The sequence below is a fragment of the Oncorhynchus clarkii genome, chromosome 25 (genome assembly GCF_045791955.1).
Source record: "Oncorhynchus clarkii lewisi isolate Uvic-CL-2024 chromosome 25, UVic_Ocla_1.0, whole genome shotgun sequence".
Lineage (NCBI taxonomy): Eukaryota > Metazoa > Chordata > Actinopteri > Salmoniformes > Salmonidae > Oncorhynchus > Oncorhynchus clarkii.
The window spans coordinates 29,544,516-29,688,694 of NC_092171.1; the positions used below are offsets into that span (position 1 = coordinate 29,544,516).

The 144,179-nt window shown below is 41.9% G+C and overlaps 2 protein-coding genes and 1 pseudogene across 3 annotated transcripts in view; 2 read left to right on the forward strand and 1 right to left on the reverse strand.

Annotated features, from left to right (window-relative positions):
- Nucleotides 1-10,589: 10,589 nt before the first annotated feature.
- Nucleotides 10,590-20,951, reverse strand: LOC139383615 (D-aminoacyl-tRNA deacylase 2-like; annotated as a pseudogene).
- Nucleotides 20,952-25,045: 4,094 nt separating this feature from the next.
- On the forward strand, nucleotides 25,046-115,430 carry LOC139383514 (rho GTPase-activating protein 5-like). 2 transcript variants are annotated; one of them, XM_071128079.1, is made up of 7 exons: nucleotides 25,046-25,310; nucleotides 26,998-30,902; nucleotides 32,913-33,063; nucleotides 75,783-75,860; nucleotides 106,644-106,775; nucleotides 113,301-113,406; nucleotides 114,141-115,430. In XM_071128079.1, exons 2-7 carry the CDS (start codon nucleotides 27,189-27,191, stop codon nucleotides 114,466-114,468), a joined length of 4,509 nt encoding a protein of 1,502 aa, XP_070984180.1. In that variant the 5' UTR covers nucleotides 25,046-25,310; nucleotides 26,998-27,188; the 3' UTR covers nucleotides 114,469-115,430. The 2 variants fall into 2 exon arrangements, with proteins under 2 accessions (XP_070984180.1, XP_070984181.1); XM_071128080.1 differs by lacking the exon at nucleotides 106,644-106,775 and having other exon boundaries at nucleotides 114,141-114,674.
- Nucleotides 115,431-129,112: 13,682 nt separating this feature from the next.
- Nucleotides 129,113-144,179, forward strand: part of LOC139384056 (A-kinase anchor protein 6-like) — a 246,674-nt gene continuing 231,607 nt past the window's right edge. The window contains exon 1 of the mRNA XM_071128691.1: nucleotides 129,113-129,252. The gene's annotated coding sequence lies outside the window, so the exon portion shown is untranslated. The remainder of the gene's footprint in view (nucleotides 129,253-144,179) is intronic.

Here is a 144,179-nt window from a genome sequence, read left to right on the forward strand (position 1 = left end):
AGTCATGTCCTGCTAGTGTCCTCACCTGTAGTGCTGTAGTGCTGTAGTCATGTCCTGCTAGTGTCCTCACCTGTAGTGCTGTAGTGCTGTAGTCATGTCCTGCTAGTGTCCTCACCTGTAGTGCTGTAGTCATGTCCTGCTAGTGTCCTCACCTGTAGTGAGGACACTAGCAGGACAGGATGGATTTCACTTTCAAAGGAAAACCACCAACCCACAAACACTATTTAGTTCTTCATTGAGTGAATAGAAACAGTAGAAAAACTCTGCTCTGAACACATAGCAGAGGACAGATACCACAAACAAAGACACACACCTACGTAACAGGCCGTGGATGGACAGAAGCTGTGATCAAATGTGGCAAAATGTGTCTCTTTTTACCTGGACCCGTAACCACAAAGCGTCTCAGAGCAGAAAATTGATCGTAAGTGCTGAGAAGAGAGACATGATTCCTATGTTGTTGATGTAAAGAATATGTGTTGGTCCGTGGTGTGTAATGAGGAGCAACCAGATGCTGCACTTGACACATTTATGAAATTGCTTATCCCATTTACTAATGTTACCAACCCTTAGTAAACTTTTGGAAAAAATTGTGTTTGACCAGACACAATGCTATTTTACTGTAAACAAATTTACAACAGACTTTCAGCAGGCTTATAGGGAAGAACATTCAACAAGCATGACACTTAAACAAATGACTGATGATTGGCTGAGAGATATTTATGATAAAAAGCTGTTTTGTTACACTTCAGTGCAGGTTTTGACGTTATGGATCAGTCTGCTAATGGAAAAACATATCAAATCAATTTTATTGGTCACATACTGTTATGAGAATTTTGTATGTGGTAGTGCACAGGTACCTCAGGTATGAATGATTTTGTTAATACACAAAGTATTAGACCCCAAATTCGTGAATAAAGACTTACTCAACTTGTCTTGTAGGCTGGGAAAAGCAATGTTGGTTGGATTCCGTCACTGTCTCTGTCGACCTTAGATGTATACCGGCCCGTTATGGAACCCCAATGTCAGGGGACAGGTCTTTAATTAATGGGTCAATGAACCGCCCATGCACGGTCTTCGGCGTGTTACCTTTGGATGACAGGGACAGGTATTGGAATCCGGCTCGAAGGACCAAATTGTTATGAGAATTTTGTTATCAATGTTCATAAACTTCAATTAATCTACTCAGTCCGCAACCCAGAGTTTGTAAGATTCTGGTTTAAATGAAACAGACGGATTTCTCCGCTTACAATAGTCAGTGTTTATTCACAAGGACGTCCTAGTCCGTTGTACAAAACCATCCATTTTATACTGGCTCCTTACGCACATACCTTCACACACAAACAGTAGGTATCCTACACACATACTGTATCACTACCCAGCCGACAGTTCCATTCCCCCGAGATTAGGGAGACCTTGAGAAGTACTCCCTGTCCTCTCCCAAATCTCTCAGAGGCCTAGCCGACCTGAGACCTTGAGAAGTATGCAAGATGCAGTAGATTTTTTACATTTTTATTTTTTTTTTACCTTTATTTAACTAGGCAAGTCAGCTAAGAACAAATTCTTATTTTCAATGACGGCCTAGGAACAGTGGGTTAACTGCCTGTTCAGGGGCAGAACGACAGATTTGTACCTTGATGGTATAGAATACAGTATATACATATGAGATTAATAATGTAGGGTATGTAAACATTATTCAAGTGGCATTATATAAAGTGACTAGTGATACCTTTATTAAATCAATTTCTTAAAGTGGCCAGAGATTTGAGACTGTATGTTGGCAGCAGCTGTTTTTCAGTCTCTCTTTCCCAGCTTTGATGAAACTGTACTGACCTCGCCTTCTGGATAATAGCGGGGTGAACAGGCAGTGAGTCGGGTGGTTGTTGTCCTTGATTATCTTTTTGGCCTTCCTGTGACGTCGGGTCATGTAGGTATCCTGTAGGGCAGGTAGTTTGCCACCGGTGATGCGTTGTGCAGACCGCACTACCCTCTGGAAAGCCTTTCAGTTGAGGGCGGTGCAGTTTCCGTACCAGGCGGTGACACAGCCCGACAGGATGCTCTAAATTGTGCATCTGTAAAAGTTTGTGAGTGTTATAGGTGACAAGCCAAATTTCTTCAGCCTCCTGAGTATGAAGAGGCGCTGTTGCGCCTTATTCACCATGCTATCTGTGTGGGTGGACCATTTCAGTTTGTCGTTAATGTGTATGCCGAGGAACTTAAAAATGTCCACCTTCTCCACTACTGTCCCGTCAATGTGGATGGGGGGATGCACCCTCTGCTATTTCCTGAAGTCCACGATCATCTCCTTTCTTTTGTTGAAGTTGAGTGAGAGGTTATTTTCCTGACACCACACTCCGAGGGCCCTCACCTCCTCCCTGTAGGGTGTCTCGTCATTGTTGGTAATTAAGCCTACCACTGTAGTGTTGCCTGCAAACTTGATGATTGAGTTGGAGGCGTGCATGGCCACGCAGTCGTGGGTGAATGATAGAATCATTTGTATGTTTAAGATAATGACTAAAGTATTCCACCCTGAAACCATATAATTGTATGAAATGTGTTAGAGTCATAATCCAATAAGGTGTGTGTCTAGGCAATTGTGTTACTATTTCACAATATGAGCTGGGTATAGTTGAGACATTCAAGGACAACTGAACTGTCGACTTGTGATGATGGTGAAACTAAAAACTGGAAAGAGGCCTCCCCACCCCAGGGTGGAGAAAAGCTGTTAGAAATGGCTTGCAGAAGATGATGAAACATGTTGCAGAAGGGTGATAAACAATGTATGTTTGTGTGTGTGTGCTATAAAAATATTGTGTTCTCATTTAGAAGACAGAGCGCTCTCTGAATAAAGTATTGATCTATTGCAGAATCTGAGACTTTGTCTAATTCTTTTTTAACCGGAGATTTACAACCTCTGGGAAATAGACAAAGCTTGAGTGATAGTTGAGTTCAACCATTGAGATAGCAAAATTCTTGTGACAGTGAACAGGGAGTACAGGAGAGGGCAGAGTGCAGTGTGTGGACCTTTTGGGGCGGTAAGCAAATTGGAGTGGGTCTAGGGTATCAGGTAGGGTGGAGGTGATATGATCCTTGACTAGTCTCTCAAAGCACTTCATGATGACAGAAGTGAGTGCTACGTGGCGATAGTAATTTAGTTTAGTTACCTTCACTTTCTTGGGAACAGGAACATTGGTGTCCATCTTGAAGCATGTGGGGACAGCTGACTGGGATAGGGAGAGATTGAATATGTCCGTGTGTTATGGCTTTACACCCCTGCTATATTGTGGATAAAGAGTTAATTGTCTAACAGAACACAGAGGGTGTTCTAATGGAATCCTCTCCAAAGTAATTAGGTAGAATCAGGAATTTCCCAGGGCAGCTGTCTAGGCCCATTACTTTTTTCAGTCTTTACTAATGACATGCCACTGGCCTCAACACTATACACATCAGCTACTAGAGCTAGTGAAATCACAGCAACACTTAAAGAGCTGCAATTAATTTCAGAATGGGTGGCAAGAAATAATTTAGTCCAAAATATTTCAAAACTAAAAGCATTGTATTGGGATAAATCATTCACTTAACCCTAGATCTCAACTAAATATTGTAATAAATCATGTGGAAACTGAGCAAGTTGAGGTGACTTAACTGCTTGGATTGACCCTGGATTGTAAACTGTCATGGTCAAAACATGTTGATACAACAGTAGCTAAAAATCGGGAGAAGTCTGTCCATAATATAGCGCTGCTCTGCCTTTTTAACAACACTATCAACAAGGAAGGTCCTACAGGCTCTAGTTTTGTCGCACCTGGACTACTGTTCAGTCATGTGGTCAGGTGCCACAAAGAGGGACCTCGGAAAATTACAATTGGCTCAGAACAGGGCAGCATGGCTGGCCCTTAAATGTACACGAAGAGCTAACATTAATAATATGCATGTCAATCTCTCATGGCTCAAACTGGAGAGATTAATAACTACTTGTTTTTGTAAGAAGTGTTGACAGGCTGAATGCATCAAGGTGTCTGTTTAAACTACTAGCACACAGCTCGGACACCCATGCATACCCCGCAAGACGTCACCAAAGGTCTCTTCCCAATCCCCAATTCAAGAATAGACTATGGGAGGCGCGCAGCACTACATAGAGCCATGGCTACATGGAACTCTATTCCACATCAGGTAACTGATGCAAGCAGTAGAAACAGATTTAAAAAACAAAATTCCTACCTACCTGGCCGGCGGGATGGATCTATCTACCTGGCCGGCTGGAACTACCTACCTGGCCGGCCTGTCGGACCTATATACCTGGCCGACCGGCCAGCCGGACATACTTACCTGGCCGAGCCGGACATATATACCTGTCCGACCAGCCAGTTGGATCTACTGTACCTACCTACCTGGCCGGCAGCCAGTCTTACGTGGCCAGATCTACTTACCTGGCCGGTCGGACCTACCTACCTGGCCAGACATACCTACCTGGCCGGACCTACATGCACTGAACAAAAATATAAATGCAACATGTATAGTGTTGGTCCCATGTTTTATAAGCTGAAATAAAATATTCTAGAGAAGTTCCATATGCACACATTTAAATGGTGAAACAATGTGAAGGCAATGCTACCTAATACTAATTGAGTGTATGTAAACTTCTGACCCACTGGGAATGTGATTAAATAAATAAAAGCTAAAATAAATAATTCTCTCTACTATTATTCTGACATTTCACATTCTTAAAATCAAGTGGTGATCCTAACTGACCTTAAAACAAGGAATTTTTACTCTGATTAAATGTCAGGAATTGTGAAAAACTGAGATGAATGTATTTGGCTAAGGTGTATGTAAACTTCCGACTTCAACTGTACATAAGCAGCAAGTTATTTTCAAGTTTAGGGAAGAAAGTTTTCACCATATAAATGCACCTTTATAATAAATGCATTACATGCATAATCGCATTTGCAGCCACTTTTGGTTATGGTGTTTTCACGCCTACTGCCATGTGTGTATTATTGAGCTTATAATGTGAAGAAATATCCTAATAGTTTATCAACAATTTAAGCTAAATGTTCTGATCTGTTGCGTCAGCCACATTGCTTAAAACATAATTTTTGGTGCTAGTGGTTGTATTAACTTGGGATCTATTGCATCCCACAACTGTCCCAGACTCTGTTTGGAATATTTATTTCTTGCACAGAATAGAATAGGTCGACGTTTGTACTATGGGGGATAGTAGATTGACATAGGCTAGTGCTTTTGCTGTTTGTTAGGCCTATTCATCATGTTTGCTGACAAAAAGTAAATGTGGACAGTTCTTCCAATATCTTCAATATGCACCTCGGAATTGGATAAGGACACGTGCAGTTGCGTCCCAGATGTGTCTGTCTTCACTTGTAGCCTGTCAGAAAGACCCGATCACGTGATGGGGAAGGGCACAAATGCCACTGTCCGGATAAGGCATGGATTTGTTTAGGGTGCATTACGGCCATGAAATTCTAGACATAATCAAGTGCTTGTCAAATTGGGAATGAAAGACTAATTAAGTGTGTACAGCCTGGCAAAAAACAAAGTAGAGCTCATGCCTTTCAAGCAACCTTTTTCAAATCATCATTAGAGTTGCATCATGCAGCCTTACAATGTATTCAACATCATAACATATAGCCCAACGTTTGTAGAACAACTAAAGTCACATTAATAACTCTAAATTAAGCATATAGGAATACCTATTTATTTGTTAAACGCTCAACACAGAATAGCCGCATGTGCGCACTCCCTCAAATAATTTGGAGAAAAAATCATATTTTATTCAGCTTTATTCAATTGTATTCTTCATACTATAAAATAATGTAAAATAATGCCATAGAATTCTAAGCAAATCTTGTCTGCTAAATGAACTAGTATAGCCCAAAGCCATTTGTCATAGCCAGATCAGGACCTAACAAGGACATCTCAGAATATGCTATTCTGTTCTTCTGAAATATTCTGATCTTCATATCATGTTACTTTAGACCTGTCTAAAAAAAATAATGGATTTATTGCAAAGGTGTAGGCTAAATGGATTTATTAGACTTTTTAAAATGTAGATGTTCCAAAGGTCTGCATCAGTGGCCTGTAGGCTACGTGTGGAAGCCAGGAGATGCTAAATGTGTTTGTTATTTGCTTGACAATCATATACTGATGAAATTTTGTGAACACCACAGCCCTAATCCGGACAACAGAAGTTTTGTGTTTTTTACTTCGGAGTAGAAAACCTGGGAAAGGAGTCATCTCAGGGGTGAAGACAGATGTTCAGGTTGAATACCTGAAGATAATTCCTGGTGTGTTTGGTGCCTGGCGTCTGACTCGCTGGCTGAATAGAGAAAAAGAAGAAAGTCTGTCGGTCCTGTTGTTTTTTGATAAAGAGCAATGTTTCAAGTGTGTGCAGACGAACAGAGTATACTGAAGAATGGTGTGTAGAAGGAAGATGGTTTGCAATTGTGGTGGGGATCCTGATCCTGAGTTCCTGGAGTGCCCTGTAAGGGTGAAGGAAATTGAGGTGGCAAAAGTAAGAGCGGACAATTGAATCTCCTTTGCAGAGGCGACTAAAATAGTTGAGAAAACGAGATGCTAGTGAAGATATGGTAGTGGATACACCACAGCCTTTAGTAAATGTTTTCTGCCAGACAAAAGATACCCTGTGTGTTAAACATTTGGATTTGGGTGTGTTCATTGCCACAGTTATAAACTGTACAGCACAAGTCTCAAAGAAGTAGAAGAAACTGGACATTATTATTTAACAGGTGTTAACAAGTGTTATTTAACAATTAACAGGTGTGTCTTGTTAAAAGTTCATTTGTGGAATTTCTTTCCTTCTTAATGCGTTTGAGCCAATCAGTTGTATTGTGACAAGGTAGGGTAGGTATTCAGATAGTCCTATTTGGTAAAAGACCAAGTTCATATTATGGCAAGAACAGCTCAAATAAGCAAAGAGAAACAACAGTCCATCATTACTTTAAGACATGAAGGTCAGTCAATAAGGAGAATCTCAAGAATTTTGAACGTTTCTTCAAGTGCAGTCGCAAAAACCATCAAGCGCTATGATGAAACTGGCTCTCATGAGGACCGCCACAGGAAAGGAAGACCCAGAGTTACCTCTGCTACAGAGAATAAGTTCATTAGAGTTACCAGCCTCAGAAATCGGCAATTAACTGCACCTCAGATTGCAGCCCAAATAAATGCTTCACAGAGTTCAAGTAACAGACACATCTCAACATCAACTGTTCAGAGGAGACTGCGTGAATCAGGCCTTCATGTTCGAATTTCTGAAGAAAAAAAAACCACTACTAAAGGACATTAATAATAAGAAGAGACTTGCTTGGGCCAAGAATCACGAGCAATGGACATTAGACCAGTGGAAATCTGTCCTTTTGTCTGATGAGTCCAAATTTGTGATTTTTGGTTCCAACCACCGTGTCTTTGTCCACTCTAAAATGTCAAATGTGAAGTTTTGTCACACAACACAATGCCACAGATGTCTCAAGTTAAAGGAACATGCAATTGGCATGCTGACTGCAGCAATGTCCTCCAGAGCTGTTGCCAGAGAATTGAATGTACATTTTTCTACCATAAGGCGCCTCCAACGTAATTTTAGAATATTAGGCAGTACGCACAACCAGCCTCATAATCGCAGACCACGTGTAACTACGCCAGCACAGGACCTCCACATCTGGCTTCTTCACCTGCGGGATGGTGTGAGACGAGCCAGCTGATGAAACTTTGGGTTTCCACAACTGAAGAATTTCTGCACAAACTGTCAGGAACCGACACAGGGAAGCTCATCTGTGTGCTCGTCGTCCTTATCAGGGTATTGTCCTGACTGCAGTTTGGCGGCGTAACCGACTTCAGTGGGCAAATGCTCACCTTCGATGGCCACTGGCACGTTAAAGAAGTGTGCTGTAAACGGTTGAATCCTCATTTCAACTGTACCGGGCAGATGGTAGACAGCATGTATGGCGCAGTGTGGGAGAGCGGTTTTCAGATGTCAACGTTGTGAACCGAGCGCCCCCATGGTGGCGGTGGGGTTATGGTATGGGCAGGCATTAGCTATGGACAACAAACACAATTGCACAGAGACACCGTGACAAATTCCTGAGGCACATAGTCGTGCCATTCTTCCGCCACCATCACTTCATGTTTCAGCATGATAATGCACAACCCCTTGTCGCAAGGATCTGTACACAATTCCTGGAAGATGAAAACGTCCCAGTTCTTCCATGGCCTGCATACTCACCAGACATGTCACCATCAATTGAGCACATTTGGGATGCTCTGGATTGATGTGTACGAAAAATTGTTTTGAGAGACTAGTCAAGGACCATATCACCTCCTCCCTACCTGACACCCTAGACCCACTCCCATTTGCTTACCGCCCAAATAGGTCCACAGACGACGCAATCTCAACCACACTGCACACTGCCCTAACCCATCTGGACAAGAGGAATACCTATGTGAGAATGCTGTTCATCGATTACAGCTCAGCATTTAACACCATAGTACCCTCCAAACTCGCCATTAAGCTCGAGACCCTGGGTCTCGATCCCGCCCTGTGCAACTGGGTACTGGACTTCCTGACTGGCCGCCCCCAGGTGGTGAGGGTAGGTAACAACATCTCCACCCCGCTGATCCTCAACACTGGGTCCCCACAAGGGTGCGTTCTCAGCCCTCTCCTGTACTCTCTGTTCACCCACGACTGCGTGGCCACGCACGCCTCCAACTCAATCATCAAGTTTGCAGACGACACTACAGTGGTAGGCTTGATTACCAACAACTATGAGACGGCCTACAGGGAGGAGGTGAGGGCCCTCGGAGTGTTGTGTCAGGAAAATAACCTCACAATCAATGTCAACAAAACAAAGGAGATGATTGTGGACTTCAGGAAACAGCAGAGGGAACAGCCCCCTATCTACGTTGACGGGACAGTAGTGGAGAGGTTGGAGAGTTTTAAGTTCCTTGGCGTACACATCTGAAATGGTCCACCCACACAGACAGCGTCGTGAAGAAGGCGCAGCAGCGCCTCTTCAACCTCAGGAGGCTGAAGAAATTTGGCTTGTCACCAAAAACACTCACAAACTTTTACAGATGCACAATCGAGAGCATCCTGTCGGGTTGTATCACCGCCTGGTACGGCAGCTGCTCCGCCCACAACCGTAAGGCTCTCCAAAAGGTAGTGAGGTCTGCACAACGCATCACCGGGTGCAAACTACCTGCCCTCCAGGACACCTACACCACCCGATGTCACAGGAAGGCCAAAAAGATCATTAATGACAACAACCACCTGAGCCACTGCCTGTTCACCCCGCTATCATCCAGAAGGCGAGGTCAGTACAGGTGCATTAAAGCGGGGACCGAGAGACTGAAAAACAGCTTCTATCTCAAGGCCATCAGACTGTTAAACAGCAATCACTAACATTGAGTGGCTGCTGCCAACATACTGACTCAACTCCAGCCACTTTAATAATGTAAAAAATGATGTAATAAATTTATCACTAGCCACTTTATATAATGTTTACATACCCTACATTACTCATCTCATATGTATATACTGTACGCTATACCATCTACTGCATCTTGCCACCTTGATGTAATGTATCACGAGCCACTTTAAACAATGCCACTTCATATAATGTTTTCATACCCTACATTACTCATCTCATATGTATATACTGTACTCTATACCTTCTACTGCATCTTGCCTATGCCGTTCTGCCATCACTCATTTATATATTTTTATGTACATATTCGTATTCATTCCTTTACACTTGTGTGTATAAGGTAGTTGTTGTGAAATTGTTAGGTTATATTACTTGTTAGATATTACTGCATGGTCAGAAATAGAAGCAAAAGCATTTCGCAACACTTTCATTAACATCAGCTAACCATGTGTATGTGTATTTGATTTGACATGTCACCATCGATTGAGCATGTTTGGGATGCTCTGGATTGACGTGTACGACAGATTGTTCCAGTCCCCGCCAATATCTAGCAACAGCCATTGAAGAGAAGTGGGACAAAATTCCACAGGCCACAATCAACAGCCTGATCAACTCTATGTGAAGGGGATGTGTCACACTGCATGAGGCAAATGGTGGTCACACCAGATACTGACTGGTTTTCTGATCCATGCCCCTTCCCATTTTTTAAGGTATCCGTGACCAACAGATGCATATATGTATTCCCAGTCATGTGAAATCCATAAATTAGGGCCTAGTGAATTCATTTCAATTGACTGATTTCCTTATGTGAACTGTAAATGTTGCATTTATATTTTTGTGTTGCTGGTGCAGTGCTTATAAATCCCCACTAGATGTCACAAGTTGCCATTTATAAACCAATTCACAAATTGCAACAAGGATGTCAAAACAAATATTTAAATTGAGTTCAGACTTTCTTTTGACTTAATTATCGCATTACATTTGTATAATTTAACAAAAGAACATGATACAAACACACAAATTATAATAAAAACTATTGGCAGCTTTCATCAGATCTACGCATACAGTACCACCATTTTAGGGACAAGAGTGCAATTGGTCATTCAATGTGAAATGTAATTAGTATTGGAAGTTTCAAAACTCCATCATGTGTGTGCATGGTCCGTTGGTATCCAGCTTCAGCACTTGTCTGTTCCCATAAGTTCCATGTTTGATGATGATTGCAATCTCACTACTCTTACTGGACAAAGCCAGTTCCTTCTCAAAGAAGGAGACAAAGTTAGAATACAGCTGCAGGCCCTCTTCTTTCCCAATGTTATTGTGGTACTGCATGCCCTTCCCTTTGGCCTTGGGAGAGTGTAGCCTGAGGCACGATGAGAACGCTCCCAGGCAGGTCCAGCACTGACACATACTTCCCAGAGTCAGCCTCACACAGAGTGTTCACTGTAGATTATAGTATAGCAAAGTGATTAATAACCACTCAGTAGCAATACTGCTTTACGATTCATTGAAGAACAGTAACATTTACTGTTCACAGTCTTGCGAAGCCCAGGTAGGTGCATTATTGCAGTATTGTCCAAAACTGGAAAAGCTGAACACCTACCCATTTTGGGGATAATGTCCTCTGTAGCACATTTGAATAAGCAAATATATACCATCCCTCTGTCAATCTGAAAACATGAAATCTTATGAAAACACCAAATTATTATCTTAGGCAAGGTGCAATTATTATTATTAGCATGCATTCTCACTAGTATAGACCATATTTGCATTTGAAAAAGGAGTAGAACATAATTCAGTAGTACCTCCACCCATTCAGCATCAGATTGATCATCTGCACATTTGACTTGAAGCATTGCATAGAGACACTGCTGAAGAACAGATCTTGCTTGTGTAGAACCTGCCTTTTCAGTCACACTATGTCACGCCCTGACCTTAGTTGTCTTTGTTTTCTTTATTATTTTGGTTAGGTCAGGGTGTGACGAGGGTGGTATGTTTTTTGTCTTGTCTAGGGTTTTTGTATATCTATGGGGTTTTGGTATGTCTAGGTAAATGTAGGTCTATGGTGGCCTGAATTGGTTCCCAATCAGAGGCAGCTGTTTATTGTTGTCTCTGAATGAGGATCCTATTTAGGTTGCCATTTTCCATTTTGTGGGTTATTGTCTATGTGTAGTTGCATGTCAGCACTTGTTGTAATTAGCGTCACGGTCGTTTTGTTAGTTTGTTTAGTGTTCTTTGTTTATTAAAGAAGAATGTATTCTTATCACGCTGCGCCTTGGTCTCCTCGTTATGACGAACGTGACAGAATAACCCACCAAACCAGGACCAAGCAGCGTGAAAAGGAGGAACAGCGCTTAATGGGGAATTGGACCTGGGAGGAGATATTGGATGGAGCAGGACCCTGGACACAGCCGGGGGAGTATCGCCGTCCTAAGGAGGCATTAGAGGCAGTGAAAGCAGAACGGCGATACTATGAGGAGAAATACTGGAGAATAGAGGAACAACGACGATATGAAGGTGCGCAGCTAGCAAGGAAACCCGAGAGGAAGCCCCAAGAGGCAGCCCGAGAGGCAGCTCTATCCCGAGCCCGTATGGGAGTTGTAGCGATGAGACAAGATAGTAGCTACTAACAATTGGAAACCACGAAATTGGGGAGAAAAAGGGGTAAAATAAAAAAAATAAAAATTAAAATATCTATATCCAGAGTAAAATGAGTCCTACATCGACATAACCTGAAAGGCCGCTCAGCAAGGAAGAAGCCACTGCTCCAAAACCGCCATAAAAAATCCAGACTACGGTTTGCAACTGCACATGGGGACAAAGATCGTACTTTTTGGAGAAATGTCCTCTGGTCTGATGAAACAAAAAAAATGAACTGTTTAGCCATAATGTCCATTGTTATGTTTGGAGGAAAAAGGGGGGGGGGGGGGGGCTTGCAAGCCGAAGAATACCATCCCAACCGTTAAGCATGGGGGTGGCAGCATCATGTTGTGGGGGGTGCTTTGCTGCAGGAGGGACTGATACACCTCACAAAATAGATGGCATCATGAGGAGGAAAATTATGTGGATATATTGAAGCACATCTCAAGACATCAGTCAGGAAGTTAAAGCTTGGTCGCAAATCGGTCTTCCAAATGGACAATGAAACCCAAGCATACTTCCAAAGTTGTGGCAAAATGGCTTAAGGACATCAAAGTCAAGTTATTGAAGTGGCCATCAAAAAGCCCTGACCTCAATCCTATAGAAAATTTGTGGGCAGAACTGAAAAATTGTGTTGCGAGCAAGGAGGCCTACAAACCTGACTCAGTTACACCAGCTCTGTTAGGAGGAATGGGCCAAAATTCACCAAACCTATTGTGGGAAGCTTGTGGAAGGCTACCCGAAATGTTTGACCCAAGTTAAACATTTTAAAGGCAATGCTATCAAATACTAATTCATTGAGTGTGTGTAAACTTCTGACACACTGGGAATGTGATGAAAGATGAAAGAAATAAAAGCTGAAATAAATAATTCTCTCTACTATTATTCTGATCCTACCTGACCTAAGACAGGGAATTTTGACTAGGCTTAAATGTCAGGAATTGTGAAAAACTGAGTTTAAATGTATTTGGCTAAGGTGTGTGTAAACGTCCGACTTCAACTGTATTTCACATCTCATAGGTTCTGGGTATAGTCCAGAATATGAGCGTGTTTCAGTGCCCCAAGTGTAACCACCCACATCTTTGAGTCAGAAGGAGAAAGGTCGCTTGCTGATACTCTGGGGGTACAATTATTGGGTAAGACCCATTTTAAACCATATGTCATTACAGAGTTAATAATTTCTCAGAATCTCATGTGTAATAGAAGGATAATAGAGTGTAGACTGTTTCTTCTCTCTCCTCTGTCTAGGAGACATTCCTCTATACCTGAACATCAGAGAGATGTCAGACAGTGGCCAGCCTTTGGTGTCTTCGCCTGATAGCCCTGAGGTAACAATAGATAGTGAAGACAAACATTGGCAATGTTGGGAGACAAACTGTGTATTCGTCACTAACATTGTGTACGTTTTACACTTTTGAGAGTTTGCCATGTTAGTTTTCTACCTGGGTTTGTTTAATATATATCTGCCAATGCCTATGGTGTTCGGCTGAGGCAAAAAGAAACGTGGCGACTGCCGTGGTCCAGCGTCTAGAAGAACTCTGGTTGAGTGACTGCCAGCTACTGTGTAGGACAACTGGACATCTAGTCTTCTACTGTGTAGGACAACTAGTAATCTACAGAAAATAGACCAGAACACTGCACTTCTCCTTATCCCCCATGGTTGCCGCAGAGTCTGCAGAAATCCATGTTATCTGATCTGGTTACATGTGTATATATTACATACTTACTCTATTGAATGATGTACAGTATATTGGACTTTCATTGTTGTGACAGTGATAACATTATGTTCAGTTTCAATCTGTCTCTTCAAACCGGTGAGTATTCAATATATAGATTGTGTTCAGTCTGTTTAAATACAACAAGTTTAATTTAAGCCTTGAGACCACAATGTACAGTCCACAGTAAACTCATTGGTTGTTATTTTGTCCTAAAGCATAAGGTGAAAATAAAGGAATGCTTTGGTTGTATGTTGTTGTTTTTTACTTGATGCCTGGTGAGTTGTGCTTTTCTTTTTAAAATAATATTTACACAATCTTCCATCTTCATGAAATGCAACATGTTACTAAGTCAGAGATGAAAATAAACAACCTACTATTGCCCACTTGACTTGGAAGCCTAATAAGAGTTGCAGTTACTCTCTATAAACACCTGGTGGCACTGCATATCCAATCAAACATCCCCAACCACCAGTCGTATCAGCCTGGTCTCATAGACTAGATGTAACATATTGAATGTAAATCTGGTACACTCAAACTAGTATGATATATTACATATGGTATGGTTACATATGACAGAAGGTTACTTAAGACAAAAACTAAAGTAGGGTGGCTGGTCAGGCGTATAACGTGAACATCTAGCAACCCAAAGATTGCATGTTCGAATCTCATCATGGACGACTTCAGCATTTTCCTAATTAGCAACTTTGCAACTACTTACTACTGTTTAGCTACTTTGCAAGTAATTCGCATGTTAGCTACCCCTAGCCTAGCTAACCTTAGCCACTTAGCTAACGTTAGCGACAACAAATAGAAATTCATAACATATCCCGTTTTGCAAATTTCAAAAATGTCGCAGGAATTGGTTTTCGGAACAACATATTGTACTAATTGCAATTCGTAACATATACGAATTTACAATTTGCTAAATGGATTATGGACATCCACAAATTAATACATACCATACAAATCGTAACATATCAAACTAATTGGACTTTCTCGGATTTACATTTACTATGTTATGTCTACCCATGAGCCCAGGTTGGTGATATTTATTTCCTCAGCCTGAGTGGGATGAGCACACTGTGACATGCGTCAACAGGACTACTTCCCGCATATTTCTGTCACTCCCTAGACTCATCTAACTACAGCAGCTGTTTCACTTTCAACCAAACCAGCCACCATGAAAGCCAAGCCAGACAGCTCAGTGTCTTATCAGGTCAATGAGCATTGAACATTTACTGCTTTTCCTGTGTAGCTGTGGTTATTCATTTGCATGCTGTTCTATATGTTAGGAACAAAGTATGACTGCGTTTATATAGGCAGCCCAATTCTGATGTTTGTTTCACTAATTGGTCTTTTGACCAATCAGATCAACTCTGAAAAAGCTCTGATGTGATTGGTCAATTTTTTGTTAATCAGAATTGGGCTGCCTGTGAACGCAGCCTGAGAGGTCCTACCAAACCCCTTCAGACTAGTTCTTGATGACAAAATGACAAGTAAAAGTGCATTTAACCTAGTAAAATACTACTTGAGTAAAAGTTTTAAAGTATTTGGTTTTAAATATGCTTAAGTTTAAAAAGTAAATGTAATTGCTAGAATATACTTAAGTATCAAAAGTTAAAGTATTAATCATTTCAAATGTCTTATACAGTATTAATAAGTAGTACTTTAAAGTATTTTTTGTTAAGTACTTTACACCACTGCTGAGGCCTGTCCTGTGTTTGGAGACACTGGCTGGGGTTGAGACTGGTTGTTGATAGGATGCACTTCTGCTTAGATGGTCCCCATTAAAGAGGAAGGCCCACTAGTGCAGCCATCTATTTGTGGTTCTGTTTAAAGAACTGAACAGTATTGTGGTCAATTTATTTCCATTCAAGTCTTGTTTTCAGTTCTGTGCACTTATTTCACCTCAACTTGACCTTCATTTTTAGGGACACTGATCAGCATGATATTGTCTTTAATCCCATATATTCAATGCATTCAGAAATAATTCAGATCCCTTGACTTTTTCAACATTTTGTTATGTTACACCCTTATTCTAAAATGTATTTAAAAAATGTGCCTAATTAAATAAAGGTTAAATAAAATAAATATTGGTGGAGTGCTGCAGAGATGGTTGTCCTTCTGAAAGGTTCTCCCATCTCCACAGAGGAACTCTGGAGCTATTTCAGAGTGACCATCGGGTTCTTGGCTCTGACATACACTGTCAACTGTGGAACCTTATAAAGACAGGTGTGTGCTTTTCCAAATCATGTCCAATCAATTGAATTTACCACAGGTGGACTCCAATCAAGTTGTAGAAACATCTCAAGGATGATCAATGGAAACAAGATGCACCTGAGCTCAATTTCGAGTCTCATAGCAAAGGGTCTGAATACTTATGTGAATGTGATGTTTCAGTTATTATTTTTTATACGTTTGCAAACATTTCTACAAATGTGTTTTTGCTTTGTCATTTTAGGGTATTTTGTGTAGATTGATGAGTGAACATTTAAAAACAAATCTATTTTAGAATAAAATGAGCAAAATGTGGAAAAAGTCAAGGAGTCGGAACACTTTCCGAACACACTGTCTTTACTGTACAAACCAACGTCCATTGACTTTAGGTCAACTCTCGGTATAATGCTAGTTGATCCCCAAAATATCATTACAACAACCATATAATTAATAACTAAATACGGCAGTATATCATTTGTTTTGTGTCCATCAGAAAAGCACAAGTTCCTCTAAAAATAAAAATCTCCCTCCAGTAAGTCTAGATGTCTTCCTGAAAGGGGAATGGTGTAAAGCGAAGATGGAGAAGTGAGACTTAGAGAAAGATGAAAGGTGGCTGTAACAAATGAGATGAAATGAGGGAGATACTGCAAGGCAGACCTGCTAGCTCAAGGCTACACAGTCACACCTGACAACGCCAGCACTGAGGAGGAAAATGCCAAAGGGTCCAAAATGACTCCTGTGTACAGTAATTATTGGTGTGGCTCTTACAGACACCGGACAGGTTGGATGCTTTACAGATGAAATGTGTAGAGGATGGCCTCGTTTGCCAAGTTCTTCCTCCAGATTTCTTTCTCTGACAGATAGAGTGTGTGTGTGTGTGTGTGTGTGTGTGTGTGTGTGTGTGTGTGTGTGTGTGTGTGTGTGTGTGTGTGTGTGTGTGTGTGTGTGTATTTGTGGGAGTGAGAGAGTGGGAGAAATCCATTCAGTGAGTATTTGATTCAGTACTGAGTGACTCCTTAGTGACTGGCACTATGGGCAGCTGCCAGTGGCTCTTGCCCAGACGTGGGGCTTTTCTAGGCAGAGAGAAGCAAGGTATTCATTCCCATACAAACACAACAGCATAGTTAAACATAGGTCAGCTTACTTAAATGATCTCCCTCTCTAGGTTGGGGATTTCTCTCTGTCTCAGTCTGCAAGCTATTCCCTTTTTAGTGCACTATTTTTGACCAGGGCATTTACGGCTTCGGTCAAAGGTAGTGCACTCAATAGGGGGAAGAGTGTGTCATTTGGGATGTATCTTTACTGCAATAAACATACCATGATACAAAGGAATGAACTACGGTACTTCCTGAAGAAAAATCTATAATGAAATTGGGAAAGCATGGGGGGGAGGGGGGATTTGGGGAATTTATGTCTGTACACAGATTCTCAATTGTAATCTTATGAAGTGTAAGTCTCAAGGCTGTGGGTAACTGGTGAAAGGAGTCAGGCGCAGGAGAGCTGAGATACGTGGACAAGGTATTTAATTCAATAAAAACACCAGTATAAACACAATACTATGGTGCTGGAAAAATACCGATACCACGAAATAAACGAGCGTAACAACAAAACCCGGCAACAATAATAGCAGCCCTCAGATACAGCCTTACAATAAAACAAACACGCACACAAACATGGGGGAAACCAGAGGGTTAAAGAATGAACGTGTAATGGGGGAATTGAAACCAGGTGTGTAGAAAACAAAGACAAAACAAACAGAAAATTAAAAGTGGATCGGTGATGGCTAGAAGGCCTGTGACGTCGACCGCCGAACGCGGCTCGAACAAGGAGAGGGACCGACTTCGGCGGAAGTCGTGACAGTAAGGAAAATAAAATGAATATGTGTGTGTCTAAAGAGTTTTAAAACGCCATAACCTCATAACTCATAACATGCTATGCACTCAATTAAAGTGCTCAAATATTTAAGATGTAAAAATAAGTCTTCATACTGTATATTTATTGCTGTAAATCATCCTAAGTGAAAACATCAATTCTACACGAGAAATAAATATTTTATTGATTGAGGTTATGTTAAGTAATTTTTTTTCTTTGAGCGCTATACTTTAAAAAATATATTTTTACACTATGGTTAGTTTTGAAAATCTCCGATTAAAAAGATGGTTTGTATTTTCCGTTAAATATACCCATGAATTCAGTTGGGTGTCATTCCAACAGTTCACTCTGCTTCTGTCAGCAACTAAATTAACTATAACTCTCTATTGTTGCATAAGCCACATCCTGCATTCCAAAATTAGAGAAGAATGGATTTTCAGAGACGGAAAAAAAGCAAAAAAAACATCTGCGATTTTTTGCACTCTGCAGGCAGGGATACTTTCACTTTCTAAAATCAGTTACTAAACCTGCCATTCAAAATACAGAGCCCTGCTATTGCTGTATGCCGTGACCTAAAAAAAAACTTGTCTTTGAACTTATTATCAGACAGATTCATATCATGATAAAACAATCTCCAGACCTCATCATCCCAATTAAATAAAGCTTAGCTGCAGGGTAGGATGGAGTTGGTGTTCATGGTGGTGGTGGATGAAGTCTCTCACACTCCAGCTCTAGGCAATCTCCCCACTCCTTATCCCCCACATCCCCCCCTTTCCCCCCTATCCATGGCCCCATCTCCCTTGACCTTGGGGTCCCTGTCCTGCCTGGCAGGCCCTAGCGTTGATCCATTGCCATGCCAATGCAGCTACGGCAAGGCTCTGGGTAAACAGCAGCAGCTGGTTGCAATTGTGCTGTGTCACTGGGAGGGCATGTGTTGGCTCAGAACAGGAGTGAAGGGGTGGGGGAGGTAGGGTGGAGGGAGGCGGAGGGGGGACTGCAGCAGCGCCCCCACACACCCCAGTCATCTGTCTTCCTGTTCTGCTCTCTGCATACTGCTGAGAGCTCTAGAACTTTGCAGACTCAACGTTGCTAACAGAGCTGAAAAACGACATGCAGACTCAACACACTGCTAACAGAGTGGAAAAACGACATGCAGACTCAACACAATGCTAACAGAGATGAAAAACGACATGCAGACTCAACACACTGCTAACAGAGATGAAAAACGACATGCAGACTCAACACACTGCTAACAGAGATGAAAAACGACATGCAGACCCAACACACTGCTAACAGAGCTGAAAAACGACATGCAGACTCAACACACTGCTAACAGAGCTGAAAAACGACATGCAGACTCAACACACTGCTAACAGAGATGAAAAACGACATGCAGACTCAACAGACTGCTAACAGAGATGAAAAACGACATGCAGACTCAACACACTGCTAACAGAGCTGAAAAACGACATGCAGACTCAACACACTGCTAACAGAGCTGAAAAACGACATGCAGACTCAACACACTGCTAACAGAGTGGAAAAACGACATGCAGACTCAACACAATGCTAACAGAGATGAAAAACGACATGCAGACTCAACACACTGCTAACAGAGATGAAAAACGACATGCAGACTCAACACACTGCTAACAGTGTGGGAAAACGACATGCAGACTCAACACACTGCTAACAGAGATGAAAAACGACATGCAGACTCAACACACTGCTAACAGAGTGGAAAAACGACATGCAGACTCAACACACTGCTAACAGAGATGAAAAACGACATGCAGACTCAACACACTGCTAACAGAGATGAAAACGACATGTAGACTCAACACACTGCTAACAGAGCTGAAAGCAACATGCAGACCCAACACACTGCTAACAGAGATGAAAAACGACATGCAGACTCAACACTGCTAACAGAGTGGAAAAACGACATGCAGACTCAACACACTGCTAACAGAGATGAAAACGACATGCAGACTCAACACACTGCTAACAGAGCTGAAAAACGACATGCAGACTCAACACACTGCTAACAGAGCTGAAAAACGACATGCAGATTCAACACACTGCTAACAGAGCTGAAAAATGACATGCAGACTCAACAGACTGCTAACAGAGATGAAAAACGACATGCAGATTCAACACACTGCTAACAGAGCTGAAAAATGACATGCAGACTCAACAGACTGCTAACAGAGATGAAAAACGACATGCAGACTCAACACACTGCTAACAGAGCTGAAAAATGACATGCAGACTCAACACACTGCTAACAGAGCTGAAAAACGACATGCAGACTCAACACACTGCTAACAGAGATGAAAAACGACATGCAGACTAAACACACTGCTAACAGAGCAGAAAAACGACATGCAGACGCAACACACAGCTAGAAGAGCTGAAAAACGACATGCAGACTCAACACAGCTAGAAGAGCTGAAAAACGACATGCAGACTCAACACACAGCTAGAAGAGCTGAAAAACGACATGCAGACTCAACACTGCTAGAAGAGCTGAAAAACGACATGCAGACTCAACACACTGCTAGCAGAGCTGAAAAACGACTTGCTTTCAGAGCCTAGGATCTCTGTTCAGTGCACAACAGGGGAAACCATCCATGTAAATTGGATGATATCCTAGGCCTAGGACACAGCAGTGTCAGATACACATTGGAAATACAAATACAAATACTGCTTTCTTTGGTATCAGGATACACATTTTTTACTCTCCTTTGAGTCAGATTTGATTCAGTTGTTTCAGTTTGGAGTTCTTTATTTCAGTGTCAAGCCTGGTTTGGAGCTTATTAGGGCTCACCTCTTCCCCTGCAGCTCCAGAGTAAACAAGGGACCAAAGATGTAGAGGGATGTAGAGGGACTCTCAAACACAACTGGCAGGAGACTGTAGATCTGAGGAGATAAAGAGAGAGATTTGAGGGTTGGGGAGGTGAATAATTCATGATTGTGGAGAAGGAGATTTTAGATGAAGCAGGGGTACTGTGTAGAGCCGGGACCATACCAGTATTGCAATAGTCATTAGTATTGTGGCAAGGAAACAAAACAGAAAGTGGTTGTAACTTTTTTTAGGAAAACAGCCCTAGAGAGACAGACAGAAGAAAGCTGGGGTATTGGCCTGCAGCTGGGTTTTTGATGTCTGGGCGGGCATGCCCATAGAAATGTCATTCTTAGAATGGGGACCCCCATTCCAGTGGGTGCTGAGGAGGCATTAAAATTGATGTGGTCTGAGGGGCTAAGTCCATTATAGGAACGTTGTGTCAATGGGCATGGCTGGGTGGTGTGTGAGACTTGGTCTGGGCGCATCAACGTCTTTACCTTGCTCTCTGTGTCTGCTGCTGAAGGACGTGTGTCTGAGGCATGGGCCAGTGGTGGGGATGGATGAAATGGAGGAGAACACTAATGTTGCCTCGACCTCAGGGTTCCATTAAAAATTAAGCTTAGGCTGCTATAGTAATATGTAGCAACTTCACCATCAGCTCTCAACATTCGCTTCTGCACCAGGAATTGATCCAAGCAAAAAAATAAATCCAATATGCCTTTATTTTTCCCAAAACGTAGAGGTGATTTATACACTGTACATCGATTTGAGGGGAATTGTATTTGTGATTGTTTGTTTGACAACCTTTCAAGCCCATAGTTAAAGAGATATAGCACACACTTGCCGTAAATGACATCACTATCTTCAGATTAATAATTTACCCACATAGTCACTGTAGTTTCAATAGCGATAGCAAGAAGGCAGTCAATATAGTATGAAGTGTTCTGCAATGTTTTAAGGCCTATTCTTGAGACAGATGGACCTTACATATCTAAGACAGATATGATGGTGGTGGTTATTCTAGGAGTTCCTTGTCTAAGGCCTACAGTATGTTATGTTTCAGCCAAAATACTAATGCACCATAAGTGCTGTGTTGGATGTTACAAGAAATGCCCCCCATCTCTCACAGGAAGCTATAGCCTTTTGAAACTTAAGGAGATAATAGTTATAGATCAGAACATTGACCATTAGAAATCAGCATCACCACAACACAAAGCTACAGGGATTAATCAAGCTTTGTTTCCACTGTGAGACTGTTTCCTCGGCTGAACACTGCTTTCTATTCACATGCTGTGGCCTTCCTGGCTAATGCACAGAAAACAACTTTTTAGTCTTGTTTCCGTCCACCTGTTAGCTAAAAGGACATATAAATACATGGATGTGACAGGTGGCTTGGTGCCTACAAGCAGCTACCTCCCTGTTTGCAATCTACACAAGCAGGGCAGACTGAGGTTAAATGGAGACGACAGACGATTTCTCTCAGGTGATCAAGGGTCCAATTGATAGTGAAGTCTCACCGACACCTTAACCTGCAGACAGAGAGCATGAAGACACCATTGTTGTGAATTGAACACAAACACTCACTAACACAGACAGACTTGAAGCTGGTAGTATTTACAGCCCTTAGTGCCCCCCCCCCCCCCCCCCCCCCCGCCACATAATACAAATGAAGCCTTAAGCACAACTGAACATCAAAGGGTTGTTGTGAGTTGTTTTCATTGAGGCACTTTGCATTTTCCTGACTAATTTGTCATCTGTTTCAAACCTATAAAAGCATACGTTTTATAATGCAGATTAAGACCTGTTGCTGACAATGACAGAACCATTTGGATGTTGTGAGTTTTCTCCTGTACAGGCTGTACTGTAGTGTCATTGATGTTTAATACACGTGCATGGTGTTGTGCTGACAGGAATATATACAGTATAGAATAACATCCCATCCCCATCCTAAGAATTATACATTTTTTGGGGCGTTTGCGAAAAAAATCGGTAAGAAGGAAGTTGCATGTCTATACTCTAGCAGCTTATAAGTGCATACGCTTCCAGTTCACCGTGGGAGGCTGTCATTAAGGTCTTTTAACATGAGTATCTCCCATAGGCAGCTGTTTCACGCCTTATGAAGGGCACCCTGTCGCGCATGGAAAACCCAACTCGTTTTTGCTCAAAGAGGAATGAATTGTTATAGTTCCTTATGATAACACCACTCCGCATCATTGACATGAAGAGGGCCAAAAGCAGAATTAACAGTTATTTAAAGGGTATAGGACTTCATACATTTATAACCCATACATACCACATACATAAGCAGTACATGAGTGTTTCATAACAACCACAAGACAACAAAAATGTCAACTTACTTACACAGTGCCTTCACAAAATATTCATACTCCTTGACTTACTCCACATTTTATTGTGTTACAGCCTGAATTCAAAATGGATTAAATATATATTTTTCTCTCAAACATTTACACACAATACCCTATAATGTCAAAGTGAAAACATGTTTTTAGAATCTTTTGCAAATGTATTGAAACTGAAATACAGAAATATCTATTTACATAAGTATTCACACCCCTGAGTCAGGGCGGCGGTAGACTCAGACTATACTGATCGTGCAGGGTAGTTGAAAGAGAAGGCAATTACCTTATTGTTCTGAGGACAAGGAGGGTGTAAAGACCAATAGTTGAGATTCTCAACCAACACTTACATCAGATGAGAACACACTACTTACTGCCTGTTGCTAGGAATCATCACATCTATTTACAGGTTGTTCTTGTTCCATCACAAGCTTCACACTTGCATGGCATGGCAACCTCACACATAGTCTGCTCTTGGAACTGATTTGAATTAAACCATTGGCTAATAAATACATTCCCTCCTCCTCTTTTTACTGCATCACTTGTGACAACAATGACACGGATGACACTGTGCGAAAGTTATATTGATTGACCTTTGACATGTAAGCTGCAAAGCACTGAGAAAGAAAAAAATAGAGAGAGAGAGAGAAAAATAAAGAGAGAGAGAGAGAAAGAGAGAAAGCGAGAGAGAGAAAGAGAGAGAGAGGCAATGAGCCTTTTGGCTCTGAGTCTGTTAAGTTTGTAACTAACTAGTTAAATAAAGGTTCAATAAAAAATTTAAAATAAAACTAAGGCTCTGATTCCAATGCCTTGTTCATGTTCATATTTATAGATGCCAACCCAGAACACTGGGATCCTGTGTGAAACAACTCCCACTTTCTCTCCACATTCAGCGTTGGTTGGGAGAGAATGCCCACTCTCACTAGAATATTTACACTCTGTTTCAGTGTGCCATCATCAAAACAACAGTGCATAGAACTATTAAAAACACGATTTTAGTTTGAAGGATAACATGAAAATATGAACACTTAAGTGACACAAACAATTGAACTGTACCTCCTGGATAGAACCAAATCAGGTTGAAATTAACTGTACCTCCTGGATAAAACCAAATCAGGTTGAAATTAACTGTACCTCCTGGATAGAACCAAATCAGGTTGAAATGTATTCTACAATGAATTTCCACTTCAATGACAAATTAATCATCAACAGAAGACACTAATGTGTATAGAACAGTGTAAAAAATGTGTAGAAGTGTAGACTATGGTTGAGTGAGAGACAAGCTGTAGGGATTCCCCCTTCCCTCTAAGTCAAGATAAAAGCAAGAGCTTAACAAACAAGGTTTTGCAAATCTGCCTAGAATCCACTAGCGGAGCATTGGAAGTAAAGGCCTTAGGGTGAGCAGCATATTGTGTTGTATTAAAAACCTGCAGTTGAATTTCTCCAGAGAGCTGTACACTATTTTGAATAAAAAACTAGGTTTGTCTGTCATATAAAACCCTCATGGAATATTATTGTAATTCACATGAATGTTACTGAAATTCTTCAGATGGCTTCTTTCAGATGTGCATATCCCTGTAATAAACTTGCTATAACCATGTACTAACTTGGTTTGGCTCCACACTACAAGTAACCACAAAGATCTGTCAGTAGCCTACTGTATTTGCAAAACTAGATGGTCCAACCTTATGTACGATTGAACAATGTAGGTTATTACATTCTCTACGTAGATGTTTATTCTGGTTGACAATGTGCCATCTCGTGGACATGATCCCTAATCACTGGTCTCTAATCACTATCACAAAAATAAGCCACCAAATGTTCAGGCATTAGCGAATACTATTTCCAGACATGATTAATTCACACAATTACATAGCAACCATGCACGAGCGTCGCGCCCCTGCTTTGAGCCCTAATGGAAAAGTTACTGGAGAGAGAGAGAGTGGGTGAGAGCAGGATGTATCAGTCGCCATTACTGACTGGGATGAGAGAGAGGAGGGAGCAGGTCTCCGATTACACACATACCACCAATTAAACAAAATATATAAAAACAAACACATTTGGAATAGAAAGAGGATACACGGAACGTTCCCCGTGAATTGCAGTGCACGAGCCGTTGAAAAATGGAATTTGCTGGAGTAAAATAATACACTTGGAATGCTACCTTTTTTCGTGGTCTCGGAGCTGGGAGCAACCATGTTAGGTAGGGGAATGTATTTGGAATGTACTGAATCGAATTTCTTCATTAGCTACACCCTGGATAAAATTGTCTGTGTCAAATAAATTCAATTTTTTTTCAATTAAGGATCAAGGGACGTAACGAAATATTCCGGCAAGGTCATTCGTTTGTATTTTGCGCTGAGTGAAATGTATTATTGTTCGACCTGCTACCACTATTTTGCTATCTAACTAGGCAGTGTTAGCTACAGCTAGCTAGTGGGCTAAGCTCAGCCAGAGACTACTCTGGAAGCAAGCGATTTTAGTTTAGGCCCTTGAGTTGGCTATACAAGTCATTCTTCCAACCAAATGCCATTGATGATGGGGTTATCATTGTCATAGTTTCTGATTACAATGGCATAGCCAGACATAACCTTTTATTGCATGGGTTATTATAATTGTTACCATGTGCAGATAAAGCAAACCACGTTTGCTAGCAACCTAATTGGAAGTGTGACAGTTTTACTTGCTGGACGTTTCTTGCTTGATAGTTCGCACGCAGTTAATGTTAGCTAGCTAGGACAGGTACATTAGCTAGCTAACTAATGAACCTCGGATTGTTGCAAGATGATAATTGTTACTGACAAGTTGTCCAGAGCAGCGTCGTGCTTTTGAATAACCTCTACATCTCGTGGTAGAGGATTGCTTTTGAGTTTTGATTGATGTGCCTCCCTGGCAATGACATTCTTGGTTGAATACCATTATCATGCATTAATGACTGGGGTTTAGAAGGGCGCACCGTTCAGAACGTAGCAGATCAGAAAGAAATGTAACCACAGCCAGGCACTACAATGGTTTGCTAGTGATAGGCTACCTTCTCACCTGGGCAATACTAGTCACACATCTCGATAATAACAAAAAATGCAGTAGATATGCAATAACTAAATTCCTGTTTAATACTAGAAGCGCGGGACCGGTGTAACTACAGTATTATAAATCGGACGTCAAAACTGGACTGTTTGCTTTGTAAGAAGTCATGATGGGGTGTGTTGCATGATTCTTAGGTGACGAACATGCGAAGTGCAACAAATAATAGCCAGTATTGTTGTCAAAAGGTTCAATGATGACAGGTGCAATAGTTCTCTAGTAACATCTGCAACAATAGTATTGCTGGAGTAAACTGAAATATAATCCATATTGAATGATGATGAATAGTAGGTTTCTGGGATTTGATAAATAACTAAATTATGATCTTGTCTACTTACGCTTTTTTCATTATTTCTAGGTCACTGCCTCCAAGTCTGAAGTTGCATAACAATTTTTATCTTCTGCACAAATTGGATAAAATTATTATATTTTAATGGAATGGCCAATATCTGTGGGGGAAATTACTAATGAAAAGAGTCACTGACACTGAACAAGGAACTTATTTGTTACACTCCTGCAGACAGTACAGGATTTATCAACATTTTTATTTGCAGTTTATAATTTTTTTTTTGCAGGTTAACCTCTGTTGTAGGTTATTGCCTCATATGACTGACAGTCTCTAGAGCGGAAATAGCCTACTGTAACTGTTCAGATTGTATCATTAGTCCTGTGGCCTGTTTGCAAAAGTTGTTCACTATAAAGGGAATACGGTGCCATTTGGTACGTAGACCATATTAGGCCAATATGATCTGTTTTTTTGTGTTCCTATGTGTGTGTAGTTCAATTATACACTCTTTCTTTTTCAGGGAGGTCATAATAATGGAGAACCAGCTGCCCTATCCCAGCTCGAGGATCTAGGAGGATAGAGCAATTCACCACTAAAGGGAGAAAGCCATGAACGTGCACCAGCACCCTATCTAACCAATTTGAGTGGAATGATAGCTGTGCTGGTAGAAACCTTTCTTGAAATTGACAAAGCAATGACAGGGGGAATATAATGGCCAAGAACAAGGAGGCACGCCCCCCAACATATGCTGTTAGTGTTGTCGGCCTCTCAGGGACAGAGAAGGAGAAGGGCAATTGTGGCGTGGGCAAGTCCTGCCTATGCAACAGATATGTGTGTTCCAATGCTGACGGCTACTACACTGAGCACACTTCTGTGTTGAGCACAATTGACTTTGGAGGTCGTGTGGTGAACAATGATCACTTCCTCTACTGGGGTGAAGTGCCACACCGAAGCGATGACGGGCTCGAGTGTAAAATTCAAATCATTGAACAAACAGAGTTCATTGATGATCAGACTTTCTTGCCACATCGCAGCACAAACCTGCAGCCCTATAGTAAAAGGGCTGCAGCCTTCAAGCTACAGTCTGCTGAGAAGCTGATGTACATTTGCACCGACCAGCTTGGCCTGGAACAGGATTTTGATCAGAAGCAGATGGCCGATGGGAAACTGAACATTGACGGTTTTTTATTGTGCATAGACGTGAGCAAAGGCTGCAATAGGAAATTTGAGGATCAGATGAAATTTGTCAACAGCCTTTATTCTCAAATGGTCAAATCGAAAAAGCCCATCGTCATTGCTGCAACTAAATGTGACGAGTGCATGGAGCAGTATCTAAGGGACCTTCAGGTGTTCGCTGCAAGCAAAAAGAACCTCCTGGTGGTAGAAACGTCAGCTCGATCGAGAATCAATGTAGACCTCTGTTTTAACGCGTTGACCCAGCAGATGGACAAAACACGAGGCAAACCTAAAATCATTCCTTATTTGGAGGCCTATAAAGTTCAGCGACAATTAGTAGCCACAGTGTCCGACAAGTTTGAAAAGAGGATTGTACAAACCGTCAGAGATTATCACACAAGTTGGAAAACAGTGAGTAACATGTTGAAAAACCACCCCGACTATGAGGAATACATCAACTTGGAAGGCACCCGAAAAGCTAGAAACACCCTCAACAAGCACATCGAACAGCTGAAGCAGGAACATATCAGGAAAAGGAGGGAAGAATACTTCTCGAGCCTGCCAAAAATTCTCAATAACTTGCTCAACAACTTGGAAGAACTCGAGAACCTGAGCTGGTCGGAGGCTCAAAGTATCTTGAAGAGCAGGGCTGAGTTTCATTTCTGGTTTGTGGTGCTGGAGCACACTCCGTGGGATGAGACGGACCAAATTGACAAAGTCAACGACAGAAGAGTGCCCTTTGATCTCCTTAAAACGTTGGAAGGGGAGAAGATTTTTCAGAACCATGTCCAGCATCTGTTCTCAGAGAAAATGCGGTTAGAAATGAAGAATAGATTCAAGAAGACATTGGATAGAGTCCATTTCATCAGCCCTGGACAACCCTGGGAAGAGGTCATGTGCTTTGTCATGGAGGACGAGGCCTACAAGTATATCAGTGAATCTGATCACAGAGATGTTTACAGCCAGCATCAGCAGGAAATAGTTGAAAGGGCCAAAGAGGAATTTCAGGAAATGCTTTTTGAACACGCAGAGCTGTTTTATGACCTTGATTTAAATGCCACCCCAAGCTGTGACAAAATGAGCGAGATCCACACTGTGCTCAACGAGGAGCCCAGATACAGAGCTCTGCAGAAACTGGCCCCTGACAGGGAGTCACTTCTTCTCAAGCACATCGGGTTCGTCTACCACCCCACGAAGGAGACGTGTCTGAGCGGACAGAGCTGCGTTGACATGAATGTCGAGCAGGTACTGGCTAACAGGCTAGTTCAGCTGGACCATGGTCGCTCTAATCTCTACTATAACAGTGCCAACATTGATAAAGTCAATTTGTGTCTCTTGGGAAGGGAGGGTCTCGCACAAGAACTTGCAAATGAAATCCGAGCCCAGTCCACAGACGACGAGTACACCCTGGATGGGAAAATCTATGAACTGGAGCTTCTGCCTGTTGATGTCAACTCAACCTTGCTCTTTAGTCATACGTGGGCGTCGACCTTCAAACCTCACGGAATCTTCTGTGTCTTCAGCTCCATAGAGTCGCTAAATTGTATTGGTGACTGCGTAGGGAGAATCAGGGCAGAGATTGCACAGAACAGGAGGGAGAGATACGCTCCGCCATTGCCATTCATTCTAATCCTAGCAAACCAGAGAGACAGCGTTTGCAAAAATATGCCTATATTAAGGCATCAGGGCCAACAGCTTGCAAATAAGCTACAGTGCACCTTTGTAGATATACCTTCTGCTACCTTTCCACGGAAGTTTAACGAGTTCCAAATTAAACAGGCTCTCAGGGGAGTATTAGAAGGACTAAAGCACAACTTTGATGTGATGAGCCCTCTGCCGTCCATCAAAGACATGTCAGAGACCGACTTGAGGATTGTTATGTGTGCCATGTGTGGGGATCCATTTAGCGTAGACCTCATCCTCTCACCTTTCCTGGATTCACATTCCTGCAGCGCAGGGCAACTTGGCCAAAGTAACACTCTGATCCTCAACAAAATCATTGGCGACAGTCGCAGAAGAATACAGGTTACTGTCCTCTCCTACCACTCCTCCATCGGAATCAGGAAGGACGAGCTCGTCCATGGATACATCCTGGTCTACTCAGCAAAACGCAAGTCCTCCATGGCAATGCTCAGAGCTTTCCTGGCGGAGGTCCAAGATGTCATCCCTGTTCAAATGGTGGCCGTCACAGACAGTCAAGCAGACTTCTTTGAGAATGACCCAATCAAAGACCTCATGACTGAAGGAGAGCACATCGCTACAGAGATAACCGCCAAATTCACAGCTCTCTACTCTCTGTCTCAGTACCATCGTCAGACGGAAGTCTTCACGCCGTTCTTCAACGAGGTGCTAGAGAAGAAGAGCAGCATCGAGAGCGCCTTCATGTTTGACAGCTCTCGAGACTGCACGGGTGCGAGTGAAGATGTCTTCCCCCAGTCTCCCCACAGCCATTCCCCTGCTTACAGTTACTACCCTGACTCAGAGGACGACACCGAGGCTCCTCCGCCTTACAGCCCCATCGGGGACGACGTGCAGCTTCTTCCAACGCTTAGCGAACGTGGAAAGTGCAGGATCGATCTGGAGGGGAACGAGTACCCTGTCCATAGCACACCTATCGGTGACCAAGAGCGCAACCACAGAGTGCCTCCCCCGGTTAGACCCAAACCTATACTATCCAAGCCCAACGTCAAGAAGTTGGACCCCAATCTCCTGAAGACCATTGAGGCTGGGATGAGGAGCAACAGACGACAACGCAGCCCCATGGCCCAAGGTGAAGACATCGAGGCGTCCGACAATTACGCAGACCCTGTAGACACTCTCCTGAAATCAAAGGGCTTTACCGACAACATCTACGCTGTCCCGGAGGACACCCACAGCAGGACCCTCAAAATGCTCAACTCCTTTGAGGGGCTTCACGTCTCACACGGGGACGAGGAGAACGGCTTCGACCACAAGGCACAGGCCAGCAGGAGGCCCACCAAGTATAAGCACCGCTCCAAAATACTCTTCAGCAAAACCAAGATGTACCACAGACGTGTCCACTCCGACGTCAGCGATGATGAGTCTGGGCCGGCCATGCAGAAGAAGAAGAAGGGCAGGGCCCATCGGGGCAGTGAGGAAGACCCCCTGCTGTCCCCTGCGGACCCCTGGAAGGGAGGGATAGACAACCCTGCCATCACCTCCGATCCAGAGCAGGATGACATGAAGAAGAAAAAGAAGAAAACGCCAAAGACAAAGGAACCTAAAAAGGTAGGCATTCTGATTCATGATTACTATAACACAGATTCAGAATGGTCTGCTCTCATGATTACTATAACACAGATTCAGAATGGTCTGCTCTCATGATTACTATAACACAGATTCAGAATGGTCTGCTCTCATGATTACTATAACACAGATTCAGAATGGTCTGCTCTCATGATTACTATAACACAGATTCAGAATGGTCTGCTCTCATGATTACTATAACACAGATTCAGAATGGTCTGCTCTCATGATTACTATAACAGATTCAGAATGGTCTGCTCTCATGATTACTATAACACAGATTCAGAATGGTCTGCTCTCATGATTACTATAACACAGATTCAGAATGGTCTGCTCTCATGATTACTATAACACAGATTCAGAATGGTCTGCTCTCATGATTACTATAACACAGATTCAGAATGGTCTGCTCTCATGATTACTATAACACAGATCCAGAATGGTCTGCTCTCATGATTACTATAACACAGATTCAGAATGGTCTGCTCTCATGATTACTATAACACAGATTCAGAATGGTCTGCTCTCATGATTACTATAACACAGATTCAGAATGGTCTGCTCTCATGATTACTATAACACAGATTCAGAATGGTCTGCTCTCATGATTACTATAACACAGATTCAGAATGGTCTGCTCTCATGATTACTATAACAGATTCAGAATAGTCTGTTCTCATGATTACTATAACAGATTCAGAATGGTCTGCTCTCATGATTACCATAACACAGATCCAGAATGGTCTGCTCTCATGATTACTATAACACAGATTCAGAATGGTCTGCTCTCATGATTACTATAACACAGATCCAGAATGGTCTGCTCTCATGATTACTATAACACAGATTCAGAATGGTCTGCTCTCATGATTACTATAACACATATTCAGAATGGTCTGCTCTCATGATTACTATAACACAGATTCAGAATGGTCTGCTCTCATGATTACTATAACACAGATTCAGAATGGTCTGCTCTCATGATTACTATAACACAGATTCAGAATGGTCTGCTCTCATGATTACTATAACACAGATTCAGAATGGTCTGCTCTCATGATTACTATAACACAGATTCAGAATGGTCTGCTCTCATGATTACTATAACACAGATTCAGAATGGTCTGCTCTCATGCATTGAAGAAAATCAATGTTTGAACTATCACACAGAGAGTAAATGTGAATTGTACTTTTTGTTGAATGTTGCAACATTACTTTCTCCTGGCCAAGCATGCACTCCCATTCCTTAGCAATTAACATGGGATATAACACAAGCAATGACAACACAATCACGGTTAAATATGACCGCCATAGTTGAGGAGTGAGAGGAGAATTGGGTATCCCACTGTATTGTAGTCTGTTAAAGGCATTTGGAGGCAGGCAGGGTTCCCAGGGTGTGGAGGAAGTGCTCTGAGGCATGAACCAGTGGACAGCGTTTATGGTCCAAATGGCACCCTATTCCCTATATAGTGCACTACATTTGACCAAAGCCCTATGGTCTCTGGTCAAAAGTAGTACACTATATAGGGAATAGGGTGACATTTGGGACATAAAAGCTGTCCACTTCACATGTTCACTACAGTACTGTACAGTAGGTCCACACTCACAATGACGTTTCAAGGAGTTTGCTTCATTCTTCATTTTGTAAAATGATTTTGTCTGCACATAACAGGACAATCATACACAAATGTTTTGGTTGAAAGCCAAACTTCATATATTAGCATCGTGAATCGTTTTCACTACAGTAGCACCACTGCCAGTAAGTATACTCGTTGTTTGAACATTTTGCTGTCTTTGATAATCAGGCAACAGAACATTAACAAAAAACTAAATGTTAGTTCTTGGAAGGTGTTTTACACTTTTCTTTTTCAATTAGAGCTTAAGTCTTGTGGGGAATGACAACTCTTTTGAAGAATTGAAATTGAAAGGATGAACTTTATTTCTGTAGTTTGTTTTGAAAACGATGCTATTATGTTTTCCTTCAATTCACAGCCAAAATCCAAGCCCACAAAGCCTTTGTACCCTCCCACACGGAGGAATTGGGAGAGCCACTACTTTGGTGTTCCCCTACAGAATCTGGTCACCCCGGACCGGCCAATCCCCTTGTTCATTGAGAAGTGTGTGGACTACATTGAACGCACTGGTAGGTTATTTTATATCAGTTCTCCATCATCCCTGATTTGAGTTGTTGTTACTATTTGACTGTGTGTGTGTGTGTGTGTGTGTGTGTGTGTGTGTGTGTGTGTGTGTGTGTGTGTGTGTGTGTGTGTGTGTGCGTGTGTGCGTGTGTGCGTGTGTGTGTGTGTGTGTGTGTGAAAACATAGGCTACCCCAAATATGTATGCTATTTGGTCGGAATTCACTTGAGCCTTTTGTGGCTGCTGCTAACAAAATGTGTCATTCAGTCATGCTGCCTTTTCACTATCAGCTGACAGTTCTTGGGATTTCAGTTGTGTGATAATATGATAACCCCTCTGCTCCAACTGACTGGCATGACCTTTATGACAGAACGTCATTGTGGTTGAGTTTACTGTTATTGCATTACAAACCACGGATTTCCAGAAAGAAGAGAGGATTTATTTATTACAGGTATAGTATGATTCCTTCTTAGATTCCCCGCCTGTTTGTATCGACTTAACCTGCTTAACATGTGCTTAAGCTCTTACTTAGCGCACTTGATCTTTTTAATTGTTGGATCTCATGTAATGTTAGGGGTTAATCTAGTGATTCATTCGGCCCATGGGTTTTAAACAAGCTTATTCACTGACATGCCAAGCTACATTTGTTCACAATCCTTTAGTAGTCAAACGTAGCATTGTAGCAATATTGTTTCCCCTTGCAGTGAATCAAAGGGTTTGAATCGCCTTAGTTTCTGCAAAGTGCATCAGTCGCCAGATGTAAGCCAATGACTGGGGAGAGAAGACTCCTCTAACTGCTTACACATTCAATTGAGGATTTCATTAAATGCTTCCTTTCCCCCCACTAATAAATGGTGTTTAATGGGGGGCAGAAGAGGGGAGGGCGATGACTGGGCAGGGTGAATGATTAACTGGAATTTGATGTTGATGCATTTGGAAATCTCATTGGCCATTATTCTCTCACTTAGCCTAATGCTAATGCCGACCAATATTTTGAATGCAGCAGCAGAAATCTCCGTTTAGGTTAATCGTAATGATATCTGATTTGTAAATATGCAGTTTACCTTAGTGTCTGGAACTGGAAATTATATAATCTCTGACTGCAGTGAACCCTCAATGCAGCATTATTTTTTATGTATTTTCTAAATTTAAAATGTTTATTTTTGGGGAGTTGAACGTAATCTCTGAAGATATGTTAAACCAACAAGCTCAGTAAAAAAAGTGGTTTATTTTTGTTTGCTATGAAGTCAATGGAATAGATTAAGTTCATTCCAGTAGTAGTCATTGGAAACTTCCTGCTTGCTAGGCTATTGGTATCAGGGGCATCTTTCATTGCACTGTGTGCCCCATGCATATCATGTGTATATGATGAAAAAACTCACTTGAAACCTGAACATGACCGCCATGTTCAATGGAAACATTGACTGGTATTGACTCAATACCCAGTAAGTGAGAAGCCTGAGGTCCCAGACAAGCCAACATTGTGGTGAATATCAAAGAGGTGAATTTCACACGGATCTGAGTAGCCTAGTTTGTGGCAGGTTTACATGCCTTTGAAGCAGTGGGCTGTGTGGCAATGAAACAAGCCCAGCACACTGCTGTGTGGCAATGAAACAAGCCCAGCACACTGCTGTGTGGCAATGAGACAAGCCCAGCACACTGCTGTGTGGCAATGAGACAAGCCCAGCACACTGCTGTGTAGCAATGAGACAAGCCCAGCACTCTGCTGTGTAGCAATGAAACAAGCCCAGCACACTGCTGTGTAGCAATGAGACAAGCCCAGCACACTGCTGTGTAGCAATGAAACAAGCCCAGCACACTGCTGTGTAGCAATGAAACAAGCCCAGCACACTGCTGTGTAGCAATGAAACAAGCCCAGCACACTGCTGTGTAGCAATGAAACAAGCCCAGCACTCTGCTGTGTAGCAATGAGACAAGCCCAGCACACTGCTGAGTAGCAATGAGACAAGCCCAGCACACTGCTGTGTGGTTGGATTAAATAGTTCCTGTTTGTGGTGCCTGTGGATGTTTGGAGATGGAAGTAGGGCACATTCTGGTGGTGCAGAAATGGTACCAGACTGGATCCCGTGGTTATGTTTGATGGTGGGAGCCTATTTCTGTACTCAACGATTGGCCGCTGGTGTTCTGTAGTGGCGATGGTTATAGACTGGTGTGTGTTCTGTGTTGGCGATGGTTATAGACTGGTGTGTGTTCTGTGGTGGCGATGGTTATAGTCTGGTGTGTGTTCTGTGGTGGCGATGGTTAGAGACTGGTGTGTGTTCTGTGGTGGCGATGGTTATAGACTGGTGTGTGTTCTGTGGTGGCGATGGTTATAGACTGGTGTGTGTTCTGTGGTGGCGATGGTTAGAGACTGGTGTGTGTTCTGTAGTGGCGATGGTTATAGACTGGTGTGTGTTCTGTGGTGGCGATGGTTAGAGACTGGTGTGTGTTCTGTGGTGGCGATGGTTATAGACTGGTGTGTGTTCTGTGGCGGCGATGGTTATAGACTGGTGTGTGTTCTGTGGTGGCGATGGTTAGAGACTGGTGTGTGTTCTGTGGTGGCGATGGTTATAGACTGGTGTGTGTTCTGTGGTGGCGATGGTTATAGACTGGTGTGTGTTCTGTAGTGGCGATGGTTATAGACTGGTGTGTGTTCTGTGGTGGCGATGGTTAGAGACTGGTGTGTGTTCTGTGGTGGCGATGGTTATAGACTGGTGTGTGTTCTGTGGCGGCGATGGTTATAGACTGGTGTGTGTTCTGTGGTGGCGATGGTTAGAGACTGGTGTGTGTTCTGTGGTGGCGATGGTTATAGACTGGTGTGTGTTCTGTGGTGGCGATGGTTATAGACTGGTGTGTGTTCTGTGGTGGCGATGGTTATAGACTGGTGTGTGTTCTGTGTTGGCGATGGTTATAGACTGGTGTGTGTTCTGTGGTGGCGATGGTTATAGACTGGTGTGTGTTCTGTGGTGGCGATGGTTATAGACTGGTGTGTGTTCTGTGGTGGCGATGGTTATAGACTGGTGTGTGTTCTGTGGTGGCGATGGTTATAGACTGGTGTGTGTTCTGTGGTGGCGATGGTTATAGACTGGCGTGTGTTCTGTGGTGGCGATGGTTATAGACTGGTGTGTGTTCTGTGGTGGCGATGGTTATAGACTGGTGTGTGTTCTGTGGTGGCGATGGTTAGAGACTGGTGCATGTGTGTGTGTGACTGTATGTGTGTTTCTCTCTTTTGACCATGTTGTGTGTGTGTGTATTTTTTCTTTGACCATGTGTGTACATGTGCGTGTGTGTTGAACCACAGAGTAGTTAATGGCTGATGCACACTGACAGTGATGAAGTGTTTGAGTCATTTGCTTCGGGAGCCAGTTGTATCTTCCTGGGAGAGATTGCTAGCCTCACCGTGTGTAGTTGCAAGCCAGGCCAGGGCTCCATGTTGCCCTTTGTGCACGCAGGGCTATGCCAACAACCATCTTGCGTCACCGTCAGACTTCAGAAATCATTGCCATGTTATCATCATCATTATACCAGTGTTTCCCACAGCACATGGAGTACCCAGCCTAATAGAAAAAGTAGCCAGCCAGTTAAGATTGTTTTGCCGAACAAGCTCTATTTTGGTGTTCTCTGTTACATTCTATTGCTTTGATTCCATCTGAAATACACAGATTGGAAAACATTGTTGTGGTATTGTGTTTACAATTTAAATGACTGAAAATGTATGAATTCAGTGTATTGTTTTTTAAATTTGTATATAATCTTGAACTAGGCCTATATGATCAGGACTATTTTCTAAGTAAGAGAACATTAAACCTTTTAATCGTTTAACCCATCTTCTCTTGAGATTCATGTATTTTACAACAAGATATGACTTCCCACAATTATATTTGTTCTTCGAATGATGTATTTTATTTAAACTGAACAATTTAAATTGCCTAAATGATCTTGAATAAAAAATAAAAGGTTACATTGTGTGTGTGTGCCACAAAACAATATGTGTGATGGCCACTTTTTCAAATGAAAAAATTGGTCTCTAAAATAAAAGGAACAGGTGCTCAAATAAGTTCCATACATGTTAAGAGAAGATAGAACGACATGAGTTAAATTAGTGAATATATTTCAACAAGTGTTTGCAACTCTCTTTGTGAATTGCAGTATATCATTTATTCCAAAAAGTACTTGTTTAACAACTGATCCACAGGTTTCTTCTTAAAGAATCTTGTAAGAGTCTGCTGACTTCCACAGGCTTCAAGCTTTCTTTTAAGAGGCATTTTCTCAGCTATCTATGATACAGGTATGATTGAAGAATGAAGCAGGTGTTAATCATGAGCCTTGCTACACAGAAAGCAGCTGTTGACTTCTCCATTGTCAACACGTTGATTAAATCAGTACACCTACTTTATATCAATATTTTAGAAAATACCATAGAAGTAACATTAGCTTTTAAAACAATTCAATCAGTTCTTTTGTATCGTAATTTGGACCAGTGAGGCGCTCTAAACTAGCCTACCTTTTGTCCCTTGCAGTGAGTAGGATTCACCATCTTCATTGAATGTTTTCATCATTTATCTGCAGATAATCGACAAAAAGCCTACCAGTGTGCAAATGAGTGAACTAAATAAATGTCTCTCTTACCGATGCAATTCGGTAGGCTACTGACGAGTCACTCACTTCAACGTTACTGTCTGGCAAGTCCTGATGGACTTCATATCGAAATTACAAAAGAGATCTTTAGCTGACATGTCCCGATGTGATACCATGGACATATAAGTTGTATGATTTATGAATGGCAAGGATGTATGAGATTGACTTTATTCAGTCAGTCCAACACCATTTATAAACTAGTCAAGCTTACTGTTCGTCAATCAAAGCACAGTAAGCCGATGTAGAAGCACATCGTGGCTGCATTTGAAACAAGCAAAATAAAATAAATGAATGTGCCAGAAAACAATAGGCTAAGTGGTTTCCGACATTATATGGGACATCCAAATGGACTCACAGACGATGAAGGAGCATCGTGCTCTCTCCCTCCTTGTAAAGACATTTGACTGCAACCACAGTGTACACAACACACAGACCCAGGTTCCAGGATGCAGGACAGACTTCAGACCTTCAAACTAGAGGTGCTTCTCTGAAATCGCTCACTTTGTGACTGACAGGCGCCTGTCCTATCAATAGATCGCTAGAAGATGCGTATCGTTCATTCTAGTGGGAAAGGGCTTTTTTTCTGACTTGCGAAATGTAAAAAAGTAGCCTAGTTAATTTAAGTGAAAAAAGTACATCTGAAAATGAGTGTGTAACCAACCGGCTGTATAGCCGACAGCCGGCACTAGTGGAAACACTGTCATACATCTTCACGCCTGCACTAGTGGAAACACTGTCATATATCTTCACGCCTGCACTAGTGGAAACACTGTCATACATCTTCACGCCGGCACTAGTGGAAACACTGTCATACATCTTCACGCCTGCACTAGTGAAAAACACTGTCATATATCTTCACTCCGGCACTAGTGGAAAACACTGTCATATATCTTCACTCCGGCACTAGTGGAAAACACTGTCATATGTCTTCACTCCGGCACTAGTGGAAAACACTGTCATATATCTTCACTCCGGCACTAGTGGAAAACACTGTCATATATCTTCACGCCGGCACTAGTGGAAAACACTGTCATACATCTTCACGCCTGCACTAGTGGAAAACACTGTCATATATTTTCACGCCTGCACTAGTGGAAACACTGTCATACATCTTCACACCTGCACTAGTGGAAAACACTGTCATATATCTTCACTCTGGCACTAGTGGAAAACACTGTCATATATCTTCACTCCGGCACTAGTGGAAAACACTGTCATATATCTTCACGCCGGCACTAGTGGAAAACACTGTCATATAGCTTCACTCCGGCACTAGTGGAAAACACTGTCATACATCTTCACGCCTGCACTAGTGAAAAACACTGTCATATATCTTCACTCCGGCACTAGTGGAAAACACTGTCATATATCTTCACTCCGGCACTAGTGGAAAACACTGTCATATATCTTCACGCCGGCACTAGTGGAAAACACTGTCATATATTTTCACGCCTGCACTAGTGGAAAACACTGTCATATATCTTCACGCCTGCACTAGTGGAAAACACTGTCATACATCTTCACGCCTGCACTAGTGGAAAACACTGTCATATATCTTCAAGCCTGCACTAGTGGAAACACTGTCATACATCTTCACGCCTGCACTAGTGGAAACACTGTCATATATCTTTACGCCTGCACTAGTGGAAACACTGTCATACATCTTCACGCCTGCACTAGTGGAAAACACTGTCATATATTTTCACTCCGGCACTAGTGGAAAACACTGTCATACATCTTCACGCCTGCACTAGTGGAAAACAGTGTCATATATCTTCACGCCTGCACTAGTGGAAACACTGTCATATATCTTCACTCCGGCACTAGTGGAAAACACTGTCATATATCTTCACTCCGGCACTAGTGGAAACACTGTCATATATCTTCACGCCGGCACTAGTGGAAAACACTGTCATACACTTTCACTCCGGCACTAGTGGAAAACACTGTCATACATCTTCACGCCGGCACTAGTGGAAAACACTGTCATACATCTTCACGCCTGCACTAGTGGAAAACACTGTCATATATCTTCACTCCGGCACTAGTGGAAAACACTGTCATACATCTTCACGCCGGCACTAGTGGAAAACACTGTCATATATCTTCACTCCGGCACTAGTGGAAAACACTGTCATATATCTTCACGCCGGCACTAGTGGAAACACTGTCATACATCCTCACGCCTGCACTAGTGGAAAACACTGTCATACACTTTCACTCCGGCACTAGTGGAAAACACTGTCATACATTTTCACGCCTGCACTAGTGGAAACACTGTCATATATCTTCACTCCGGCACTAGTGGAAAACACTGTCATATATCTTCACTCCGGCACTAGTGGAAAACACTGTCATATATCTTCACGCCGGCACTAGTGGAAAACACTGTCATATATCTTCACGCCGGCACTAGTGGAAAACACTGTCATATATCTTCACTCCGGCACTAGTGGAAAACACTATCATATATCTTCACTCCGGCACTAGTGGAAAACACTGTCATATATCTTCACTCCGGCACTAATGGAAACACTGTCATACATCTTCTCGCCGGCACTAGTGGAAACACTGTCATATATCTTCACGCCGGCACTAGTGGAAAACACTGTCATATATCTTCACTCCGGCACTAGTGGAAAACACTGTCATATATCTTCACTCCGGCACTAATGGAAACACTGTCATATATCTTCACGCCGGCACAAGTGGAAAACACTGTCATATATCTTCACGCCTGCACTAGTGGAAACACTGTCATATATCTTCACGCCTGCACTAGTGGAAACACTGTCATACATCTTCACGCCGGCACTAGTGGAAACACTGTCATATAGCTTCACGCCTGCACTATTGGAAACACTGTCATATATCTTCACGCCTGCACTAGTGGAAAACACTGTCATATATCTTCACGCCTGCACTAGTGGAAACACTGTCATATATCTTCACGCCTGCACTAGTGGAAACACTGTCATATATCTTCACGCCTGCACTAGTGGAAAACACTGTCATATATCTTCACGCCTGCACTAGTGGAAACACTGTCATATATCTTCACGCCTGCACTAGTGGAAAACACTGTCATATATCTTCACTCCGGCACTAGTGGAAAACACTGTCATATATCTTCACTCCGGCACTAGTGGAAAACACTGTCATATATCTTCACGCCGGCACTAGTGGAAAACACTGTCATACATTTTCTTGCCGGCACTAGTGGAAAACACTGTCATACATCTTCACGCCTGCACTAGTGGAAAACACTGTCATATATCTTCACGCCTGCACTAGTGGAAACACTGTCATACATCTTCACGCCGGCACTAGTGGAAAACACTGTCATACATCTTCACGCCGGCACTAGTGGAAAACACTGTCATACATCTTCACGCCTGCACTAGTGGAAACACTGTCATACATCTTCACGCCTGCACTAGTGGAAAACACTGTCATACATCTTCACGCCTGCACTAGTGGAAAACACTGTCATACACTTTCACTCCGGCACTAGTGGAAAACACTGTCATACATCTTCACGCCTGCACTAGTGGAAAACACTGTCATATATCTTCACTCCGGCACTAGTGGAAAACACTATCATACATCTTCACGCCTGCACTAGTGAAAAATACTGTCATATATCTTCACTCCGGCACTAGTGGAAAACACTGTCATATATCTTCACTCCGGCACTAGTGGAAAACACTGTCATATATCTTCACGCCGGCACTAGTGGAAAACACTCTCATACATTTTCACGCCGGCACTAGTGGAAAACACTGTCATACATCTTCACGCCTGCACTAGTGGAAAACACTGTCATATATCTTCACGCCTGCACTAGTGGAAACACTGTCATACATCTTCACGCCGGCACTAGTGGAAAACACTGTCATACATCTTCACGCCTGCACTAGTGGAAACACTGTCATATATCTTCACGCCTGCACTAGTGGAAAACACTGTCATACATCTTCATGCCTGCACTAGTGGAAAACACTGTCATACACTTTCACTCCGGCACTAGTGGAAAACACTGTCATACATCTTCACGCCTGCACTAGTGGAAAACACTGTCATATATCTTCACTCCTGCACTAGTGGAAAACACTGTCATATATCTTCACTCCGGCACTAGTGGAAAACACTGTCATATATCTTCACGCCTGCACTAGTGGAAAACACTGTCATACATCTTCACGCCTGCACTAGTGGAAAACACTGTCATATATCTTCACTCCGGCACTAGTGGAAAACACTGTCATATATCTTCACTTCGGCACTAGTGGAAAACACTGTCATATATCTTCACGCCGGCACTAGTGGAAAACACTGTCATACATCTTCACTCCGGCACTAGTGGAAAACACTGTCATATATCTTCACTCCGGCACTAGTGGAAAACACTGTCATACACTTTCACTCCGGCACTAGTGGAAAACACTGTCATATATCTTCACGCCTGCACTAGTGGAAAACACTGTCATACATCTTCACGCCTGCACTATTGGAAAACACTGTCATACATCTTCACTCCGGCACTAGTGGAAAACACTGTCATATATTTTCACGCCGGCACTAGTGGAAAACACTGTCATATATCTTCACGCCTGCACTAGTGGAAAACACTGTCATATATCTTCACGCCTGCACTAGTGGAAACACTGTCATACATCTTCACGCCGGCACTAGTGGAAAACACTGTCATATATCTTCACGCCTGCACTAGTGGAAACACTGTCATATATCTTCACGCCTGCACTAGTGGAAAACACTGTCATACATCTTCACGCCTGCACTAGTGGAAAACACTGTCATACACTTTCACTCCGGCACTAGTGGAAAACACTGTCATATATCTTCACGCCTGCACTAGTGGAAAACACTGTCATATATATCTTCACGCCGGCACTAGTGGAAACACTGTCATACATCCTCACGCCTGCACTAGTGGAAAACACTGTCATACACTTTCACTCCGGCACTAGTGGAAAACACTGTCATATATCTTCACTCCGGCACTAGTGGAAAACACTGTCATATATCTTCACTCCGGCACTATTGGAAAACACTGTCATATATCTTCACGCCGGCACTAGTGGAAAACACTGTCATACATCTTCACGCCGGCACTAGTGGAAAACACTGTCATATATCTTCACGCCGGCACTAGTGGAAAACACTGTCATATATCTTCACTCCGGCACTAGTGGAAAACACTGTCATATATCTTCACTCCGGCACTAATGGAAACACTGTCATATATCTTCACGCCGGCACAAGTGGAAAACACTGTCATACATCTTCACGCCTGCACTAGTGGAAACACTGTCATATCTTCACGCCTGCACTAGTGGAAACACTGTCATACATCTTCACGCCGGCACTAGTGGAAACACTGTCATATATCTTCACGCCTGCACTAGTGGAAAACACTGTCATATATCTTCACGCCTGCACTAGTGGAAACACTGTCATACATCTTCACGCCTGCACTAGTGGAAAACACTGTCATATATCTTCACTCCGGCACTAGTGGAAAACACTGTCATATATCTTCACTCCGGCACTAGTGGAAAACACTGTCATATATCTTCACGCCTGCACTAGTGGAAAACACTGTCATACATCTTCACGCCTGCACTAGTGGAAACACTGTCATACATCTTCACGCCGGCACTAGTGGAAAACACTGTCATACATCTTCACGCCTGCACTAGTGGAAACACTGTCATACATCTTCACGCCTGCACTAGTGGAAAACACTGTCATATATCTTCACGCCTGCACTAGTGGAAAACACTGTCATATATCTTCACTCCGGCACTAGTGGAAAACACTGTCATATATCTTCACTCCGACACTAGTGGAAAACACTGTCATATATCTTCACGCCTGCACTAGTGGAAAACACTGTCATACATCTTCACGCCTGCACTAGTAGAAAACACTGTAATATATCTTCACTCCGGCACTAGTGGAAAACACTGTCATATATCTTCACTCCGGCACTAGTGGAAAACACTGTCATATATTTTCACTCCGGCACTAGTGGAAAACACTGTCATATATCTTCACGCCGGCACTAGTGGAAAACACTGTCATACATCTTCACTCCGGCACTAGTGGAAAACACTGTCATATATCTTCACTCCGGCACTAGTGGAAAACACTGTCATACACTTTCACTCCGGCACTAGTGGAAAACACTGTCATATATCTTCACGCCTGCACTAGTGGAAAACACTGTCATATATATCTTCACGCCGGCACTAGTGGAAACACTGTCATACATCCTCACGCCTGCACTAGTGGAAAACACTGTCATACACTTTCACTCCGGCACTAGTGGAAAACACTGTCATATATCTTCACTCCGGCACTAGTGGAAAACACTGTCATATATCTTCACTCCGGCACTATTGGAAAACACTGTCATATATCTTCACGCCGGCACTAGTGGAAAACGCTGTCATACATCTTCACGCCGGCACTAGTGGAAAACACTGTCATATATCTTCACGCCGGCACTAGTGGAAAACACTGTCATATATCTTCACTCCGGCACTAGTGGAAAACACTGTCATATATCTTCACTCCGGCACTAATGGAAACACTGTCATATATCTTCACTCCGGCACTAGTGGAAAACACTGTCATATATCTTCACTCCGGCACTAATGGAAACACTGTCATATATCTTCACGCCGGCACAAGTGGAAAACACTGTCATATATCTTCACGCCTGCACTAGTGGAAACACTGTCATATATCTTCACGCCTGCACTAGTGGAAACACTGTCATACATCTTCACGCCGGCACTAGTGGAAACACTGTCATATAGCTTCACGCCTGCACTATTGGAAACACTGTCATATATCTTCACGCCTGCACTAGTGGAAAACACTGTCATATATCTTCACGCCTGCACTAGTGGAAACACTGTCATATATCTTCACGCCTGCACTAGTGGAAACACTGTCATATATCTTCACGCCTGCACTAGTGGAAAACACTGTCATATATCTTCACGCCTGCACTAGTGGAAACACTGTCATATATCTTCACGCCTGCACTAGTGGAAAACACTGTCATATATCTTCACTCCGGCACTAGTGGAAAACACTGTCATATATCTTCACTCCGGCACTAGTGGAAAACACTGTCATATATCTTCACGCCGGCACTAGTGGAAAACACTGTCATACATTTTCACGCCGGCACTAGTGGAAAACACTGTCATACATCTTCACGCCTGCACTAGTGGAAAACACTGTCATATATCTTCACGCCTGCACTAGTGGAAACACTGTCATACATCTTCACGCCGGCACTAGTGGAAAACACTGTCATACATCTTCACGCCGGCACTAGTGGAAAACACTGTCATACATCTTCACGCCTGCACTAGTGGAAACACTGTCATACATCTTCACGCCTGCACTAGTGGAAAACACTGTCATACATCTTCACGCCTGCACTAGTGGAAAACACTGTCATACACTTTCACTCCGGCACTAGTGGAAAACACTGTCATACATCTTCACGCCTGCACTAGTGGAAAACACTGTCATATATCTTCACTCCGGCACTAGTGGAAAACACTATCATACATCTTCACGCCTGCACTAGTGAAAAATACTGTCATATATCTTCACTCCGGCACTAGTGGAAAACACTGTCATATATCTTCACTCCGGCACTAGTGGAAAACACTGTCATATATCTTCACGCCGGCACTAGTGGAAAACACTCTCATACATTTTCACGCCGGCACTAGTGGAAAACACTGTCATACATCTTCACGCCTGCACTAGTGGAAAACACTGTCATATATCTTCACGCCTGCACTAGTGGAAACACTGTCATACATCTTCACGCCGGCACTAGTGGAAAACACTGTCATATATCTTCACGCCTGCACTAGTGGAAACACTGTCATATATCTTCACGCCTGCACTAGTGGAAAACACTGTCATACATCTTCATGCCTGCACTAGTGGAAAACACTGTCATACACTTTCACTCCGGCACTAGTGGAAAACACTGTCATACATCTTCACGCCTGCACTAGTGGAAAACACTGTCATATATCTTCACTCCTGCACTAGTGGAAAACACTGTCATATATCTTCACTCCGGCACTAGTGGAAAACACTGTCATATATCTTCACGCCTGCACTAGTGGAAAACACTGTCATACATCTTCACGCCTGCACTAGTGGAAAACACTGTCATATATCTTCACTCCGGCACTAGTGGAAAACACTGTCATATATCTTCACTTCGGCACTAGTGGAAAACACTGTCATATATCTTCACGCCGGCACTAGTGGAAAACACTGTCATACATCTTCACTCCGGCACTAGTGGAAAACACTGTCATATATCTTCACTCCGGCACTAGTGGAAAACACTGTCATACACTTTCACTCCGGCACTAGTGGAAAACACTGTCATATATCTTCACGCCTGCACTAGTGGAAAACACTGTCATACATCTTCACGCCTGCACTATTGGAAAACACTGTCATATATCTTCACTCCGGCACTAGTGGAAAACACTGTCATATATTTTCACGCCGGCACTAGTGGAAAACACTGTCATACACTTTCACTCCGGCACTAGTGGAAAACACTGTCATACACTTTCACTCCGGCACTAGTGGAAAACACTGTCATATATCTTCACGCCTGCACTAGTGGAAAACACTGTCATACATCTTCACGCCTGCACTATTGGAAAACACTGTCATATATCTTCACTCCGGCACTAGTGGAAAACACTGTCATATATCTTCACGCCTGCACTAGTGGAAAACACTGTCATATATATCTTCACGCCGGCACTAGTGGAAACACTGTCATACATCCTCACGCCTGCACTAGTGGAAAACACTGTCATACACTTTCACTCCGGCACTAGTGGAAAACACTGTCATATATCTTCACTCCGGCACTAGTGGAAAACACTGTCATATATCTTCACTCCGGCACTATTGGAAAACACTGTCATATATCTTCACGCCGGCACTAGTGGAAAACACTGTCATACATCTTCACGCCGGCACTAGTGGAAAACACTGTCATATATCTTCACGCCGGCACTAGTGGAAAACACTGTCATATATCTTCACTCCGGCACTAGTGGAAAACACTGTCATATATCTTCACTCCGGCACTAATGGAAACACTGTCATATATCTTCACGCCGGCACAAGTGGAAAACACTGTCATACATCTTCACGCCTGCACTAGTGGAAACACTGTCATATCTTCACGCCTGCACTAGTGGAAACACTGTCATACATCTTCACGCCGGCACTAGTGGAAACACTGTCATATATCTTCACGCCTGCACTAGTGGAAAACACTGTCATATATCTTCACGCCTGCACTAGTGGAAACACTGTCATACATCTTCACGCCTGCACTAGTGGAAAACACTGTCATATATCTTCACTCCGGCACTAGTGGAAAACACTGTCATATATCTTCACTCCGGCACTAGTGGAAAACACTGTCATATATCTTCACGCCTGCACTAGTGGAAAACACTGTCATACATCTTCACGCCTGCACTAGTGGAAACACTGTCATACATCTTCACGCCGGCACTAGTGGAAAACACTGTCATACATCTTCACGCCTGCACTAGTGGAAACACTGTCATACATCTTCACGCCTGCACTAGTGGAAAACACTGTCATATATCTTCACGCCTGCACTAGTGGAAAACACTGTCATATATCTTCACTCCGGCACTAGTGGAAAACACTGTCATATATCTTCACTCCGACACTAGTGGAAAACACTGTCATATATCTTCACGCCTGCACTAGTGGAAAACACTGTCATACATCTTCACGCCTGCACTAGTAGAAAACACTGTAATATATCTTCACTCCGGCACTAGTGGAAAACACTGTCATATATCTTCACTCCGGCACTAGTGGAAAACACTGTCATATATTTTCACTCCGGCACTAGTGGAAAACACTGTCATATATCTTCACGCCGGCACTAGTGGAAAACACTGTCATACATCTTCACTCCGGCACTAGTGGAAAACACTGTCATATATCTTCACTCCGGCACTAGTGGAAAACACTGTCATACACTTTCACTCCGGCACTAGTGGAAAACACTGTCATATATCTTCACGCCTGCACTAGTGGAAAACACTGTCATATATATCTTCACGCCGGCACTAGTGGAAACACTGTCATACATCCTCACGCCTGCACTAGTGGAAAACACTGTCATACACTTTCACTCCGGCACTAGTGGAAAACACTGTCATATATCTTCACTCCGGCACTAGTGGAAAACACTGTCATATATCTTCACTCCGGCACTATTGGAAAACACTGTCATATATCTTCACGCCGGCACTAGTGGAAAACACTGTCATACATCTTCACGCCGGCACTAGTGGAAAACACTGTCATATATCTTCACGCCGGCACTAGTGGAAAACACTGTCATATATCTTCACTCCGGCACTAGTGGAAAACACTGTCATATATCTTCACTCCGGCACTAATGGAAACACTGTCATATATCTTCACTCCGGCACTAGTGGAAAACACTGTCATATATCTTCACTCCGGCACTAATGGAAACACTGTCATATATCTTCACGCCGGCACAAGTGGAAAACACTGTCATATATCTTCACGCCTGCCTAGTGGAAACACTGTCATATATCTTCACGCCTGCACTAGTGGAAACACTGTCATACATCTTCACGCCGGCACTAGTGGAAACACTGTCATATAGCTTCACGCCTGCACTATTGGAAACACTGTCATATATCTTCACGCCTGCACTAGTGGAAAACACTGTCATATATCTTCACGCCTGCACTAGTGGAAACACTGTCATATATCTTCACGCCTGCACTAGTGGAAACACTGTCATATATCTTCACGCCTGCACTAGTGGAAAACACTGTCATATATCTTCACGCCTGCACTAGTGGAAACACTGTCATATATCTTCACGCCTGCACTAGTGGAAAACACTGTCATATATCTTCACTCCGGCACTAGTGGAAAACACTGTCATATATCTTCACTCCGGCACTAGTGGAAAACACTGTCATATATCTTCACGCCGGCACTAGTGGAAAACACTGTCATACATTTTCACGCCGGCACTAGTGGAAAACACTGTCATACATCTTCACGCCTGCACTAGTGGAAAACACTGTCATATATCTTCACGCCTGCACTAGTGGAAACACTGTCATACATCTTCACGCCGGCACTAGTGGAAAACACTGTCATACATCTTCACGCCGGCACTAGTGGAAAACACTGTCATACATCTTCACGCCTGCACTAGTGGAAACACTGTCATACATCTTCACGCCTGCACTAGTGGAAAACACTGTCATACATCTTCACGCCTGCACTAGTGGAAAACACTGTCATACACTTTCACTCCGGCACTAGTGGAAAACACTGTCATACATCTTCACGCCTGCACTAGTGGAAAACACTGTCATATATCTTCACTCCGGCACTAGTGGAAAACACTATCATACATCTTCACGCCTGCACTAGTGAAAAATACTGTCATATATCTTCACTCCGGCACTAGTGGAAAACACTGTCATATATCTTCACTCCGGCACTAGTGGAAAACACTGTCATATATCTTCACGCCGGCACTAGTGGAAAACACTCTCATACATTTTCACGCCGGCACTAGTGGAAAACACTGTCATACATCTTCACGCCTGCACTAGTGGAAAACACTGTCATATATCTTCACGCCTGCACTAGTGGAAACACTGTCATACATCTTCACGCCGGCACTAGTGGAAAACACTGTCATATATCTTCACGCCTGCACTAGTGGAAACACTGTCATATATCTTCACGCCTGCACTAGTGGAAAACACTGTCATACATCTTCATGCCTGCACTAGTGGAAAACACTGTCATACACTTTCACTCCGGCACTAGTGGAAAACACTGTCATACATCTTCACGCCTGCACTAGTGGAAAACACTGTCATATATCTTCACTCCTGCACTAGTGGAAAACACTGTCATATATCTTCACTCCGGCACTAGTGGAAAACACTGTCATATATCTTCACGCCTGCACTAGTGGAAAACACTGTCATACATCTTCACGCCTGCACTAGTGGAAAACACTGTCATATATCTTCACTCCGGCACTAGTGGAAAACACTGTCATATATCTTCACTTCGGCACTAGTGGAAAACACTGTCATATATCTTCACGCCGGCACTAGTGGAAAACACTGTCATACATCTTCACTCCGGCACTAGTGGAAAACACTGTCATATATCTTCACTCCGGCACTAGTGGAAAACACTGTCATACACTTTCACTCCGGCACTAGTGGAAAACACTGTCATATATCTTCACGCCTGCACTAGTGGAAAACACTGTCATACATCTTCACGCCTGCACTATTGGAAAACACTGTCATATATCTTCACTCCGGCACTAGTGGAAAACACTGTCATATATTTTCACGCCGGCACTAGTGGAAAACACTGTCATATATCTTCACGCCTGCACTAGTGGAAAACACTGTCATATATCTTCACGCCTGCACTAGTGGAAACACTGTCATACATCTTCACGCCGGCACTAGTGGAAAACACTGTCATATATCTTCACGCCTGCACTAGTGGAAACACTGTCATATATCTTCACGCCTGCACTAGTGGAAAACACTGTCATACATCTTCACGCCTGCACTAGTGGAAAACACTGTCATACACTTTCACTCCGGCACTAGTGGAAAACACTGTCATATATCTTCACGCCTGCACTAGTGGAAAACACTGTCATATATATCTTCACGCCGGCACTAGTGGAAACACTGTCATACATCCTCACGCCTGCACTAGTGGAAAACACTGTCATACACTTTCACTCCGGCACTAGTGGAAAACACTGTCATATATCTTCACTCCGGCACTAGTGGAAAACACTGTCATATATCTTCACTCCGGCACTATTGGAAAACACTGTCATATATCTTCACGCCGGCACTAGTGGAAAACACTGTCATACATCTTCACGCCGGCACTAGTGGAAAACACTGTCATATATCTTCACGCCGGCACTAGTGGAAAACACTGTCATATATCTTCACTCCGGCACTAGTGGAAAACACTGTCATATATCTTCACTCCGGCACTAATGGAAACACTGTCATATATCTTCACGCCGGCACAAGTGGAAAACACTGTCATACATCTTCACGCCTGCACTAGTGGAAACACTGTCATATATCTTCACGCCTGCACTAGTGGAAACACTGTCATACATCTTCACGCCGGCACTAGTGGAAACACTGTCATATATCTTCACGCCTGCACTAGTGGAAAACACTGTCATATATCTTCACGCCTGCACTAGTGGAAACACTGTCATACATCTTCACGCCTGCACTAGTGGAAAACACTGTCATATATCTTCACTCCGGCACTAGTGGAAAACACTGTCATATATCTTCACTCCGGCACTAGTGGAAAACACTGTCATATATCTTCACGCCTGCACTAGTGGAAAACACTGTCATACATCTTCACGCCTGCACTAGTGGAAACACTGTCATACATCTTCACGCCGGCACTAGTGGAAAACACTGTCATACATCTTCACGCCTGCACTAGTGGAAACACTGTCATACATCTTCACGCCTGCACTAGTGGAAAACACTGTCATATATCTTCACGCCTGCACTAGTGGAAAACACTGTCATATAGCTTCACTCCGGCACTAGTGGAAAACACTGTCATATATCTTCACTCCGACACTAGTGGAAAACACTGTCATATATCTTCACGCCTGCACTAGTGGAAAACACTGTCATACATCTTCACGCCTGCACTAGTAGAAAACACTGTAATATATCTTCACTCCGGCACTAGTGGAAAACACTGTCATATATCTTCACTCCGGCACTAGTGGAAAACACTGTCATATATTTTCACTCCGGCACTAGTGGAAAACACTGTCATATATCTTCACGCCGGCACTAGTGGAAAACACTGTCATACATCTTCACTCCGGCACTAGTGGAAAACACTGTCATATATCTTCACTCCGGCACTAGTGGAAAACACTGTCATACACTTTCACTCCGGCACTAGTGGAAAACACTGTCATATATCTTCACGCCTGCACTAGTGGAAAACACTGTCATATATATCTTCACGCCGGCACTAGTGGAAACACTGTCATACATCCTCACGCCTGCACTAGTGGAAAACACTGTCATACACTTTCACTCCGGCACTAGTGGAAAACACTGTCATATATCTTCACTCCGGCACTAGTGGAAAACACTGTCATATATCTTCACTCCGGCACTATTGGAAAACACTGTCATATATCTTCACGCCGGCACTAGTGGAAAACACTGTCATACATCTTCACGCCGGCACTAGTGGAAAACACTGTCATATATCTTCACGCCGGCACTAGTGGAAAACACTGTCATATATCTTCACTCCGGCACTAGTGGAAAACACTGTCATATATCTTCACTCCGGCACTAATGGAAACACTGTCATACATCTTCACGCCGGCACAAGTGGAAAACACTGTCATACATCTTCACGCCTGCACTAGTGGAAACACTGTCATATATCTTCACGCCTGCACTAGTGGAAACACTGTCATATATCTTCACGCCGGCACTAGTGGAAACACTATCATATATCTTCACGCCTGCACTAGTGGAAAACACTGTCATATATCTTCACGCCTGCACTAGTGGAAACACTGTCATATATTTTCACGCCTGCACTAGTGGAAAACACTGTCATATATCTTCACTCCGGCACTAGTGGAAAACACTGTCATATATCTTCACTCCGGCACTAGTGGAAAACACTGTCATACATCTTCACGCCTGCACTAGTGGAAAACACTGTCATATATCTTCACGCCTGCACTAGTGGAAACACTGTCATACATCTTCACGCCGGCACTAGTGGAAAACACTGTCATATATCTTCACGCCTGCACTAGTGGAAACACTGTCATACATCTTCACGCCTGCACTAGTGGAAAACACTGTCATATATCTTCACGCCTGCACTAGTGGAAAACACTGTCATATATCTTCACTCCGGCACTAGTGGAAAACACTGTCATATATCTTCACTCCGACACTAGTGGAAAACACTGTCATATATCTTCACGCCTGCACTAGTGGAAAACACTGTCATACATCTTCACGCCTGCACTAGTGGAAAACACTGTCATATATCTTCACTCCGGCACTAGTGGAAAACACTGTCATATATCTTCACTCCGGCACTAGTGGAAAACACTGTCATATATCTTCACTCCGGCACTAGTGGAAAACACTGTCATATATCTTCACTCCGGCACTAGTGGAAAACACTGTCATATATTTTCACGCCTGCACTAGTGAAAAACACTGTCATATATCTTCACTCCGGCACTAGTGGAAAACACTGTCATATATCTTCACTCCGGCACTAGTGGAAAACACTGTCATATATCTTCACTCCGGCACTAGTGGAAAACACTGTCATATATCTTCACGCCGGCACTAGTGGAAACACTGTCATACATCCTCACGCCGGCACTAGTGGAAAACACTGTCATATATCTTCACGCCTGCACTAGTGGAAAACACTGTCATATATCTTCACGCCTGCACTAGTGGAAAACACTGTCATATATCTTCACGTTTCAGTCATTGTGTCTAGTTTCTAAATGTTTTCTTTCTTTACCTGAAGATACTACTCATTCAACAAGTTTGATTGTTTCTTTCTGTCCATGTGACCCTCACTAGATTGCATGAGGGGCTTTGCATGGTGTTGTGGCCACTAGAACTGGTAGAATGGGGATGGAGACCTGAGAGAGAGGCCTTGCTGCTGCTGCTTTAATGTCTGTTTCCCTACAGACCAGGCTCACCCAAATACTGAGACTTCTATTAGTTTTAAATGACAAGGGCCTGACATGACTCAGACAGGGCCTGGACTTTGCTCTGGGGGCCTTAATTTCAACTGGACTGGAGTTTCTGTGCTAATAAAATAGTTCTTATAGGTATTAGGCTATCATCGGATCACTGAACATAACATACACAGTGCTGCAGAGTGCAGGAAGAGGACAGCTGGCTTCATCAAGATTCTGAGGAATGCTGAGCAATCACATTCAATTAACAGACACCCGTTTCTTTCCATTTTCTTTCTCCATGTCTCTCTCTCGCTCTCTCTTGCACTTTCTCGCTCTCCTGCCGATATGGACGTTCTCATCTCCACATCACAAAATGGAGGATAGGAAAAGATAATTAAATAATGACTGACTGCACATATGTGCATAAGAAGCATGTTCAGACTGACACGCAGACTAGTACCTGGGCTTGGGTCACATAGAGAGAGAGCAGAATAGAAAGAGGATTGGGAGGCCCTGGTGCACAACTGAGCAAGAAGACAAGTACATTAGAGTGTCTAGTTTGAGAAACAGATGCCTCACAAGTCCTCAACTGGCAGCTTCATTAAATAGTACTCACAAATCAACGTCTCAACGTCAACAGTGAAGAGGCAAAGAAAAAGCAATATCTCAGACTGGCCAATAGAAAGAAAAGATTAAGATGGGCGCCTCTTCGCTGTTGACGTTGAGACTGATGTTTTGCGGGTACTATTTAATGAAGGACTTGTGAGGGTTCCCATAAATGCTGATGCTCCAGATACTCAACTAGTCTAAAGAAGGCCAGTTTTATTGCTTCTTTAATTAGCACAACAGTTTTCAGCTGTGCTAACAGAATTGCTAAAGGTTTTTCTAATGATCAATTAGCCTTTTAAAATGATAAACTTTGATTAGCTAACACAACGTGCCATTGGAACACAGGAGTGATGGTTGCTGATAATGGGCCTCTGTACGCCTATGTAGATATTCCATAAAAAAAATCAGTCTTTTCCAGCTACAATAATCATTTACAACATTAACAATGTCTACACTGTATTTCTGATTCATTTTATGTTATTTTAATGGACAAAAAATGAGCTTTTCTTTCAAAAACAAGGACATTTCAAAGTGAACCCAAACCTTTGGAAAGGTAGTGTATATATGTGATGGGATGTATAGAAATGATAGACATAATGGACACTACGTGGATAGAATATTTAGTATATCTGTAGAATACATAGGATAGAATAGTGTATATACACAGCAATAGTTGAATAGGATGGCATTGACTAGAATACAGTATATACATATGAAATTATTAAAACAGTATGTAAACATTATTAAAGTGACCAGTGTTCTATTATTAAGGTGACCAGTGTTCCTTTATTAAAGTGACCAGTGATTCCACCTTAGAGGCAGTAGCAGGGTTGAGTAACCGGGCGGTAGCCAGCTAGTGATGGCTATTTAACAGTCTGAAGCCTTGAGATAGAATATGTTTTTTAGTCTCTCGTCCCCAGCGTTGATGCACCTGTACTGGCCTCGCCTTCCGGAAGATAGCGGGGTGAACAGGCCGTGGGTCAGGTGGTTGATGTGTCCTTCCTGTGACATCAGGTGCTGTAGGTGTCCTGGAGGGGAGGTAGTTTGCACCCGGTGATGCTTTGGGCAGACCGCACCACCCTCTGGAGAGCCCTGCGTTTGCGGGTGGTGCAGTTGCCTTACCAGGCGGTGACACATTCCAACAGAATGCTCTCAATGGTGTATCTGTAAGAGTTTGTGAGGGTCTGAGGGGGCATAGCTGAATTTCTTCAGCCTCCTGAGGTTGAAGAGGCACTGTTGCGCCTTCTTCACCACACTATCTGTGTGGGTGGACTATTTCAGATTATCAGTGATGTGTACGCTAAGCACGCACCCTTGTAGGCCCTTTGTGCTGAGGATCAGCGAAGTGGTGTTGTCACCACCTGGGGGCGTGTCGTCAGGATGTCCAGGACCCAGTTGCACAGGGCGGGGTTCAGACCCAGGGCCTCGAGCTTAATGAGTTTGGAGGGTAGTATGGTGTTGATGGCTGCGCTGTAGTCAATGACCAGCATTCTTACATAGGTATTCCTCTTGTCCAGATGGGTTAGGGCTGTGTGCAGTGTAATTGCGATTGCATCATCTGTGGACGATCTATTTGGACGTATGCAAATTGAAGTGGGTCTAGGGTGTCAGGTAGGGTGGAGGTGATATGATCCTTAACTAGACTTTCAAAACACTTCATGATGACATTTAGTTCAGTTACCTTAGCCTTCTTGGGTACAGGAACAATGGTGGAATATCTTGAAGCAAGTGGGGACAGCAGACTGGGATATGTCTGAAAAACACTCCAGCCAGCTGGTCTGCACATGCTCTGAGGACGCGGCTAGGGATTCCATCTGGGCTGGCAGCACTGCGAGGGTTAACATGCTTAAATATCTTACTTACGTTGGCCTCGGAGAATGAGAGCCCACAGTCCTGCCTCGGTGCACTGTGTTATATAACACAGGAGAGATTATTTCACAGAAAATAATGTTTGTTGAGTTTTGTCATAGTTTAAAGTGATGAAAAGTAGCTTACAGCCATGCTCTGTGCTCTCATGTCTCGTCACTGAGCAGCCCAAGCGGAGCCGTTCACACACACAGAGCACATGCAGTCTGCAGGGAGTGGGTGACATAGTGAGGACCAGCGAATGGATTTACTAATGCGGTTATTTCAAATGTAGGTTTTCGGTCAGAAGCAGTTGAAGTGGGTCTAGGTCTGAACATCGCGGGCATGGGCTCTACTAAACATAGAAGATCATTTTAACTACACGCTCACCGTCGGTTGTACAGAGCAAGAGGTGGAGTCAGCTAGAGTGTGCAGCTTTCTGAGAATCACTGGCATAGAAGGGCAGGTTCGAAGTGCAAAGTCTTGTATGGTGATTTGACGAGGCTATGCAACTTTATTTTACAACTTACATCTGGCAAATGTTTAACAACCATACCTGGTGCAAAAAGACTCCTTTATTATTAAGACACTATTCACAGTAGTCTTAAGTAGTTTCGATAGCTATGATGCAACCGTACAGTAAATTATGATATTTGGAGACTACAAATACACATGAACATTTATTTGATGTAAAATTCCCCTTTAACCCACAACAGATGGAGGGGTCACAATACAGGACACCTGTCTTCTCTAAGTAACATTTGTGTACATAAAATGTAGGTTATACAGTAAGTAAAGGAGATGAGTGCATTGGTATTCCGTGAGCATAACGGATTTACTCATACATTTGTCACACACAAGTAACTGAGACCAAATTATATTTGGAAATATTGACCTGGTTAGCACTTCTGTGTCAGCCTGCATGTTGAGGCCTCACCTCAGTATGTCCTGATCAGGGTCTCAGAACAGATCACTGGTATTGTAATGTTACTAATGGACACCAGGCAAGATGCTGATCAGTAGGGTCTCAGAACAGATCACTGGTATTGTAATGTTACTAATGGACACCAGGCAAGAGGCTGATCAGTAGGGTCTCAGAACAGATCACTGGTATTGTAATGTTACTAATGGACACCAGGCAAGAGGCTGATCAGTAGGGTCTCAGAACAGATCACTGGTATTGTAATGTAACTAACGGACACCAGGCAAGATGCTGATCAGTAGGGTCTCAGAACAGATCACTGGTGCTTTAACGTTACTAACAGAGGCTAAGCAGACTGTAGTAGTGTTTTAAATACTTGGATGGCTCACAACTTCCTCCAAATAAATCAAGACAAGGCCGAGGTACTTATTGTTGGAGCCAAAGCACAGAGAGAGAATCTGCCGCACATTTTAATTCACAGGCAATAAAGATAAAACACTCGGTAAAAAAACCTAGGTTTTTATTTTAGATTCTGAACTAAATTTCGAATCCCACATTAGGAATGTGAACAAAATAGCTTTTTTACCACCTGAGGAACATTGCCACGGTGCAGCCGTTTCTCTCTCATGCTGATATAGAGAGACACATCCATGCTTTTATTACAAGCAGGCTTGACTACTGTAATGCTCTCCTGTCTGGCCTACCCAAGAAAGCCATTGGTCAACTGCAAAACATACAGAATGCTGCAGCACGGGTACTGACCAAGACCAGATGGTGAGCACATATTACACCGGTTTTAAGGTCTCTGCACTGGCTGTCTTTGAGTTTTAGAATTAATTTTAAGAATCTTCTAAGAGGCCTGCAGAGGCCTTTAGTTATTATGCCCCCAGCCTCTGGAATAGCCTGCCAGAGAACCTGAGGGGGACCAAGAGGCATGGAGAGGCAGCCTTTAGTTATTATGCCCCCAGCCTCTGGAATAGCCTGCCAGAGAATCTGAGGGGGGCCCAAACTGTGGACATATATAAAAGAGATCTTAAAACATGTATTTTTAGCTTTGCTTTTCCTTAGGGTGCTTTTAATCGTTCAGTTTTTATAATTCTTTTGGATTTTATTTTATGTTTGTTGCGTAGCAAATATTTCATGTTTTTTTCATGTGAAGCACTTTGCGTTGCATTCCATTTCTGAAATGTGCTGTATAAATAAAGCTTGATTTGATGCAGTTAAAATGACCATATGCCTTTTCAGGATTCAAAGTGACTTCATGCTGAGTGGAAAAGCATCAGTCATCTCTTCACAATAGTGTATGCATGAGTGTGTGCACACTTAGCCCCTGGATCTGAAGATGGGGCTGCGGCTTCCTGTTTAGCATTCTCCTCAGCCTCAGGGATTACTCTGCTCCTCAATGGGTCAATGATTGTCAGGCCCCAGTCATGCTAGTCTCTGAGTTACTCACGCTAGCCTTCAATGTTAAACAACAGATTTCGCCCTCAAGGATACTCACTGTACTACAGTCAATATTGAATAGGAAATAGTCAAATGTTTTAAATATATATTCTAACTTATTCTTATCTAGGTTTATTATATTATATATTTTGTTAGACTTCTTCTGTCTGTCTCTCTCTCTCTCTCTCTCTCTCTCTCTCTCTCTCTCATAATGCCCTGCAGCACATTGCCGTTGAGCCTCGGTGGAATTAGATGTTCAGGTGATTTGTTACGGCCCATCCATGCAAGATTTTTCAGATAGGGCCCAGTAAGCCAGGCCCAGGGGGAGAGGGAGGAGCTGGAGAGAGGGAGGAGCTGTAGAGTCATGTTTCCTGGTTAGTGGTGCGCCAGGCCCAGGGAGAGAGAGAATAGCTGGGGAGAGGGAGGAGCTGTAGAGTCATGTTTCCTGGTTAGTAGTGAACCAGGCCCAGGAGGAGAGAGCTGAAGGGAGGAGCTCTAGAGTCATGTTTACTGGTTAGTGGTGAGCCAGACCCAGGAGGAGAGAGCTGGAGGGAGGAGCTGTAGAGTCATGTTTCCTGGTTAGTGGTGAGCCAGGCCCAGGAGGAGAGGGAGGAGCTGTAGAGTCATGTTTCCTGGTTAGTGGTGAGCCAGGCCCAGGAGGAGAGAGAGGAGCTGTAGAGTCATGTTTCCTGGTTAGTGGTGAGCCAGGCCCAGGAGGAGAGCGCTGGAGGGAGGAGCTGTAGAGTCATGTTTCCTGGTTAGTGGTGAGCCAGGCCCGGGAGGAGAGGGAGGAGCTGTAGAGTCATGTTTCCTGGTTAGTGGTGAGCCAGGCCCAGGAGGAGAGAGGAGCTGTAGAGTCATGTTTCCTGGTTAGTGGTGAGCCAGGCCCAGGATGAGAGAGAGGAGGGAGCAGCTGTAGTAGGACCATGATCAGATCTATTTGCCAAGCCTCCCTTCCATCCAGCTCCAGCAGTAGCCTCTGGGGCTTGTTAAGCTTCATTGCAGGCTTTGTGCTCTGGTACTGAGGCTAGTCTCTGCTCTGTGTGGCTGGGATCTGCTCTTTTGGGCTAGGCTCTGCTCTGTGGGGCTGGGCTCTCCTCTGTGGGGCTGGGCTCTGCTCTGTGGTTCTGGGCTCTGCTCTGTGTGGCTGGGATCTGCTCTGTGGAGCTGGGCTCTGCTCTGTGGTTCTGGGCTCTGCTCTGTGGTTCTGGGCTCTGCTCTGTGGGGCTGGGCTCTGCTCTGTGGTTCTGGGCTCTGCTCTGTGGGGCTGGGCTCTGCTCTGTGGTTCTGGGCTCTGCTCTGTGGTTCTGGGCTCTGCTCTGTGGTTCTGGGCTCTGCTCTGTGGGGCTTGGCTCTGCTCTGTGGGGCTGGGCTCTGCTCTGTGGTTCTGGGCTCTGCTCTGTGGGGCTGGGCTCTGCTCTGTGGGGCTGGGCTCTGCTCTGTGGGGCTGGGCTCTGCTCTGTGGTTCTGGGCTCTGCTCTGTGGGGCTGGGCTCTGCTCTGTGGGGCTTGGCTCTGCTCTGTGGGGCTGGGCTCTGCTCTGTGGTTCTGGGCTCTGCTCTGTGGGGCTGGGCTCTGCTCTGTGGTTCTGGGCTCTGCTCTGTGGGGCTGGGCTCTGCTCTGTGGGGCTGGGCTCTGCTCTGTGGGGCTGGGCTCTGCTCTGTGGATGCATGACATGTCAGGCCCTGTGCTCCAGATAATTGATTGTTGGGGCTTCTCTCTCTCTAAACTAATACTGGAACTGAGGATCTGACCCCTGCTTTGCTGCTGTTGTGTTGTCTCTTCTCTTCCCCTGACGGATGTGACTCAAGCACCTTGCTACAGACCAGCTGCAGCCGGGGAAGTTTGTGATGATGCGGCAGGCAGGCTGCTTTATCAAGGTCTTGGCAGATAGGGCGAACGCTTAGCTGTCCATGTTGAACAAAACAATCTCCTGTTATTCCCTTTGGCAGCGTGTTCTGCTTTCTCCCCTCAGTGTGGGGCCAGGGGATGTCACAGAGGGAGCTTGAGTGAGTTGGATATGACAGAGCTGTCGACTCTACGCGAATCAGGTCCCGTTCTTCTCTAGCTGTGGCTGCAAGCAGGCTGGGCTGGCTGGTGATAAGCACTCCTCCACCTCCTCTAGCCTGGTGCCGGCCCTAGGAGGCCCCGGTGTATAACAGCAGGCATGGGTCTTGTTCAGTAGAACACGCAACGCAAAACAAAAATCTATATTCTTATTGGACAAGATCAAGTGGTGCCTCCTTGTTTCACACCTATTCAAAACATTTTCTCCCTACGGAACACAACCCTGTTCAGAGCTGCCTGCCAGAGCCACCGTCTCTCCCTAGTGATTCCCCACCACAGGCACCGGGGGGAAGGGGGGGGGGGGGGCTCTTCTGCTGCCCGTGACGTCAGCCTCACAATGGCAGAACAACACAACACTGCCTGAACAGAATACTCCCTGCCAGCAGGCGCTAAACACTGGCTTGTGTCCCAAATGGCACCATATCCCCTACATAGTGTACTAATTGTAACCAGAGCCCTGGTCGAAAGTGGTGCACTACATATGGAATAGGGTGCCATTTGGGACGCAGTAATTGTACTGTGGCTCCATCAGTCATCAGCCAGCCCTACCCACCCATAGCACAGAGTTCACTAGAGTTCCTGTTCTCTGTTCTTCAACAACTGTTGGTATGTCAGCCAGGGCTAAATAACCCTGAGCGATGTACTAACCCACGCTCACACACACACTGTTACACTATAGAACATGTATTCTTGTTTGTAACAGTTTTCATGGCTCTATGCTTGAAGTTGAGGGGCCCTGGCATCGTGGCTTGACTTGTAGTCCTCCACATATCACACAGTTAGCCAGCATAGCTACTTCACCCCAGGTAGGAATGCTTCTCAGGGATGCTGGAGTGAAGTGTTTGAATGTGCGGATCATTGTGTTATACGCCTCTCTAACACTCCTAGCGTGATTAGCGTTAGACGTGTGTGTGTGTGTGTGTGTGTGTGTGTGTGTGTGTGTGTGTGTGTGTGTGTGTGTGTGTGAATGAGAGAGTACATTTGGCACTTTTCAGACAAATCCACCAAACTACTCAAATCAAATCACAGTTTAACAGAAGTATTTCAAAGTGAAATACTTACTTACAGGCTCATACTTTTCTAACCTGCCAGCAAAAAAGACAAGTATTGAGAAAGTTTAAGGAAGCAAAATAATATGGCCTCGCTGTTGATCAGAAAGTCATTCTGTCAATGTGACGTCAACGTCAATATCTATGGCTAATGTCATCAAAACACGAAGAAGTATATTCCCCAGTAGATTATCAGCACGGCTTTATCATACACTGTGTTCCTATTAGGTCAACTTTAATACACTGTTTAGAGGAATTCAGATTTGTCTTATTACAAGCCTTTTTGTTGCTAGCATAGGCAACACACACACACACACACACACACACACACACACACACACACACACACACACACACACACACACACACACACACACACACACACACACACACACACACACAGTGCAGATTATTATGCTACAGTTTGAGAAGTAAAGGGTCTATTTTTAAAATGTGCCCCATCTGTTCATGATAAATTTGAGATGAGTTGAATCAAATGATGCGATGGTGGTTGTGTCAGTTTGGCTCAGAGGGACAGATGTCCACCACTACCGTCTGTGACAGGAGGAGGAGGAGCTGTCTGACTGCATGCATCTTAAATGGAACCCTATTCCCTACAAAGTGCTCTCACTACTTTTGACCAGAGCCCATAGGGTTTTGACCATAATGAAAAGTAGTGCACTGTATAGGGGATAGGGTCTGACTGACCGTAGTCTCACTTGAGGATTGGTCCCAGGCTAACACCTCAGACAAGCTCCAGTGATCACAACAACACACAACAACAAGCCACTGGAAAACTTAATGAACACTTATGTTAGGCTGTTGTAGAGATAATTTTGCCATCAATATCAGTCTGACAATTTGTGGTTATTATTGCTCTGTTAATACTAAGGGTCTTAGTTAATTGATAGACTATGCCTTGATCCCAAATGGCACCCTATACCCTACATAGTGCACTACTTTTGACCAGAGCCCTATGACACAGCCTATACAGCAACTAGAATATGATTTTACACTGACGGCTGGCCTGGAGCTCAACAATTTGCTCAGTTCTTTACCCTGTTCACTGTACGTCAGTGGTGAATTTAGGTAACATGGTCAGGTTACCAGACTTCTCATTATGGATTCCAATACCCATCTCTCTTCCTTCCTCTCATGGTTAGCCAGTCTCTGCCCAGGTTTCCTGTATAGCTGAGTCAGTTCAGACAGCCCTCTATCATCCCTGACGGAGAGAGTGAGGGAGAGAGAGAGACAAGTAGAGGTAGAGAGATGAAGAGAGGATAGGGGGAGATATAGAAAGGGAGAGAGAAGAAGTAAATGATAATGACTGCCTCCTCTCTTCTAGTCAGAGCAGTAGCAGCATGAGGGACAGCACTGTGCTGCAGGCCCCAGATAAGAGTTGCTGCTTTCTTCCAGCCCGCTCTGCTGTATCTGTACACATTCCTGTGTGATAACACCTTACGTCCACAGACAGACAGACACTCAGACAGACAGCGCTCTGCTCTGGCACCTGGGCCTGACGTCTATGAGCTCATCCTTCACTCCTTTACTCTGCTGCTACCTCCCAAATGCTCCCTATTCCCTATTTAGTGCACTACTTTTAACCAGGACCCAAATGGCTCTGGATAAAAGTAGTGCACTATATAGGGAATAGAGTGCCATATGGAATGCAAACTGGATTAGGGTGTGCTCACTCAGCCCCAGCGAGGAGAGAAGCAGTCATGTGTCTTGTCTATCCAAGCTTGTGGTCCAAGTTCAAATTGTTTCAACACTGTCCTGCTGGGTTATTTGACCATTTCACTGCAAACGGTAGAGACCAAATTACATTTGATAAGGGGATCAATGATGCGGTAATCTTGCCTCGCTCGGATGACAAAAGACTCCAGCTATGAAGCTTAGTTCTAATTGTGCCTACTATAAGTGTCCTGTCTGGCTGGTCCTGGATATTGAGTCAGTGTGGCTTTAGTGGTGTTGAAGGTGTGTGAGGAATGGGTGTCTGGATATTGAGTCAGTGTTGAAGGTGTGTGAGGTATGGGTGTCTGGATATTGAGTAAGTGTTGAAGGTGTGTGAGGAATGAGTGTCTGGATATTGAGTCAGTTGAAGGTGTGTGTGAGAGGAATGAGTGTCTGGATATTGAGTCAGTGTTGAAGTTGTGTGTGAGGAATGGGTGTCTGGATATTGAGTCAGTGTTGAAGGTGTGTGAGGAATGGGTGTCTTGATATTGAGTCAGTGTTGAAGGTGTGTGAGGAATGGGTGTCTGGATATTGAGTCAGTGTTGAAGGTGTGTGAGGTATGGGTGTCTGGATATTGAGTAAGTGTTGAAGGTATGTGAGGAATGAGTGTCTGGATATTGAGTCAGTTGAAGGTGTGTGTGAGAGGAATGAGTGTCTGGATATTGAGTCAGTGTTGAAGTTGTGTGTGAGGAATGGGTGTCTGGATATTGAGTCAGTGTTGAAGGTGTGTGAGGAATGGGTGTCTTGATATTGAGTCAGTGTTGAAGGTGTGTGAGGAATGAGTGTCTGGATATTGAGTCAGTGTTGAAGGTGTGTGTGAGGAATGAGTGTCTGGATATTGAGTCAGTGTTGAAGGTGTGTGTGAGGAATGAGTGTCTGGATATTGAGTCAGTGTTGAAGGTGTGTGAGGAATGAGTGTCTGGATATTGAGTCAGTGTTGAAGGTGTGTGAGGTATGGGTATCTGGATATTGAGTAAGTGTTGAAGGTGTGTGAGGAATGAGTGTCTGGATATTGAGTCAGTGTTGAAGGTATGTGTGAGGAATGGGTGTCTTGATATTGAGTCAGTGTTGAAGGTGTGTGTGAGGAATGGGTGTCTGGATATTGAGTCAGTGTTGAAGGTGTGTGAGGAATGGGTGTCTTGATATTGAGTCAGTGTTGAAGGTGTGTGTGAGGAATGGGTGTCTGGATATTGAGTCAGTGTTGAAGGTGTGTGTGAGGAATGGGTGTCTGGATATTGAGTCAGTGTTGAATGTGTGTGTGAGAAATGGGTGTCTGGTTGCTCATCTATTCCCTTTAACATTCACTACTGTTGCCCAAGCCCTAGTACTACGTCATAAGTAGTGCACTACATAGGGAATAGGGTGCCATTTGGGACACAGACTAGTCCTTCCCCCGCATTGCATCTAGGGCTGGTGATTTATGGGCACAGAGGGCTGCAAGGAAGGACAGTTAACGCACTAGGCTGGAAATTGATGAGTTGGCTCGGATGCTCTGGTCTCTTGACACAGTGCAGTAACTGTTACAGCTGCTGGAGGATGGGCTACTACTGTAATTACGCCTGCCAGGCCTTTTGGCCCTGGTCAGAAGTAAGTATATGAAATAAGGTGCCATTTAGGATGCACAGTGCACTAGCCTGAGCCTCCGCCTCTCACTGCTGAGGATGGAATAGGGCTCCTAGACTATTCCACACAGGATAGATGACAGAGTAGATACTAGCTACAAACGACCAGAACATTGCAATAGATTTGGCTGTGATGTTTGGGTTCAGTCACCAGCACAACAGTCAAGGTCATTTGGGCGATAGTAGACTCTTTGTTTTATTTCTCTGACTGAATTAGCCTTGTGATGAATGGATTTAATAAAACACGTTTTATTTTTAAACCAATTTCCTGTGGAGTGTGGATGGGAATCTGTGGGCTGCTGCTGCTACTGGTGTAGGATAGCATTAGATCAGGAGGATGGGGAACACAGGCAGTGATAATGAAGACCCCAATTTGCTCAACCCTGCCCCCTGACTGGTTTAACACAGCATATTTCTCATACCATTGTTACCAAGGAGCATTTGGCTTCTATTTGGTTTCAATTAACATGTCACGGCTTTCGTCGGAAGAAGAGGAGTCATTGGACCAAAATGCAGCGGGGTACGTGTTCATCTTTATTAGCTTAACTGACTGAACACTGAATACAAAATGTCAAAAGAATAGCCAAAACAGTTCTGCAAGGTGCAACCACCACCAACTAATAGTGGGAAAACAGGCTACCTAAGTAGGGTTCTCAATCATAGACAGCTGCCTCTGATTGAGAACCACACCAAACAACACAGAAATCCAAAACATAGAAAATGAACATAGAATGCCCATCCTAGTCACACCCTGGCCTAACCAAAATAGAAAATAAAAGCCTCTCTATGGCATGGGCGTGACATAACAGTTTTGATGCCGCACTTGTTTGTCCTGGAATTTAAACTAGGGGAATTACTGACAGCCCACAGTCTACATTATTTAAGCCTAAACTCTATATATACACTGCTCAAAAAAATAAAGGGAACACTTAAACAACACAATGTAACTCCAAGTCAATCACACTTCTGTGAAATCAAACTGTCCACTTAGGAAGCAACACTGATTGACAATAAATGTCACATGCTGTTGTGCAAATGGAATAGACAACAGGTGGAAATTATAGGCAATTAGCAAGACAACCCCAATAAAGGAGTGGTTCTGCAGGTGGTGACCACAGACCACTTCTCAGTTCCTATGCTTTCTGGCTGATGTTTTGGACACTTTTGAATGCTGGCGGTGCTTTCACTCTAGTGGTAGCATGAGACGGAGTCTACAACCCACACAAGTGGCTCAGGTAGTGCAGCTCATCCAGGATGGGACATCAATGCGAGCTGTGGCAAGAATGTTTGCTGTGTCTGTCAGCGTAGGGTCCAGAGCATGGAGGCGCTACCAGGAGACAGGCCAGTACATCAGGAGACGTGGAGGAGGCCGTAGGAGGGCAACAACCCAGCAGCAGGACCGCTACCTCCGCCTTTGTGCAAGGAGGAGCAGGAGGAGCACTGCCAGAGCCCTGCAAAATGACCTCCGGCAGGCCACAAATGTGCATGTGTCTGCTCAAACGGTCAGAAACCGACTCCATGAGGGTGGTATGAGGGCCCAACGTCCACAGGTGGGGGTTGTGCTTACAGCCCAACACCGTGCAGGACGTTTGGCATTTGCCAGAGAACACCAAGATTGGCAAATTCGCCACTGGCGCCCTGTGCTCTTCACAGATGAAAGCAGGTTCACACTGAGCACATGTGACAGACGTGACAGAGTCTGGAGACGCCGTGGAGAACGTCCTGCTGCCTGCAACATCCTCCAGCATGACCGGTTTGACGGTGGGTCAGTCATGGTGTGTGGTGGCATTTCTTTGGGGGGCCGCACAGCCCTTCATGTGCTCGCCAGAGGTAGCCTGACTGCCATTAGGTACCGAGATGAGATCCTCAGACCCCTTGTGAGACCATATGCTGGTGCGGTTGGCCCTGGGTTCCTCCTAATGCAAGACAATGCTAGAGCTCATGTGGCTGGAGTGTGTCAGCAGTTTCTGCAAGAGGAAGGCATTGATGCTATGGACTGGCCCGCCCGTTCCCCAGACCTGAATCCAATTGAGCACATCTGGGACATCATGTCTCGCTCCATCCACCAATGCCACGTTGCACCACAGACGGTCCAGGAGTTGGCGGATGCTTTAGTCCAGGTCTGGGAAGAGATCCCTCATGAGACCATCCGCCACCTCATCAGGAGCATGCCCTGGCGTTGTAGGGAGGTCATACAGGCACGTGGAGGCCACACACACTACTGAGCCTCATTTTGACTTGTTTTAAGGACATTACATTAAAGTTGGATCAGCCTGTAGTGTGGTTTTCCACTTTAATTTTGAGTGTGACTCCAAATCCAGACCTCCATGGGTTGATATTTTTTGTGTGATTTTGTTGTCAGCACATTCAACTATGTAAAGAAAAAAGTATTTAATAAGAATATTTCATTCATTCAGATCTAGGATGTGTCATTTTAGTGTTCCCTTTATTTTTTTGAGCAGTGTATATTTGTGTTCAACAACATTATGGAAGCGGTGGTAGAGTACAACTCTAGCTAACTGCTGACCTTTTGTACTAGCATCATGTGACAAGCACTGGCCAGGTTAGTGAATTTTATTGTTTCCGTTGCAGCAGATAAAAGTTAGTCATAAAACAATCCAGGCAGCTGCCCGGCAGTTAAACTAAACGCTTTAGTGGATTGTTCCACTGTTTCTAGGACGTTATGACGTCGTGAGGAACTACCGGTCACGCCCATCCAAAAGGATATTAGAAGTTTATCTACCGCTGGAGGTCAGATTTTGAAATGCAAAGATTCTAGTGCTGCCATCAGTCTGCTATACTATTTACGAAAGTTGTAGTTGTAAAGAGAGCTTATGTTCTGTACTAGCCTGGTCCCAGATCTGTTTGTGCTGTCTTGCACCTACCAACTCCTGACAATGACCATAGGAGTTAGCATTGGCAATATGGCAAAAACAGATCTGGGACCAGGTTAACTTTGTATAGTGATATGTAGAACATGATGCTAATCACTTAATCAAGTGCTCTGACTCCCAGACAAAGACATAATGGGAGTAGTAGTATTGGTAGTCGTAGTAGTATTCGTAGTCGTAGTAGTATTGGTAGTCGTAGTAGTATTGGTAGTCGTAGTAGTAGTGGTAGTAGTATTGGTAGTCGTAGTAGTATTGGTAGTGGTAGTAGTATTGGTAGTCGTAGTAGTATTGGTAGTGGTAGTAGTATTGGAAGTTGTATTGGTAGTGTAGTAGTATTGGTAGTGGTAGTAGTATTGGTAGTGGTAGTAGTATTGGTAGTTGTAGTAGTATTGGTAGTGGTAGTAGTATTGGTAGTCGTAGTACTATTGGTAGTGGTAGTAGTATTGGTAGTCGTAGTAGTATTGGTAGTGGTAGTAGTATTGGTAGTGGTAGTAGTATTGGTAGTCGTAGTAGTATTGGTAGTTGTAGTACTATTGGTAGTGGTAGTAGTATTGATAGTGGTAGTAGTATTGGTAGTCGTAGTACTATTGGTAGTGGTAGTAGTATTGGTAGTCGTAGTAGTATTGGTAGTGGTAGTAGTATTGGTAGTCGTAGTAGTATTGGTAGTGGTAGTAGTATTGGTAGTGGTAGTAGTATTGGTAGTCATAGTAGTATTGGTAGTGGTAGTAGTATTGGTAGTCGTAGTACTATTGGTAGTGGTAGTAGTATTGGTAGTGGTAGTAGTATTGGTAGTGGTAGTAGTATTGGTAGTTGTAGTACTATTGGTAGTGGTAGTAGTATTGGTAGTCGTAGTAGTATTGGTAGTGGTAGTAGTATTGGTAGTTGTATTGGTTGTGTAGTAGTATTGGTAGTCGTATTGATAGTGGTAGTAGTATTGGTAGTCGTAGTAGTATTGGTAGTGGTAGTAGTATTGGTAGTCGTAGTAGTATTGGTAGTGGTAGTAGTATTGGTGATGGTAGCGGCAGCGGCAACAGCAGCCTAGTGGGGCGGCAGGTAGTCTAGTGGTTAGAGCGTTGGGCCAGTGACCGAAAGGTTGCTAGATCAAATCCCTGAGCTGACAAGGTAAAAATCTGTATTTCTGCCCCTGAACAAGGCAGTTAGCTTACTGTTCCTAGGACGTCATTATAAATAAGAATTTGTTCTTAACTGACTTTCCTAGGTAAATACTTTTTTTTTTTTAAGTGGTGGTCGTGGTGGTGGTAGTAGTGGAGGTAGGGGTTGTGGTATTAGTGTTGGTAGTGGCAATAGTGGTGGTATTAGTGGTATTAGTGGTGGTAGTAGTAGTGGCATTAGTGGTGGTAGTAGTAGTGGTATCAGTGGTGGTATCAGTGGTGGTAGTAGTAGTGGTATTAGTGGTGGTAGTAGTAATGGTATTAGTGGTGGTATTAGTGGTGGTAGTGGTATTAGTGGTGGTAGTAGTAATGGTATTAGTGGTGGTAGTAGTAGTGGTATTAGTGGTGGTAGTAGTAGTGGTATTAGTGGTGGTAGTAGTAGTGGTATTAGTGGTAGTAGTGGTAGTAATGGTGGTAGTAGTAGTGGAGGTGGTGGTAGTAGTAGTGATGGTATTATTGGTGGTAGTAGTAGTGGTATAATTGGTGGTAGTAGTAGTGGTATAATGGGTGGTAGTAGTGGTATTAGTGGTAGTAGTAATGGTATTAGTGGTGGAGGTAGTAATGGTGGTGGTAGTAGTAGTAGTGGTATTAGTGGTATTAGTGGTGGTAGTAGTAGTGGTAGTAATGGTGGTAGTAGTAGTGGAGGTGGTGGTAGTACTAGTGATGGTATTATTGGTGGTAGTAGTAGTGGTAGTAGTAATGGTATTAGTGGTGGTAGTAGTAATGGTATTAGTGGTGGTAGTAGTAGTGGAGGTGGTGGTATTAGTGGTAGTAGTAGTGGTATTAGTGGTGGTAGTAGTAGTGGAGGTAGTGGTTGTAGTAGTGGAGGTGGTAGATGTAGTGGAGGTGATGTTCAGTTAATGTGTAGTTAGGGAGCAGGACAATGGAACATCCGGCTTGTAGAACACAACAAAAATCGGATAACTTCCCTATTGTGCTTCCCTCCCCCAGTTGAGTTCATTTTGTTCTTATTGTCTTTGGCTGCAACCTTCTTCCCAGTTATTTGACTAAAGTGCAGGCAGGGTCACTTCCAGTCAAAAACCTTGGCCCATCAGCATCAACACACACACACACACACACACGCACACGCACACAAGCAAAAAAACGTGTTTGTTTCAGCAATGTCATGACAACGGTCGGAGAAGTCATGATGTGGGGTGGAACTGACTAGAGGTCGACCGATTAATCGGAATGGCCGATTAATTAGGACCGATTTCAAGTTCTCATAACAATCGGTAGTCTGCATTTTTGGACACCGATTATGGCCGATTACATTGCACTCCACGAGGAGACTGTGTGGCAGGCTGACCACCTGTTATGCAAGTGCAGCAAGGAGCCAAGTTAAGTTGCTAGCTAGCATTAAACTTATCTTATAAAAAACAATTTTAACATAATCACTAGTTAACTACACATGGTTGATGATATTACTAGTTTATGTAGCGTGTCCTGCGTTGCATATAATCTGTTAATGTCTGTTAATTTTTCATCGAATCACATCCTACTTCTCCAAACGGGTGATGATTTAACAAGCGCATTCACGAAAAAAGCACTGTCGTTGCACCAATGTGTGCCTAACCATAAACATCAATGCCTTTCTTTATAATAAATACACAAGTATATATTTTTAAACCTGCATATTTAGTTAATATTGCTTGCTAACATGAATTTATTTTAACTAGGGAAATTGTGTCACTTCTCTTGCGTTCAGTGCAAGCAGAGTCAGGGTATATGCAGCAGTTTGGGCCGCCTGGCTCGTTGCGAACTGTGTGAAGACCATTTCTTCCTAACAAACACCGTAATTCATTTGCCAGAATTGTACATAATTATGACATAACTTTGAAGGTTGTGCAATGTAACAGGAATATTTTGACCTAGGGATGCCACCCGTTAGATAAAATACGGAATGGTTCCGTATTTCACTGAAAGAATAAAAGTTTTGTTTTCGAAATGATAGTTTACGGATTTGACCATATTAATGACCTAAGGCTCACATTTCTGTGTGTTATTGTGTTATAATTAAGTCTATGATTTGATATTTGATAGAGCAGTCTGACTGAGCGGTGGTAGGCAGCAGCAGGCTCATACGCGTTCATTCAAACAGCACTTTCCTGCATTTGCCAACAGCTCTTCACTGTGCTTCAAGCATTGAGCTGTTTATGACTTCAAGCCTATCAACTCCCGAGATAAGGCTGGTGTAACCGATGTGAAACGGCTAGCTATTAGCGTTCGGTGTGCACGCTAATAGCGTTTCAATCGGTGACGTCACTCGCTCTGAGTAGCGAAATGCTTGTGCTTCTAGTTCCGACAATGCAGTAATAACCAACAAGTAATCTAGCTAACAATTCCAAAACTACTACCTTATAGACACAAGTGTAAGGGGATAAAGAATATGTACATAAAGATATATGAATGAGTGATGGTACAGAGCGGCATAGGCAAGATCCAGTAGATGGTATTGAGTACAGTATATACATATGAGTTGAGTATGTAAACAAAGTGGCATAGTTAAAGTGGCTAGTGATACATGTATTACATAAAGATGCAGTAGATGATATAGAGTACAGTATATACGTATACATATGAGATGAATAATGTAGTGTATGTAAACATTATATTAGGTAGCATTGTTTAAAGTGGCTAGTGATATATTTTACGTAATTTCCCATCAATTCCCATTATTAAAGTGGCTGGAGTTGAGTCAGTGTGTTGGCAGCAGCCACTCAATGTTAGTGGTGGCTGTTTAACAGTCTGATGGCCTTGAGATAGAAGCTGTTTTTCAGTCTCTCGGTCCCAGCTTTGATGCACCTGTACTGACCTCGCCTTCTGGATGATAGCGGGGTGAACAGGCAGTGGCTCGGGTGGTTGTTGTCCTTGATGATCTTTATGGCCTTCCTGTGACATCGGGTGGTGTAGGTGTCCTGGAGGGCAGGTAGTTTGCCCCCGGTGATGCGTTGTGCAGACCTCACTACCCTCTGGAGAGCCTTACGGTTGTGGGCGGAGCAGTTGCCGTACCAGGCGGTGATACAGCCCGACAGGATGCTCTCGATTGTGCATCTGTAGAAGTTTGTGAGTGCTTTTGGTGACAAGCCGAATTTCTTCAGCCTCCTGAGGTTGAAGCGGCGCTGCTGCGCCTTCTTCACGATGCTGTCTGTGTGGGTGGACCAATTCAGTTTGTCTGTGATGTGTACGCCGAGGAACTTAAAACTTACTACCCTCTCCACTACTGTTCCACCGATGTGGATAGAGGGGTGTTCCCTCTGTTGTTTCCTGAAGTCCACAATCATCTCCTTTGTTTTGTTGACGTTGAGTGTGATGTTATTTTCCTGACACCACACTCCGAGGGCCCTCACCTCCTCCCTGTAGGCCGTCTCGTCGTTGTTGGTAATCAAGCCTACCACTGTTGTGTCGTCCGCAAACTTGATGACTGAGTTGGAGGCGTGCGTGGCCACGCAGTCGTGGGTGAACAGGGAGTACAGGAGAGGGCTCAGAACGCACCCTTGTGGGGCCCCAGTGTTGAGGATCAGCGGGGTGGAGATGTTGTTGCCTACCCTCACCACCTGGGGGCGGCCCGTCAGGAAGTCCAGTACCCAGTTGCACAGGGCGGGGTCGAGATCCAGGGTCTCGAGCTTGATGACGAGCTTGGAGGGCACTATGGTGTTAAATGCTGAGCTGTAGTCGATGAACAGCATTCTCACATAGGTATTCCTCTTGTCCAGATGGGTTAGGGCAGTGTGCAGTGTGGTTGAGATTGCATCGTCTGTGGACCTATTTGGGCGGTAAGCAAATTGGAGTGGGTCTAGGGTGTCAGGTAGGGTGGACGTGATATGGTCCTTGACTAGTCTCTCAAAGCACTTCATGATGACGGAAGTGAGTGCTACGTTGAGTGTGAGGGGTAGTCGTTTAGCTCAGTTACCTTAGCTTTCTTGGGAACAGGAACAATGGTGGCCCTCTTGGGAACAACAGACTGGGTTAGGGATTGATTGAATATGTCCGTAAACACACCAGCCAGCTGGTCTGCGCATGCTCTGACGGCGCGGCTGGGGATTCCGTCTGGGCCTGCAGCCTTGCGAGGGTTAACACGTTTAAATGTTTTCCTCACGTCGGCTGCAGTGAAGGAGAGTCCGCATGTTTTGGTTGCGGGCCGTGTCAGTGGCACTGTATTGTCCTCAAAGCGGGCAAAGAAGTTATTTAGTCTGCCTGGGAGCAAGACATCCTGGTCCGTGACGGGGCTGGTTTTCTTTTTGTAATCCGTGATTGACTGTAGACCCTGCCACATACCTCTTGTGTCTGAGCCGTTGAATTGCGACTCTACTTTGTCTCTATACTGACGCTTAGCTTGTTTGATTGCCTTGCGGAGGGAATAGCTACACTGTTTGTATTCTATCATGTTTCCGGTCACCTTGCCCTGATTAAAAGCAGTGGTTCGCGCTTTCAGTTTCACGCGAATGCTGCCATCAATCCACGGTTTCTGGTTTGGGAATGTTTTAATCGTTGCTATGGGAATGACATCTTCAACGCACGTTCTAATGAACTCGCACACCGAATCAGCGTATTCGTCAATGTTGTTGTTTGATGAAATACGAAACATATCCCAGTCCACTTGATGGAAGCAGTCTTGGAGTGTGGAATCAGATTGGTCGGACCAGCGTTGAACAGACCTATAGGGAGTAGGGAGTGTGGGATTCATCTGGATTTCCACCTGCCATTTATCGTTCAACTCTACCTGCACCCCTGTGCTTTACTATATATTAAATTCAGCTCCTACCGTTCCCCTCTACCTGCCCCTATACCTGCCCAACCACCCCTCTACCTGCACCCCTGTGCTTTACTATATATTAAATTCAGCCCCTACCATTCCCCTCTACCTGCCCCTCTACCTGCACCCCTGTGCTTTACTATATATTAAATTCAGCTCCTACCGTTCCCCTCTACCTGCCCCTCTAACCCTCTACCTGCACCCCTGTGCTTTACTATATATTAAATTCAGCCCCTACCGTTCCTCTCTACCTGCCCCTCTACCCCTCTACCTGCACCCCTGTGCTTTACTATATATTCAATTCAGCCCCTACCGTTCCCCTCTACCTGCCCCTCTACCTGCACCCCTGTGCTTTACTATATATTAAATTCAGCTCCTACCGTTCCCCTCTACCTGCACCCCTGTGCTTTACTATATAAAATGATTATATAAACACACTGCCATCACATCAGTAGTCTAAGAGAGGACCTGCTCTGACAAGTTACAGCATCTCAGGAATGTGTACTGTAGCTAGCTAGTCCCACACTATGTGTGTGCCTGTATACGTGTGTGTGTGTATGCGTGTGTGTTTGTGTGCCTGTGAATGTGTGTGTGTGTTTGCCTGTGTGTCCGTGCCTGTGTATGTGTGTGTGTGTTTGCCTGTGTGTCCGTGCCTGTGTGTGTGTGTGCGTGTGCGTGTGTGTGCGTGTGCGTGTGTGTGTGTGTGTTTGCCTGTGTGTCCATACCTGCGTGTCCGTGCTTGTGTGTGTGTACTATAAACTGGCTCAGCGCTGCTCAGCTCTGTGTCTGAGATGCGCGCGCACACACACACACACACACACACACACACACACACACACACACACACACACACACACACACACAGTGCCTGCATTTGCATTATTCTGCTGGTCAGATGCTCCCCAAGTGCTGTCCCCAGATCAGCTGGTGTGACTGACAACCATCCAACCGGCAAACTGATGCTGCAAACATGCTATTGTGTCTCATCATGCAATGATGGATAGAAACATGAACCATTAATATATTGTGGACAATGTGAGGGGAGTTCAGATGGTCTAGCCAGATTAGCTGACAACGTCATGAAAACGATGCGCACGCTTAAGTGGGGCAGAAGGCTGTGTGCTGCTGTGATTCTGGATGGCCAGATAGCTAGCAACAATGACAACAAACTGCCATGTGGAGAATAGTAGGTGGCTCATTTCACTTAGTTTTTATCTTGTTCTTGATTCAATGTCTTGTTTACAATAAACATTGGAGACTAAATATTATTTACATGTTGTCAACAGTCTAAGCCAACCCCGTCTGTTTTGCCCCATAGTTGCTGTTTTGTTCCTAAACATCCAACCTGTCCTATCACACTTAGAGTATTGTCCAGTTATATGGTCAATCCCTGGTCCTATCACACTTAGAGTACTGTCCAGTTATATGGCCAATCCCTGGTTCTGTCACACTTCGAGTACTGTCCAGTTATATGGCCAATCCCTGGTTCTGTCACACTTCGAGTACTGTCCAGTTATATGGTCAATCCCTGGTCCTATCACACTTAGAGTACTGTCTAGTTATATGGTCAATCCCTGGTCCTATCTCCCCTCCCTCCTACATAGAGTACTAGATTAGGTTTGGAGGTGCTGCTTATTGTATCCCAAGGCCTGTTTTTCCTCTACCCCTGATAGCCTCTTCCTCCACTCCCTACACACTGTCTGTCTGTCTGTCTGTCTGTCGGTCCGTCCGTCCGTCCGTCTGTCCGTTCGTGTGTCCGTCCGTCTGTGTGTGCGTCCGTCCGTGTGTGTCTGTGTGTCCGTCCGTCCGTGTGTGTGTGTGTTTGTGTGTGTGTATAAAAATCGTCTCGGGCCATGCTTAATATCACGGTGGTTGTTTCTGTGTTTTATTTTTCTCTGATCAAAAATCATTGCTAAATGGAAAAGTGTCTTTAAACTTCTCCTGCCCTTTTCACAGTGGAACCATGTTGATAGCAGGTCAAGTAGTAGCTTCACAATGCCTGTACTTATGCTCTAAATATGTCTGTTCTTTTGTCCTCCAGGACTTACAACAGAGGGCCTGTATCGCGTGAGTGGGAACAAGACTGATCAAGACAATATTCAGAAGCAGTTTGATCAAGGTAAAACACAGCTGCAATTGTCAACTCACTATTTTACTTGCGGTCCTCTCCTCAAAATGTATTTTTTCTTTACAAGCTCAGTGTTTTCCTTATTATCTTTACAAGCTTAGTGTTTTCCTTATTATCTTTACAAGCTCTCCATTGTCCTTATTATCTTTACAAGCTCTCTGTTTTCCTTATTATCTTTACAAGCTCAGTGTTTTCCTTATTATCTTTACAAGCTCTCCATTGTCCTTATTATCTTTACAAGCTCTCTGTTTTCCTTATTATCTTTACAAGCTCAGTGTTGTCCTTATTATCTTTACAAGCTCTCCATTGTCCTTATTATCTTTACAAGCTCAGTGTTTTCCTTATTATCTTTACAAGCTCAGTGTTGTCCTTATTATCTTTACAAGCTCAGTGTTGTCCTTATTATCTTTACAAGCTCAGTGTTTTCCTTATTATCTTTACAAGCTCAGTGTTTTCCTTATTATCTTTACAAGCTCAGTGTTTTCCTTATTATCTTTACAAGCTCAGTGTTTTCCTTATTATCTTTACAAGCTCTCTGTTTTCCTTATTATCTTTACAAGCTCTCTGTTTTCCTTATTATCTTTACAAGCTCAGTGTTTTCCTTGTTATCTTTACAAGCTCAGTGTTTTCCTTATTATCTTTACAAGCTCAGTGTTTTCCTTATTATCTTTACAAGCTCTCCATTGTCCTTATTATCTTTACAAGCTCTCTGTTTTCCTTGTTATCTTTACAAGCTCAGTGTTGTCCTTATTATCTTTACAAGCTCTCCATTGTCCTTATTATCTTTACAAGCTCAGTGTTTTCCTTGTTATCTTTACAAGCTCAGTGTTGTCCTTATTATCTTTACAAGCTCAGTGTTTTCCTTATTATCTTTACAAGCTCTCTGTTTTCCTTATTATCTTTACAAGCTCTCCATTGTCCTTATTATCTTTACAAGCTCTCTGTTTTCCTTATTATCTTTACAAGCTTAGTGTTTTCCTTATTATCTTTACAAGCTCTCTGTTTTCCTTAATATCTTTACAAGCTCACTGTTTTCCTTATTTAACTTTACAAGCTCTCTGTTTTCCTTATTTAACTTTACAAGCTCACTGTTTTCCTTATTATCTTTACAAGCTCAGTGTTTTCCTTGTTATCTTTACAAGCTCAGTGTTTTCCTTATTATCTTTACAAGCTCAGTGTTTTCCTTATTATCTTTACAAGCTCAGTGTTTTCCTTATTTAACTTTACAAGCTCACTGTTTTCCTTATTATCTTTACAAGCTCAGTGTTTTCCTTGTTATCTTTACAAGCTCAGTGTTTTCCTTATTATCTTTACAAGCTCAGTGTTTTCCTTATTATCTTTACAAGCTCAGTGTTTTCCTTATTTAACTTTACAAGCTCACTGTTTTCCTTATTATCTTTACAAGCTCAGTTTTTTCCTTAATATTGTAATGCTCCGGGTGTCGTGGGTGTGGAGTCAAATGCAGGAGACAGAGAGTTCAATGCTGCGCGTCTTTTAATCGCACCAATGCACCACAGGGTGCTCACAAAAACGTTACGTTCCCAAAACACAGGGAATCAAAATGTACAATGGGAAACAATCCCGACCGGACACTAACACGTGCCTATACCACAGAGCCGAAGGTTACATAGAAATAATCCCGCACAACAACCAGGCGGGCCGGCTGTCTAATAAAGACAAACTAATTAAACATTCACAGGTGCTACCACTCAACATACAAGGAGGGGAAGGAAAAACAATCAGTGGCAGCTAATAGGCCGGTGACGACGACCGCCGAGCACCACCTGCCCGGGAAAGGGAAACACCCTCGGTCGGACTCGTGACAATTATCTTTACAAGCTCAGTGTTTTCCTCATTATCTTTACAAGCACACTGTTTTCCTTATTATCTTTACAAGCTCACTGTTTTCCTTATTATCTTTACAAGCTCAGTGTTTTCCTTATTTAACTTTACAAGCTCACTGTTTTCCTTATTATCTTTACAAGCCTACTGTTTTCCTTGTTATCTTTACAAGCTCTCCATTGTCCTTATTATCTTTACACGCATACTGTTTTCCTTGTTATCTTTACAAGCTTTCCATTGTCCTTATTATCTTTACAAGCCAGTGTTGTCCTTATTATCTTTACAAGCTCAGTGTTTTCCTTATTATCTTTACAAGCTCAGTGTTTTCCTTATTATCTTTACAAGCTTTCTGTTTTCCTTATTATCTTTACAAGCTCTCCATTGTCCTTATTATCTTTACAAGCTCAGTGTTTTCCTTATTATCTTTACAAGCTCACTGTTTTCCTTATTATCTTTACAAGCTCACTGTTTTCCTTATTATCTTTACAAGCTCACTGTTTTCCTTATTATCTTTACAAGCTCAGTGTTGTCCTTATTATCTTTACAAGCTCAGTGTTGTCCTTATTATCTTTACAAGCTCAGTGTTTTCCTTATTATCTTTACAAGCTCAGTGTTTTCCTTATTATCTTTACAAGCTCAGTGTTTTCCTTATTATCTTTACAAGCTCTCTGTTTTCCTTATTATCTTTACAAGCTCAGTGTTTTCCTTGTTATCTTTACAAGCTCAGTGTTTTCCTTATTATCTTTACAAGCTCAGTGTTTTCCTTGTTATCTTTACAAGTTCAGTGTTGTCCTTATTATCTTTACAAGCTCTCTGTTTTCCTTATTATCTTTACAAGCTCTCTGTTTTCCTTATTATCTTTACAAGCTCTCCATTGTCCTTATTATCTTTACAAGCTCTCTGTTTTCCTTGTTATCTTTACAAGCTCAGTGTTTTCCTTATTATCTTTACAAGCTCAGTGTTTTCCTTATTATCTTTACAAGCTCAGTGTTTTCCTTATTTAACTTTACAAGCTCACTGTTTTCCTTATTATCTTTACAAGCTCAGTTTTTTCCTTAATATGGTAATGCTCCGGGTGTCGTGGGTGTGGAGTCAAATGCAGGAGACAGAGAGTTCAATGCTGCGCGTCTTTTAATCGCACCAATGCACCACAGGGTGCTCACAAAAACGTTACGTTCCCAAAACACAGGGAATCAAAATGTACAATGGGAAACAATCCCGACCGGACACTAACACGTGCCTATACCACAGAGCCGAAGGTTACATAGAAATAATCCCGCACAACAACCAGGCGGGCCGGCTGTCTAATAAAGACAAACTAATTAAACATTCACAGGTGCTACCACTCAACATACAAGGAGGGGAAGGAAAAACAATCAGTGGCAGCTAATAGGCCGGTGACGACGACCGCCGAGCACCACCTGCCCGGGAAAGGGAAACACCCTCGGTCGGACTCGTGACAATTATCTTTACAAGCTCAGTGTTTTCCTCATTATCTTTACAAGCACACTGTTTTCCTTATTATCTTTACAAGCTCACTGTTTTCCTTATTATCTTTACAAGCTCAGTGTTTTCCTTATTTAACTTTACAAGCTCACTGTTTTCCTTATTATCTTTACAAGCCTACTGTTTTCCTTGTTATCTTTACAAGCTCTCCATTGTCCTTATTATCTTTACACGCATACTGTTTTCCTTGTTATCTTTACAAGCTTTCCATTGTCCTTATTATCTTTACAAGCCAGTGTTGTCCTTATTATCTTTACAAGCTCAGTGTTTTCCTTATTATCTTTACAAGCTCAGTGTTTTCCTTATTATCTTTACAAGCTTTCTGTTTTCCTTATTATCTTTACAAGCTCTCCATTGTCCTTATTATCTTTACAAGCTCAGTGTTTTCCTTATTATCTTTACAAGCTCACTGTTTTCCTTATTATCTTTACAAGCTCACTGTTTTCCTTATTATCTTTACAAGCTCACTGTTTTCCTTATTATCTTTACAAGCTCAGTGTTGTCCTTATTATCTTTACAAGCTCAGTGTTGTCCTTATTATCTTTACAAGCTCAGTGTTTTCCTTATTATCTTTACAAGCTCAGTGTTTTCCTTATTATCTTTACAAGCTTTCTGTTTTCCTTATTATCTTTACAAGCTCTCCATTGTCCTTATTATCTTTACAAGCTCAGTGTTTTCCTTATTATCTTTACAAGCTCACTGTTTTCCTTATTATCTTTACAAGCTCACTGTTTTCCTTATTATCTTTACAAGCTCACTGTTTTCCTTATTATCTTTACAAGCTCAGTGTTGTCCTTATTATCTTTACAAGCTCAGTGTTGTCCTTATTATCTTTACAAGCTCAGTGTTTTCCTTATTATCTTTACAAGCTCAGTGTTTTCCTTATTATCTTTACAAGCTCTCTGTTTTCCTTATTATCTTTACAAGCTCAGTGTTTTCCTTGTTATCTTTACAAGCTCAGTGTTTTCCTTATTATCTTTACAAGCTCAGTGTTTTCCTTATTATCTTTACAAGCTCTCCATTGTCCTTATTATCTTTACAAGCTCTCTGTTTTCCATGTTATCTTTACAAGCTCAGTGTTGTCCTTATTATCTTTACAAGCTCTCCATTGTCCTTATTATCTTTACAAGCTCAGTGTTTTCCTTGTTATCTTTACAAGCTCAGTGTTGTCCTTATTATCTTTACAAGCTCTCTGTTTTCCTTATTATCTTTACAAGCTCTCTGTTTTCCTTATTATCTTTACAAGCTCTCCATTGTCCTTATTATCTTTACAAGCTTAGTGTTTTCCTTATTATCTTTACAAGCTCTCTGTTTTCCTTAATATCTTTACAAGCTTAGTGTTTTCCTTATTATCTTTACAAGCTCTCTGTTTTCCTTAATATCTTTACAAGCTCACTGTTTTCCTTATTTAACGTTACAAGCTCTCTGTTTTCCTTATTTAACTTTACAAGCTCTCTGTTTTCCTTATTTAACTTTACAAGCTCACTGTTTTCCTTATTATATTTACAAGCTCAGTGTTTTCCTTTTTATCTTTACAAGCTCAGTGTTTTCCTTATTATCTTTACAAGCTCAGTGTTTTCCTTATTATCTTTACAAGCTCAGTGTTTTCCTTATTTAACTTTACAAGCTCACTGTTTTCCTTATTATCTTTACAAGCTCAGTGTTTTCCTTGTTATCTTTACAAGCTCAGTGTTTTCCTTATTATCTTTACAAGCTCAGTGTTTTCCTTATTATCTTTACAAGCTCAGTGTTTTCCTTATTATCTTTACAAGCTCAGTGTTTTCCTTATTATCTTTACAAGCACACTGTTTTCCTTATTATCTTTACAAGCTCACTGTTTTCCTTATTATCTTTACAAGCTCAGTGTTGTCCTTATTATCTTTACAAGCTCTCTGTTTTCCTTATTATCTTTACAAGCTCTCTGTTTTCCTTATTATCTTTACAAGCTCTCCATTGTCCTTATTATCTTTACAAGCTTAGTGTTTTCCTTATTATCTTTACAAGCTCTCTGTTTTCCTTAATATCTTTACAAGCTTAGTGTTTTCCTTATTATCTTTACAAGCTCTCTGTTTTCCTTAATATCTTTACAAGCTCACTGTTTTCCTTATTTAACTTTACAAGCTCTCTGTTTTCCTTATTTAATTTTACAAGCTCTCTGTTTTCCTTATTTAACTTTACAAGCTCACTGTTTTCCTTATTATATTTACAAGCTCAGTGTTTTCCTTTTTATCTTTACAAGCTCAGTGTTTTCCTTATTATCTTTACAAGCTCAGTGTTTTCCTTATTATCTTTACAAGCTCAGTGTTTTCCTTATTTAACTTTACAAGCTCAGTGTTTTCCTTATTATCTTTACAAGCTCAGTGTTTTCCTTGTTATCTTTACAAGCTCAGTGTTTTCCTTATTATCTTTACAAGCTCAGTGTTTTCCTTATTATCTTTACAAGCTCAGTGTTTTCCTTATTATCTTTACAAGCTCAGTGTTTTCCTTATTATCTTTACAAGCACACTGTTTTCCTTATTATCTTTACAAGCTCACTGTTTTCCTTATTATCTTTACAAGCTCAGTGTTGTCCTTATTTAACTTTACAAGCTCACTGTTTTCCTTATTATCTTTACAAGCCTACTGTTTTCCTTGTTATCTTTACAAGCTCTCCATTGTCCTTATTATCTTTACAAGCCAGTGCTGTCCTTATTATCTTTACAAGCTCAGTGTTTTCCTTATTATCTTTACAAGTTCATTGTTTTCCTTATTATCTTTACAAGCTTTCTGTTTTCCTTATTATCTTTACAAGCTCTCCATTGTCCTTATTATCTTTACAAGCTCTCTGTTTTCCATGTTATCTTTACAAGCTCAGTGTTGTCCTTATTATCTTTACAAGCTCTCCATTGTCCTTATTATCTTTACAAGCTCAGTGTTTTCCTTGTTATCTTTACAAGCTCAGTGTTGTCCTTATTATCTTTACAAGCTCTCTGTTTTCCTTATTATCTTTACAAGCTCTCTGTTTTCCTTATTATCTTTACAAGCTCTCCATTGTCCTTATTATCTTTACAAGCTTAGTGTTTTCCTTATTATCTTTACAAGCTCTCTGTTTTCCTTAATATCTTTACAAGCTTAGTGTTTTCCTTATTATCTTTACAAGCTCTCTGTTTTCCTTAATATCTTTACAAGCTCACTGTTTTCCTTATTTAACTTTACAAGCTCTCTGTTTTCCTTATTTAACTTTACAAGCTCTCTGTTTTCCTTATTTAACTTTACAAGCTCACTGTTTTCCTTATTATCTTTACAAGCTCAGTGTTTTCCTTATTATCTTTACAAGCTTTCTGTTTTCCTTATTATCTTTACAAGCTCTCCATTGTCCTTATTATCTTTACAAGCTCAGTGTTTTCCTTATTATCTTTACAAGCTCACTGTTTTCCTTATTATCTTTACAAGCTCACTGTTTTCCTTATTATCTTTACAAGCTCACTGTTTTCCTTATTATCTTTACAAGCTCAGTGTTGTCCTTATTATCTTTACAAGCTCAGTGTTGTCCTTATTATCTTTACAAGCTCAGTGTTTTCCTTATTATCTTTACAAGCTCAGTGTTTTCCTTATTATCTTTACAAGCTTTCTGTTTTCCTTATTATCTTTACAAGCTCTCCATTGTCCTTATTATCTTTACAAGCTCAGTGTTTTCCTTATTATCTTTACAAGCTCACTGTTTTCCTTATTATCTTTACAAGCTCACTGTTTTCCTTATTATCTTTACAAGCTCACTGTTTTCCTTATTATCTTTACAAGCTCAGTGTTGTCCTTATTATCTTTACAAGCTCAGTGTTGTCCTTATTATCTTTACAAGCTCAGTGTTTTCCTTATTATCTTTACAAGCTCAGTGTTTTCCTTATTATCTTTACAAGCTCTCTGTTTTCCTTATTATCTTTACAAGCTCAGTGTTTTCCTTGTTATCTTTACAAGCTCAGTGTTTTCCTTATTATCTTTACAAGCTCAGTGTTTTCCTTATTATCTTTACAAGCTCTCCATTGTCCTTATTATCTTTACAAGCTCTCTGTTTTCCATGTTATCTTTACAAGCTCAGTGTTGTCCTTATTATCTTTACAAGCTCTCCATTGTCCTTATTATCTTTACAAGCTCAGTGTTTTCCTTGTTATCTTTACAAGCTCAGTGTTGTCCTTATTATCTTTACAAGCTCTCTGTTTTCCTTATTATCTTTACAAGCTCTCTGTTTTCCTTATTATCTTTACAAGCTCTCCATTGTCCTTATTATCTTTACAAGCTTAGTGTTTTCCTTATTATCTTTACAAGCTCTCTGTTTTCCTTAATATCTTTACAAGCTTAGTGTTTTCCTTATTATCTTTACAAGCTCTCTGTTTTCCTTAATATCTTTACAAGCTCACTGTTTTCCTTATTTAACTTTACAAGCTCTCTGTTTTCCTTATTTAACTTTACAAGCTCTCTGTTTTCCTTATTTAACTTTACAAGCTCACTGTTTTCCTTATTATATTTACAAGCTCAGTGTTTTCCTTTTTATCTTTACAAGCTCAGTGTTTTCCTTATTATCTTTACAAGCTCAGTGTTTTCCTTATTATCTTTACAAGCTCAGTGTTTTCCTTATTTAACTTTACAAGCTCACTGTTTTCCTTATTATCTTTACAAGCTCAGTGTTTTCCTTGTTATCTTTACAAGCTCAGTGTTTTCCTTATTATCTTTACAAGCTCAGTGTTTTCCTTATTATCTTTACAAGCTCAGTGTTTTCCTTATTATCTTTACAAGCTCAGTGTTTTCCTTATTATCTTTACAAGCACACTGTTTTCCTTATTATCTTTACAAGCTCACTGTTTTCCTTATTATCTTTACAAGCTCAGTGTTGTCCTTATTATCTTTACAAGCTCTCTGTTTTCCTTATTATCTTTACAAGCTCTCTGTTTTCCTTATTATCTTTACAAGCTCTCCATTGTCCTTATTATCTTTACAAGCTTAGTGTTTTCCTTATTATCTTTACAAGCTCTCTGTTTTCCTTAATATCTTTACAAGCTTAGTGTTTTCCTTATTATCTTTACAAGCTCTCTGTTTTCCTTAATATCTTTACAAGCTCACTGTTTTCCTTATTTAACTTTACAAGCTCTCTGTTTTCCTTATTTAATTTTACAAGCTCTCTGTTTTCCTTATTTAACTTTACAAGCTCACTGTTTTCCTTATTATATTTACAAGCTCAGTGTTTTCCTTTTTATCTTTACAAGCTCAGTGTTTTCCTTATTATCTTTACAAGCTCAGTGTTTTCCTTATTATCTTTACAAGCTCAGTGTTTTCCTTATTTAACTTTACAAGCTCAGTGTTTTCCTTATTATCTTTACAAGCTCAGTGTTTTCCTTGTTATCTTTACAAGCTCAGTGTTTTCCTTATTATCTTTACAAGCTCAGTGTTTTCCTTATTATCTTTACAAGCTCAGTGTTTTCCTTATTATCTTTACAAGCTCAGTGTTTTCCTTATTATCTTTACAAGCACACTGTTTTCCTTATTATCTTTACAAGCTCACTGTTTTCCTTATTATCTTTACAAGCTCAGTGTTGTCCTTATTTAACTTTACAAGCTCACTGTTTTCCTTATTATCTTTACAAGCCTACTGTTTTCCTTGTTATCTTTACAAGCTCTCCATTGTCCTTATTATCTTTACAAGCCAGTGCTGTCCTTATTATCTTTACAAGCTCAGTGTTTTCCTTATTATCTTTACAAGTTCATTGTTTTCCTTATTATCTTTACAAGCTTTCTGTTTTCCTTATTATCTTTACAAGCTCTCCATTGTCCTTATTATCTTTACAAGCTCTCTGTTTTCCATGTTATCTTTACAAGCTCAGTGTTGTCCTTATTATCTTTACAAGCTCTCCATTGTCCTTATTATCTTTACAAGCTCAGTGTTTTCCTTGTTATCTTTACAAGCTCAGTGTTGTCCTTATTATCTTTACAAGCTCTCTGTTTTCCTTATTATCTTTACAAGCTCTCTGTTTTCCTTATTATCTTTACAAGCTCTCCATTGTCCTTATTATCTTTACAAGCTTAGTGTTTTCCTTATTATCTTTACAAGCTCTCTGTTTTCCTTAATATCTTTACAAGCTTAGTGTTTTCCTTATTATCTTTACAAGCTCTCTGTTTTCCTTAATATCTTTACAAGCTCACTGTTTTCCTTATTTAACTTTACAAGCTCTCTGTTTTCCTTATTTAACTTTACAAGCTCTCTGTTTTCCTTATTTAACTTTACAAGCTCACTGTTTTCCTCATTATATTTACAAGCTCAGTGTTTTCCTTTTTATCTTTACAAGCTCAGTGTTTTCCTTATTATCTTTACAAGCTCAGTGTTTTCCTTATTATCTTTACAAGCTCAGTGTTTTCCTTATTTAACTTTACAAGCTCACTGTTTTCCTTATTATCTTTACAAGCTCAGTGTTTTCCTTATTATCTTTACAAGCTCAGTGTTTTCCTTATTATCTTTACAAGCTCAGTGTTTTCCTTATTATCTTTACAAGCACACTGTTTTCCTTATTATCTTTACAAGCTCACTGTTTTCCTTATTATCTTTACAAGCTCAGTGTTGTCCTTATTATCTTTACAAGCTCTCTGTTTTCCTTATTATCTTTACAAGCTCTCTGTTTTCCTTATTATCTTTACAAGCTCTCCATTGTCCTTATTATCTTTACAAGCTTAGTGTTTTCCTTATTATCTTTACAAGCTCTCTGTTTTCCTTAATATCTTTACAAGCTTAGTGTTTTCCTTATTATCTTTACAAGCTCTCTGTTTTCCTTAATATCTTTACAAGCTCACTGTTTTCCTTATTTAACTTTACAAGCTCTCTGTTTTCCTTATTTAATTTTACAAGCTCTCTGTTTTCCTTATTTAACTTTACAAGCTCACTGTTTTCCTTATTATATTTACAAGCTCAGTGTTTTCCTTTTTATCTTTACAAGCTCAGTGTTTTCCTTATTATCTTTACAAGCTCAGTGTTTTCCTTATTATCTTTACAAGCTCAGTGTTTTCCTTATTTAACTTTACAAGCTCAGTGTTTTCCTTATTATCTTTACAAGCTCAGTGTTTTCCTTGTTATCTTTACAAGCTCAGTGTTTTCCTTATTATCTTTACAAGCTCAGTGTTTTCCTTATTATCTTTACAAGCTCAGTGTTTTCCTTATTATCTTTACAAGCTCAGTGTTTTCCTTATTATCTTTACAAGCACACTGTTTTCCTTATTATCTTTACAAGCTCACTGTTTTCCTTATTATCTTTACAAGCTCAGTGTTGTCCTTATTTAACTTTACAAGCTCACTGTTTTCCTTATTATCTTTACAAGCCTACTGTTTTCCTTGTTATCTTTACAAGCTCTCCATTGTCCTTATTATCTTTACAAGCCAGTGCTGTCCTTATTATCTTTACAAGCTCAGTGTTTTCCTTATTATCTTTACAAGTTCATTGTTTTCCTTATTATCTTTACAAGCTTTCTGTTTTCCTTATTATCTTTACAAGCTCTCCATTGTCCTTATTATCTTTACAAGCTCTCTGTTTTCCATGTTATCTTTACAAGCTCAGTGTTGTCCTTATTATCTTTACAAGCTCTCCATTGTCCTTATTATCTTTACAAGCTCAGTGTTTTCCTTGTTATCTTTACAAGCTCAGTGTTGTCCTTATTATCTTTACAAGCTCTCTGTTTTCCTTATTATCTTTACAAGCTCTCTGTTTTCCTTATTATCTTTACAAGCTCTCCATTGTCCTTATTATCTTTACAAGCTTAGTGTTTTCCTTATTATCTTTACAAGCTCTCTGTTTTCCTTAATATCTTTACAAGCTTAGTGTTTTCCTTATTATCTTTACAAGCTCTCTGTTTTCCTTAATATCTTTACAAGCTCACTGTTTTCCTTATTTAACTTTACAAGCTCTCTGTTTTCCTTATTTAACTTTACAAGCTCTCTGTTTTCCTTATTTAACTTTACAAGCTCACTGTTTTCCTTATTATATTTACAAGCTCAGTGTTTTCCTTTTTATCTTTACAAGCTCTCTGTTTTCCTTAATATCTTTACAAGCTTAGTGTTTTCCTTATTATCTTTACAAGCTCAGTGTTTTCCTTATTATCTTTACAAGCTCAGTGTTTTCCTTATTTAACTTTACAAGCTCAGTGTTTTCCTTATTATCTTTACAAGCTCAGTGTTTTCCTTGTTATCTTTACAAGCTCAGTGTTTTCCTTATTATCTTTACAAGCTCAGTGTTTTCCTTATTATCTTTACAAGCTCAGTGTTTTCCTTATTATCTTTACAAGCTCAGTGTTTTCCTTATTATCTTTACAAGCACACTGTTTTCCTTATTATCTTTACAAGCTCACTGTTTTCCTTATTATCTTTACAAGCTCAGTGTTGTCCTTATTTAACTTTACAAGCTCACTGTTTTCCTTATTATCTTTACAAGCCTACTGTTTTCCTTGTTATCTTTACAAGCTCTCCATTGTCCTTATTATCTTTACAAGCCAGTGCTGTCCTTATTATCTTTACAAGCTCAGTGTTTTCCTTATTATCTTTACAAGTTCATTGTTTTCCTTATTATCTTTACAAGCTTTCTGTTTTCCTTATTATCTTTACAAGCTCTCCATTGTCCTTATTATCTTTACAAGCTCTCTGTTTTCCATGTTATCTTTACAAGCTCAGTGTTGTCCTTATTATCTTTACAAGCTCTCCATTGTCCTTATTATCTTTACAAGCTCAGTGTTTTCCTTGTTATCTTTACAAGCTCAGTGTTGTCCTTATTATCTTTACAAGCTCTCTGTTTTCCTTATTATCTTTACAAGCTCTCTGTTTTCCTTATTATCTTTACAAGCTCTCCATTGTCCTTATTATCTTTACAAGCTCTCTGTTTTCCTTATTATCTTTACAAGCTTAGTGTTTTCCTTATTATCTTTACAAGCTCTCTGTTTTCCTTAATATCTTTACAAGCTCACTGTTTTCCTTATTTAACTTTACAAGCTCTCTGTTTTCCTTATTATCTTTACAAGCTCAGTGTTTTCCTTATTTAACTTTACAAGCTCAGTGTTTTCCTTATTATCTTTACAAGCTCAGTGTTTTCCTTATTATCTTTACAAGCTCAGTGTTTTCCTTATTTAACTTTACAAGCTCACTGTTTTCCTTATTATCTTTACAAGCTCAGTGTTTTCCTTGTTATCTTTACAAGCTCAGTGTTTTCCTTATTATCTTTACAAGCTCAGTGTTTTCCTTATTATCTTTACAAGCTCAGTGTTTTCCTTATTATCTTTACAAGCTCAGTGTTTTCCTTATTATCTTTACAAGCTCAGTGTTTTCCTTATTTAACTTTACAAGCTCACTGTTTTCCTTATTATCTTTACAAGCTCAGTTTTTTCCTTAATATCTTTACAATCTCAGTTTTTTCCTTAATATCTTTACAATCTCAGTTTTTTCCTTATTATCTTTACAAGCTCAGTGTTTTCCTCATTATCTTTACAAGCACACTGTTTTCCTTATTATCTTTACAAGCTCACTGTTTTCCTTATTATCTTTACAAGCTCAGTGTTTTCCTTATTTAACTTTACAAGCTCACTGTTTTCCTTATTATCTTTACAAGCCTACTGTTTTCCTTGTTATCTTTACAAGCTCTCCATTGTCCTTATTATCTTTACAAGCCAGTGCTGTCCTTATTATCTTTACAAGCTCAGTGTTTTCCTTATTATCTTTACAAGGTCATTGTTTTCCTTATTATCTTTACAAGCTTTCTGTTTTCCTTGTTATCTTTACAAGCTCTCCATTGTCCTTATTATCTTTACAAGCTCAGTGTTTTCCTTATTATCTTTACAAGCTCACTGTTTTCCTAATTATCTTTACAAGGTCACTGTTTTCCTTATTATCTTTACAGGCTCACTGTTTTCCTTATTATCTTTACAAGCTCAGTGTTTTCCTTATTATCTTTACAAGCTTTCTGTTTTCCTTATTATCTTTACAAGCTCACTGTTTTCCTTATTATCTTTACAAGCTCACTGTTTTCCTTATTATTTTTACAAGCTCAGTGTTTTCCTTATTATCTTTACAAGTGTTCTGTTTTCCTTATTATCTTTACAAGCTCAGTTTTTACTTATTATCTTTACAAGCTCACTGTTTTCCTTATTATCTTTACAAGCTCAGTTTTTTCCTTAATATCTTTACAAGCTCAGTTTTTTCCTTAATATCTTTACAAGCTCAGTGTTTTCCTCATTATCTTTACAAGCTCAGTTTTTTCCTTATTATCTTTACAAGCTCAGTGTTTTCCTCATTATCTTTACAAGCACACTGTTTTCCTTATTATCTTTACAAGCTCACTGTTGTCCTTATTATCTTTACAAGCTCAGTGTTGTCCTTATTATCTTTACAAGCTCAGTGTTTTCCTTATTATCTTTACAAGCTCAGTGTTTTCCTTATTATCTTTACAAGCTCAGTGTTTTCCTTATTATCTTTACAAGCTCTCTGTTTTCCTTATTATCTTTACAAGCTCAGTGTTTTCCTTGTTATCTTTACAAACTCAGTGTTTTCCTTATTATCTTTACAAGCTCAGTGTTTTCCTTATTATCTTTACAAGCTCTCCATTGTCCTTATTATCTTTACAAGCTCTCTGTTTTCCATGTTATCTTTACAAGCTCAGTGTTGTCCTTATTATCTTTACAAGCTCTCCATTGTCCTTATTATCTTTACAAGCTCAGTGTTTTCCTTGTTATCTTTACAAGCTCAGTGTTGTCCTTATTATCTTTACAAGCTCTCTGTTTTCCTTATTATCTTTACAAGCTCTCTGTTTTCCTTATTATCTTTACAAGCTCTCCATTGTCCTTATTATCTTTACAAGCTCTCTGTTTTCCTTATTATCTTTACAAGCTTAGTGTTTTCCTTATTATCTTTACAAGCTCTCTGTTTTCCTTAATATCTTTACAAGCTCACTGTTTTCCTTATTTAACTTTACAAGCTCTCTGTTTTCCTTATTATCTTTACAAGCTCAGTGTTTTCCTTATTTAACTTTACAAGCTCACTGTTTTCCTTATTATCTTTACAAGCTCTCCATTGTCCTTATTATCTTTACAAGCTCTCTGTTTTCCTTATTATCTTTACAAGCTTAGTGTTTTCCTTATTATCTTTACAAGCTCTCTGTTTTCCTTAATATCTTTACAAGCTCACTGTTTTCCTTATTTAACTTTACAAGCTCTCTGTTTTCCTTATTATCTTTACAAGCTCAGTGTTTTCCTCATTTAACTTTACAAGCTCACTGTTTTCCTTATTATCTTTACAAGCTCAGTGTTTTCCTTGTTATCTTTACAAGCTCAGTGTTTTCCTTATTATCTTTACAAGCTCAGTGTTTTCCTTATTATCTTTACAAGCTCAGTGTTTTCCTTATTATCTTTACAAGCTCAGTGTTTTCCTTATTATCTTTACAAGCTCAGTGTTTTCCTTATTTAACTTTACAAGCTCACTGTTTTCCTTATTATCTTTACAAGCTCAGTTTTTTCCTTAATATCTTTACAATCTCAGTTTTTTCCTTAATATCTTTACAAGCTCAGTGTTTTCCTCATTATCTTTACAAGCTCAGTTTTTTCCTTATTATCTTTACAAGCTCAGTGTTTTCCTCATTATCTTTACAAGCACACTGTTTTCCTTATTATCTTTACAAGCTCACTGTTTTCCTTATTATCTTTACAAGCTCAGTGTTTTCCTTATTTAACTTTACAAGCTCACTGTTTTCCTTATTATCTTTACAAGCCTACTGTTTTCCTTGTTATCTTTACAAGCTCTCCATTGTCCTTATTATCTTTACAAGCCAGTGCTGTCCTTATTATCTTTACAAGCTCTGTGTTTTCCTTATTATCTTTACAAGGTCATTGTTTTCCTTATTATCTTTACAAGCTTTCTGTTTTCCTTGTTATCTTTACAAGCTCTCCATTGTCCTTATTATCTTTACAAGCTCAGTGTTTTCCTTATTATCTTTACAAGCTCACTGTTTTCCTAATTATCTTTACAAGGTCACTGTTTTCCTTATTATCTTTACAGGCTCACTGTTTTCCTTATTATCTTTACAAGCTCAGTGTTTTCCTTATTATCTTTACAAGCTTTCTGTTTTCCTTATTATCTTTACAAGCTCACTGTTTTCCTTATTATCTTTACAAGCTCACTGTTTTCCTTATTATTTTTACAAGCTCAGTGTTTTCCTTATTATCTTTACAAGTGTTCTGTTTTCCTTATTATCTTTACAAGCTCAGTGTTTTACTTATTATCTTTACAAGCTCACTGTTTTCCTTATTATCTTTACAAGCTCAGTTTTTTCCTTAATATCTTTACAAGCTCAGTTTTTTCCTTAATATCTTTACAAGCTCAGTGTTTTCCTCATTATCTTTACAAGCTCAGTTTTTTCCTTATTATCTTTACAAGCTCAGTTTTTTCCTCATTATCTTTACAAGCACACTGTTTTCCTTATTATCTTTACAAGCTCACTGTTGTCCTTATTATCTTTACAAGCTCAGTGTTGTCCTTATTATCTTTACAAGCTCAGTGTTTTCCTTATTATCTTTACAAGCTCAGTGTTTTCCTTATTATCTTTACAAGCTCAGTGTTTTCCTTATTATCTTTACAAGCTCTCTGTTTTCCTTATTATCTTTACAAGCTCAGTGTTTTCCTTGTTATCTTTACAAGCTCAGTGTTTTCCTTATTATCTTTACAAGCTCAGTGTTTTCCTTATTATCTTTACAAGCTCTCCATTGTCCTTATTATCTTTACAAGCTCTCTGTTTTCCATGTTATCTTTACAAGCTCAGTGTTGTCCTTATTATCTTTACAAGCTCTCCATTGTCCTTATTATCTTTACAAGCTCAGTGTTTTCCTTGTTATCTTTACAAGCTCAGTGTTGTCCTTATTATCTTTACAAGCTCTCTGTTTTCCTTATTATCTTTACAAGCTCTCTGTTTTCCTTATTATCTTTACAAGCTCTCCATTGTCCTTATTATCTTTACAAGCTCTCTGTTTTCCTTATTATCTTTACAAGCTTAGTGTTTTCCTTATTATCTTTACAAGCTCTCTGTTTTCCTCAATATCTTTACAAGTTCACTGTTTTCCTTATTTAACTTTACAAGCTCTCTGTTTTCCTTATTATCTTTACAAGCTCAGTGTTTTCCTTTTTATCTTTACAAGCTCAGTGTTTTCCTTATTATCTTTACAAGCTCAGTGTTTTCCTTATTATCTTTACAAGCTCAGTGTTTTCCTTATTTAACTTTACAAGCTCACTGTTTTCCTTATTATCTTTACAAGCTCAGTGTTTTCCTTGTTATCTTTACAAGCTCAGTGTTTTCCTTATTATCTTTACAAGCTCAGTGTTTTCCTTATTATCTTTACAAGCTCAGTGTTTTCCTTATTATCTTTACAAGCTCAGTGTTTTCCTTATTATCTTTACAAGCTCAGTGTTTTCCTTATTTAACTTTACAAGCTCACTGTTTTCCTTATTATCTTTACAAGCTCAGTTTTTTCCTTAATATCTTTACAAGCTCAGTTTTTTCCTTAATATCTTTACAAGCTCAGTGTTTTCCTCATTATCTTTACAAGCTCAGTTTTTTCCTTATTATCTTTACAAGCTCAGTGTTTTCCTCATTATCTTTACAAGCACACTGTTTTCCTTATTATCTTTACAAGCTCACTGTTTTCCTTATTATCTTTACAAGCTCAGTGTTTTCCTTATTTAACTTTACAAGCTCACTGTTTTCCTTATTATCTTTACAAGCCTACTGTTTTCCTTGTTATCTTTACAAGCTCTCCATTGTCCTTATTATCTTTACAAGCCAGTGCTGTCCTTATTATCTTTACAAGCTAAGTGTTTTCCTTATTATCTTTACAAGGTCATTGTTTTCCTTATTATCTTTACAAGCTTTCTGTTTTCCTTGTTATCTTTACAAGCTCTCCATTGTCCTTATTATCTTTACAAGCTCAGTGTTTTCCTTATTATCTTTACAAGCTCACTGTTTTCCTAATTATCTTTACAAGGTCACTGTTTTCCTTATTATCTTTACAGGCTCACTGTTTTCCTTATTATCTTTACAAGCTCAGTGTTTTCCTTATTATCTTTACAAGCTTTCTGTTTTCCTTATTATCTTTACAATCTCACTGTTTTCCTTATTATCTTTACAAGCTCACTGTTTTCCTTATTATTTTTACAAGCTCAGTGTTTTCCTTATTATCTTTACAAGTGTTCTGTTTTCCTTATTATCTTTACAAGCTCAGTGTTTTACTTATTATCTTTACAAGCTCACTGTTTTCCTTATTATCTTTACAAGCTCAGTGTTTTCCTTATTATCTTTACAAGCTCACTGTTTTCCTTATTATCTTTACAAGCTCTCCATTGTCCTTATTATCTTTACAAGCTCTCTGTTTTCCATGTTATCTTTACAAGCTCAGTGTTGTCCTTATTATCTTTACAAGCTCTCCATTGTCCTTATTATCTTTACAAGCTCAGTGTTTTCCTTGTTATCTTTACAAGCTCAGTGTTGTCCTTATTATCTTTACAAGCTCTCTGTTTTCCTTATTATCTTTACAAGCTCTCTGTTTTCCTTATTATCTTTACAAGCTCTCCATTGTCCTTATTATCTTTACAAGCTCTCTGTTTTCCTTATTATCTTTACAAGCTTAGTGTTTTCCTTATTATCTTTACAAGCTCTCTGTTTTCCTTAATATCTTTACAAGCTCACTGTTTTCCTTATTTAACTTTACAAGCTCTCTGTTTTCCTTATTATCTTTACAAGCTCAGTGTTTTCCTTATTTAACTTTACAAGCTCACTGTTTTCCTTATTATCTTTACAAGCTCTCCATTGTCCTTATTATCTTTACAAGCTCTCTGTTTTCCTTATTATCTTTACAAGCTTAGTGTTTTCCTTATTATCTTTACAAGCTCTCTGTTTTCCTTAATATCTTTACAAGCTCACTGTTTTCCTTATTTAACTTTACAAGCTCTCTGTTTTCCTTATTATCTTTACAAGCTCAGTGTTTTCCTCATTTAACTTTACAAGCTCACTGTTTTCCTTATTATCTTTACAAGCTCAGTGTTTTCCTTGTTATCTTTACAAGCTCAGTGTTTTCCTTATTATCTTTACAAGCTCAGTGTTTTCCTTATTATCTTTACAAGCTCAGTGTTTTCCTTATTATCTTTACAAGCTCAGTGTTTTCCTTATTATCTTTACAAGCTCAGTGTTTTCCTTATTTAACTTTACAAGCTCACTGTTTTCCTTATTATCTTTACAAGCTCAGTTTTTTCCTTAATATCTTTACAATCTCAGTTTTTTCCTTAATATCTTTACAAGCTCAGTGTTTTCCTCATTATCTTTACAAGCTCAGTTTTTTCCTTATTATCTTTACAAGCTCAGTGTTTTCCTCATTATCTTTACAAGCACACTGTTTTCCTTATTATCTTTACAAGCTCACTGTTTTCCTTATTATCTTTACAAGCTCAGTGTTTTCCTTATTTAACTTTACAAGCTCACTGTTTTCCTTATTATCTTTACAAGCCTACTGTTTTCCTTGTTATCTTTACAAGCTCTCCATTGTCCTTATTATCTTTACAAGCCAGTGCTGTCCTTATTATCTTTACAAGCTCTGTGTTTTCCTTATTATCTTTACAAGGTCATTGTTTTCCTTATTATCTTTACAAGCTTTCTGTTTTCCTTGTTATCTTTACAAGCTCTCCATTGTCCTTATTATCTTTACAAGCTCAGTGTTTTCCTTATTATCTTTACAAGCTCACTGTTTTCCTAATTATCTTTACAAGGTCACTGTTTTCCTTATTATCTTTACAGGCTCACTGTTTTCCTTATTATCTTTACAAGCTCAGTGTTTTCCTTATTATCTTTACAAGCTTTCTGTTTTCCTTATTATCTTTACAAGCTCACTGTTTTCCTTATTATCTTTACAAGCTCACTGTTTTCCTTATTATTTTTACAAGCTCAGTGTTTTCCTTATTATCTTTACAAGTGTTCTGTTTTCCTTATTATCTTTACAAGCTCAGTGTTTTACTTATTATCTTTACAAGCTCACTGTTTTCCTTATTATCTTTACAAGCTCAGTTTTTTCCTTAATATCTTTACAAGCTCAGTTTTTTCCTTAATATCTTTACAAGCTCAGTGTTTTCCTCATTATCTTTACAAGCTCAGTTTTTTCCTTATTATCTTTACAAGCTCAGTTTTTTCCTCATTATCTTTACAAGCACACTGTTTTCCTTATTATCTTTACAAGCTCACTGTTGTCCTTATTATCTTTACAAGCTCAGTGTTGTCCTTATTATCTTTACAAGCTCAGTGTTTTCCTTATTATCTTTACAAGCTCAGTGTTTTCCTTATTATCTTTACAAGCTCAGTGTTTTCCTTATTATCTTTACAAGCTCTCTGTTTTCCTTATTATCTTTACAAGCTCAGTGTTTTCCTTGTTATCTTTACAAGCTCAGTGTTTTCCTTATTATCTTTACAAGCTCAGTGTTTTCCTTATTATCTTTACAAGCTCTCCATTGTCCTTATTATCTTTACAAGCTCTCTGTTTTCCATGTTATCTTTACAAGCTCAGTGTTGTCCTTATTATCTTTACAAGCTCTCCATTGTCCTTATTATCTTTACAAGCTCAGTGTTTTCCTTGTTATCTTTACAAGCTCAGTGTTGTCCTTATTATCTTTACAAGCTCTCTGTTTTCCTTATTATCTTTACAAGCTCTCTGTTTTCCTTATTATCTTTACAAGCTCTCCATTGTCCTTATTATCTTTACAAGCTCTCTGTTTTCCTTATTATCTTTACAAGCTTAGTGTTTTCCTTATTATCTTTACAAGCTCTCTGTTTTCCTCAATATCTTTACAAGTTCACTGTTTTCCTTATTTAACTTTACAAGCTCTCTGTTTTCCTTATTATCTTTACAAGCTCAGTGTTTTCCTTTTTATCTTTACAAGCTCAGTGTTTTCCTTATTATCTTTACAAGCTCAGTGTTTTCCTTATTATCTTTACAAGCTCAGTGTTTTCCTTATTTAACTTTACAAGCTCACTGTTTTCCTTATTATCTTTACAAGCTCAGTGTTTTCCTTGTTATCTTTACAAGCTCAGTGTTTTCCTTATTATCTTTACAAGCTCAGTGTTTTCCTTATTATCTTTACAAGCTCAGTGTTTTCCTTATTATCTTTACAAGCTCAGTGTTTTCCTTATTATCTTTACAAGCTCAGTGTTTTCCTTATTTAACTTTACAAGCTCACTGTTTTCCTTATTATCTTTACAAGCTCAGTTTTTTCCTTAATATCTTTACAAGCTCAGTTTTTTCCTTAATATCTTTACAAGCTCAGTGTTTTCCTCATTATCTTTACAAGCTCAGTTTTTTCCTTATTATCTTTACAAGCTCAGTGTTTTCCTCATTATCTTTACAAGCACACTGTTTTCCTTATTATCTTTACAAGCTCACTGTTTTCCTTATTATCTTTACAAGCTCAGTGTTTTCCTTATTTAACTTTACAAGCTCACTGTTTTCCTTATTATCTTTACAAGCCTACTGTTTTCCTTGTTATCTTTACAAGCTCTCCATTGTCCTTATTATCTTTACAAGCCAGTGCTGTCCTTATTATCTTTACAAGCTAAGTGTTTTCCTTATTATCTTTACAAGGTCATTGTTTTCCTTATTATCTTTACAAGCTTTCTGTTTTCCTTGTTATCTTTACAAGCTCTCCATTGTCCTTATTATCTTTACAAGCTCAGTGTTTTCCTTATTATCTTTACAAGCTCACTGTTTTCCTAATTATCTTTACAAGGTCACTGTTTTCCTTATTATCTTTACAGGCTCACTGTTTTCCTTATTATCTTTACAAGCTCAGTGTTTTCCTTATTATCTTTACAAGCTTTCTGTTTTCCTTATTATCTTTACAATCTCACTGTTTTCCTTATTATCTTTACAAGCTCACTGTTTTCCTTATTATTTTTACAAGCTCAGTGTTTTCCTTATTATCTTTACAAGTGTTCTGTTTTCCTTATTATCTTTACAAGCTCAGTGTTTTACTTATTATCTTTACAAGCTCACTGTTTTCCTTATTATCTTTACAAGCTCAGTGTTTTCCTTATTATCTTTACAAGCTCACTGTTTTCCTTATTATCTTTACAAGCTCTTCATTGTCCTTATTATCTTTACACGCTCACTGTTTTCCTTATTATCTTTACAAGCTCAGTGTTTTCCTTATTATCTTTACAAGCTCTTCATTGTCCTTATTTTCTTTACAAGCTCTGTGTTTTCCTTATTATCTTTACAAGCTCTTCATTGTCCTTATTATCTTTACAAGCTCATTGTTTTCCTTATTATCTTTACAAGCTTAGTGTTTTCCTTATTATCTTTACAAGCTCTTCATTGTCCTTATTATCTTTACAAGCTCAGTGTTTTCCTTATTATCTTTACAAGTGTTCTGTTTTCCTTATTATCTTTACAAGCTCTCTGTTTTCCTTATTATCTTTACAAGCTTTCTGTTTTCCTTATTATCTTTACAAGCTCAGTGTTTTCCTTATTATCTTTACAAGCTCAGTGTTTTCCTTATTATATTTACAAGCTCAGTGTTTTCCTTATTATCTTTACAAGCTTAGTGTTTTCCTTATTTAACTTTACAAGCTTAGTGTTTTCCTTATTATCTTTACAAGCTCTGTGTTTTCCTTATTATCTTTACAAGCTCTCTGTTTTCCTTATTATCTTTACAAGCTCACTGTTTCCCTTATTATCTTTACAAGCTTAGTGTTTTCCTTATTTAACTTTACAAGCTTAGTGTTTTCCTTATTATTTTTACAAGCTCAGTGTTTTCCTTATTATCTTTACAAGTGTTCTGTTTTCCTTATTATCTTTACAAGCTCAGTGTTTTACTTATTATCTTTACAAGCTCACTGTTTTCCTTATTATCTTTACAAGCTCAGTGTTTTCCTTATTATCTTTACAAGCTCACTGTTTTCCTTATTATCTTTACAAGCTCTTCATTGTCCTTATTATCTTTACAAGCTCACTGTTTTCCTTATTATCTTTACAAGCTCAGTGTTTTCCTTATTATCTTTACAAGCTCTTCATTGTCCTTATTTTCTTTACAAGCTCAGTGTTTTCCTTATTATCTTTACAAGCTCTTCATTGTCCTTATTATCTTTACAAGCTCATTGTTTTCCTTATTATCTTTACAAGCTTAGTGTTTTCCTTATTATCTTTACAAGCTCTTCATTGTCCTTATTATCTTTACAAGCTCAGTGTTTTCCTTATTATCTTTACAAGTGTTCTGTTTTCCTTATTATCTTTACAAGCTCTCTGTTTTCCTTATTATCTTTACAAGCTTTCTGTTTTCCTTATTATCTTTACAAGCTCAGTGTTTTCCTTATTATCTTTACAAGCTCAGTGTTTTCCTTATTATCTTTACAAGCTCAGTGTTTTCCTTATTATCTTTACAAGCTCTTCATTGTCCTTATTATCTTTACAAGCTCAGTGTTTTCCTTATTATCTTTACAAGCTCTTCATTGTCCTTATTATCTTTACAAGCTCAGTGTTTTCCTTATTATCTTTACAAGCTTAGTGTTTTCCTTATTATCTTTACAAGCTCTTCATTGTCCTTATTATCTTTACAAGCTCAGTTTTTTCCTTATTATCTTTACAAGTGTTCTGTTTTCCTTATTATCTTTACAAGCTCTCTGTTTTCCTTATTATCTTTACAAGCTTTCTGTTTTCCTTATTATCTTTACAAGCTCAGTGTTTTCCTTATTATCTTTACAAGCTCAGTGTTTTCCTTATTATCTTTACAAGCTCAGTGTTTTCCTTATTATCTTTACAAGCTCTTCATTGTCCTTATTATCTTTACAAGCTCAGTGTTTTCCTTATTATCTTTACAAGCTCTTCATTGTCCTTATTATCTTTACAAGCTCAGTGTTTTCCTTATTATCTTTACAAGCTTAGTGTTTTCCTTATTATCTTTACAAGCTCTTCATTGTCCTTATTATCTTTACAAGCTCAGTTTTTTCCTTATTATCTTTACAAGTGTTCTGTTTTCCTTATTATCTTTACAAGCTCTCTGTTTTCCTTATTATCTTTACAAGCTTTCTGTTTTCCTTATTATCTTTACAAGCTCAGTGTTTTCCTTATTATCTTTGCAAGCTCTTCATTGTCCTTATTATCTTTACAAGCTCAGTGTTTTCCTTATTATCTTTACAAGTGTTCTGTTTTCCTTATTATCTTTACAAGCTCTCTGTTTTCCTTATTATCTTTACAAGCTTTCTGTTTTCCTTATTATCTTTACAAGCTCAGTGTTTTCCTTATTATCTTTACAAGCTCTCTGTTTTCCTTATTATCTTTACAAGCTTAGTGTTTTCCTTATTTAACTTTACAAGCTTAGTGTTTTCCTTATTATCTTTACAAGCTCTGTGTTTTCCTTATTATCTTTACAAGCTCTCTGTTTTCCTTATTATCTTTACAAGCCTACTGTTTTCCTTATTATCTTTACAAGCTTAGTGTTTTCCTTATTATCTTTACAAGCTCAGTGTTTTCCTTATTATCTTTACAAGCTCAGTGTTTTCCTTATTATCTTTACAAGCTCAGTGTTTTCCTTATTATCTTTACAAGCTCAGTGTTTTCCTTATTATCTTTACAAGCTTAGTGTTTTCCTTATTTAACTTTACAAGCTTAGTGTTTTCCTTATTTAACTTTACAAGCTTAGTGTTTTCCTTATTATCTTTACAAGCTCTGTGTTTTCCTTATTATCTTTACAAGCTCTTTGTTTTCCTTATTATCTTTACAAGCTCACTGTTTTCCTTATTATCTTTACAAGCTCAGTGTTTTTTGCTTATTATCTTTACAAGCTCAGTGTTTTCCTCATTATCTTTACAAGCTCAGTGTTTTCCTTATTATCTTTACAAGCTCAGTGTTTTCCTTATTATCTTTACAAGCTCTGTGTTTTCCTTATTATCTTTACAAGCTCTGTGTTTTCCTTATTATCTTTACAAGCTCTGTGTTTTCCTTATTATCTTTACAAGCTCTGTGTTTTCCTTATTATCTTTACAAGCTCACTTTTCTTCTTTTTTCGGAACTGAACAGGATCATACTGGTTCAGTAAGACGTCAGAGAGCGAAAGTGATTGTTTGGGAAAACGAATAATGACTCTTCCCAAGGACTTTTCCTCCTAACTGTTTCATTTCAGACACAAATATATCTGAATGACTGTGAATGGGAGTTTTATAACATACAGGGGATGGCTGATTGTATTAACCTGCTAATGAAGGAGTTCTGGGTATGTCCTATAATATGATTTAGACAAGGATGTAATCTCCACTCAGCTGCAGAGGGATCCTCCCCTCCCTCTTGTTATACATTTAGAAGTTATAAATACTGGTTGCAGTGTAGTGCAGTAAATATGGTCTCTAAATACGCCCGGACCAAGTCAAAATGACTCCAATTTGCCTTATAGCTTGACTTACACAAGCAATCAATTTGATGTTATTTTATTTAGCCTGGAATTGAATTACTGCGTAAGCTCACTGGTTGGCTGTATTTCCCCGGGGGGGAGTCATCGAGCTGTGTAAAGGGGCTGGGTGGAAAGATCTTCCTTCCATCAAGTGGCCAAATGACTTCCTATCCACGAGACACTGTTTACCGAAGCCACTAGCCACTGCCTTCTCTCTTTCTCACTCTCTCTCACTCTCTCTCTCTCACTCACTCTCTCACTTCTTTCACCACAGGAATTTGGGGAATTAAGTGCATTTTTCTCCCTCTTTCCCTTTCCGTTCTCTGGGAGAGAGATCTACTCTGACAGCTGTCAGTTCATCTTAGGCCCTGTCCTGCTCTCACCAGCTTGTTCTCTCTCAGCCTCTTCCTCTTCTCACCACTCTTTATCTTGTTCTCTCACCAACTCTCTCCCTCTTACTCTTCCCGCTCTCCTTCTCGCTTTCCCCCCTCTCTCCCCTCTTACTCTCCCCCCTCTCTCCCTGTTACTCTCTCCCTCCTCCCTTTTACTCTCTCCCTCCCTCTTACTCTCCCTCCTTCCTTTACTCTCTCCCATCCCTCTTACTCTCTCCCTCCCTCTTACTCTCTCCCTTACTCTCCCCCCTCTCTCCCTCTTACTCTCTCCCTCCTCCCTTTTACTCTCTCCCTCCCTCTTGCTCTCTCCCTCCCTCTTACTCTCCCTCCTCCCTTTTACTCTCTCCCTCCCTCTTACTCTCTCCCTCCCTCTTACTCTCTCCCTCTTGCTCTCTCCCTCCCTCTTACTCTCTCCCTCCCTCTTACTCTCTCCCTCTTGCTCTCTCCCTCCCTCTTACTCTCCCTCCTCCCTTTTACTCTCTCCCCTCCCTCTTACTCTCTCCCTCCCTCATACTCTCTCCCTCTTACTCTCTCTCTCCCTCTTTCTCTCTCCCTCCCTCTTACTCTCTCCCCTCCCTCTTACTCTCTCCCCTCCATCTTACTCTCTCCCTCCCTCTTACTCTCCCCTCCCTCCTCCCTTTTACTCTCTCCCTCCCTCCTCCCTTTTACTCTCTCCATCCCTCCTCCCTTTTACTCTCTCCCTCCTCCCTCCCTCTCTCCCTCCCTCCTCCCTTTTACTCTCTCCCTCCCTCCTCCCTTTTACTCTCTCCCCTCCCTCCTCCCTTTTATGCTCTTACTCTCTCCCTCCCTTTTACTCTCTCCCTCCCTCCTCCCTTTTACGCTCTCCCTCCCTCTTACTCTCCCCTCCCTCCTCCCTCTTACTCTCTCCCCTCCCTTTTACTCTCTCCCTCCCTCCTCCCTTTTACTCTCTCCCTCCCTCCTCCCTTTTACTCTCTCCCTCCCTTCTCCCTATTACTCTCTCCCTCCCTCCTCCCTTTTACTCTCTCCCTCCCTCTTACTCTCTCCCTCCCTCCTCCCTTTTACTCTCTCCCTCCCTCCTCCCTTTTACGCTCTCCCTCCCTCTTACTCTCTCCCTCCCTCCTCCCTTTTACGCTCTCCCTCCCACTTGCTCTCTCCCTCCCTCCTCCCTTTTACTCTCTCCCTCTCTCTTACTCTCTCCCCTCCCTCTTACTCTCTCCCCTCCCTCTTACTCTCTCCCCTCCCTCTTACTCTCTCCCCTCCCCCCTCCCTCTTACTCTCTCCCCGCCCTCCTACTTTCTCCCTCCCTCTTACTCTCTCCCTCCCTCTTACTCTCTCCATCTCTCTTACTCTCTCCCCTCCCTCTTACTCTCTCCCCTCCCTCCTCACTTTTACTCTCTCCCCTCCCTCGTACTCTCTCCCCTCCCTCTTACTCTCCCCCCTCCTCCCTTTTACGCTCTCCCTCCCTCTTACTCTCTCCCCTCCCTCTTACTCTCCCCCCTCCTCCCTTTTACTCTCTCCCTCCCTCTTACTCTCTCCCCTCCCTCTTACTCTCTCCCTCCCTCTTACTCTCTCCCCTCCCTCTTACTCTCCCCCCTCCTCCCTTTTACGCTCTCCCTCCCTCTTACTCTCTCCTTCCCTTTTACTCTCTCCCTCCCTCTTACTCTCTCCCTCCCTCTTACTCTCTCCCTTTCTCTTACTCTCTCCCTCCCTCTTACTCTCTCCCTCTCTCTTACTCTCTCCCTCCCTCTTACTCTCTCCCTCTCTCTTACTCTCTCCCTCCCTCTTGCTCTCTCCCTCCCTCTAACTCTCTCCCTCCCTCTTACTCTCTCCCTCCCTCTTACTCTCTCCCTCTCTCTTACTCTCTCCCCCCTCCTCCCTCTTACTCTCTCCCTCTCTCTTACTCTCTCCCTCCCTCTTACTCTCTCCCTCCCTCTTACTCTCTCCCTCCCTGTTACTCTCTCCCTCCCAGTTACTCTCTCCCTCCCTCCTCCCTCTTACTCTCTCCCTCCCTCTTACTCTCTCCCTCCCTCCTCCCTTTTACTCTCTCCCTCCCTCTTACTCTCTCCCTCCCTCTTACTCTCTCCCTCCCTCTTACTCTCCCCTCCCTCCTCCCTTTTACTCTCTCCCCTCCCTCCTCCCTTTTACGCTCTTACTCTCTCCCTCCCTCCTCCCTTTTACTCTCTCCCTCTCTCTTACTCTCTCCCCTCCCTCTTACTCTCTCCCTCCCTCTTACTCTCCCCTTCCTCTCCCTCTGACTCTCCTCCTTCCTCCCTTTTACTCTCTCCCTCCCTCTTACTCTCTCCTTCTCTCTCCCTTTACTCTCTTCCCTCTCCTCTCTCTCTCCCTCTTACTCTCTCATTCTCTCTCCCTTTTCTCTCTTCCCTCTCCTCTCTCTCTTCCCTCTCCTCTGTCTCTCACCTCGCTCTCCCTTTACTCTCTCCCTTTACTCTCTTCCCTCTCCTCTCTCCCTCTTACCTCTCTCCTCACTCTCCCTTTACTCTCTTCCCTCTCCTCCCTCCTCCCTCTTACTCTCTCCCTCTCCCTTTTACTCCCTCCCTCCTCCCTTTTACTCTCTCCTTCCCTCCTCCCTCTTACTCTCTTCCCTCTCCTCTCTCTCTCCCTCTTACTCTCTCATTCTCTCTACCTTTTCTCTCTTCCCTCTCCTCTCTCTCTTCCCTCTCCTCTGTCTCTCACCTCGCTCTCCCTTTACTCTCTCCCTTTACTCTCTTCCCTCTCCTCTCTCCCTCTTACCTCTCTCCTCACTCTCCCTTTACTCTCTTCCCTCTCCTCCCTCCTCCCTCTTACTCTCTCCCTCTCCCTTTTACTCCCTCCCTCCTCCCTTTTACTCTCTCCTTCCCTCCTCCCTCTTACTCTCTCCCCTCCCTCTACTCTCCCTCCTCCCTCTTACTCTCTCCCTCTCTTTTACTCTCTCCCCTCCCTCTTACTCTCTCCCCTTCTTCCTTCCTTTTACTCTCTCCCTCCCTCTTACTCTCTCCCTCCCTCCTCCCTTTTACTCTCTCCCTCCCTCTTACTCTCTCTCTCCCTCCCTCCTCCCTTTTACTCTCTCCCTCCCTCTTGCTCTCTCCCTCCCTCCTCCCTCTTACTCTCTCCCTCCCTCCTCCCTCTTACTCTCTCCCTCCCTTTTACTCTCTCCCTCCCTCTTACTCTCTCCCTCTCTCCCTCCTCCCTCTTACTCTCTCTCTCCCTCCCTCCTCCCTCTTACTCTCTCCCTCCCTCCTCCCTCTTACTCTCTCCCTCTCTCTTACACTCTCCCCTCCCTCCTACTCTCTCCCCTCCCACTTACTCTCCCTAACTCTTACTCTCTAACCCTTCCTCTCCCTCTGACTCTCTCACCTCCTTCCTCCCTTTTACTCTCTGCCTCCCTCTTACTCCCTCTCTCCCCTCCCTGCCTCCCTCTTACTCCCTCTCTCCCCTCCCTCTTACTCCCTCTCTCCCCTCCCTCTTACTCCCTCTCTCCCCTCCCTCGTTTCTCTCCCTCCCTCTTACTCTCTCCCCTCCCTCCTCCCTTTTACTCTCTCCCTCCCACTTACTCTCCCTCCCTCTTACTCTCTAACCCTTCCTCTCCCTCTGACTCTCTCCCCTCCCTCCTCCCTCTTACTCTCTCCATCTCTCTTACTCTCTCCCCTCCCTCTTACTCTCTCCCCTCCCTCCTCACTCTTACTCTCTCCCCCCCCTCTTACTCTCTCCCCTCCCTCTTACTCTCCCCCCTCCTCCCTTTTACGCTCTCCCTCCCTCTTACTCTCTCCCCTCCCTCTTACTCTCCCCCCTCCTCCCTTTTACTCTCTCCCTCCCTCTTACTCTCTCCCCTCCCTCTTACTCTCTCCCTCCCTCTTACTCTCTCCCCTCCCTCTTACTCTCCCCCCTCCTCCCTTTTACGCTCTCCCTCCCTCTTACTCTCTCCCTCCCTTTTACTCTCTCCCTCCCTCTTACTCTCTCCCTCCCTCTTACTCTCTCCCTCTCTCTTACTCTCTCCCTCTCCCTTTACTCTCTTCCCTCTCCTCTCTCTCTCCCTCTTACTCTCTCCTTCTCTCTCCCTTTTCTCTCTTCGCTCTCCCCTCCCTCTACTCTCCCTCCTCCCTCTTACTCTCTCCCTCTCTTTTACTCTCTCCCCTCCCTCTTACTCTCTCCCCTTCTTCCTTCCTTTTACTCTCTCCCTCCCTCTTACTCTCTCCCTCCCTCCTCCCTTTTACTCTCTCCCTCCCTCTTACTCTCTCTCTCCCTCCCTCCTCCCTTTTACTCTCTCCCTCCCTCTTACTCTCTCCCTCCCTCCTCCCTCTTACTCTCTCCCTCCCTCCTCCCTCTTACTCTCTCCCTCCCTTTTACTCTCTCCCTCCCTCTTACTCTCTCCCTCTCTCCCTCCTCCCTCTTACTCTCTCTCTCCCTCCCTCCTCCCTCTTACTCTCTCTCTCCCTCCCTCCCTCCTCCCTCTTACTCTCTCCCTCTCTCTTACACTCTCCCCTCCCTCCTACTCTCTCCCCTCCCACTTACTCTCTCTAACTCTTACTCTCTAACCCTTCCTCTCCCTCTGACTCTCTCACCTCCTTCCTCTCTTTTACTCTCTGCCTCCCTCTTACTCCCTCTCTCCCCTCCCTCTTACTCCCTCTCTCCCCTCCCTCTTACTCCCTCTCTCCCCTCCCTCGTTTTCTCTCCCTCCCTCTTACTCTCTCCCCTCCCTCTTACTCTCTCCCCTCCCTCCTCCCTTTTACTCTCTCCCTCCCACTTACTCTCCCTCCCTCTTACTCTCTAACCCTTCCTCTCCCTCTGACTCTCTCCCCTCCCTCCTCCCTTTTACTCTCTCCCCCCTCTTACTCTCCTTCTCTCTCCCTTTACTCTCTTCCCTCTCCTCTGTCTCTCACCTCGCTCTCCCTTTATTCTCTCCCTTTACTCTCTCCCCTCGCTCTCCCTTTACTCTCTTCCCTCTCCTCTGTCTCTCACCTCGATCTCCCTTTATTCTCTCACTTTACTCTCTTCCCTCTCCTCTCTCTCTCCCTCTTACTCTCTCCTTCTCTCTCCCTTTTCTCTCTTCCCTCTCCTCTGTCTCTCACCTCGCTCTCCCTTTATTCTCTCCCTTTACTCTCTCCCCTCGCTCTCCCTTTACTCTCTTCCCTCTCCTCTGTCTCTCACCTCGCTCTCCCTTTATTCTCTCACTTTACTCTCTTCCCTCTCCTCTCTCTCTCCCTCTTACTCTCTCCCCTCGCTCTCCCTTTACTCTCTTCCCTCTCCTCTCTCCCTCTTACTCTCTCCCCTCGCTCTCCCTTTACTCTCTTCCCTCTCCTCTCTCTCTCCCTCTTACTCTCTCCCCTCGCTCTCCCTTTACTCTCTTCCCTCTCCTCTCTCTCTCCCCTCGCTCTCCCTTTATTCTCTCCCTTTACTCTCTTCCCTCTCCTCTCTCTCTCCCTCTTACTCTCTCCCCTCGCTCTCCCTTTACTCTCTTCCCTCTCCTCTCTCTCTTCCCTCGCTCTCCCTTTACTCTCTCACTTTACTATCTTCCCTCTCCTCTCTCTCTCCCTCTTACTCTCTCCCCTCTCTCTGTCTCTGTACCCCCCTCCAATCTAACCCTCCCTTTCTCTCTCCCTACAGACCACAGTATGGACCTGATAGTGATGGATGTGGCTGTGAATGCTGTGGCGGGGGCTCTGAAGGCCTTTTTTTCTGACCTACCTGACCCTCTCATCCCCTACACCCTGCACCCAGAGCTGGTGGAGGCAGCCAGTGAGTACTATACTGTACTGTTAGCTACACATTCTCTGGAGGCCTGACCTGGGTTCAGATAGTATTGTGTCTCTTTCAAATGCTTTTAGCTACGCTTGGTTAAGCTTGCCCACTGCAATACTCCCAACAGTGGCAGCACAAACCCTGCCCATCTGGCATTCTCAGGCAGGCTCAACAAAATGCTATTGAAAGAAAAAACATATTTTATCAACCCATGTCTGGTCTATAGAGGCCAGTGTCCTGACTCAATAACTACTAGCTGTGGGGAGGGTTGACACCCAGCGCCTCAGACCTCCCCCTTAAATCACAAACAGCAGCTAGAGAAGAGGGGTTCAACCAGTTATCTATCTCTGTCTCTCTTCTATCTCTCTCTCTCTCTCTCTCTCTCTCTCTCTCTCTCTCTCTCTCTCTCTCTCTCTTCTATCTCCCTCTCTCTCCCTCTCCCTCTCTCTCTGTCTCTCTCTCCCTCTCCCTCTCTCTCTCTGTCTCCCCCCTTTCTCTCTCTCTCTCTCTCCCCCTCTCCCTCTCCACTCTATCTTTCTGCCTCTCCTCCCCCTCTTTCTCTCTCTTTCTCTGCCTCTCCCTCTTTCTCCCCCCTCTATCTCTCTGCCTCTCTCTCCCTCTCTCCCCCCTCTATCTCTATGCCCCTCTCTCCCTCTCTCTGCCCCTCTCTCCCTCTCTCCCCCCCCCTCTATCTCTCTGCCTCTCCCTCTCTCCCCCCTCTCTCTCTCTTTCTCTGCTTCTCCCTCTTTCTCCCCCCTCTATCTCTCTTCCTCTCTCTCTCTCTCTCTCTCTCTCTTTCTCTCTCTCCCTCCCTCCCCCTCTCTGCCTCTCCCCCTCTCTCTCTAAAGTACTACTAAATAGAAGGTATTTTACTTTACAGTGCCCCAGTCTGTCCTTGTCCTTTTCCTGCTTGGTTCATTTCTGTGTTGTTTATTTTACTGTAGGGCCCTTTAGTCGATTGGTCGATTGTTTAATCAATATGCTGTTGGTCGACCGAGATTTCTTTAGTCAAGCATTATCAAAACATTTTTTTTAATGAATGGTGTACAAGACACCTGTGTGATTGGAGCCTGTCTGAGTGGACTGATCCATTGTGGAGGCCGTGGGGATGGCAACACTAATATCACATTTACATAAGTACTCAGGCCCTTTACTTTGTTGGAGCACCTTTGGCAGTGATTACAGCCTTGAGTCTTCTTAGGTATGACGCTACAAGCTTGGCACACCTGTATTTGGGTTTCTCCCATTCTGCTCTGCACATCCTCTCAAACTCTGTCAGGTTGGATGGGGAGCGTTGCTGCACAGCTATTTTCAGGTCTCTCCAGAGATGTTCGATCGGGTTCAAGTCCGGGCTCTGGCTGAGCCACTCAAGAACATTCAGAGACTTGTCCTGAAGCCACTCCTGAATTGTCTTGGCCGTGTGCTTAGGGTCATTGTCTTGTTGGGAGGTGAACCTTCGCCCCAGTATATAAATTAGGATGAGCTCTGTCCCCTCCTCCCCCCATCTGAAAGCTTTTGTCTTTAGTTACACATTTAGTTTGAACAGCCTTTGTGCCGTTTCCTCCAAGCCCCTCATAGTGCCTCTCTTAGTACCAGTCAGTCACCTTTCTCTCTCTGTATGTGTACACACTTCTCTCTCTCTGTATGTATACACGCTTCTCTCTCTCTCTGTATGTATACACACTTCTCTCTCTCTCTGTATGTATACACGCTTCTCTCTCTCTGTATGTATACACACTTCTCTCTCTCTGTATGTATACACACTTCTCTCTCTCTGTATGTATACACACTTCTCTCTCTCTCTGTATGTATACACGCTTCTCTCTCTCTGTATGTATACACACTTCTCTCTCTCTGTATGTATACACACTTCTCTCTCTCTGTATGTATACACACTTCTCTCTCTCTCTGTATGTATACACGCTTCTCTCTCTCTCTGTATGTATACACACTTCTCTCTCTCTGTATGTATACACACTTCTCTCTCTCTGTATGTATACACACTTCTCTCTCTGTATGTATACACACTTCTCTCTCTCTGTATGTATACACACTTCTCTCTCTCTGTATGTATACACACTTCTCTCTCTCTCTCTGTATGTATACACACTTCTCTCTCTCTCTGTATGTATACACACTTCTCTCTCTCTCTCTGTATGTATACACACTTCTCTCTCTCTGTATGTATACACACTTCTCTCTCTCTGTATGTATACACACTTCTCTCTCTGTATGTATACACGCTTCTCTCTCTCTCTCTGTATGTATACACACTTCTCTCTCTCTCTGTATGTATACACGCTTCTCTCTCTCTCTCTGTATGTATACACACTTCTCTCTCTCTCTGTATGTATACACACTTCTCTCTCTCTCTGTATGTATACACACACTTCTCTCTCTCTGTATGTATACACACTTCTCTCTCTCTGTATGTATACACACTTCTCTCTCTCTCTGTATGTGTACACGCTTCTCTCTCTCTCTCTCTCTGTATGTATACACACTTCTCTCTCTCTCTGTATGTATACACACTTCTCTCTCTCTCTCTCTCTGTATGTATACACACCTATCTCTCTGTATGTATACACACTTCTCTCTCTCTCTGTATGTATACACACTTCTCTCTCTCTCTGTATGTATACACACTTCTCTCTCTCTCTCTGTATGTATACACACTTCTCTCTCTCTCTCTGTATGTATACACACCTATCTCTCTGTATGTATACACACTTCTATCTCTGTATGTATACACACTTCTCTCTCTCTGTATGTATACACACTTCTCTCTCTCTGTATGTATACACACTTCTCTCTCTCTGTATGTATACACACTTCTCTCTCTCTGTATGTATACACACTTCTCTCTCTCTTTATGTATACACACTTCTCTCTCTCTGTATGTATACACACTTCTCTCTCTCTGTATGTATACACACTTCTCTCTCTCTGTATGTATACACACTTCTCTCTCTCTGTATGTATACACACTTCTCTCTCTCTGTATGTATACACACTTCTCTCTCTCTGTATGTATACACACTTCTCTCTCTCTGTATGTATACACACTTCTCTCTCTCTGTATGTATACACACTTCTCTCTCTCTGTATGTATACACACTTCTCTCTCTCTGTATGTATACACACTTCTCTCTCTCTGTATGTATACACACTTCTCTCTCTCTGTATGTATACACACTTCATAAATGTCAAAGGCTTTTATTGACCATTTTTGAAGTTGATGCAAAGAGTCAATATTTGCAGTGTTGTCCCTTCTTTTTCAAGACCTCTGCAATCCGCCCTGGCATGCTGTCAATTAACTTCTGGGCCACATCCTGACTGATGGCAGTCCATTCTTGCATAATCAATGCTTGAAGTTTGTCAGAATTTGTGTGTTTTTGTTTGTCCACCCGCCTCTTGAGGATTGACCACAAGTTCTCAATGGGATTATCAAATTTAGGTAGCCTGGGTTTCACTTTTGGTTTGTGGGTGTTTGCTTCCGTGTGAGTGTTTGGGCCACACGGTACTGTTTCGATTTTGGTAAATTCACGTTGTCATTAATTGTTTAGTGTTCTGAGTTTTAATTAAACATCATCATGAACACTTACCACGCTGCGCTTTGGTCCTCCTCTCTTTCTCCCGACGACAACTCTTACAAAGGGGCTCCATGATGGAAAAGGCATTGTTCATCACCAAACTGTTCCTGGGTGGTTGGGAGAAGATGCTCTCGGAGGATGTGTTGGTTCCATTCTTTATTCATGGCTGTGTTCTTAGGTCAAATTGTGAGTGAGCCCAACTCCCTTGGCTGAGAAGCAACCCCACACATGAATGGTCTCAGGATGCTTTACTGTTGGCATGACACAGGACTGATGGTAGCGCTCACCTTGTCTTCTCCGGACAAGCTTTTTTCCAGATGCCCCAAACAATCTGAAAGGGGATTCAGAGAAAATGACTTTACCCCATTCCTCAGCAGTCCAATCCCTGTACCTTTTGCAGAATATCAGTCTGTCCCTGATGTTTTTCCTGGAGAGAAGTGGCTTCTTTGCTGCCCTTCTTGACACCAGGCCATCCCCCAAAAGTCTTCGCCTCACTGTGCGTGCAAATGCACTCACACCTGCCTGCTGCCATTTCTGAGCAAGCTCTGTACTGGTGGTGCCCCGATCCCGCAGCTGAATCAACAGTAGGAGACGGTCCTGGTGCTTGCTGGACTTTCTTTGGCGCCCTGAAGCCTTCTTCACAACAATTGAACCGCTCTCCTTGAAGTTCTTGATGATCTGATAAATGGTTGATTTAGGTGCAATCTTACTGGCAGCAATATCCTTGTCTGTGAAGCCCTTTTTGTGCAAAGCAATGATGACGGCACATGTTTCCTTGCAGGTAACCATGATTGATAGAGAAAGAACAATGATTCCAAGCACCACCCTCCTTTTGAAGCTTCCAGGCTGTTATTCGAACACAATCAGCATGACAGAGTGATCTCCAGCCTTGTCCTCGTCAACACTCACACCTGTGTTAACGAGAGAATCACTGACATGATGTCAGCTGGTCCTTTTGTGGCAGGGCTGAAATGCAGTGGAAATGTTTTTGGGGGATTTAGTTCATTTGCATGGCAAAGAGGGACTTTGCAATTAATTGCAATTCATCTGATCACTCTTCATAACATTCTGGAGTATATGCAAATTGCCATCATACAAACTGAGGTAGCAGACTTTGGGAAAATTAATATTTGTGTAATTCTCAACTTTTGGCCACGACTGTATACACACTTATCTCTGTGTTTTTGCTGTAGAACTGCAAGCCTGCATTAACATTTCAACCCCAGTTATAATTCACACCTCTAAGTCACATCACACTCAGCTCACAGTCGTCTTCCTGAAAGACAAATTCCTGCCCAAATTCCTGCCCAAGGATTTCCCATGCCTGCCTGGCACCCTGTGTCCCAAATGGCACCCTATATAGTGCACTACTTTCTTTTTTTTATACCAGGGCCCATAGGATAGTGCAATAAATAGGGAGAAGGGTGCCATTTGGGACACAACCTGTGTGTTTAATTTTTATATATTTTTTAACCCATTTTTTTCTCCCCAAATCCATGGTATCCAATTGGTAGTTACGGTCTTGACTCATCGTTGCAACTCCCGTACGGACTCGGGAGAGGCGAAGGTCGACAGCCGTGCGTCCCCTGAAACACAACCCAACCATGTCGCACTGCTTCTTGACACACTGCTCGCTTAACCCGGAAGCCAGCCGCACCAATGTGTCGGAGGAAACACCATACACCTGGCGACCGTGTCAGCGTGCACTGCACCCGGCCCGCCACAGGAGTCGCTAGAACTTGATTGGACAAGGACATCCCTGCCGGCCAAACCCTCCTCTAACCCGGACGACGCTGGGCCAGTTGTGCGCCGCCCCATGGGTCTCCCGGTCGCTGGAGGCCCCAGCCTGTGTAGTTCTGTATGATCTCCGAGCTGGAGTCATGTGATCCTGGATCAGTGTTGAAACCAACCCAGCTGTCGGCCTCCTTTCTGGCTCACTGCTGCAGATTAATGTCCCAGAAATAGGCCTCCATCTACTGTCCCCTGGATGGTGGGAAGGAAGGAGAGACAGAGAGGGAGATGGGTGGAGGAAGAGACAGAGCCCTGGAGCTTGACTCTAAGAGTTTGGAGCAGCTCTGTAGAAATGATCATTCTGCAAGCAGCATAATGTGGAGGTGTTTGGACTAGGACCTCCAAGTCTCAGACTGCGTTCCAAATACATGGAGTGTAGTACTTTGGTCAAAAGTAGTGCACTATTGCCATCTGGGATGCAGCGTTGGTCTCAAGCCCTGGCCAGCCTTGGTGCCCAGTGCTCTGCTCTGGGACACATAACACTCACACTCATATGACGTTCTAACTATTGATTAGCCCAGTAGTCTCGGCCGGTTGACCTTGACAATAGCACTTTGGTCAGAGTTAATTGGCAAGCTGTGATAAAGTGTATCTGATTGGTCTAATATTAGATGATATGTTAAATGCCTTGACGTGGAGTTAGAGCTTCTCATCCAACACAGGAGTGCATTTGATGCTGTTATTAATTAGAGAAAGAGTGACAAGAAAATCACTATGAGACATTGTGCCCCCAGATGATACCGACAGCCCCAATCTGGGGGGCCGGCTCATGGACTATGTATTTTGGTATGTAGTACTGTCAACGTACTGGGCTGGTGTTGTATCTGCCGAAGGTCTAGATGGTATTTGAATGTGTTTCTTGTGTGGCAGGTCATTGGCAGCCCTGTCGGCTTTGTGATACTCCTTTAATTGTTTCTTCTTCTCCCAAGGGAAGGAATGAGTAAAAACTCTGTTCTCCTCCTTTAATTGTTTCTTCTTCTCCCAAGGAAAGGAATGAGTAAAAACTCTGTTCTCCTCCTTTAATTGTTTCTCCTTCTCCCAAGGGAAGGAATGAGTAAAAACTCTGTTCTCCTCCTTTAATTGTTTCTTCTTCTCCCAAGGGAAGGAATGAGTAAAAACTCTGTTCTCCTCCTTTTAGAAATTGTGGACCACATAGAAAGACTCCAAGTGCTGAAAGAAATAGTGAGGAAGTTCCCTGCAGTGAACTACGAGGTGTTTAAATACATCATCACTCACCTGAACAGGTAAGAGACAACCCTGTGACCCTAGATCAGAAACAGTCTCAGGCCTTCAGCTGACTGATACTGGGTGCAATTTGAAGTATGTCTGAAGTAAGCTGCAAAGTATACATGATGTTTGTTATGTGATAGTTGTCATAGAAACAAGCATGTCATACAGTTGTGTAGTTGGACCGGGCCGTGTTCAGTAGGGAGAAAACGTAGTGATACGTGGAGATGCTACATGAACATAATTCCGTTCTGTTGTGATATACACGATATACACGAGTATACAAACATTAAGAGCACCTGCTCTTTCCATGACAGACTGACCAGGTGAATCCAGGTGAAAGTTATGATCCCTTATTGATGTCACTTGTTAAATCCACTTTAATTAGTGTAGATGAAGGGGAGGAGACAGGCTAAAGAAGGATTTTTAAGCCTTAAGACAATTGAGGTGAGGGTGAATGGGCAAGACAAAATATTTAAGTGCCTTTGAACAGGGTATGGTAGTACGTGCCAGGCGCACCGGTTTGTGTCAAAACTGCAATGCTGCTGGGTTTTTCATGCTCAACAGTTTCCCGTGTGTATCAAGAATGCAACTCAATATTAGGAAGGTATATTTAGTGTACAGCTACTGTTCTGGAGACCAGAGTTATCTGCACTCCCCTCTAATTGAGTACCTAATTCTTTATTTTTGAAATAAAGTACAAAATAAGTATGGTTGGAATAAATCAGGGAAATTGTGTGTTTGTCCCCAGGGTGAGCCAGCAGAGTAAGACCACCCTGATGACAGCCGACAATCTATCCATCTGCTTCTGGCCCACGCTGATGCGTCCCGACTTTGAGAACAAGGACACACTCTCCACCACCAAGCTCAACCAGTCTGTCATCGAGTCCTTCATCCAGCAGAGCCACTACTTCTTCTACAGTGGAGACATCCAGGAGAGCTCCAGCACCGAGAGCACCCCACCACCCCACCACTGTCACAGCATGGTGGAGGCCCTGAGGCCCCTGCAGCTGCCCCCTCCTCTTCAGCCCCAGCAGATCCAGCACAGTATGTCCCTGCAGCCTGAACCACTCATATAGACCCAAGTGGGGTAGGGGTAAGGCTGGGCTGGTGGGGGGACATAGGGTGATGTGTCCTCCTTTCCCCTCCCTTTGGTGTCCCTCTGACTGCAAAACAACAACATTACTAAATGATCAACTTTGTTCTCTGCTCCCCTTTCTGGGTGACTGACTGGATTCAGGGGTGACTGACTCATCGAGCTCTCCCCCAGGAACAAAAAACAACATCAAAACAAATGCATTTTTCTTCATTCAGTGCTGTACAGTAATACACAGTAATAAAGATGCTGTATGCCTCCAGCAGACGGACAAAAACATGCGATGCAAAAATGATTTGCTAAATTCTACAACACCTTGCAAAATATAAGGAAAATATATTTATACTAGTTGTGTTTTGTTTTTTTAAACCCTTTATTCATTCAAGTGAACTTGACGTTAGATGAGGCATCATCTGTTATGATACTTCTACCAGCGTAGACATTCTTCTGCTTGTTTATTTTTGTATGATTTGGCGATGATGATGGATTCTTGTATTTTTACCAGTATGATTTACATTTTTATCTGAACGGTTTGAGGGACAGAAAGACAGTGAACGTTGGCAGGCTTTGTGTCTATCTGCTCCCAACGCCTCGCACTGTTTGGGAGGGAGGGGACTCTACGTGAAAGACTGATGCTGTACTGCACCAGACCGGGACATAAGACAGACAGACTGGCCTCCTATTGGAGCAGAACTCATGCAATTCCTGAAGCTTATGAAGGAAGCATCCCACTACTAGAACCCTACTGGCACATCTCTGTGTTAACTCTGAAATGAACTCATTGCAAAGCAGTCTCGGTCTCTCTTGTTTTGTTTCATTGATGAAATGTCTTGGCGGTCTTGATACTCACCAATAAGAGACCTTTGTTTTCCTCTGTTTGTTCAACTAAATTTGCATGTATTTTTTTGCCTCCAAAAAATGAACAATAAAAAAACAGACTGAATTTACAACTCAACATTAACCGCTTTCATTCAGATGATATTTTTTTATCTAACTTGATTGAGGGAAACATTGAAACAGGGCTGACATTGTATCTATTGTTCATTCATTCTTTTTGCAATGCAAGTTAACTCTTAATATCATATTTTGGTTATCTCTCTAATTGTTTCCCTTAAATAGAGGGGGGGAAATTATATATAAGTGTATTTATATATATATATATATATATATATATATATATATATATATATATATATATATATATATATATATATATATGTGTGTGTGTAAGTATATATATATATATATGTATATATTTATCAGCAGATATGATTATTATTATTAGCAAAATACCATGGGGTACTGAAATTCTGTATAATCTTGTAAAACCTACTATAATCAGATTTATTTGTGGTATGATGTACAAAAATGTTTGGGCTAGATTAATTGACTGTGTACTTAATGCCATTCATCTTATGAATAAAGAACCATTGCTTCTTTGTAAATGGTACGAAATTCTGTTTTGCTGTAAGTAAAAGATGCTGCTTAGAAAGTTCTGGAAAGGAAAAGTGTAAGTAGAGGGAGAGAGGAGCTTGGTGGGATGAAGGGGGAAACAGATTGAAAGATCGAAGACATTTTTAAGACTCAAGACTATGCCTGTGACTTAAATGGCACCCTATTCCCTACGTAGTTCACTACATTTCACCAGAGCCCTATGGATCCTGGTCAAAAGAAGTGCACTATATAGGGAATAGGATGCCAGTTCAGACAACCTATTATTGTTATTCGTCTCTATAGAGACACTCCAGATAATGTGGTGGAAGGGGAGAAAGGAGTGTGCAGCTGCTAGATAGAATATACCTTTTGTGTAGTTTCAATAAAACGCAACCCTATTTTATTCATAAGATCTGCCTCATTCAAGCCGGTGTACAAACTCTTAAGATTTTAACATCTGCTATGTATTATAGTAAATAAATGATTTTGAGAAGAAGAAAAAAATTGAGAGTTTGGTTTACTCCATAATTGTTTCATAATAAAGTTTTTAATTTTTTTTATTTCTCCAAGCTTGAGTCTAAATGGTGTTGAAATATGCTCTCGTTTCTTATACAGCTGGGAATATGATTACAGGGTTTAGTCATTGTTGGACTGCATTGACATCAGTGGAGGCAGGTGGGAGGAGCAATATGAGGATCGGCTCATTGCAATGGCTGGAATGGAATTAATGGAATGATATCAAACACAAACAACATGGAGACATGTTTGACTCTGTTGCATTCATACCATCCCAGCCATTACAATGAGCCTGTCCTCCTATAGCTCCTCCTAGCAGCCTCCTCTGATTGACATGGTGTAGTATGAAAGTAAAAGAGTAGCTAAAGAGCAATACAACACAATCAACATTTCATGTGACTAGAACCTATTTGTCACATGAATGAATTATTTAAGCTCATATCTGCTTGAAACCTAAATTACAGGATCTGCAGTAGTTTCGAGAACAGTTTGTTCAGTTCAATTAATTCGATGTCCCAGTCACACAACCACCCTCAGGCGAGAAGTGATGAAAGTACACCACCTGGTGGGGAAACATGTCCTAGCCGCAACATGAAAATATGTATTTTTATATTCATAAAAATGTATTGCAGCCTGGCCTGCTCATGTTTGTAGAACGTTTTTTTAAATTTTCTTTTTTTTTTTCAAAATGTGTAATCATATTTGCACAGACATATATTATTTAAATGTCTGTATTTCAATAGAATTGTCCTCAGAAATATGCACCAAAAGGAAAAGTCTAGTGCTATCCGGGATCGTTTGAACCCTGCCCTAACCTTAAACCATTAGATTAGATAAACCACTTCAATTCAGTGACGTCAGAGTTGGGACGTCACAAGGATCCCGCATAGCAAGGACCAAAATAAAAATACTCTAACATCTGTTGTAAACTTGTCTTTCCTCCTGGTAAACATATGGAATGGTAATCGGAGACCAGTCAGAGGATACTTGGGTACAGGTGAAGATGGTTGATACAAAAGGTTACAATTAGCCTTCGGGGAATACAATGCAACTAGACATGTTTCATCAACACTATCAAAATCAACTCCAGTTTTGAAATATACACCATGAACGACAAGCAGGATAATGGAAGCTTCTCTGCCGTCCACCATAATATTCCTTGACGATAGCACACATACGCCATCTTCTGTATAGGCCTGGTAGTGCCCCGTTAGGGTAGAAAAGCGTCCCGTTGTGCAGATGTCAATTCAACGTAATTTCATTAATTCAACCAGTATGTATGCCCAGTGGGTTGATGCTTTTGGGATGAATAGAATATAATATAAAATACAAGGAGAGTAGACTAAAATAGATGTGATATTGCAATGAGTTCAAGTTTTTACTTTTTGAAACTTTGTAAATTATCACAGAATATGGTATTGTACAAATTAATCCTACCTACATTAGCAAGGAGATTAAGGAGAAAATAACTAATTTTAATATATTTTATATTTGTCTCTTCAAAGTAGCAACCCTTTGCCAAACAGCTTTGGACACTCTTGGTATTCTCTCAACCAGCTTCATAAGGTAGTCACCTGGAATGCATTTAAATTAACAGGTGTGCCTTGTTAAAAATGTATTTGTGGAATTTCTTTCCTTAATGCGTTTGAGCCAATCAGTTGTGTTGTGACAAGGCAGGGTAGGTATTCAGATAGCCCTATTTGGAAAAAGACCAAGTCCATATTATGGCAAGAACAGCTCAAATAAGCAAAGAGAAATGACAGTCCATCATTACTTTAAACATGAAGGTCAGTCAATCCAGAAAGTAAGAACTTTGAACGTTTCTCCAAGTGCAGTCGCAAAAACCATCAAGCGCTTTGATGAAACTGGCTCTCTTGAGGACCGCCACAGGAAAGGAAGACCCAGAGTTACCTCTGCTGCAGAGGATAAGTTCATTAGAGTTAACCGCCTCAGATTGCAGCCTAAATAAATGCTTCACGCAATTCAAGTAACAGACACATCTGAACATCAACTGTTCAGAGGAGACTGCATAAATCAGGCCTCAGAAGAAGAGACTTGCTTGGGCCAAGAAACACAAGCAATGAACATTAGACCGGTGGAAATCTGTCCTTTGGTCTGATGAGTCCAAATTTGAGATTTTTGGTTCCAACCGCTGTGTCTTTGTGAGACGCAGAGTAGGTGAACGAATGATCGCCTAATGTGTGAACACTACGTGAAGCATGGAGGTGGTGTGATGGTGCATTGCTGGTGACACTGTAGGTGATTTTTTAGAATTCAAGGCACACTTAACCAGCATGGCTACCACAGCATTCTGCAGCAATACGCCATCCCATCTGGTTTGCGATTAGTGGGACTATCATTTGTTTTTCAACAGGACAATGACCCAACACACCTCCAGGCTATGTAAGGGTTATTTGACCAAGAAGGAGAGTGATGGAGTGCTGCATCAGATGACCTGGTCTCCACAATCACCCGACCTCAACCCAATTGAGATGGTTTGGGATGAATTGGACCACAGGGTGAATGAAAAGCAGCCAACAAGTGCTCAGCATATGTGGGAACTCCAGGTGAAGCTGGTTGAGAGAATGCCAGGAGTGTGCAAAGCTGTCAAGGCAAAGGGTGGCTATTTTGTAGTATCTAAAATATATTTAGATTTGTTTAACACTTTTTTGGTTACTACATGATTCTATGTGTGTTATTTCATAGTTTATTCTACAATGTAGAAAATAGTAAAAATAAAGAAAAACCCTTGTGACTGGTACTGTGTGTGTGTGTATATATATATATTCATAATTGAAAAAATATATGAACTCAAAGTGTTGGTACCATGTTCCATGAGCTGAAATAAAAGTTCCCAGAAACTTTTCTCGCAAATGTTTCTCACAAATTAGTTTAATCCCAGTTAGTGAGCATTTCTCCTTCGCCAAGATAATCCATCCACCTAACAGGCATAGCATATCAAGAAACTGATTAAACAGCATGATCATTACACAGGTGCACCGTGTGCTGGGGACAATAAGAGACCACTAAAATGTGCAATTTTGTCACAACCCAATGCCACAGATGTGAGGGAGCGTGCAATTGTCATGACTGCAGAAATGTCCACCAGAGCGGTTGCCAGAGAATTCAATGTTTATTTCTCTACCATAAGCCACCTCCAATGTTATTTTAGAGAATTTGGCAGTACCTCCAACCGGCCTCACAACCGCAGACCACGCCAGCCCAGGACCTCCACATCAGGCTTCTTCACCTGCGGGATCATCCGAGACCAGCTACCCGGACAGTTGATGAAACAGGAGTATTTCTGTCTGTAATAAAGCCCTTTTGTGGGGAAAAACTCATTCTGATTGGCTGAGCCTGGCTCCCCAGTGGGGTGGTCCTGGGAAGGCATCGGCTCACCATGGCTGCTTCCCTGCCCAGTCATGTGAAATCCATAGATTAGGGCCAAATTTATTTATTTTTATTGATTGATTTCCTTATATGAAATGTAACTCAGTAAAATCTTTGAAATTGTTACATGTTGCATTTATATTTTTTCAGTATAGCTGCACGACCAGATAAATCTTAAAAAGGCACAGTATTTATTTATTCGGAGTGGTACATGCAATAACACAGTCTTCATTTATAGGATCCTTCCGACTATATAATTGATATGTCAAGTGATAAAATCCCAAGTTATCAATTCAAAGTTTATGGAAAAACCACTTGTCCTCATGAAAATGACAATTTATGAAATATTCTACAGCTGTAATGTCATCAAATAAATTACAATTCAAGGTGTTCAAAGTCATGCATTGAAAGGCTTGTGTCACTTAACATCCTTCCTCTTGGCAGGTCTCTATAGTTGACCAGAGCATTCTCTCTACCACATGAGTGTAGCCATGCAGCCTATTTGTGGTTCACAATATCTGCAGTACGGATATGGAATGTGAGTGGAGGAAACCAGCCGTGCCCAACAAGGTGCAGTCAGTGGAGGACCTGTGCCTGGCTCAAAGACTACAACATCTTCCGTGGAAAAGGAACAGTCTCCGGGGCAGCTTCAGTGGAATGGCATGTCTCCTTGAACCTGAGCTAGAACAACCACTACCCTCCCTGCCATCCCTGTCTGTACCGGACATTGCTAAAAAACAAGGGCACCTGGGGCAATCTGGCATGGCGCTGTCAGTGGAGCAGCTGGAGGCAGGCAATAGTTGGACAGCGCACCAACCCCAACTGGCACACCATGAGGAGAGGGAAGTTGACGGTACAGCAATTATGGAGCAGTGGTTAGGGCCAAGCGTGGTACACCGTTGCTTCTAAAAAGTGTCCTCTGATCACAGTCGTTGGATGGGGTGAGTCTGTAAAGTGGGGCACATAACGAAGAGGAGGGCAACAAGGAATTAAAAATGGCTACAGGGATGGATGTGCAAGAGTCAGGACTTTGCGTCACAGGGTCTGTGATCCTGGGTGCCTCACCGGATGGTCTAGTGGACACCACAGCAGTGGTGAGGTCAAGTGTCCCTAGGGTGCAAGGGACCGTACCATTGAAGAGGCTGTGAAGTCAAAGGACGGAGGGCTTACAGTCTCCATGAACACCATCCTCACTAGCACCAGGTTGAGTAAGGATGGTCAGCTCCACATTACATCAGCTCCACATCACTGGAAGGGACACCTGCTTCTTCGTTTTGTAGACCACTAAAGCCTCCCCATTCAGCGTGAAACTCTGACAGACTCATAGTACTCCTCCTGTCAATACCTATTGTCAGGGAAGACAATGGTTCAAAAATATTGGAAAGTATTCAGACCCCTTGACTTTTTACACATTTTGTTACATTACTGCCTCATTCTAAAATGGATTAAATAGATTCCCCCCCTCATCAATCTACACACAATACCCCATAATGACAAGGCAAAAATAGGTTTAGACATTTTTGCAAATTACAAATAAAAAAACGGAAATATCACATTTACATTAGTATTCAGACCCTTTACTCAGTACTTTGTTGAAGCACCTTTGGTAGCGATTACAGCCTCAAGTTTTCTTGGGTATGACGCTACAAGCTTGGCAAACCTGATTTGGCGAGTTTCTCCTGGGTTGTCTGGGCTGTGTGCTTAGGGTCGTTATCCTGTTGGAAGGTGAACCTTCGCCCCAGTCTGTCCTGAATGCTCTGGAGCCACTGAAAAACATCCCCAAAGCATGATGCTGCCACCACCATGCTTCACCGTAGGGATGTGTCAGGTTTCCTTCGGACGTGACACTTGTCATTCTGGCCAAAGAGTTCAATCTTGGTTTCATTAGACCAGAGAATGTTGTTTCTCATGGTCAGAGTCCTTTGGATGCCTTTTGAAAAACTCCAATCGGGTGCTGCAGAAATGTTTGTCCTTCTGGAAGGTTCTCCCATCTCCACAGAGGAACTCTGGATTTCTGTCAGAATGACCATCGGATTCTCCGTCCCCTCCCTGACCAAGGCCCTTCTCCCCCGATTGCGCAGTTGGCTGGGCAGCCAGCTCTAGGAAGAGTCTAGGTGGTTCCAAACTTCTTCCATTTAAGAAGGATGGAGGCCCCTGTGTTCTTGGGAACCTAATGCTGCAGAAGGTTTTTGGTACCCATCCCCAGATCTGTGCCTTGACACAATCATGTCTTGGATGATCAATGAAAATGGGATGCACCTTACAGTAGCTCAATTTCAAGTCTCATAGCAAAGGGTCTGGATACTTATGTAAATAAGGTATTTCTCTATTATTTTTAATACATTTGCAAACATTTCTAAAAACCAGTTATCTTTGTCATCATGGGGTAGTGTGTGTAGATTGATGAAAAATAAATAATTTAATCAATTTTAGAATAACGCTGTAATTTAAAATGTGGAAAGTCAAGGTGTCTGAATACTTTTCGAATGCGCTGTAGTTCACACCCACCCATTAGGCTCCCATAATAGGTTATAATACATTCAAGTTTTGCTTGTGAAATTCAAATGATTTCTTACTGTGTCTTACTTGCTGAAGGCCCTATTCATCCCTGCCTGTACCTGACATTGAACAATGAATAAAGATCATACACAAACAATAGGCTTCCAGAATAGGTTGTTATACATTATAGAATATTAGGGAAGACATCACAATTATGAAATATCACCGGTCTCTCGAGTGCACCACATTCTGTAGTACAGACATGACCTGCTGTCCTTTATATAAGGTATTAGGCACTTCCATGTTAACTACAGTATGTATTCTAGACTGCACAGTAGCCTAATAAACACATTTTGTTAATAATATAATGATAAAAAAAACTCTTTCAAAATGGATGTTGATTTAGTTATGGATCCATAACAAATTACTATGGAAATACATGTCAGTTATTTACAGAAATATTGGAACAAAGTTGTCTAATGAAGGCAAACAATATGTTTTTTTGATTTAACAGGTTTTTGAATCAATGTGAATCGTGTTCGAAGGGAAAATTACCAGTTCCCTGGGCTTTGGGTAAATATACAAATGTATTTTGTTCAGTCTGCATATAGAAGGAAAAATATGTTAATGAGGGTTGGCAGTTACTCCAAATGGATTGTGATGTGTATTGCTGATTTCATTTTTTGATACAAATTTCACCAGATTGGGTCTGCTGGTGTAACGATCTGGGTGTAGTGGGTGCGAAGTCAGGCGCAGGAAACAGAGTTCAAGGTAGTGCTCTTTAATGCACACACGGCGAACATAGGCCACCCCACGAAACACTGGGCGCTCACAAAAACAAATGCCCCAAACACGGGGACTAAAACAGTCCAGCAAATCACACGAACAGGAAAAAAACAGGAAAAAACACATTTGTCTCAAACATGCACAAATGTCACAAAAACAATCCTGCACAAAGAACAGGCGGGCCTGTTAAGGCTGGCTAATAAAGCCCAACTAATCACCACAATACATAACAGGTGTAACCAATAAACAGACGAGGGGGAGGAAAGAATCAGTGGCAGCTAGTAGGCCGGCGACGACGACTGCCGAGCGCCACCCGAACGGGAAGGGGAGCCACCTTCGGCAGGAGTCGTGACAGTACCCCCCTCCCCGACGCGCGGCACTAGCAGTGCGCCGACACCGGCCTCGAGGGCGAGTCGCAGGGCGATCCGGATGGAGGCGATGGAAATCCCTCAACGTTGACGGATCCAAAATGTCCCCAACCGGTACCCAGCACCTCTCTTCCGGACCGTACGAGGTACTGCAGGCCCCTCACCATGCGTCTCGAGTCCAGAATGGCCCGTATCGTGTACGCCGGGGACCCCTCGATACCATCGGCCTGAGGAGAGACATGAAACGAGGGGTTAATACGATAATAGGAATGGAGTTGTAATCGATAACACACCTCGTTTATTCTCCTCAGGACTTTGAAGGGCCCTACACACTGCGGCCCCAGCTTCCGGCAGGGCAAGCGGAGGGGTAGGTTTCGGGTCGAGAGCCAGACCCTGTCCCCCGGTACAAACACGGGGGCCTCACTGCGGTGGCGGTCAGCACTCCTTTTCTGCCGTCCACGCGCTAGTTGGAGGGATTCCTGGACGGCCCTCCAGGTCTCCTTGGTGCGCTGCACCCATTCCTCCACCGCAGGAGCCTCAGTGAGGACTAGTGCCACATGGCTTGGTAGATGGTAACTGGGAGACTGATGGGAGAGTCGGGGGCTGTTATTCACGGCACAAATTAGTGATCTTGCCATAATGGGAGAGTCTATGTTGTCAGGAAATGACCCATGCATTGCAGCACACATGAGGCATATGAGGAGCAGGAGATAACTGAGGGCACGGGCTGAACTCTGGAGATTGTGTGTACATCAAGATACACCAGGCGGGGATGTTGGGACAGCGTTGGTCTGGTCCACACACAGTACTCCTTACAGCACCTTCTGCGGTAAAGACTGTCACGTCTCTCCGCGATGGGTTCACACTTCTCACGTGAAGTAAGATCCAGCTGCTTAATGGGTGAGCTTGAAGATGCCATGACAGAAGCAGAGATAAGAGAGAAAAAAGACTGAATTCCACTGTAGACATGCAGATGGTTGGGTCTGGGAGCCACTTTAACCGCCACAGTTGGGTTTGTTGCTTAATGCATCATATAAAAGGACAGATGTTGGGGTAATTGTACCCTGGACAACATTCTGAAGGAATTGATGTGAAACGTAGTGTAGCTGTGAATAGGGCTACTCACTTGCCTATCAGGTGACATGCCTGTCAGGTGGCAATGGAGGAGATGGGGAACAAAGTGAAAATGACATGGCTTGGGTATACCTCTCGGAACCTGGGGCCGGGAAGGGGAAGACTGGGTGAAAGCATGAGGAGGCTTTTTAGGGCTTTCATTTTTGCCAAACTCCGTAGAAAAGTATCCTGGAGGCATAGAGTCAGGCAAAGAGAGTGGGAATTGTCATGCTATTAGACTTTGGGTTTTAATGCACATATAATTATGCATAGCTTACCACATTGTTAATACTGTTTTGTTTTGTGTTTCTCGTTGCTTTTAAAGTCTTGTGCTATCACTCTCTCAGGAACCAGAAGAAGAAAGTTGAAATGGAAGAAGTCAACGGCTCAGTGTTCTATGAGAAATGGAAATAAGGTGTGATCATAGAACAGAGGCCATAAGTCTCTGAGTTTGTAAACCTCACGGTGAATGTTAATTGCGTTTATTTGTTTGTGTTCATGTTTTATTATCATTGTTTGTCAATTTATAAGTCATTTTCAAGTTTATGTAATGTTGAACAGTATGATGTCAATTGTTCAAAAAGGGGGGACTGATAGGTTTGGATTTCCGAACTTTAAATGTTATTAATCATTAGTTGTAATAGAGGCCTAAAGGGTGCCATAGCCGAGAGGCTACACCAGAGGTTAATGGTTAAGCTTGAAATGTAGGGAAAGCGGTCACATGTGACAGGCATTGATAAGGTGAGAGAGCCATGGATTAGTGATGAAGGGGGTTGAGGTCAGGTCACGTTAAAGGAGAAAGAAAAGATTATGGCCAGTATCACTTAGTTTCCTGCCTAGCAATAAAGATACAATGTTTGTTCAGATGTGTATGAGGAGACTCAGCATTGGACAAAGGGTTAAATATCAGTGCTTGTGTGAATATGTCTTGGTCTAATGCAGCTGTATTGACTCTCTGGAAGAATAAACTTGGTTTGAGCTTTCATAGTGTCCGTAGAGTTTTTACTCCGAGAATTAGAACCTAACAATATGCATGTCAATCTCTCATGGCTCAAATTAGAAGAGCGATTGACTTCATCACTACTTATAAGAAGTGCTGACAAGCTGAATGTACCGAGCTGTTTGTTTAAACTATTAGCACACAGCTCGGACACCCATGCATACCCCACAAGACATGTCACCAAAGGTCTCTTCACAATCCCCAAGTACAGACTATGGGAGGCGCACAGTACTACATAGACCCATGAGTACATGGAACTCTATTCCACATCAGGTAACTGATGCAAGCAGTAGAATCAGATTTTAAAAAACAGGTAAAAATACATCTTATGGAACAACAGGGACTGTGAAGAGACACACGTACAGACACACACATACGCACACAAGCGCTAGCACATGCACTCTACACACACGTACATTGTAATATTGTTGTATGGTGGTATTATACATTTTGTACTGTAGATTTGTAGTGGAGTAATAATGTTACAGGATGTACCGTTTTATATTTTGTTTGTTATGTAATGTAAGTGCCTTAGGCAGCAGCTAATGGGGATCCCTAATAAATACAAAAACATCTAAAATCCTACATTGTGGATGGGACATTTCTGCTGGGATGGATGAATTATCTGGTTGCTGAACTAAATGATCAGGACAGTCTAGGATACTATTTTCCCATAGAGGTGAAGTATTGCGATGAGCTATACGACTGTACTTCTGATTCTATTTCAAGAGGAAAGTTAAAACCCTCAGCCATGAGGTCACTGAGGAGGACCAACAGTGATAGAGGGATCATCTGAAAGAGACTGACGTGTATGAATGGAACATGTCCCCCTGGGCAGGGATATTTAGGCACATTCACTAGCATATCGCCACCGCCTGTCAGGAAACCACTGTGAGATACGGTACAACTTTAGCTGTAAGGTAGGTAAAGTGCACTGTACACAACTACAGTCGGTGGTTATCTTGCACATTTTCATAAGCATCTAGCTAACCACATATCTTTGACCTAACCAAAATAGCATGTTTGCAGCTAGCAAACAGGGTTTACCTTATTCCACATCTCCAGCGACGCCTCTCGCTTACAGAGGTTGGAAAACAATCAAATGCAAGTGTGCTTGTTGGGGTACTGGTTACAACCCATAGCACAGAGCCATACTTGCTTCTGATTGACGCAGAGACCTAAGTTAGCTACAAAAGGCCAGACTAATACATTTTTGGGGGTAATTAAAACATGCTAAGATAGCTAGCTAGGTCATTTGAAAAACTCTAAACAAGAATACACACAATATCAATTATTTACATGAAAAACAAAAAGGCTATAATATATACTTACTACATGTCGATGAGTTTGTATGGAGAAATGTGGAGGTTTTCCCCACACTCTGCCTTGAGCGATGTCAAAACTTGCGACAGGATGTGCAGTTCTGATAGCCACATTAACAGCTAACTAGGTTTATTTTTTTTTGGTGGGGGGAGGGGGGGGTAATTACAGGTAAATATATTACCTTGTCCAAGTGAGATCTGCGCATGATCAGGGTAAGCGTACGCAAAACGCAGGCCTTATAAGAAGAAGTTCTAAAATCCCCTATGGAAAAATGACATAAAAACTATTGGAACAATTTTTGTGTTTTATCGCTAGGTTTTATGGGTATTATGGCTGATACTGTGGTACTCAATTGTGTATGCTAAGCCCCTCCCACCAATTTGAGTTGATTGAATGCAGGTGTATATGTGTTTGGGAAGAGAGGCAGTTTGGAGTGGAAAGCAAGAGTAAATTGGCTAGATTTTATGCTTTTAACTTTTTTGCCTTGTTTTATAGTTTTAGTTTATGTCCTGATTTTAACCACTCTATTTATTCAAATAAATGATCCATTGGAGTAAAACTGTTCCTTACTTCAAGGTGCCCACCTTGCCACAATCTGAAATAACACTAACTTTATCTTATTGTGCTCATGTAGGCATATTGCACTGTGCAATAGCTCCATTTCTAACTCAACAGTTACATTAGACAAAACAATATTTTAATAATTTGGATAAATCAATCTATGCTTAATTTGAATACATTTTAGAAGTAGAACCCACATTACGAGGATTCTGTGTTATGCACTATAGCCCGTTACCATATATGTGATTGAATATTATCTGCTGTTGGCTTGTGTGGATGTATGTGTTATGCAACATAGCTGACTTGAAACATTGTTAACAGTTTCAGGGCCATGGGCCTTTCTCATGATGGAAAAATACAGAATAACATGAAGACAGGAACTGTGCAATGAGTTAGGGGGGCACATTCAGAACGTAGTGTTGCGAGAACAAACAGTCTGTCACGTTCTGACCATAGTTCTTGTGTGTTTTCCTTGTTTTAGGGTTGGTCAGGACGTGAGCTGGGTGGGCATTCTATGTTGTGTGTCTGGTTTGTCTATTTCTATGTTTGGCCTGATATGGTTCTCAATCAGAGGGAGGTGTTAGTCATTGTCTCTGATTGGGAACCATATTTAGGTGTTGGGTTTTGTGGGTGGATGTTTCCTGTCTTTGTGTTTTATGCACCAGTTAGGACTGTTTCGGTTTTCACGTTTATTGTTTTGTATCCTGTTCATGTTTGAGTTACCTTATTAAATTAACATGAACTCTAACCACGCTGCGTTTTGGTCCGCCTCTTGGTTCTGCCTTCCCAGGAAGAAAGCCATCAGTCTTTTGTTAGATAACAGGAGCCAGGTGCCTGATAACTATATTCTACAGTTACAACGACTGACCGCTGAAGCGCTTAGGGGGCTGGGACCAGCCTCTGTGCCAACAATCAACGATAGGCTGGATGAGACTAAACCACACCCAGTCTCTACTCTGACAGGCCGGCTCGGAAGCAGGAACTACCTCTGTCAGAGTATATTTATACTATCTTTGTCAGGAACAAGTCAGTTCTCTGTTTGCCCTGCGAGGTGGGATAGAGAGCCCGTATTTACGAAAATTGCATTTACCACTTATTGCTTATGTAATAAAAAAATTACTCAATGTCATATTTATCCTGATACCAGATTCGAATTGACGCAACCCTAACAATATGCAGAATCTTTCCCCAGTGTTTTGTTCCATGCTGCTACTAGATGAGGTTGTGGTTTTAGCAGAGATCACTTTCTCCTCTACATCCAAGCTCTTTTCATTGCTCAGCCTGCCCTGGCTCTCATCTACAGCAACAGCACCTCCCACCGGTCATGTCTAGATGGGATCCAGCTTCTTTCTGTATTTTTTGCATTTTAGCTAACCTTAACTCCTTTCCTAACCTGCCATGTTTATTCCCCTAATTTGCTGCGTAAATTCTCTTAAACCTGCTACGAAAGGTCAATTCTGACAAAAGATGGCTCCCTTCGAGCCATGACCCTCCCAGTCCCAGCAAGGGAGCCCCTCATTGGGGGGGGGACCAATTGCCACGCAGCACCACCTCTCCATCACTTTGTAGTTTCCAAGGCAACGGGCAGGGCCTTTCTCCTGAAAGGCACCGCATCATCATCATTATCATCCACGCAGGTCTGGTCGAGAGGAAGCAGGAGCTATCAGCCCAGCAGTGGGTAACATCAAGCACCTCCTTCTCTTGCTTCATGTCGCGCTGCAGCACAGTCTCCATCAACACTCAAAAGGAAAATGATGTGGACGCGAAAAGGGATATGGTAGGTAGGTGCTGGGTTTTCTGTGTTTGACTGTTGTGTGTTTTACAAGCAGGCAGTGGGAGGGTGTGTGTGTAATCCTCTCAAGCAGGCTGATTTAATGGGCTGTTTGATGCTAACACCATTAGAATGAGAGAGGCAGCTTTGCTAAAGGGGCCAGGCGGCCTGCAGAGCTAAGGGTCTGCCTGCCGCATACACAAACTCCCCAGCCCCCAGCTGGGATGGACAATAGCTGGATCATTACCTCTTTTTACCAGCCATAGCCTGTAGCTATAAGCTGCTACCACCGTTAGCTGTTGCTCCTTTTATGGGATGTGATTGTCATGTTCTCCACCCATCTCTCTAGGTCTAGGATGTGTCAGGTAGTTTCCCTTCCCTTTTGCATGAGCCTGACGAAACAAAAAGGCCACACAATCCTTTCATCCCACCCTTTCCTCTCCTCCTACATTGCTGTTTTTTAATCCCACCCTGAAAGGGAAGAAAAAGGTTTGTCTGAATGTTTCAGGTGGGGAGGGCACGCCTTAATATCATCTTCATAATGGCTTTGGCCTGGCTAGCCTCCCTCAGTGTCAGAAGTAGTGCACTAAATAGGGAACAGGGTGCCATTTGGGATGCGAACTGGACCTCCTTAACATCATCCACCATCCAACAACATCCCAGCACAGCCACGAAATCTGTCCTTTTCATTATGACAGCATGGGATTAGTATGGGACTTGGCTCACTATCCTTGCTAGGCCTTTATGTTATTATTAGCCTAGCTAGCCTGTTGTGCCTTGGCCATGTGCAATCTTTGTAATATGTTGTCCATGTTATGGCCTGGTACTGTATGTTATTATTAGCCTAGCTAGCCTGTTGTGCCTACAGTATTAGCTGCAGTCTCTCGAGTTTCCTTATGTTACCGCCTGGTCCAGGACTGTATGATGTGTTTTGGAGGTGTGGTGTCAGATTCAGGAACCATTACTGGAGCACGTCCCCTGTGTCCTATTCCCCACCCCTGTTCACGACGGGAGGTGTGTGTGTGTTGGTGCTGTCTCAGGTGAGGAGGAGGATGAGATGCGGATTCTCTCTCTCTCGCGCTCTCAGCCCCAGAATCCTCTTTGAAGCTTTCTGTTATTATTGATGCTTTAGATCTCACAGGAAAGAAACACTCGGAGGTTGTTTGGAATGGAGTTCATTGAGCAGATTGGTTGAGGTTGGGCCTATTTATCTCATAAACGCAGCACTTGCCTTGAATCCTTGTATGATATGTTTGTTGTTAAGTATCCTTACTGGTATTAGCCGTTTCATGATTTGTTTCATAATGACCTCATACAACTGAATAAAATATATTTTACACATTTTGCTCTGTCATGCCATAGCTGCATGCTATTTATCAGTTATGAGGGTAGTTTGTTTTCAATACTAAATGTGCCTGTACTGAGAACAGGTTATTGTATCCCTCTGTAACATATTTGTTGTTTTTCCTTTCGCACTGTATAGAGCAGTTCTCTACAACCCTGTTTCTGGAAAGCTACCCTACTCTAGGTTCACTCCTACCCTGTTCCTGGAAAGCTACCCTCTAGGTTCACTCCTACCCTGTTCCTGGAAAGCTACACCCTCCTCTAGGTTCACTCCTATCCTGTTCCTGGAAAGCTACTCCCTCCTCTAGGTTCACTCCAAACATGTTTCTTGAAAGCTACTCCCTCCTCTAGGTTCACTCCAACCCTGTTTCTGGAGAGCTATCCTCCTGTAGGTTTTCAGTCCAACCCTGGTCCTGGACTGCTGCTTCTGTGTAGGTTTTCTGTCCAACCCTGATCCCGGAGAGCTAGCATTTCAGTCCAAACCTGTTCCCGGAGAGCTGCCCTCCTCTAGGATTTCAGTTGAACCCTGTTCCTGGAGAGCTGCCCTCCTCTAGGATGTCAGTCAAACCCTGTTCCTGGAGAGCTGCCGCCATCTAGGATTTCAGTCAAACCCTGTTCCTGGAGAGCTGCCGCCCTCTAGGATTTCAGTCCAACCCATTATAATTTATGTATACTTTTTTAGTGGTTAATGCATTTTTCAGTGTTAATTACAAACTCTAGAAGACTTACCTCAAATACACTACAAGTTTGCATTTCATGCTTTGAAGGAAAATTCTCAGCAACAAGAGTGATAAAATGAAAATCATACATCTGTGTGGTGGATGTGTAACCAGGCCAGCTCAGGACAGCTTGGTCTGGTTTGACTGGGTTAGGTTAGTCACGTGATGTGTGTCAGGATACATTAGTATAATAACAGCTGGATACTAGCTAACAGGAAGGGGTGATTGTTTGACGATTTCAGGGGTTAACAAACTATTGATTGAGATGAATACAGTAAAGGTAAGACCTCGGGCCACGAAATGAGAGCCTGGTGACATTCTGTCGGGATACATAAACAGGAGTAATAAAAACACATGTACACACAATACAAATTATGAGTATGTAAATAGGGTCTCAAGTGAGTAGCTAGCCTATCTACTATTTGAGTCAGATTTGTCTGGTTCTGGTCAATAGTTTGGTCAAGTAAGTATTTACCAGGGTTGGGGTCAATTCCATTTCAATTTCAGAAAGTAAACGCAATTCCAAATGTCCTCTTTGAAGAGCATTGAAGAGTTGGAATTTCAGTGTACATCCTGATTTGACTGGAATTAAAAAGGAATTTACCCCAACCCTGGTATTTACTAAAACATGTTGAAACATGCAACATTAATATTTATCCTGTATGTACAGGACATACCAATAGCAGCTATACTGTTTATTTCTGCAGCTTTACAGTACAGTGAGCATGGGTATCCAATCAGAATGATTCCAAAATGGCCCATGTCAGAGCAGGAAGGACTGACTGGCCACCATTATCTCTGACCAATGAATTATTGAACAGTGACTGACTGATCTTGCGCAAAGCAGACAGACAGGCATGCATGCCTCTGATTGAGTCCGACCTAGACATAGAAGGTGTGTGTGTCTGTCTGACTTTCATATGGTCTCTTCTACGCCATGTCACAGTGAGCCCCTCCCTCTCCTCTCCCCAGCCTGCCAGGCTCCCTCTCCTGAGCTGAGGCCTGCTGGGAGGCTGAAGGGGTTTACACTGTTCAGTTGAATGCTGCTGTAGCATGACTTTGATTATCCACATTGATTCTAAACTAATCTTGGCAATCCAGAACAAAATGTTGTTCCTGAGAACCCTCTTAAACTTTAGCCTCCCTACAGAACATTCCAATATTTTAGTTTGTTAGGAGAGACTTCCTATTACTGAAAGAGGTTGCTATTCAACCAAATGCAGTATTATGATAAAATAGATGTAAACATGCATTTTAAAAGCAGGCTGGCTCATTCAGTAATGCCAAGCCAGAGAAAACAATGTTGTGCCACATAAAAAGACAAGCATCCATTCACAAGCGTTAATGATGTCAGAGAGAGAGGGAGAGAGAGCACTCAAGGTTAAAGCCTTCCTTTGCTAGCCCATTGTTAGCCAATTGTATCATCTCTACCTATCATTGTCTTAACAGTAACTAGATACCACTGTGCATACAGAGAAATTTGCCATACTATGACCATGATACCTCAGCCCTGATCAGAGGAGATCTATCTGTCCCACTGTAGGGAGAGAGAGGATACGAGGAGAGGGGGAGAAAGAGAGAGAGAGACAGCTGGAACTACTCAACCTGAACCATTGTGGGGGAGAACACTGCTTCCGGCAGAACTGCTGCTGCTGCCAGAACTAGAGTGTGATGAAGGTCACAGAGAGGACCTTTCCCATTGCTAGCTTTCATGACCCTTCTTTCCTATTTCAATATATTACTTTTCATCAGCACAACCAATTATATTGACTTATAAGGAAATAGAAAGTTTGGTTTTATGGAATGGAAGAATAATAGCTAAAATCACAAACTTTATAGTAACCAATGAAACTAATTCAAGTTGCTAGTGTTTTACACTAAATAATTGACATTGAACAAATTCTTCTGTGTTTAGCTGTTGGCCTATACCAGTGGTACTCATTGCGTGGCCCGCAGGCCGCATGAGCCCTTAATTTGCAGCTCGCTGGGATTTTCATATTTTCCATTCTTAATAATGATACAGTTTCAATTCAAGGTGTTTAATGCAGGGCTGAATCACTTCATTGAATATATCGATTGTTCTCTGGACGGCAGATAGATGGCAGTATAGCGCAGCTGTTGAACAGAAAGGCCGAAATAGAACGTTTGCCGAAATAGAAGGCAACTGCTCAGCTACAGCGACTGACACATGTCAGTTTGCTACTAGCTAATTTTGCAGTCTAAATCTATTGACAATGAAAATGAGGGGGAAGAGCTGCAGAACAATGTGACAGCTACAGTATGAACCAACAACCACTGGAGAACCAGGAAAATCAGGAAGATGGCGCGGGGGAAATGCAGCTAGCAAACGTGGCTCCAGTGGCTAAGATTCAATTCTTCAATTCAAGAAGAACACAGATAGTTCCAAGAGAAATGGACAGACAAATATTTTTTTGTACTGCATAATGGGACTAGCTCACTTTGTCTAATTTGCCAGAAGACAGTCAATTGAGAGCAACATTTCCAGTCACACCATGCCCACTTTGACAAAACATATCCACCTCAAAGCAACCTCAGAGACAACAAAATAGCGCAACTCAAAAGACAGCTCGAAGGACAACAACAAATGATGGACAGATCTAGCAGTGTTGCATAGAAAACGACAGAGGCAACACATGAGTTTGCTTGGATACTCGCGAGTAACAAGAAGACCATCACAGACGTAGATTGTCAAAGAATGTTTTTTGGCCTCAGCCAATTTTACAAACAAGGAAGATCTTTTAAAGCAAATTAAGGGACTGCAACTCTCAGACTCGACCATAACAAGAAACATAGAAGACATCAGCGAGGACATCGGTTAGCAACTGATTACTGACATATCCGTGGCGCCTTGTTTTTAGTATTGTACTTGATGAAAGCACTGATGTAAGGAACATTGCCCAATTATGTGTTTGGGTCCGTTTCCCTCAAAACAAGTCGTTCAGAGAGGAACTTATGTTTACTGCCCCTTCAGGGACAAACACGAGGAAAGGATATTCTGAAAGCCCTTGTTACTTTTTTTGCTGATAATGATATTGACTGATCAAATCTGGGATCTGTGTCCACTGACGGCGCCCCAAACATGCGAGGGAAGGAGACGGGACTCATAGGCCTGATGAGAAAAAGAGGATATTGGCAAATATGTTACGTTTCATTGTATCATTCCTCAGGAAGCACTTGTGGCTACACTCAGACTGTGACTTAGAATGTGATGCAGCAAGTAGTCAAATCCGTGAATTTGTTGCAAGCCAGGGGAGAGAGGAGCCAGAGATGGATGATCCACAAGGGATATTAAAGCTTTCTTTTTTAAGTGACATCCCCTGCCACCTGAACACGGTGAATCTCCAGCTCCAAGGGAAAGCTCAAATTCAGTACAAAATGCTACGTCTGGTCACAGCATTTCCAAATAAAGTCACCACACTGTTCATACCTGACATTTTGTTAATTCCCAAAACTCAGAGCAGTCACCACATCCAACCCAAACATACTGCAACATTTAGCTCTGATGCATTTGTGCGTGTGTTGGAAGAGTTTGAGTCAAGATTCAATGGTATCATGGAGTACAAACACTTTTTCAACTTCATTGAGAACCTCTTTCATGTGCCAGTGTCATCTCTGACCCCAGTCATCACAGCCCTCTGTCCTGATCGTGCTGGAATAGAGAGTACGATAGTGGAGCTGCAGGCAAATGACACATTGCAAGGTGAACTAAGATCAGGTGTTTCCCATTTCTGGAGCCTCGTGTCAGACACAGAGTATCCACTTCTGAAGCAGTGTGTGCAAAAGGTGACATCATTTTTTGTCAGCACTTATTCATGTGAAGCAACATTTTCAACAATGAACATTGTGAAACAAAAACAGAGAAACAGACTGACCAATGCACACCTGGATTGCCTCACAAGGATAGCAATAACAGACTATACATTTAGAATGAATTCAGTCAAGCAGAAGGGACATTTTTGTCCATCCAACTACTGAGGTAACCCAGGATCGGACACTTTTTTCCCTCCAATTTCTGCCTAAAATGACAAACACAAATTGAACTGCCTGTAGCTCAGGACCTGAAGCAAGGATATTATTATTCTTGATGCCTTTTGAAAGGAAACACTTTGATGTTTATGGAAATGTGAAATTAATGTAGGAGAATATAACACGTTAGATCTGGTAAAAGATAATACAAACAAAAATACATGTTTTTTTCCGTCTTTGAAATGCAAGAGAAATACCAAACATTTAGATAGGAGTCTAGCTGTAATTTAGATTTTGGGCACCAGATGGCAGCAGTGTGTGTGCAAAGTTTCAGACTGATCCAGTGAATAATTATATCACTACACAATACTTTGTATCAAGTCTGCCAGGAGTATACCCAAATGTGCCAAATTTGTCAATTTATATATTTAAGTACATAACTATAGATAACCTACAAAAATGCTATTGAAATTGCATTTATTCAAGGAACAACAAAATGACTGTGCTCTTGCATTGTCATTGTAGAATTCAGTTGTTCGCTGCTTCCCAAATGGCACCCTATTCCCTATATAGTGATATTCTCCTGTTCCCTCCCATTCCATCCTCCTGCTCCTCCAATTTCAAGCCATGCCAGCCTAGGTAAACAGTGCTCACCAGTCACCACTGTCTGCTCCTACAATATCCCCATCTCCTCGGTCCCTAATCCTGTCCTTCCCAGCATGAACCATACATCTGTACATCTAACAACATACAGTGCATTTGGAAAGTATTCAGACCCCTTGACTTTTTTAAACATTTTGTTACATTAACCTCTTGGCGCACAGATCCCTTTAGCGGGATCAATTTCGTCAACATCCGGTGAATTGTAGAGCGCCAAATTCAAATTAAATTATAACAAATATTTCATTTTCATGAAATCACAAGTGCAATATACCAAAACACAGCTTAACTTGTTGTTAATCCACCTGGAGTGTCAGATTTCAAAAAGGATTTACGGTGAAAGCAAACCATGCGATTATGTGAAGACAGCTCTCAGCAGACAAAACATTACAAACAGCTAGCAGCAAAGTAGATTGGTCACAAAAGTCAGAAAAGCAATAAAATGAATCGCTTACCTTTGATGATCTTCATATGTTTGCACTCACGAGACTCCCAGTTACACAATAAATGTTCGTTCTGTTCGATAAAGATTCTCTTTATATCCAGAAACCTCCATTTGGTTGGCGCGTTTTGTTCAGAAATCCACAGGCTCGTGCGGTCACGACGGGCAGACGAAAATTCCAAATAGTATCCGTAAAGTTCGTAGAAACATGTCAAACGTTTTTTATAATCAAGCCTCAGGTTGTTTTTACAATAAATAATTGATAATATTTCAACCGGACGGTAGCCTTTTCAATAGAAGAGAGAAAGAAAAGTCTCGCTCCAAGCGCGCGCGCATGCACAAATCTGAGGACATCTGGCTATCCACTGACGCGATGTGATCATCACTCATTATTTAGAATAAAAGCCTGAACGTCTAAAGACTGTTCACACCTTGTGAAAGCCATGGGGAATGGAATCTGGTTGAAATCCCTTTAAATGGAGGATAGGCTTGCAATGGAAAAGAGTTGTTTCAGAAAAACAGCACTTCCTGGATGGATTTCTCTCAGGGTTTCGCCTGCAATATCAGATTTGTTATACCCACAGACAATATTTTGACGGTTTTGGAAGCTTTAGAGTGTTTTCTATCCTAATCTGCCAATTATATGCATATTCTCGCTTTTGGGCCTGAGAAATAGGCAGTTTACTTTGGGCACGTGTTTCATCCAAACATCAAAATACTGCCCCCTAGCTTAAAGAGGTTTTAAAGCCTTATTGTAATATATATATATATTTTTATGTATCCCCTCATCAATCTACACACAATACCCCAAAACAGGTTTTTAGAAATGTTTGCAAATGTACAGTACTGTGCAAAAGTTTTAGGCAGGTGTGGAAAAATGCTGTAAAGTAAGAATGCTTTCCAAAATAGACATGTTAATAGATCAATTTTTTTTGCACAGTACTGTATATAAAAATAAAAAGTATTCAGACCCTTTACTCAGTACTTTGTTGAAGCACTTTTGACAGCGATTACAGCCTAAAGTCTTCTTGGGTATGACGCTACAAGCTTGGCACACCTGTATTTGGGGAGTTTCTCCCATTCTTCTCTGCAGATCCTCTCAAGTTGGATGCGGAGCATTGCTGTACAGCTATTTTCCGGTCTCTTCAGAGATGTTTGATCGGGTTCAAGTCCGGGCTCTGGCTGAGCCACTCAAGGACAATCAGAGACTTGTCCCAAAGCCACTCCTACGTTGTGTTTAGGGTGCTTAGGGTTTTTATCCTGTTGGAAGATGAACCTTCGCCCCAGTCTGAGGTCATGAGCACTCTGGAGCCTGGTTTTCATCGAGGATCTCTCTGTACTTTGCTCCATTTATCTTTCCCTGGATCCTGACTAGTCTCCCAGTCCCTGAAACTGAAAAACATCCCCACAGCATGATGCTGCGACCACCATGCTTCACAGAGGAGCTCTGTCAGTGTGACCATAGGGTTCTTGGTCACTTCCTCTGACCAAGGCCCTTCTCCCCTGATTGCTCAGTTTGAACGGGTGGCCAGCTCTAGGAAGAGTCTTGGCGGATCCAAACTGCTTCAATTTAAGAATGGTGGAGGCCACTGTGTTTTTGGGGACCTTCAATGCTGCAGACATGTTTTGGTACCCTTCCCCAGATCTGTGCCTCGACACAATCCTGTCTCAGAGCTCAATGGACAATTCCTTTGACCTCATGGCTTGGTTTTTGCTCTGATATGTGCTGTCAACTGTGGGACCTTATATAGACAGGTGTGTGCCTTTCCAAATCATGTCAAATCAATAGAATTTACCACAGGTCAAGTTGAAGAAACATCTCAAGAATGATCAATGGAAACAGGATGCACCTGAGCTCAATTTCAAGGTTCACGACAAACATTTATAAAAACCTGTATTCACTTTGTCATTATGGGGTGTTGTGTGTACAGTCGTGGCCAAAAGTTTTGAGAATGACACAAATATTAATTTTCACAAAGTCTGCTGCCTCGGTTTGTATGACGGCAATTTGCATATACAGTGGGGCAAAAAAAATCCAGAAAATCACATTGTAGGATTTTTAATTAATTTATTTGCAAAAAATGGTGGAAAATACGTTTTTGGTCACCTACAAACAAGCATGATTTCTGGCTCTCACAGACCTGTAACTTCTTCTTTAAGAGGCTCCTCTGTCCTCCACTCGTTACCTGTATTAATGGCAACTGTTTGAACTTGTTATCAGTATAAAAGACACCTGTCCACAACCTCAAACAGTCACACTCCAAACTTCACTATGGCCAAGACCAAAGAGCTGTCAAAGGACACCAGAAACAAAATTGTAGACCTGCACCAGGCAGGGAAGACTGAATCTGCAATAGGTAAGCAGCTTTGTTTGAAGAAATCAACTGTGGGAGCAATTATTAGGAAATGGAAGACATACAAGACCACTGATAATCTCCCTCGATCTGGGGCTCCACGCAAGATCTCACCCCGTGGGGTCAAAATGATCACAAGAATGGTGAGCAAAAATCCCAGAACCACACGGGGGGACCTAGTGAATGACCTGCAGAGAGCTGGGACCAAAGTAACAAAGCCTACCATCAGTAACACACTACGCCGCCAGGGACACAAATCCTGCAGTGCCAGATGTGTCCCCCTGCTTAAGCCAGTACATGTCCAGGCCCATCTGAAGTTTGCTAGAGAGCATTTGGATGATCCAGAAGAAGATTGGGAGAATGTCATATGGTCAGATGAAATGCCCAGGAGTTAATTGACAGCATGCCAGGGCAGATTGCAGAGGTCTTGAAAAAGAAGGGACAACACTGCAAATATTGACTCTTTGCATCAACTTCATGTAATTGTCAATAAAAGCCTGGTGATTCAACTCCCACCATGGTGCTTTGGTGTAGGAACACAGTGACAGGTGTTACTGAGTCAACCATCCTGGCTAAATAAATATAAATAGAATAGATGAATATGTTATGGCTGTGTTGTCATATGACATAGCCTTGGCAGAGTTTGGAAACGGCTGTTTGAGAGAGAGACTGAAATGAGATGCTTGACTGTGTAGATATTTTCTGAAGATATTCATCATCACTGAAACTGGGCAATGACTGTCTTACAATGCTTTTTTAAATTAATTTTTATTTAATCTTTATTTACTAGGTACAGTGGGGCAAAAAAGTATTTAGTCAGCCACCAATTGTGCAAGTTCTCCCACTTAAAAAGATGAGAGAGGCCTGTAATTTTCACCATAGGTACACTTCAACTATGACAGACAAAATGAGAAAAAAAAATCCAGAAAATCACAATGTAGGATTTTTTATGAATTTATTTGCAAATTATGGTGGAAAATAAGTATTTGGTCAATAACAAAAGTTTATCTCAATACTTTGTTATATACCCTTTGTTGGCAATGACAGAGGTCAAACGTTTTCTGTAAGTCTTCCCAAGGTTTTCACACACTGTTGCTGGTATTTTGGCCCATTCCTCCATGCAGATCTCCTCTAGAGCAGTGATGTTTTGGGGCTGTTGCTGGGCAATACGGACTTTCAACTCCCTCCAAAGATTTTCTATGGGGTTGAGATCTGGAGACTGGCTAGGCCACTCCAGGACGTTGAAATGCTTCTTACGAAGCCACTCCTTCGTTGCCCGGGCGGTGTGTTTGGGATCATTGTCATGCTGAAAGACCCAGCCATGTTTCATATTCAATGCCCTTGCTGATGGTAGGCTTTGTTACTTTGGTCCCAGCTCACACACACACACACACACACACACACACACACACACACACACACACACGAAGATTGTTCGTTTTGGATGACTCGTAGCCTGCAAAAGCATAATCTCTATGAAAGTAGTTTGTTCAATGTGTGGAGGGAAATAAGCATGATGTCACCATAAACAGAAGCCTTTTGTATTTTCCTAATAATGAGGATAAGCCATTATTTTTATTGACCGTGCCCACTGATTGCCCTGAAGGCTTCTATGCTGCAGTGCTCACACTGGTTCTATCTATGTTTTCCTTTGTTTCAAAATGTATGGCTGGCATCAGGTATCCTACTACATAGTAGCAAATGAAGTTGCCTTTAGATGCTGATCTAAGGCCAGATGTCGTTTTCAGTCTTTAATGGTTAAGATTTAGATTGGTGGTAGGGTAATCTGATGCTAGATCAGTGTTTATGGGCCCTTTAAGAGGCTGAGGAGGGTCATTAGCCACATACAGCCAAGAGTGATGTAATAGCTCTGTAATAGACAAGGCCTCATTCTGCAAACCAAGCATGGTGGTGGTGGTGATGGTGGTGGTGATGATGATGATAGTGGTGGTGAACATGATGCACATGATGGTGACGATGCACATGATGATGCAAGTCTTGGCTCATAGACATCCACATGACTCACCGGGACAGAGTCAAAGTGGTCCAATTCTCATCCTAAAACAACCTAATTAATGAAAAAAAGCATCAAATCAACAGTGGCATTATTTTCAACGAACTCTGCAACTCTTCCAACTATTTACATTTTTCACAACTGCCACCAGTTTGACGCAAAACATTATAAAGGATATTTCCTGCTGAAACCATATTAAACACCAATGGTATTCACTAAGTCGATAATTTATATTTAGGATAATGTTTTGCATCTTTGTCATTCTATTTTTGTAAATTTTAAAATCATTTTATTTGATATATTTTACATGTGAAAAGGCCACACAGGGCCAGAGCTCATTAGGCACCTTAAGTGCCCAAAAGGGCCACTAGATGTTTTCTTATAGATGACATAAAATCCTTAAAAGACACACATTCTGGTAGTTTACTGGTAAACTTAGAAAGTTTCCAGTAATATACCCTCCCTTTGCAACCCTAGTAAGCTGATAATACAACTTAAAAGATGAGGTCCTGCAGGCAGGCGGGATCTATGCGCCTGGCCAATGATTAGAGAATAGATGTGTCGGTGCTCCATTTACTTCTTCCACGCTCTCTTTAACAGTCAATATCTACCATAGGCTACCCCTACAACAACACACCTCATGGAGATTTCAAATGGGAGTGGCTTGGACTTACAGCGCTTCTCCCACTCTCTCACACGCACACAATCACATGGCTGTGGAAGGCTGACTGTCAGTCAGACAAACAGATGCACAGGTTGATTGGATTTACTCTTATCAATTGGCTTCTATTTCCCTAGCCTTGGCTCGGCTTCGCTACTTAGCATCATGGGATTTCCTTTTTTGGGCCGAGGGATCGGGATCAGGAATGCTGGGGGATATTGTCTGTGGACTACATCTGTAGTAGGTGATCCATTATCGTTGGCCTGTAATTATTTTGTCAGGAGAGAGTTTAACTTGGAACGGCATAGCTGCAAATGGCACCCTGTTCCCTATTTAGTGCACTACTTCTGACACTGAGGGAGGCTAGCCAGGCCAAAGCCATTATGAAGAAGATATTAAGGCGTGCCCTCCCCACCTGCTCAGCATTTCCTGGTAAAGAAACATTCAGACAAACCTTGAGAATGTGCTCCTGGTGGGTGGAATTGATTATATTTACAAGGTGTGTGTGTGAACTGTATTTGTAGCAGCAGTTAATAAAGGCTTTATCATCTCCAGAATGAGCCCAGATGAGCCAGAAAGGTCAGGAGGTAATACAGATGCAGAATTTAGTTAAATGTCATTGTGTGGGCCACTTCTCATTGGTAGATGGAGCCATCAGTCAGGGAATCATGACTTCTCATTGGTAGATGGAGGCCTCTCACTGTCATAGTGTCATAATAAAGCAGCAGGATGCAATGCCTCATCCAAGCCATTGATTTCCAATGACATACTTCACTGCCTCATCACTCTATCAGCGAATGTTGTGTTTCCACTCACACTGCACTGCTGTACTGGAGTGTAGAGGCAACATTGTTAATAGCTGCAACAGGAAGGCTAACACACAAAAGCCATGGGGAAGGGGTTGGCTTAATGTGATTTATTTTCTACTGCATCTCTTCATTCAATGTACCAGCCATAGAAGTAGAATGAATCTCATTCTAAGTCCAGGCCTATGGTTCTAACTTCTTAAGGGGTCGGTGTGAATGAGTAAATATCTCAAATCACAGAACTCTGTTAAGTTTCATTGGTTTTGTAATACAAGGTAATATGTTTAATGTAAAGCAAGGAGCAGATTGTTCAGGATGATATCATTTAGTGGCTACTGTATGGTAAAACATATTGGGTCGTTAAGCCTGTCCTAATTCAAAGGGAGACTAGGCGCATTAATATTAGCTTCCACTGGATCATATTGCTGGGCTTTAGAAGGGTTTAATGGGATGTAAGAGAGAGTGACATTTTCTCTGCCTCTGATTCACCAAGCTTTATAGACGGAGGCCTGAAGCCATAATATTACAGGTTCTTCAATGCTTTATCCTCAGGATTCCAAAACCATGTCAAAATGGAGGAATCAGAAATGCTTAAAGGGCACACCGGTTCCCAACTAAGCTTTCCTTTAGATAGCATGTCTTTGCTTCGGGAAGCAGAGAGAATAACTCATCAATTCCAGTATTACCATATCACATGTACAGTATTATCTGTTAAAGAACAACTGCAGGACATCTAGTATGTGGTTTGGGAAACCAGCTTCAGTTACAGGAGAGCGAGGGTGAGAATGAAGCACCAGAAGGATTAATCAAATCATATCAAATGTATTTATATAGCCCTTCTTACATCAGCTGATATCTCAAAGTGCTGTACAGAAACCCAGCCTAAAACCCCAAACAGCAAGCAATGCAGGTGTAGAAGCACGGTGGCTAGGAAAAACTCCCTAGAAAGGCCAAAACCTGGGAAACACAGTAGTGTTTCCCAAATTAGGGGTCCCGACTAGAGGTCGACCGATTATGATTTTTTGAAACCGATACCGATTATTGGACGACTTAAAAAAAGCCGATACCAATTAATCGGAAGATTTTTGTTTATATATATTTGTATTTATGAAAATTACAACAATACTGAATGAACAATGAACACTTTTATTAATACTTAATATGATACATAAATAAAATCAATTTAGTCTCAAATAAATTATGAAACATGTTCAATTTGGTTTAAATAATGCAAAAACACAGTGTTGGAGAAGAAAGCAAAATATGCAATATGTTCCATGTAAAAAAAAGGAATGGGTGTCTGGATATTGAGTCAGTGTTGAAGGTGTGTGAGGTATGGGTGTCTGGATATTGAGTCAGTGTTGAACGTGTGTGAGGTATGGGTGTCTGGATATTGAGTCAGTGTTTAAGGTGTGTGTGAGGAATGGGTGTCTGGATATTGAGTCAGTGTTGAAGGTGTGTGAGGAATGGGTGTCTGGATATTGAGTCAGTGTTGAAGGTGTGTGTGAGGAATGTGTGTCTGGATATTGAGTCAGTGTTGAAGGTGTGTGTGAGGAATGGGTGTCTGGATATTGAGCCAGTGTTGAAGGTGTGTGTGAGGAATGGGTGTCTGGATATTGAGTCAGTGTTGAAGGTGTGTGTGAGGAATGGGTGTCTGGATATTGAGTCAGTGTTGAAGGTGTGTGTGAGGAATGGGTGTCTGGATATTGAGTCAGTGTTGAAGATGTGTGTGAGGAATGGGTGTCTGGATATTGAGTCAGTGTTGAAGGTGTGTGTGAGGAATGGGTGTCTGGATATTGAGTCAGTGTGGAAGGTGTATGTGAGGAATGGGTGTCTGGATATTGAGTCAGTGTTGAAGGTGTGTGTGAGGAATGGGTGTCTGGATATTGAGTCAGTGTTGAAGGTGTATGTGAGGAATGGGTGTCTGGATATTGAGTCAGTGTTGA

Excerpts from the sequence above, each read along its gene's own strand:
- LOC139383514 (XM_071128079.1), top strand. The coding sequence starts at position 27,189 with ATGGCCAAGAACAAGGAGGCACGCCCCCCAACATATGCTGTTAGTGTT. Across the intron at positions 30,903-32,912 it reads AGACAAAGGAACCTAAAAAG|CCAAAATCCAAGCCCACAAA; the intron begins GTAGGCATTCTG and ends TTCAATTCACAG. Across the intron at positions 106,776-113,300 it reads AGAGCTGGTGGAGGCAGCCA|AAATTGTGGACCACATAGAA; the intron begins GTGAGTACTATA and ends TCCTCCTTTTAG.